The sequence below is a fragment of the Pyrus communis genome, chromosome 4 (assembly GCF_041283825.1).
Source record: "Pyrus communis isolate YQ-2024b chromosome 4, ASM4128382v1, whole genome shotgun sequence".
Taxonomy (NCBI): domain Eukaryota; kingdom Viridiplantae; phylum Streptophyta; class Magnoliopsida; order Rosales; family Rosaceae; genus Pyrus; species Pyrus communis.
The window spans coordinates 24,399,558-24,535,677 of NC_142568.1; the positions used below are offsets into that span (position 1 = coordinate 24,399,558).

Genomic DNA, 136,120 nt, shown 5'->3' on the forward strand with positions numbered 1-136,120 from the left:
TGGCCTCCTTATTTTTTAGGAAAGTTATCGCCAATTTTAAGATAATGCAATTCATTGAAAGAAGAAAAAATCTTTATACAAGTCATTTTCTAATTGTTGCCTTCACACGTCCAAAAAATGTATGTAACAAATATTCAAGTGTTGAGGTAAAAAAAGTAAAAAATCATCGTAGTGTGATAAATTTTAGATATTATCACTTATTATATTAATTGCATGTAAGTTTCTTTCTTTATTCTTTTTTATTTAAACAATGAAGTGTTGCACATAACGAAATATATTTTATTTATAAATAAAAAAAATATCATCCAACTGTAAAATAAAAGAGGAGAAGATTTGATAATAATTAATCTTATTAAAAACGTGGGCAACGAGTAACTACATCCTGGAGTGGGAGCGGATGATGGTTGAGCCCTATTACACTATGCATACACTAAACTAATAAAGTCAGAACTACGGTATTGGTATGCAAAGTGTGATGGAATTGGCCAAGATTGACCAGCCAAGTTCCAACCGGGTATCTTTGACTGATGTGGCTTCTTGATTATCCGAATAAATTTTTTATTGCGATCGAAATATGAGTAGTATATTACGTGTTTTTATATAAGTGGTGGTAAGTTTTATTTTTTAAAATTATTAACTTTTTAATAAACATATCCAACTATTTATATAATGACACGTGGTCTACCATTCGTGTTCCAAACACACTAAAAATTCTCTCCATTATATGATCAAACAATCGTCTCTTGTTAACCTCTCGTTTATTCATGTTTACGATACCAATTAATCAAATCAATATTAATAATACATATACTTACAAACATTAGGGGTTCAATTTTAGTTTGTTGAAGGGCTTTAAGTATAGTGTAATGTAGTTAATTTGATTGTTTTATCTTTTATTTTATTTTATTTTATTTCTTAATATAAGCTCCCATGAATTTGCCAAGTCACCAAAAAACAGCTCATTTAATTGGATACCACCACCAACCTCGCGTGCCTTGGTCAACTTTGTCATCCCGGCTTAAGTCAAATGAGCCAAATTTGTTTGCATTTTCAGTTGGACGTTGCGATGGTGTTTTCTTGGGGTAATGTTGAGAACCAACAAACACATAGCCACATTAAGGGTTATCCTAGGCTGAAGTCCAGGTAGCTTTTGATAGAAAATAAAATTCTACATGTAATTTTTATTAATTTTCGAATGTAGTTCATCATGTATTTAGTAATTGATTCGAATTCTTTCAGTTTAATTATATAATACAGTTCATAAACAATCTCTTTTTCTCATCGCTTCTTATACATGTACAAGTTTGAATTTGTTTGAATAACGAAAGTTTTTGGCTCACCTTGTGAAATTTTTTTAAGCTAGTTGATACTATAAAAAAAATATAGTATTGAAATTTTTTTAAGCTAGTTGATACTATAAAAAAAATATAGTATTAAATTTATTTGTTTATAAAGATTTAAGTCTTTAAGTTAGTCCACCCGTGAAAAATTTCTAACTCCGACATTGCCAACAAAATCAACTTTAATCAATAATATATCAAGTTAGTCAAAATAGATATGCCTCTTCAACTACTTTTCTTTTTATTTCTAATTTTAAACATACAAAAAAAAAAAATCTCAATATTTTTCTTAAAAGAAATAAAAATCAAGTTGTCATTGCAAGGAGAAAATCTCCCAATTTCAAAATACCAAACCTAGCTTTTTTAAAAGGTGTCCCGTCATATTTATGAGCGTCTCTATAAGTGGGGTTTAGTAGTATCTGTTAGGTGCAACGACCAAATAATAATTAATGATACGTTTATTAATTCGTAATTAAATTTAGAGGGATTAGATTGAGGGGAAATTGGATTGAAGAAGAATTGAAATGAGATGAAATCAGAATTAGATTTCTGTTAAAGTTGTTTACTAAAACTGTTTGGAATCGGAGTATGAATGATGTTGAGTTCATATAAGTTGTTTACTAATTTACTTCAATTGGAATGAAAACTAGGTTGATTACTATATTGCCCTTACATAAATAAATTATTTGCATACTAATTAATTAAATTAAATTCTTAATTAAATTTATATAATAAAATTCATCTATATAAGCATATATAAATAGGTTTTATTTAATTATTAAAAGATGGCAACAATGATGTTGAGTCCATATAAGTTGTTTACTAATTTACTTCAATCGAAATGAAAACCAAGTTGATGACTAAATTACCCTTACATAAATAAATTATTTTCATACTAATTAATTATATTAAATTCTTAATTAAATTTATATAATAAAGTTATCTATATAAAAATATATAAATAGGTTTTTTTTTATCTATTAAAAATGACATAATGAGTGTCAAATGAAGGGCAATGTTGGGATAATAAGAAACCAGTGAGGGCATTATAGGAATAAAAACCCATTCCGGATTCCCTTACCCTTAGGGAATTCAAATACTTAACAAAACTAGGGAATCCCGTTCCTCCAATTTCAGGAATTGGATTCCTTGTTTCATGTGGGCTCTATCACTTTTTTTATTCCTTAATATTTAGTAAACTATGAAATACTTCGTAATAGGAATTCCATTTCCTTTCCTTATTCCGATTACCCTTACGTAAACGTGCCATAAATGTTATAAATCTCTACTAATTAATAAAACACTCATCGTCAATCAAAACCCTATGAAATTACTACTTTAACCCTCTAATTAAAACAAAACATGAATAAGAAATATGAGACATAAATGTAATTTCATACAACCAAATTTTGTTGTTTTTTTTTCAAAGTCACACCTATATGTAATCCTAACATATCTCTAATTAAAAAAAAAAAAAAAAATTTCCTCACACACTTTATTTGTGCCCATATGCTAGTATTTATTATGTAGTTGTTTACTTCTAAGTTAATATGCCTATAAATAGGCCGAATATTCTAATCTCTTCTCCCACTTTCTCTCTTATCTTTTTCTTATCTCTCTCTAATTTATTTTACTTTTAACACATTATTAGCACAAATTTTCTCGTCAATGTCACTTTCCTTGATAGCAATGCTAGAGTAAGAAGAACTTTACTGTAAAATTAAAAAAAAAAAAAAAAGCACTCAGCAACATGAAGATAGGAGACGAAGAGGGCCAATTGGCGCCAAGTTTAACGGTCTTTAGGCCTTCCCTAAACCCAAACTTGATAATTGGGCTTACAATTTGGTCCTAGAAAAACCCGACTCAAAAGTAAAACCCGACCCTGCAGACCGAACTCACGGCTCCAACATTCGGCACTCGAAGAGATGACAACCCACTCACCAAAATCGACTCTCGAGCAAAACCAAATGCTGAAAGCAGAAATAGAATAGAAAATGCCAAGAGAGTTGAGTCCGGGCTTGAAGATCCTCTGGGTCTGGACACTTGGCACCGCCGCCGGTACTCTCTCTCTCTCTCTTGATTTCTTTCTCTCTCTACAATTTCACATTTTTACATAATCGGGTGTGTTTCTGTTGTTGTTGTTGCAGTACTGGTCACCAGTGTGGTGAGGACGAGGATGAGAGACATGGAGAATCTTACCGAGCAGCAGCAGCCGCAGCCGCAGCTGCAGCAACACGAGACTGCCGCCGACACGGAGACACTCATGGCAGACACTTCGACTCAGTCCAATGAGCTCATTCGAGAAGATAAACCGTAGGTTTGTTCGACACCAATACAAGACCCCAGTTTTTTATTTTGTGTTTCTGTTAATTTCTTCAACTTGGATTGGATGTTCGTTCATGTTTTGAGTTTGGAGAAATGGGTATGTAATGTGTTTGATGAATGTCCTCACTGGAAACTTTTCGATCCAATTTTTGAAGATTGCACACTAGCAGTAAATTACTACTAGTATTTCATATTGGTACGAATGATTTGAATTTGTTGATAAAGAAGAAATGGGTGTTGGTTTTACTTTTGTTCGGAGTTGCTTTAACTAGAATCGTAGATTGTTGGTGCGAATAAGAACTTACGATATGGATTCTTGTGTATGTTCTTCATTTCTCCTTTCATTGTGCTCTAAACTAAAGCAATGGTACCACAAATCACTTAGAGGAAAAGGGCTGGCTTCTTCCGGCGACCAATTTTTTTATCAAATTGATTGTTAACTTTCTGAAATCTAATTGTACAATTAGGATAATTTATCTGTTCATGCAAACTGTTTGGTAAGTTGTGGCATAATTCTTGATCTTTTTCGTGTCAATTAGAAAGAATGCACATGACATAGACATTCTTCGAGATGTCATTAACATCAAGCATCAGGATGGTTTCATATACTCTTTAGTTTTGATTTATTACCTCAAATTGTTCCTTTCCCTTCTCCTGCCATGATAGCAATAGTTATACACTTCATTTATCACTTGGATGCCTGGTCATAAATTTCCACGAACGATCGCGAGGTAAAACTCAAATGGGTTTGGTTATGTGTGTTCATTTTGCTATCACTTTCTTAGGCCAGAACAGAGGACAAGGATGGGATTAGCCAAACCCTAATAGCATGGGGGATAGATTGATGACTAATTAAGTGGGTGTTTAAGCTTAACCCTGGTCGTGATTTTAGGAGGAAGCAATGGCCTGATAGCCATAGGTGATCCGATCGCATAGCTCGGGAACCTCATTCCTTTAGAAATGCATTACCATTCATATCGCCCCGGATTAAGGGCCTTTGTTTTTGCCCCTTGCCGTCCCATTCTTCCATGTCATGTTTCACATGACGAATTTTTTAACTATTGGATTCTTAATCAAAATTACAATAATCAAAGTTGAGGATGTTGATTTGTGATAGGGTTAAAAAGGTAAAAAGAAGGATTTTCATTAAAAGAGTACATCGTATACGTGGTTATGTTTGTAGAATTTTTAAAAAATAGAGATAAAACGAGAGTTTACCGACTCCAACAAGAGAATTGCATAAATTCTCTCTTTCAAAACATGACTATACCCGAAAACGAACTACATTATTTATACACTTGTAGTTCGACCGAAAAGATGTCCTTTTACCTTGTAGGGAGGGTTAAACCACATAAACAATAGCATAGGGCCGAAGAAAAAAAACCAAACAAAATAAATTTGCCATAAAAATGATTTTTACACATTTTTGTTTTTGTTTTTGTAGTGTAATTTAACTGCGTTGTAACCTTGGCTAAAAAAAAACTAAGAAATTTTAACAAAAAGTTTTTGGTACTATTTAAATTAACAAAAAATCATATTTATACACGAAAAAATCAATTATAATACTATTTATTTTATGCTAATCATTAAAATTTAGAATCTTCAAATCATTTCTATTAGTTTTCTAAACGTAGGCAACTCCAAGTGACGGTCTTGTGGTTTATTTACTTTTGTTTTTGTTTCTGTTTCGAGTCCTCTCCCTCCTTCGCTCTCTCTCTCTCTCTCTCTCTCTCTCTCTTAATAAATATCAGCGTCCAAACCCACCCACATCACCCCTCTTCCCACATCTCTTTCCCCCTTCTCTCTCTAATCTCTCTCTCTTCGAAAAAAAACTCTCGACGCTCCGAGTCTGCCTCCGATCCCTTTTCGTCTTGGTTTATGAGGTACCTTCTCCCTCTCTCTCTCTCTCTATCGATCTTTCCGTTCCACTTCTACAGTGTGATCTCTGCGTTTTAGGTTAAAATCTTATCGAAAAGTTTATATGTTATGGGTCACAGATCTGGTTCTTTACCTAAAAATCGGGCTTTTTCAAGTGTTTTTTTTCATGGAAATTTTGCTTCTTTGATTGGATTCTTGACTAGGTTGGAATTTCTTGGTGGGTTTTGCGCAATCTTTTCTATGGCTCTCTTTTTTCCATTTATTTCATTAGATTTACTTAATTATTAGTTGGGCCTTTTCTGGAATTAATCCAAGTTAGTGACGTTTAGTTCTTTGAAATTTAATTGTAGCTAAATACAGGATATTTGTGAAGGTATTTCTTGTTATTCTGATTCTTTTTCGTTTCGATCCAGTTTCTTGTGGTGGGAATTTGAATTAGGATGTTAATTGTAGTGCAATTGTAAATCTTTTCCTTTTCTTGGGTGGGGGTCAGGTAAAACTAAAACTTTTAGAGTTGGGTTTTGCACTTTCGCCTTTATCCAGAACTTAAATTATAATTTTTGAAGGGTCTTCACCATTGGTCTTCTTATTTAACTTATTTGTGTTGTGAACGTTAAAAGTTATAGCTAAATATAACCATTAGATGTATACTAATTGAGATTTTCTGTACCTGCAGCTCGAAGGAGAGACCCACTCTCGGGTAAGTCTTCGTCATATTCTGTCTCATGTGTATTTTGCATATGCTTTCATGTTTTTCTTACGTTTCAGAGTCAAGGTTTCTCTAACCGATAACTACATGGTTTGTTGAGGAAGGAACTTTTATCAATTTTAATTAGTTATAACCTATGACCTTTTGTCCTTTTGTAAAGACGGTAAAATGAGTTGTTGCATCAGGCTTTACTCAATTATATGGAATTGATAATGCTGACATTGTAATTATTTGAAGTTATAATGAATTTTTGAAATCTAACAAAGAAAGTATGTTTTGGACAATGTTTATCTGCTCATCTTTGCATACTGTAGGTTTTCCACACCCATTAGTATGAATTGTTTAGCCCTGTATACTGAATTTTTTTTTCCTTTGTTTCTCCTTTATGTACAGTGGCACGCGGATTAAGACCCGCAAACGGAATATTGCAGCACCGCTGGACACTGCAGCTTTTGCGGATGCAGTGGTCCAGATTTATCTGGATAATGCTGGTGATCTGGTAATATTTAGCTATGCATAAATAATCGGCTAATTTGTATCTGTATGCATGTGTCTACTTATCACTTAATCATCTGTTAAAACTAAACAAGTATCTGCTTTGTGCAGGAACTTATTGCCAAGAGCATTGAATCTGCAGACCTTAACTTTTCAAGATACGGTGACACCTTTTTTGAGGCAAGCTTCGTAATAATGTAGAGACTTTTGGTCTCTTTATTTTTTTCCTTTGGATGCAACCTTAGATATTGTTTTGTTTTTAATGTGGTATGGTATTGACTGGAGGATTTAATATAGGTTGTTTTTACTGGAGGCCGTACACAACCTGGAACAACAAAACCCGATGAGGGGGAGCGCCACCCTTATTCTGTACTAGAGTCTGAGCCTACACGCGAACTCATCTTGCCATCTGTTATCTACATTCAAAAAATTTTGAGGCGGAGGCCATTTCTGATTAAGAATCTCGAAAATGTTATGCGACGATTCCTTCAATCATTGGAGCTTTTTGAGGAAAATGAAAGGAAGAAGCTGGCTATTTTCACAGCACTTGCATTCTCTCAGAAGCTGTCAGGACTTCCACCAGAAACGGTGTTCCAGCCAATGCTCAAGGATAATCTTGTTGGCAAAGGGCTAGTCCTATTGTTCATTACTGACTTCTTCAAGGAGTATTTGATTGATAATAGCCTTGATGATTTGATCTCCATTCTGAAGCGGGGTAAAGTGGAAGACAATCTTTTGGAATTCTTCCCATCCACAAAAAGAACTGATGAGAGTTTCTCTGAGCATTTCACGTAAGTTTGATCTGTTATTGAATTTTATTATGGATCATCTTGAGAGATAAGACTTATCTTTGATTTTTAAGATATGCTGATGCTTTTGTTTTATTGTTGATTCATCTTTCTGTATGATCTCTGAAAAAAATTTCAGAGCTTTTGGTTCTCTCGTAGAAGGCTATGAATCATATAAATTTAGTTGATTTTCATGTAGTCTTTATCATCAGTCAATTGTAATATGAATTTTGATTATGCTGTGAAGTATTTTTACCTAGTAGTCCCTTTGGTTTGTCACCCCATGATAATACATCGTACCGTAAATGGTAATGTGATTTTTTTATTGTCAATTGCTCATTGATGGCTTTCATGTGAAGCGCCATGTGAAGTATGTGTTAACTTGAACATTCATTTTGTTTTATTCACACCTTGTACCAAAATAAAGGTTGTTTTATTGACACACTTTGGTGCTTATTTGTATCAATTTTCAGTAAGGAAGGGCTAGTCGCCTTAGTTGAATACAACGAGAAGAAAATTTTCGATGTGAAGCTCAAGGAAATGAAATCTGCTTTAACAACCCAGATAACAGAGGAAACAGATATGTCTGAAGTCATTGAGACTGTGAAGCAGTGTGTCAAAGATGCCAAATTGCCTGATGTTGAAGTTGTGCGGATTTTGTGGGATGTTATTATGGATGCTGTGCAGTGGTCTGGCAAGAACCAGCAGCAGAACGCCAATGCAGCTCTTCGCCAGGTATACATTAGTCTTGTAATCACCATGATACCTATATAATTTGTGTGCCATAGTATGTACAAGTCAGGTTTGGAACTTGTAAAAGGAGCAAGGTAGGAGTTTTAAGTGGGTAACCAAGATGAGTTCAGTCGGTAAAACTTTAAAAAGAAATAAAAAAACAGAGCTATCTGTTGTTCATGTAGGATAGTGAATGACTGTTCTGCCAAGAGGAGTATATTTATAAGCATTCCAATCTGGTGTATATGAGATCTAAGGCTGTGCCTTTTTTACACACCATCGTCAAAATTGATTACTTTGAGATATTAGATCACTGTAAACTTGAAAAACACGAAGAATGGCTGTATTAGTTGCTAACACCGTAGTACTAGGTGCTAACACCGTAGTACTAGGTGCTAACACCGTAGTACTAGGTGCATATATATTAATACAGACGAACAAATAAATGGCTGTGTTTAACTTGTATCGAATACATATGCAGGTTCAAACATGGGCGAAACTGTTGAACACCTTCTGCACGAATGGGAAGCTTGAGCTGGAACTGATATACAAGGTTCAGATGCAGTGCTATGAGGATGCTAAGCTGATGAAGCTGTTCCCTGAAATTGTGAGATCCCTCTACGAACAGGATGTGCTTGCAGAAGACACCATTCTCCGATGGTTCCGCAAAGGAACAAACCCCAAGGGCAGGTGTGTTTAGGTTTGAACATTAAAATATCGGATGACGATATTGAATGCGTTTGCTTGTGGTTTACAATGGGTTTGTTGTGTTGTTTGAAACTGTAAGTTTACGGAAAATGAATGTTTGCAGGCAAACTTTTGTGAAGGCCCTGGAGCCATTCGTGAACTGGCTGGAGGAGGCAGAAGAGGAGGAATAGCTGTTGCATCCACTGCCACTGTCAAATCTATCTGTACTCGGAGACGATCAAACTCATAAATATTCTATAAACCTACTTAAGCTTGGTGTGCCTGTTGAATGTTTGATGATGATGACTACGTCGTTACGAGGATATTAATTACATTATAAAATAATTGGATGCATTTTCTTTTATGCTATAATATTTACTAGTTTACTTTTTTGTCTCTTCTATAAAATTGAGAGTCAATATTTGCTTAAAATGAGGGCCGCTAATGTATGCAACATCATTACTTAACGTCTAATTAGACATCAATATTATTAGCAAAAAACACGTGATTAGATATAAAATGTAAAATCTGTACCCTCGTGACTTATTTATAAATGATGCCAAACCTTATGATATAAAATGTGATTAACCCGTAAATATGAAATATGAAATATGAAATTTGAATAGACCCAACTGAATTAGTTTATTTTTATCGCGGTAAAATTAAGCTTCATATCGTGCGTTACTAGTTAGTTACTGCCGCTTTAGGTATATGAGAGGAGGAAGACTCAGCGGTGAATATCGCCTATGGTCCTCTATCTATGCATCCAATGGCGGCGTTATCCTTCCCACCTATGAGACTCTACTGTGGTGGCGGCGCCGCCACACACAATACCAGCAGTAACAACAACAATTTACTCGGCAACCACGCGCTCGATGCCGCCCACATCCGGCGCGCTGCCGAGCTGGCCGACAGATCCGCCGGATTCACCTCTCCCCACCCAAACTTCGGGTGCGTCATCGCCTCCAAAACCGGAAAAGTCGCCGGCGAGGGCTTCCTCTACGCCCAGGGCACCAAGCCCGCCGAGGTCCTTGCCGTCGATGCAGCTGGCGACTTCTCACGCCGCGCCACCGCTTATCTCAATATGGAGCCCGGTGATTGCCACGGTGACCACTCCGCCGTCTCCGCCCTCGTTCAGGTTTTGCCTTTTTTCTCTTCCTTTTCAATTCCCAACTTCCTCTGAGCCGTCGTATAAGGGAAAGAAAACTATGATTTAGTTATGATTTGTTTGGATTAGGAAAAGAAACAATTATTGAATATCTGATTTGTTTGGATTAGGCAGGGATTGAAAGGGTGGTGATTGGGTTGAGGCATCCATTGCAGCATTTAAGAGGGAATGCCATTCGGGCTCTGAGAAGTCAAGGCTTGCAAGTTGATGTTCTTGGTGAGGACCTCAACAGTAAACTCATTGAGGTATTTGATCAATTCAATATGCTCATTTCATACCTTAGCGAAACGCTTCTTTTCAATTCCTTGGCGAGTAACATAGGCATTAGGTAGGGATCTTGTGCTCCCAGTTGAAATAACTACGTGTGGTTTACCAAAACAAGACGAAAGCTTTTCTGCGAAATGAGTATCATTTTAGTTTAACCAAAACAAGACAAAAGCTTTTCTGTGAAATGAGTAGCATTTTAGTTTAACATGTCATATAATTGATCCAACACCAACAGGAAGCGCGTAAATCATGCCTGCTTGTCAATGCTCCGTTAATCTGTAGAGCTGCTTCTCGAATCCCCTTCTCTGTTCTCAAGTATGCCATGACTCTTGATGGTAAGCTTTCTTTTATGAATAGTGTAACTTATCCCAATATGAAATTCTGTAAAGAGGCCTATAAAGTTTACAAATAAAGTCTTCCGATAGCCTAGTCATTAGTATTTGTTGGGCGCTGACAGGAAAAATCGCTGCTAGCAGTGGACATGCAGCATGGATCAGCAGCAGAACATCTAGAAATCGAGTTTTTGAACTGCGGGGTAGAAGTGATGCAGTCGTTGTAGGAGGAAATACAGTGCGCAGGGACAGTAAGTATTATCATTTTCTCAACTTTTTGATTGTTCGTGTTAATACTCGTTGGAGATCCTGAAGTTCTGACTTCTTATGTTCTATCTTTTTACTTTTGAACCAGATCCTAGACTAACTGCAAGACATGGTGGTGGGCATATGCCTATGCGGATTGTAATGTCACAGACTCTTGATCTCCCTGAGGAAGCACACCTTTGGGATACCTCTGATGTATCTACTATAGTTGCAACACAAAGGGGTGCAAGAAGGCATTTCCAGAAAGTTCTTGCATCGAAAGGAATTGAAGTGGTGGAGTTTGATATCTTAAACCCCAGAGAAGTAATGGAATACTTCCATAATCGTGGATATCTTTCACTTTTGTGGGAGTGTGGAGGGACATTAGCTGCAGCAGCTATTTCATCTGGAGTAATACATAAGGTTTGTTTCTCCAGCGCCTATTTCTTTCTATGAACTGTTGATCTTCTTCTTTTGTCTGCTTAAAACTGATGACTTAGCGATGTTGTCATAGTTGGAGCTTCCTCTAGGCTGGAGTGGTACATAAGCTTATCCACAGTTTATTTTTGGAGATCCCGGATCTTTCTTTTGTTGAAACTGGATTTGTTAACAGGGACTTTGCTTCTGCCACATTCAATGTGTTGCAGGTGTTCGCATTTGTTGCTCCTAAAATTATTGGTGGAAAGAATGCGCCATCCCCTGTGGGTGAACTCGGGATGGTTGAAATGACACAAGCCTTCGATCTAATTGATGTCTGCTATGAGCAGGTTGGTGGGGATTTTGGGTACTTCTTCTAGAGATAAATTCTTTCTAATTAATCTTGTATGCTAACAATGTATTCTTTTGTGCTTATATATATATATATATTCTGCCTCTTGATTGGATATTTTGTACTTCTGAATTTGAACAACAGGTTGGACCTGATATGCTTGTTAGTGGATTTCTTCAACCCATACCAGATGTGACCCCTGTTATTCCATCAGTTGATGAAACATTTGAAATTGATCCAACTGTGACTCCTTATGAATCAAGGATCATATCCTTCTATAAAACATGGGACCCCTACGGCGCTTTCTCAAATTTTTCACCTCACCGAATTAAGATGCCTGATGACAATGGTGATTATGCAACTTGGTTGAGTGTCGAGCATTACTATCAGGTATTTCCTTTTCTGTATGAATCTGGTTTCCATCTTACAAAAGTAGTCATTCTTACAGAACAATGCTAACATGTAGGCTCAGAAGTTTGTTGGGGTGGATGATCCTGTGGCACAAGATTGTGTTGAAAATATTAAGTCTGCCAAAAGTCCGGAAGAGGCAGCACGGATAGGAAGGTCAATGCAGAGGAAGCACCCTGATTTGGTATTGTACTTTGTCATTTGATTGGATTTTCAGTTGATCAACTGTGTTGACACGTGATGTAGTCAAGATATGCCATGCTATGGTCCTTTATGGAAGATGTTGAAATGATAGTTTGTCCCAGTGGTAGTAAGTGACATCATAACATAGTAACACTTTTGGAAGACAACACAGAAAATTTCTGTGTCCAGAACAGGAGGATCCTTTGTAGAGACTAAGGTTTCTTGAAGAGAATGAACGCATGTATTTTTGACTCGCCTAGTATAATGCATCAATAAGAATAATTAGTAGAAGGAAATAGAAATTGTTTGGAACTGGGATTATTAAATGCTACTGACATGTTCACAATTACTTTTGGTTTATGTTGAAGTTGGTTCAAAATTGTCCTGTGTGTTATGCAGGTAAGGTTGGACTGGGAAAGTGTCAAGATTGAAGTGATGTATAGAGCACTGAAATGCAAGTTCTCAATTTATCCACATTTGAATGCTATGTTGCTGTCAACTGCTGGATCTGTTCTTGTTGAAGCTTCACCGCATGATCTTTTCTGGGGAGGAGGTCGGGATGGAGAAGGCCTAAATTATCTGGGCAGGCTTTTGATGCAGTTGAGATCAGAGTTTCTTGGCGAGTCCCCTACGTCCAGTTAGAGCTCGCGAGTGGGTGTATAATTTATAACTAATGTGATACCAACGAATGATTTATTTGTATTGATTCTCTCCTGTAGCATTAGTGTTCCTTTACAATAAAATTACAATTTACAGATGAAATGGATATTGTGTGCGCATGTTCTTAATCCACGAATTTTCTTTCATCTTCTCTTCAATTGCGGCAACTCCTACTTTACCTCTTATATTCTCAATTTTATTATAAAATAATAAAGGCTTTGCGTGTTGCATTGATTTGATTCTCTCAGGATTCCTTAGAAGAAATTTTGAATTAAATATCGGCACAACATATTTAATCGTCAAGTTGCATTATCTTGGAGTTGAATAGCTACTAATTAAATCCCACAAGCAACGATCAGTGCATTGACCTGACCTCATGGTTGATTGGAATCTCTATACTCTACAATTAGCTACCTCACTAGATATATTATTGCTCTGAAATGAATTGTTTTTCGTCTATTTTCTAGTATTTAAGTCATTTTTCTTGATCAAGCTAGGCACTGCTGTTATACCTCTTTTTCTCAATCAAAATGGTAAGAGCTTCTCCAATGTCGCTAATGCTCAACATCCAAATTTCTTTCCTTGCTGTAATAATATTTACTTGTCTGGTCGCCCTAGTTATCCTTGTTATATGTTGGAAGATGCACACTACTAGTATTCCAACTGTTAGGCTGCCCCCGGGGCCATGGAAGCTGCCTCTCATCGGAAACTTGCATCAAATGGCTGCCAGTTCTTTACCCCATCGCTGCATAACAGACTTGGCCAACAAGTATGGCCCTATCATGCACCTCAAACTGGGACAACTCTCAGCCATAGTCATTTCATCGCCGGAATTTGTTCAAGAGGTGTTGAAGACGCATGATGTTGTATTCTCACAACGGCCAAAGTTTCTTGCTGTTGAGATTTTGTCCTATAATCTTTCAGGTTTCATCGTCTCTCCTTATAACGACTTTTGGAGACAAATGCGAAAGATTTGTGTGCTGGAGCTCCTAAGTGCAAAACGCGTAGAGTCATTTGCATCAATAAGAGAAGAGGAGGCATCAAATCTTGTTCAATCTATTTCCTTATCAGAGGGTCATCCGTTCAATCTCAGTGAAATGATCTTCTCCATGCAAAGCGTCATTATTGCCCGCGCGGCCTTTGGAAAGAAGTGCAAGTATCAACAAGAGTTTTTATCACTGCTCCAGGATACAGTTAGGCTTACAGCAGAATTTGATGTTCCGGATTTGTTCCCTTCGCTCAAATTCCTCCGTTATGCCATAAATTTGAAGCCTGCCGTTGAGAAAGTACACCAGAAAATGGACAAGATCTTTGATGAAATCATCAGCGATCATAGAGTGAAAAGAAATGAGGTATCAGCTGCCGGCGATGACCATCAGGAAGATATAGTTGATGTGCTACTGCGGCTCCAGGAGTCTGGTGAGCTCCAAATTGATCTCACAACCACCCAAATCAAAGCTGTCACCCTGGTAATTAATGAGCACCATTTCGTATATACATCTCTTATTTTAATTACTTTTATTCTTTCTTTCTTTCTTTCTTGATTAAATTAATCTATTGATTAAGTTAGTTTCAAAGCGCATTAAGTGAACAAATAAGTACTTTTCTTATATAGGACATGTTTTCTGCTGGAAGTGAGACTTCAGCAACTACTACAGAATGGGCAATGGCTGAACTTCTGAGAAGTCCAAGAGCAATGAAAAAAGCACAGGCCGAGGTACGCCAACTTGTTGGAGGAAGGGGAAAGATTGAAGAATCAGACATTAAGAAACTTGACTACTTGAAGTTGGTCATAAGAGAAACTCTACGATTACATACTCCTCCTTTAATCCCAAGACAAGCACGTGAAAAATGCACTATTGGCGGGTATGATATACCAACCGAAGCAATAGTCTTGATCAATGCTTGGGGAATTGGGAGAGACCCCAAGTATTGGGAGGATGCTGATTGTTTTCTGCCGGAGAGATTCCAAGGCTCTCCCATTGATTTTCGAGGGACCAACTTCGAATTGGTTCCATTTGGGGGTGGCAGGAGAATGTGTCCAGGCATATCATTTGCAACCGCAAGTATTGAACTCGCACTTTCTCATCTGCTCTACCACTTTGACTGGAAACTCCCCAATGCAAATGGCAGTGGCGATGAGACGAAGTTACTAGAAGAGCTTGACATGACTGAATGTAAGGGATTGAATGTTAGGAAGAAGAATAACTTGCATCTTGTCGCCATTCCATTCATTTCTTCATCAGAAATGAATTGAAACGCATGCGTTGTTGGAAATAGCTAGCAAACACAAACCATAATAAAGTCTTAACTAGTGTTTGCGTCTTCATGTGTTGTTGTGTTGTCCAAAACAACAGTTAAGGAAATTGGCTTGTATGATCATTTTACAAATCTCAGTTGACAAACTCCTCAATCATGTAGCGATTATATATTGACAAACATGTCGATCAAGTATCCACCGCGCGATGAGGATTCTTTAGGATCGTTGGTGGCGGGCAAGGTGGCAAAGGGTGGAGAATAGGAATTGTCAACGAATTTCCAAGCAGCCTACTGCCTACCCTCCATGGCGGCCTAGTAACCGACGAATTCTAGATTACTATTCCATTTTTCTTTTCTTTTCCAAGGGGGTGTTATGGTTTAACTAAATTGCACAAAATGGAGATTCGAACTTGGCTACATATGAATGAGCACATCCGCTCTAACCAATGTACGTCCACATGCGATAACCGATCAATTTAACAATTCATAATTTGTTCAAAAACAATTAAAGAAAGGAAAACACAGATAACTCACCTCTTTTGTTTTCCTTTTCTTCTGTATGGACTGACTAATCACCTACTTTTGATTCCACCGAAAGAGTATAGAAGTAGTTTTCTCACGCGACCATATTCTGTCACGCAATACTTTCAATTTTGGTGGCTGCTTCTTCTCCGGTCATTACCGGGAACTAAAATATTTATTTTAACAGATGACTAAATCAGGTGCAATTTGTTAGATTAGATTATTCTAACTTAACCTTATTGATTAGATTACAATTAATTAGGTACGATTTGTCTGATTAGTAACTAAAAGATTCCAACATTTCTCCAATTGTTTACTTGTGGTTTTTTAGGTTGGAATCTGTTATTATGGTTATAAAATTTGCGCTCATTGATCGTATTACAATAAAAATCCATGAAATTATTAATGAGCATGAAGGTCAAATAAACAAATAAATTTCACTTATAATAATCTACTTAGTTAAATAATTTCTCTCCTTCGGCTCCTCCTGTTTTTTCTTGCCCTTAGATTGGATGAATGATAAGAATAACATTTTTGTTATTGCTCTGAAATGACTTATTTTTCATCTATTCCGATAATTAGTAATATTAAAGTCACATTTCTCGATCAAGCTACGCACTGCCGTTGTACCTCTTTCTCTCAATCAAACTGGTAAGAGCTTCTCTAATGTCGCTAATGCTCGACATCCAAATTTCTTTCCTTGCTGTAATAATATTTACTTGTCTGGTCGCCCTAGTTATCCTTGTTATATATTGGAAGATGCATACTACTAGTATTACAACCGTTAGGCTTCCTCCGGGGCCATGGAAGCTGCCTCTCGTCGGAAATTTGCATCAAATGGCCGCCAGCTCTTTACCCCATCGCTGCATGGCAGATTTGGCCAACAAGTATGGCCCTATCATGCACCTCAAACTGGGACAACTCTCAGCCATAGTCATTTCATCGCCGGAATTTGTTCAAGAGGTGTTGAAGAAGCATGATGTTGCTTTCTCACAACGGCCAAAGTTTCTTGCTGGTGAAATTGTGAGCTATAATTGTTCAAATCTCATACTTTGTCCGTATAATGATTTTTGGAGACAAATGCGAAAGATTTGCATGCTGGAGCTCCTTAGTGCAAAACGCGTAGAATCATTTGCATCAATAAGACAAGAAGAGGCATCGAATCTTGTTAAATCTATTTCCTTATCAAAGGGTCATCCGTTCAATCTCAGTGAAATGATCTTCTCCATGTTGAACATCATTATTGCCCGTGCGGCCTTGGGAACGAAGTGCAAGTATCAACAAGAATTTTTATCACTGCTCGAGGATACAGTTAGGCTTGGAGCAGAATTTGATGTGCCGGATTTGTTCCCTTCGCTCAAATTCCTCCGTTATGTCATAAATTTGAAGCCTGCCATTGAGAAAGTACACCAGAAAATGGACAAGATCCTTGATGAAATCATCAGCGATCATAGAGCGAAAAGAAATAAGGAATCAGCTGCTGCCGGAGACGACCATCAGGAAGATATAGTTGATGTGCTACTGCGGCTCCAGGAATCTCGTGAGCTCCAATTTGATCTCACAACCACCCAAATCAAAGCTGTCACCCTGGTAATTAATGAGCACCATTTCATATATACATCTCTTACTTTTATTAATTGTTTTGTTTCGTTCTTTCTTGATTAAAATTGATCTGTTGATTATGTTATTTTAAAAGCGCATTAAGTGAACAAATAAGTACTTTTCTTATATAGGACATGTTTTCTGCTGGAAGTGAGACTTCAGCAACTACCACAGAATGGGCAATGGCTGAACTTCTGAGAAGTCCAAGAGCAATGAAAAAAGCACAGGCCGAGGTACGCCAACTTGTCGGAAGAAAGGGGAAGATTGAAGAGTCAGATATTAAGAAACTCGACTACTTAAAGTTGGTCATACGAGAAACTCTACGATTACACCCTCCTCCTTTCATCCCCAGACAAGCAAGCGAAAAATGCACTATTGGTGGGTATGATATACCAACTGAAGCAACAGTCTTCATCAATGCTTGGGGAATTGGGAGAGACCCCAAGTATTGGGAGAATGCTGATTGTTTTCTGCCGGAGAGATTCCAAGGCTCTTCCATTGATTTTCGAGGGACCAACTTCGAATTGGTTCCATTTGGGGGTGGCAGGAGAATGTGTCCAGGCATATCATTTGCAACCGCAAGTATTGAACTTGCACTTTCTCATTTGCTTTACCACTTTGACTGGAAACTCCCCAATGCAAATGGCAATCGCAATGAGACGAAGTTATTAGAAGAGCTTGATATGACTGAATGTAAGGGATTGAATGTTAGGAAGAAGAATAACTTGTATCTTATCGCCATTCCATTCATTTCGTCCTCAGAAATGAAATGAAATGCATGCGTTGTTGGAAATAGCTAGCAAACACAAACCATAATAAAGTCTTAACAAGTGTTTGCGTTTTCATGTCATATGGTGTTGTCCAGAACAACAGTTAAGGAAATTGGCTTAAATGGTATTCATGTTACAAATTTCAATTGATGAAGTTCTCAAAATTAAATATCAATGATGTAATAGTGATTATATATTGACAAACATGTCGGTCAAATATCCACCGCGCGAGAAGGATTATTTAGGATCGTTGGTGGTGGGCAAGGTGGCAAAGGGTGGATGATAGGAATTGTCCACGAATTTCCAAAGGTCATTGGCCTTAGAGGAAGGGCTTGGTTTAAAGAAGCCTCCAGAAGAAAGTTTGATTCAGAAAGCGTGATGAAGGGAGCTGTACTGGGGCTAGGGAAAGTGGCTCCAGTGCATCAACAGTGGAAGCTGAGCGCCCATGAGGAAGAGAGAAGGGATCGAAAATTGCTACGATTCCGGTGAGACCTAGACCCAGTCTGATACCATGTAAAGAACGTATATTAATCTTCATTTATATTCACATATGCATATCAGTTACTTATTGTACAAGAAACTAAACTTTATCAGTACTTCCCGCTACACTTAGTAGGAAGGGGAGAATAAACTAGGACACTACTACTAGCAGCAAACAGGTCAGGCCGAGCAATCCCCACCCCATATCTTCCTCAGCTGAGCAGCCTACCCCCTGGCGGCCTAGTAACCGACAAATTTTAGATAACTATTCAAATTTTCTTTTCTTTTGCACGAGGGGGTGCTTTGATTTAAACTAACTATTCTAAACTGTACAAAATGGATATTCGAACTTGACTACGTAAGAATGAGCACATCCGTTATCCGTTATGCCCATATTGCGATAACCGATCAATTTAACGACTAATTATTTGTTTAAAAACAATTAAAGGAAAAGGAACACAGATAACTCCCCACTTTTATTTTCCTTTTCGTCTTTTTAGGCTGACCATATTCACCTACTTTCGGTTGCACCAAAAGAGTATAGAACTAGTTCTCTCACGCCACCATATTCTGCTACGTAATACTTTCAATTTTGGCGGCCGCTCCTTTTCCGGCCATTAGTGGGAAGTAAAGCATTTTTTTACAAATATAACAGATGACTAAGGGTTTGATTTGGGAACGTGGTGTTTTTAGAAAAGCAGCTTATTAAAATTAGAGATTAAGTACCAAAACCCCCCATATTTAGTGTTATTTCAAATTGATCTCAACCTTTTTCAACATTCTAAACAAGAACCCAACCTATTAAGCCCTAGTTAAGAATATGTTAAATTAACTAGGGCTTACTTTGTTTCCAAAATCAATAGAATGCCATGAAAGCGTAGCATCCACCAATTAACAGTCACCACCACCCCCATCAGGCCATTACCTTCAAACCCAAAGAAAAACCACCAACTTCATCCTACAACTCGAGCCACTAACATCAAGAAGAGGTCATGGAAGTTGCTGAAATTGTATGAACTACCATGATGCGGCCACCACCACCTTCATCGCCCACAAAGAATAATTGGAAGCTTTACAAGCCGAGAATTGGGGAATGAGGAAATCACATGAGCAGAAACTAGCTCCTTGAAACCCTATCTGAATTCTTAACCCTCTTCTTTGTAAGGAAATTGCTATCCTGATGTAATTTCAATTTGTGTCCATTTTTTATTCAATCTAGTACCTGTTTGATCATTGGATTCCATATTATAGTCTATGTCTGAAGTTTAGATTTTGAGGCAACTAATAGTAATGTAGACCATAATATACCTACTTGGTAAGTTTTGAATATGATCTATGTTTGAAAAATTAATTGGGGCTTAACGGATGTGTTATTTTCAATAAGTTGGGTATTTGTTTGTAATGTTTAAGAAGGTTAAGACCAATTTGAAATGATACTAAAAGATTGTGGGGTTTTAGGTAGTTAATCCTAAAATTAGCTACAATTTGTTAGATTAAATTATTATAAGATTAGATTACAATTAAATTAGCTATGATTTGTCTGGTTAGTAGATAAATATCAGTTATAATAATCTACGTATACATGATTAACAAATGTTGCACATTCTTCGTCTGCTCCAGTTTTTTAAACTACATTTTCTGTTTATACTACTTAATCATAAATGATTGCTTCTCTTTTGTAACGAAATTAACATATAAATTATAATCACTTACGTAGCTAGCCGATGAATGTTGTAGAATTATTTATATTGATGCACGGAAACGGTGATTATTAATTTAATCATATGAATTTGTTGTAACGTTTTTTTTATGCCACTTGACCAGGTAATGCACAATTAAGCCTTTACAAATGACACGATATTCCGCAACACCAAAGTCGAAGCGTGCTAGCCATCATCCGGATGGGTGATGAAACCACGATTCACATGAAGTTATAACTAAACTTATCAACTATTAAATTTTACCGAAAATTTGACAGAACTTCCTCTTCTAAGAACATTTTAATCATTTTACATAAACAAAGCACAAAGGTAATTCACATAAAATATTTGGGACATGTCGTAACAAAAAATAATGCTAAAAGGTTTCGTTAAAATATTTGTTTTGTATGGAGAGGTTTCGTTGAAATATTTGCTTTGAGTCCATTCATATTGCGTGGAATATAATATTTTGTATTCACACCTTGAATAAGAAGATTCTAAATTAATAAACCTGTAATCCATTAAAACTCCAACTCAGCAATAGCTCACTTATGCTTTACACTGTCCTCCTGTGTTTTTTTTTTTTTTTTGAAACAACACTGTCCTCCTGTTTTAATTTGGGTTGAACAACTCCATATTGGCGGATTCAGATCCGGATTCAAATTGTGGAAATCTTAGAGATTCTCACATTTTAACTGTTTATCATGCATTGTACAATTAGAAATTATTTTAATTTTTTTATATAAAATTAAACATAAATAAGATCTAACGAAAATTAATCACACAATATATGATAAATACGTAAAATATAAAAATTATTTGAATTCTTACAAAAAAGATCCGGAGAGAAACCACATCCCATATTTGGCATTCATTTCTACGCGGTCCGTTGTTTTCTCTGGATTGTTTTATCTTGCTAGCTACAAATTGTGGACGTGGCAGCTAGCAAGCCTAGCATCTAATATTTATATAATATAACAAATATTCGATTTTCTATTGAGGGAGGAAGGGAGATATCTAAAAGCATATACATACGTAGATAATCGAACCCATGTTCATGTTGGAAACTTGGAAGGAATACATCATACTTATATATATATATATATATATATATATATATATATGTTAGGTCAAGAAATAAGAGATTAATTAGGAATTTAATTTGAAAACAAAGAGACCGCTCGATCGACAGAATCTACGAATTTGGTTGGGCACTTGTAAAAGTTTGTATGCATATGTATATTTGATAAGTAAAATGACTACATGGTACTGTGCCATGCATGCATGATACAACAATAGAATTATCGGCAGCTAGCTAGCCGATTGCTGAAAAGTGACAGTCACACGTAGAAATGACGAGGATCCTCGCATTTCTAAGGGACAAAATGATGTGTTTCACAGCTGTTCCTTTTATACAGAATATGCATGCACTGCATGCTCTTTTATATTTCTGTTTTCTGTGTTCTATTATATATGTCTGATATATGCCTCCACACAGTGAAACTCTCAAATCTAATCCATTTTTGTATTCTCTCTCAAAATTCTTTTGTATCTACTTAATACTACTGTGTTATATATGTGTGCGCGCGCGCGTGTATATAGTTGGGATCAATACTGTTTGTATATATCATGATTTCGACATCACTTATCTTGCATGAATATACATATGTGTGTGTGTGTGTGTAAGATGGGAGGGCAAACCATATTATTGTCCTACGATCAGAGTTTCTTGATTGATCCTTATTTATGATCTGTACACACAAAGCCCTCAAGATTGTAGGTAAAACGTAATAACCCACATTATATTAAGAGAGATTTTGAACCAAAAACTCGTGGATTACGCCCGAAAACTCCTTCCAATGAGTTGAGTTGGATCAATCAACTACACAAATCCAGTTTTCTAATATAAATAAGATGTCTGAATCTTGATGCTAAATGTATGTTTGTCTGTATATTTTATTTACGAGACATCTCAAAACCTACAACGTTGTATATGAAATGTAAGTAAAAATAAATTGTTTTAGGCCGTAGTTGGAGAGCAACTTACATGTTATTGAATAAGAGATAATTATGTGGGAAAAAAAAAACTTATACTTAACAATATATTATTAGATAAGAGACGCCATATAGCGGTAAATTAGTTAATTAAGTCCTTCTGCATTATTTGATCCATTTTATAAAAATAACAATTTTACCAAACAAATCATCTTCAAACATTCAACTGTCTGATTTCAGTTGATTAATTACTTTATTAGCTGCATGGGTGGGACCCTAATGTCCATAAGTTTATTTTATATTTATACAATAAACTCTCTCATTTTACCAAAACTATCATTTCTTATCTTAATCTTTGTTCTTATCTCTAATAATATTGAGTAAATGGGTATCATAAATATAAATGATTCAACGAATACGAGTAAAACGAGCATTATGTTATTTAAGGGGAGCAAAGCAACTAAGTATTATACGTGCAATGAACCCCGACAATCATGTGACCCGAACGACTCTCACACTAAATGCTTCTCTCTCTAGAGGGTCTGAGTCTTTCCTTCCCTCGGTTTCTCTCTCTAGAAAGTCAGGTCATACTGTAAGAGCGGGTATTTTTGCAATCTCATATATTTCAGTTGCTGTTGGTCGTTGCGATTATTTCTCACATTGATAGCCTCTCTCTCTCCTCACTCCTTCTCTCTTTCCTTCATGTCCTTCTATCTCTCCTTCATGTCCTTCTCTCTCTAAAATTGGCTCTGTACCCATTTCCTCCCTTCTGATAACATTCATAAAGATGCTTGCTTTATGCAGGGCCATGAGCTGAGCTGCCTGCTCTCCCCTTCTCTCTCTGTTGCTCTGCTGTAATTTTGGGCATTTTCTTCTTTTGGTTTCGTAGAATTCAAGTTTGATCAGAGAAAGGAAGGGGAACCCAGTGGGGTTGTGCAATTGGTGAGCTTTCTCGTCGGATTTGGGGACAATGATTCATGGTGAAAAAGTGGGTATTCCGAACATCTTCTTACGTAGATCTGCTTTCCTGATCTTCTTACGTAGTGTGTCCATTTCCTGAATAAGTAAAAAAAAAAATTCAAGTGATTGCTGGCAAAATTTGGCAATCTGATCAAAAGTGAGTGAATTTAGTGATTTGATTTGGATGGTGAATCAAAGGCCGGGAAATTGAAGGGCGTTTGCGACGACGGATCCGTCAATAAAAAAGAGTGGGGGGTTGTATTGCTCATCAGCTGTTCTGGAGTGCCTACTAAACATTATCAGGGCCCTGAGAATGGGTTCCTGCTTGTCTGCAGAAAGCAGGAGCCCTCTGCCCGATTCGCCGTCGTCTCCCTCCTGGGGAGTCCGGCGGCGGAAGAGCTCGAAGAAGAGAATGGGCTCGAGAAATTCTTCCTTTGATTACCGCCGGGAAGAACGGCTGCACAGAATTCCCGAGAGAATGTTCCTCAATGGGTCCAGTGAAGTTGCATCTTTGTTTACACAGCAGGGCAAGAAAGGAACCAATCAAGATGCCATGATTGTGTGGGAGGTAATTAGCTCTTTTACTTCACTCGGTTGTTTTCATTTTCTATATATTTTTGTGCAGCTTAATTAATATATTAACTGATTGATCATTTTATATCTGGATGTAAAATTTACCTGTGCAACATTTTATTTCTGATGTCAATCTTCAGCTTTTGTGCTTCCTGTGATTGTTCTTAAAGAAAAATTGCATTCCTTTTATCCGTTTGTATTAGTTGGCTGCAGTTTGTCCAACCTATTTTTCCGAAAGATATTATTATCCAAACTAGCAAGCCTTAGTTCTGTGGTGGCAGTTGAATTCCTTGTTTGATCGTTTTCCTTAGCTATCGCAAGTCCCTGTTTGCAGAGCAATTGGGTCACCATCATTGTCAATGTGTTCATTTGGCATATATTAACCTTCACTTCAGAAGTTTGATCCTTTTTTTTTTTATCCGTGTTTTTAAACTGTTATATTTTCTATTCATGTTTGATCCTTGTTCTCTGCATGTTACGATTTGAGATTTTGCTGTGATATATGTATCTTAAGAGGTAACATATCCAGCGGTGAACAGTGTTATTATTGTCTAAATTTTTAAAATATGGATTTCAGAATTTCGGTTCGAGAACGGACACAGTTTTCTGTGGTGTTTTCGATGGGCACGGTCCATTTGGTCATATGGTTGCTAAAAGAGTGAGGGACTCTCTTCCTCTGAAATTGAGTGTAAACTGGGAAGTGAACGTAGTCAATGATGAAGTTCTCAAGGAGATCAGCCCCAACACTGCAGGAAGCTTGAATTCAGATGATACTGCTTTTTTATCTGTTGATGAAGATTTCAGGTCCTCCGTGGATGTTGACGAAACAGAAAAAAACCCTGAGTTCTTTCAGACACTGAGAGAGTCCTTTCTGAAGGCTTTTAAAGTTATGGACAGGGAGCTGCGAACAACACCAAGTATCGATTGCTTTTGTAGTGGGACAACAGCAGTAACTTTGATTAAACAGGTGCTTTCATATGCCAACTTGTTCTGAGTTATTGTTTTCTTTTTGGTGATGTGTTCATCTTGATCATGCATGTATTGGTGTGTTTCTTAGGGTCGGGATTTAATCATTGGAAATGTTGGGGACTCCCGAGCCGTTCTGTGCACGAGAAGAATAGATGACACTCTAAGTGCAATTCAGTTGACTGTGGATCTCAAACCAAATCTTCCAGGTATCACTCTTTCTTCCACCTGGCTCCTCCTCTCTCTTAACAGTTTTCAGTTTACTAGTTTTTGAAATTTGGTTTATGATTTTGGCAAGACCTGATCTGGTCACATTTCCAATGATGCTTGATACATGAAAAAACTTCAAGTTGGGGGTGTGTTTGAAGTTCCCAAAACACTTTGTTCTGTTGTTAAGATGTTCAGATATGAAATATATTTTTCATAGACTTGACCCTGTTTATTTTGGCGTAGGATTTATATTAGAATTATGACTATATTCACGTTGTTTTTGTCATGCCTCGGTAGTTTCTGAATCTGTATTGTGAAACTTGGGGCCAGAAATAATAGAAATAACTTCTCATTAATTATAGAGAGTGAATTTTCCTGATACATTGGATAATGGCTTTCATCTACATGCAATAGTATGCGGGGAAGGCATACTATGGTCAACTGTGATCTGCTTACTAGCTTCTTGTGATTAAGTTGTTTCTTCTTACCTGCTTTTTCCCTAATCTTCCTCACTAACAGCGGAAGCAGAGAGAATTCGTAAGTGTAGAGGGCGTGTTTTTGCTCTTCAGGATGAACCTGAGGTTGCTCGGGTCTGGCTGCCAAACACTGACTCTCCTGGACTTGCCATGGCACGCGCTTTTGGAGATTTCTGCCTCAAGGATTTCGGCCTGATCTCTGTACCAGATGTATCCTATCGGCGTCTCACAGAGAGGGATGAATTTATAGTCCTGGCTACAGATGGGGTACGTAGCCAGCTAATTTAAGCTATTTACAAAAGATATATATAACATTTCCTTTCCTTTCCTTTTCCCCCTTGTATTACTCGTGCTCTTGGAATTTAAGATTAAAACTTTCTTGGCAGATTTGGGATGTCCTCTCTAACAAAGAAGTGGTAGACATTGTAGCAACAGCCCCAGCACGTTCTTCTGCAGCTCGAGCACTGGTAGAGACAGCAGTTCGAGCGTGGAGACAGAAGTACCCAACTTCCAAAGTAGATGACTGTGCTGTAGTTTGTCTCTTCCTTGACCTAGACTCAAACACAGTATCAACTGCTGCTAATAACGGGTCGAAGGAGAAGGAGCAGCCTACTGCAGCGGGTGAGGTAAATGCTGAAGAAGATCTCTCGGAGACAGCTTCTTTGGTGCACTCGGGGACTGTCCGAACTGCTGAAGAGATCCTTGCAGACGAGGAAGAAGACGAAGAAGACGAAGAAGAAAAAGGAGGAAGTAAGGAGAATGCTGCAGAGGATATGAATTCGGAACCAGGTGTAGAGTGGTCAGCTCTGGAAGGAGTTTCTCGAGTGAACACATTATTGAATCTGCCTAGGTTTACGCCCACAAAAGAAGACAAGAAGGTGTGGAAGAAGGTTTGAATTCCCTTGCTTGCTTCTCGAATCCTATCATAATTTTGTTTTGTAGTATTTATTATATTTTCTCTTCTTCATCTTCTTTTGCCTTCTTGTCTATGTTATTCGACAACACATAAGTGATTGGTAGGGTCAATGAAAGTTAAAATTTTGACCGGAGAGATCGTGTGGGGGGTGCTCCCGACTATATTAGCAATGTCTGGGAAAATTGGATTTTTTTTGTAAAAATCCAACTCGCCGACTATTTTTGGGATTTTGTTTTTCTGCTTACAAAAAATTCATGTATTTCGACGTGTGGATAATAATTTTGTGATGATGAATGAATGAAGGCTCGTCTTAGTTTTCAGCTCGAATTGTCTTTTGTTTCTATTTTCAGCAGTGCCTGTCATGTTCAGATGTACACACTTTGCAGTTGTAATGTTGCTCCAATTGCAAGCAAGATCTTTTATAAGCCAATTAATTAGCTTTTCTGCAAATTATAAGTTGTGTGTTGTTGTTGTTAGTTAGTTAGTTAGTTGGCTGAGTTTTGAATTTGCATTTAATTTGGCAATTGATTGGTGGAGATATCTTAAACCGTGGGGTTGTCAAACATCTGATGGCCAAAAATCTCAGCTACTCCCTTGTGGTAGTTGCCATCATCCAATCCAAGCCAGGTTGGTTAACTTGGAGTCTTGGTGGCCTGCCCTGTCAGTCATTCCTTCCCTTTACTTTTGACTTTAGGAACCGAAGCTTCCTTCCACCATATCTTTATTTGTCCCAATCAGAACCTGACTAGTTTCATTCATTCCAGAAATTCAATACAACTCTTCTGCAATTTCCAGAAATTTACTATTTATTTTGTGAGGGTTGATTTGAGTTTGTTTATGAAACGATGACGACGTCGGTGCATATATTATTGTTGGGGAGGGTTGTTTTCATTGGTTTAATGCTAAGGAACTTAATTTGATCTGATAACAAGGTTAGATGTGGTCATGGTTTTAATTATGCCTGTCTCACTCATAATTTTTTAAAAAGAAGAGAAAAATATTGAAATTCTTGGTTGGTAATCACTTGATAATCAATGATTTCTTATTTTGTTAAAAAGGAGACCCGAAGCCAATAAGGCACCCCGCTTTGCGAGAGTCGGATAGGGGAATGTCTATTGTAAGCAATCTTACTCTTATGTTGCAAATTAAGAGGTTGTTTCCAACACTCGAAAAAGGTTGCTCTTTTTGTTGCGCCAAGACTCGCCTTTAGTAATTTCTTTGATATTGTAAGACTAAAGTTGAAACTCAATGGACTAATGGACTGGTCTTTCAATGAATGGATGCATAGAGAAATCAAAGGTGAAAAGTGAAAATAAAAAAGGAACGGCAGTTGCTTGAGCTTGGTCGATTTCGTCGCATTATTGTCAATCAAATGGGTTTTCCGTCCAAAAAGCGTTGAAAGAAGTCGAGTGCCTCCCGTGGCTTGTATTCCGGGACAGTGTGTCCAGCTCCCTGCATATATTTATAGATTTTTCTTTAATTTATGAGAAAAGAAACATGTATATACTGCAATACTAATTCATAGTATACTAGAGAGAGTGCATGCAGACCTTGACGGTGAGAAAGGTGAGGTTGTTTGCATATCCTTGTAAGTAGCCAGCAACTTGGTCGTCAGAGGAGAGCCAAGGTCTCCATTCATCCACAATCTTATATCCAAGTGATGCAGTCCATGCCTCGCTCCCAGTGTACGGAACACACATATCATGGTCTCCACTGCATATTTAATTGTGTTTTTTAATTCACTTTTACAGTTAGAATTTGATTAATTTGTTAATAAATTATTAATTACCTGAAAATAAGTGCTCTATAACCTTGGGTTGTAAGGTTTTTGTGGTAAGGGATCATACTTCCAGCATCGCGTGAATAAGTTATTCTATCTGTGCATAACTCCCATGGACCAGCCACACTTTCCTGCTACACATCATTCATTCATTCGTTCTTTTTTTCTTTTACTTAGATCATTAACTTATGCAGAAAAAAAGAAAAAGAAAAATCAAGCAAAGCTTACTGGTTTTGCATGAATTGCTTCCCTAACTTCTGCAGTGTTCAGCCATAGCGTTGCGACTTCATCATTCTGCAGAAAAATTTATTAATTAATATCCAAATTAATTATTAAAAAAGATTAACCTAAACTAATTAAATTAAGTTTAAGAGTAACTTACAACACAAGGAACACGGGAATTCAGCGTCTTTGCGAGCTGAGGCCACGATGGGACAATGCCGTCTTCTACGTTTGCTAGAAAAGGCCAGGCTCGGCCAAACATCCTTTTCCTCACTCCCAGAGGCTTCTCTGTCGTCGTCCCCAATTGTTGAAAGCTTAACGGTAAGCTGCTTGTATTATTTGCTTTGGAATTCTTGTTATTATCTGTTCCAGGGCCATGGTAGCAAGGCTCAAGGGTGTCGTAGATGTTTAGTCCGTCAAGAGCCTAATTAATCAAATAGTTGTGTTTAGATTATAATTAATAATGTGACAAGTTTGAATCTAGTTAAGTTGAATAAAAGAGCTACAAATTGCACCTTGTTAAATGGTTGAAACTTTTCGTTGCATAGACTACGATTGGAAGGAGGAATATTAAGGAGGTCAGTACCACAAGTAGCCATAATTTCCTGCAACATACAGGCATCTCAGATATTTGCCTCACACGTACTTTTGGCAGTGGAAATTCAGCAAGGAAAGCCGAAAACGAAACATAATGTGTGTGAGTAAATTACGTGATCAGTACTCTAGCCAGCTAGCTACCTGAAAGATTTGTTCTGAAATGAGACCCATCCCATGAGCAAATGGGACTAAAGCATTGGCATCGAATTTTCGGTCTGCGACTCCATTCCCCACCAGGTAACCCTGATTACACACATTACACTTAAGTTTTACTACAATTAATAATGTGGTGAAATAAATCAGTTTATATAACTTAATTTCGCAGGTCAGCTTGATAGAATACGCACCTTCAGATTTAAAGTTGGTTTTGTTCCATTTTTAATACCTATACATATATATAGAAAATGCAGCACATTGTTACAGACTAGAAGTTAAATCCAAAAGATACATATATACATATGCAATTAGTGTAATGTTGTAATTATGTAGACACCAATTAACTAATTAGATACCTTTTGCAATTTGAGAAGCAAGAGTTGGCACATAGACTCCAGCATAAGACTCTCCCGAAATGTACAATGGGTTTGGTTGAAACTCTGGGAATTGCTGAAACCACTATGGTTACATAAACAACATAGAGTTCTTAGCAAAAAATAGAAGAAGAAAATGAAACGAAAAAGAAAAGATACAGCAGCAAAAATACACAACATTGTTTTTTATAAATCAATTACTTAGACATTAATCTCCTTTATAATCAATAAGCATATGATATGTAAAATGATCAGTCATTAGAAGTAGATTAATTAATTAGGAAAATAAATTAGTTACCTTGAGGAGAAAATAATGGGTATCATATAGGAAAATAAATTAGTTACCTTGAGGAGAAAGGCATGGGTATCATAAGCAGTTTGGATGTCCCCAGTTATATATTTGGTTTGATTTTGAGAGTAAGAGAACCCAACACCAGCAGGAGAATCCAAATAAATTATATTGGAGACCTGATAATTATTCAATTAATTGGTTACTAATTTATGGCCAAGAAAAAGAAATTGATGATAAAATAGTAAGGGGAAACAAATGGTAAGCTTTCCACATGAATAATGTTTAATTTGACTTGCCTTGGACCAGCTATATGGATTAAGATGCAAAACAGGCAATGCTCCCTTTGGTTTTCCTTCTGCAAAATTGAATGGTCCTACATATACACATAATATTAAGCAGAAATTAGGTTTGCATTCTTCATTTTTCTATTTCATTGATTAAAACCTAACTCATTTTTAATATTTTTTTATCAATGCTCTTTAACTTTTATCTAGGTCATTATTTCAATAATAAAAAATATTTATACTTAGTACTACGGTCTAGTGGTATTCTTCTTCACTTGTAAGTAAGAGGTCTTAGGTTCGATTCTCCCTGAAGGCGAATTTGAACCACACTATTGCTAGCTCATTGTGAGGCTAAGTTCACCCCTCTCCCCTTAGTGTAAATAATATTGTTTGTTTGTTCAAAACAAAACAAAAAAAAAAATTTACACATAAGCATATTCAAATTTTAAATTAAAAATGATTTAACTATTTCCAAATAGATCCATTTCGTGATAGAAACGTTACATTTGATATATCATATTTATGACTAAAGTTTGTATTATATATTTCTATTTTTAATTTACCTATTATTTAATTTGCAACCATTTTTTTAATACGTACCAATTTTCTTTTTAGTTTTAGTTTATACCCAAATATATATTTTTTGGTCCCATGTTTTTAAACTTTCATTTGTACCCATATTTTTAAAATTTTTTTTGTACCCATGATTTGTTTATAGTGCACTCCTTTTTCATAAAAATGTACCACTTTGTTATATATATATATATATATATATATATATATATATATAAAAGTAAAATGTACCAATTTCTTATGTAAAGTGTGCCTATTTTCTCAATGTAAATTCTATTCACATTTTTTTATTTATAATGTACACATAATTTAAATTAAAATGTACCATTTTTAATTTAAAAACATCAATATTTAAAATAAAAATAAAGCATTTTAATTTGAAAAAAAAAATCTGATCAGATTTCACACAATATTCAAATTTGAGTAAAAAAATTAAAAATTCCTATTTGGTATTAGTATCTACATGATTTTAAGAATGATTTAATAATTTTTATTATTAAATTTCTTCATTAATACAAAAAATTATTATTTTGTTTGTCAATCAAAGTATTCAAGTTATTAATATAGGTTTCACTCTAAGATTTTAATATTAATTAAGTAAATTAACCTGAAAATCTGATCTTATATTCAAAGTTAATGATGTCACATCAATTTTTTGCCAAGAAATAATAAGATTTTGTCACATTTCACAGATTCCAGGTGACAGAACTTGAACATGTAGGGTAGGTATTAGTTTTACCATGTTCATAGACAAATCCGTCGAAGCTAGAGCAGCCAGGTCCACCATTGAGCCACAGAACAACCGGATCACTTTCTGGGCTCTTTTCTGAAACTACGAAGTAGTAGAAAAGATTCTTTCCATCTGTGGTTATATATCTACAAAGTAATTCAACAAATTCCCATCAAATTATAAAAGCAGTAGTTCTTCTAACATATTCAGATATATACGTATTTTATATATATATATATATATATTTGTGGAATTAAATAACTGAATTACCCAGAGTAGTGCTTGGATGGAAAGGTAGCATTAAAACCAGGAAGATGAGTGACAAGAGAGCTTCGAGGGGCAGCCTCAATTATGTTGACGACCAAACTCACAAAAAACATGCAGCAGAGTGAGAGTACTGAGAATTTGGCCATGGCTGCAATGCCTCCTTGTAACTAATCAAGAATTTCACAAGGACCTGCAGTTTCGTAGTAATAAACTTATAGTTGAAAATAAAGGGTGAAGGGAAAATTCAGGATTCTCTAAATCCAACTTTAATTACTTTATTCTTATCCATTCACGTATTTATAAAATTACAAAGGAGTAATACTAGGAAATAAATCAAAACAATCTTTGTCCAAGAAAATCTCATCAGATTATCGGACTACAAAGGAGCAATACTATTAATAAAGAATATGGACTTTAAATTTTTTTTTTTTTACTTTAATTTTCATTGTGTGAAATCTCATCAGATTTCCTCCTTTTTCTAAATATTTAAATATGGGTACCTTTAACATTTAAAAATGCTAATAATTAATTGCATTACTAGAGATGAACATAGTCGGACTTTTGTGAGGTATTCGTATTCAGATCCGTCTTACTTCGATCCTGAAAAATCATGGTTCCACAACACCCAAGTTTTATTTTCCTTCCTTTTAGTTTAAATTCAACGTTTGCCCACTTTTCAATTCAAGAATTAGGAAAGTCATCCTATTGCAACGAGTTGCAACAATGAACAGCTAGGCAATAGGTCCTTGGTGCTTCAAGCTTTAGGATCCCCAACCATTTTAGATGTTGTATGGCCCATACACTATGGCTGAACCAGAACAAGCAACTGCTAAGTAAAGGCACCCACATTGTGCTTACTTCCACCCATTGTAGGAGCTGAAATGACAAAAAGGTGCGGTTGAGATTTAACTAAATCTCATTTAGTCAAATCTCAACCGTTCACTTTTGAAAAAAAAATGCGCTAAAGAGAATTTCTGCCCTTTTAGATGCTACATGTGGCTGAACAACAGCTAGCAATTGCTAAAGATCAGCAAACAGAGGATCGACCAAAATTTTATTATCGCAATCGAAACACGGTTCACTACATTTAATACGGTGCATGGTATCACTCAAACTTCCATGTCTTCCGAGGTAATATAATTTCTCTTAGAGGGAGCTGGGATTCCTATTAACTAAGAGCTTCGGTCGACAAAGTGCTGGAGTAAAGCTTGTAAGCCATGACATGATTCAAACATTTGGTCTCCAAATTATTCAAGTAGGCTTCTCATACGAATTCTGGTCTCTAAATTCTGCAATGGCGCTTCTTATCATCTCGGCAGCATGGGGCTGCACAAAAAGGTGAGTGCTATCCAAGACATGTATTATGAACCTCTGCGAAGCTGGCAGTGAATTGTCGTAATTGATGATGAATTGCGCCATAGGTATGTCACTGCACAGGAGAAGCACAAATGCTTTCAGAAACAGGGAAGAGAGCAGGACATGGTCAAGACGCAACTAAAACTATTCTTTAAGGATGAACCAAACAGCAGGATTAACAGGTAATAAAAGCCTAAAGATACAAACTCCACAGAAATCACTTCACAGGATAAATCAAAAACTATTTGAGGATTGCGCTTTGTATCATCATAGAATGTACACAAGTCAGGAGCTTTAGATCCAAGTGCTCACTTTCAAATCAAAAACACTATTGTGAATCAGTGATGACCGGACACTCCGTTGTAGCTACCAATAGAAAACAAGTCAAACCTAAGACCCAAAAGAGAAAGAGAACTGCCAACCCAATGACAAGACAATTTTTAAGCAAGACAGATTTTAAACTTGTCATTCTATGCATTGAAGTAGATTTCTAAATATATAAAGGGGAGGAGGAACCACAACCTGTTAACCATGCTAAATTCTGCAAAGTTAATAAAAGCGCAATACAAAATTGGTACAAGTATCTTACCAAGAGATGAACAGTCCTTTAACAGCGTTCACCATCATACATCAGAAACCTCAAGATTCTTAACTGCAACACAAACAAAAGCCAAGATATGAGAAAATACTTGGATTATACTAACTCTTAACATGGTATAATTACCATAAGTACATAATTAAAAGATTAAATCCACAATACATTGCCTGAATTATTATTTTACGATAGAATACCAAATCTGAAATATAAATTTGTTTGTAAACACATCATACCGAAAAGGCATAAATATGCAATTAAACCACATCAGTTTATGAGCCAAAGTAGCAAACCCAATTCCACAAAAAGGAAAAACAGATTCAAAGATCTTTTGCAGAACCCCAAAGTCCCCAAACACATCGAAGCTAAAAAATGGATTGATAAACAAGATCGGCAAGCATTCAGGAGGAAACAAGCTCGAATTTTGAAGGTGAAGATTGGCATACCTTTTGTTGCAGAGGTGGTCGGAGATTTTGTCCGTCTCCGTCTGTACTAACAATGCACAATAATATATCACAACACAATTCATATCCAAATCAATTCAACATTCCAATTGAATTCACTAACCAAATTCACCAAATTCAATTCAATTCACAATCCAAGTCAAAATTCACCAAATTCAATTCCAAAGCAACACAATTCAATTTATTAGAAAACTAACCTGCGTCAAACGGAGGCCTCTGATTATTTCAATTCAATTCCTAATTGCCTTCTTGTAAGTGGAGGCCCCTGATTAATTCAATCCAAACCTGCATCAAAATCCCAAATCAAAGAATGAGATAATATCCCAGATTGTGTAAAAATTAAACAGGAAATGGAATGCAAATGGAAATTTTCCTACAGTTTCACAGTCTGAGATGGGGGTGTTTAGATTCGATGTGCGCACGATAGCAGCTCCACAGTCTCAGACGTGCTAACAGAGGCGCACGGTGCGAAGTTCGCGCGGCTGGGTCTGTGGCTGGGCTTGGGATGAAAGGACCAAAGAGCCTTTGAAACGCTTGCAAAATTAATACCCCTTTCAACCTAGTTGACAAACTCCATTTGTAAGGAACATGAATCACCGTTAAGTCAATAATAGAGTCAAAGCTAGCTGACGTGGCAAGATCTGAGTGACTATGCAGTGCTACAACCAAACACGAATACGAGGATCTTCTCCGGATCTTAATCAAATAGGTAAATTGTGAGGATTCAGAAGATCTTTTAATCGTATTATTTTATTGTAACAATTAGTTTTTGTCAGGTATTATTTGTGTTCAATTTTAAATAAATAATTTAAAATAATTTTTTACCACGCAATGTACAATGAATGAATCCGGAGAGGATCCTTATTCAACCAAACACAAAGAAGAAGACCCCAAAAATTCTATCCAAAACAATTAAAAAGAGAGGCTCTAATTCTATCCTCATCCCTCTCTCAATGCTTGCATGTGCTTACACACACTCTCTACCTCTCTAGCAGCAGCAACCAATATGGATATGGGGGGAAGGACTAGTACTAGTACTGGCAAGGAGCAGAGAACCCAGAGATGAGTGCCTCCGTTTCCATCACTGCCCTCATTGCCTCTAACTCCGCCGCCGCTGCCGCCACCACCAGCAACCTCCACCGCAAAACTACTAATGCAGCTAAATCAACAATTTTCACCTCCACCTCCAATACCAAGCCTCATTTTACTGCCTCCTCTTCCTCCTCCTCCCATTACCACCATCCTTTCATACTGCGAGGTACCTACTTAATTACCCTTTCATTTGCAATTCCCTCTCTATTCTACATCTCATGTTCTATATAATATATGCCACCACTTAGTACATTTGGTTTCAAGATATACAGAATACATAAAAACAGTCTAGTGATTTACGGCTCAAAATTAGAGTGATGAAATAGAATTCTGGAAGTAGGGATCTATCGGCAGAAGCAAAGAAGAAGCAGCGTTTGAAGAATCATGGCTTCAGGGCGGTCGATCTGAGATGGCAGACGATCAATTGGAGAAGGGCAGAGAAATCGTCACGCATTTCCTTATTCATGTTTGTGTTATGTATGGGCTGGGTTTCGCACTTCTTGGTTGGATTCTTTGCTTGGTGGAGAAATTTTGATAATTTACCTATTTGATTAAGATATGAATTTGATTTCCTTGACTATTAAGTCTTGGATTGACTTCCTGTTAGTATTTGCACTGTTTAAGTGCTATACTCTAGATAGGGCCTTAGAGTTGGTTTACTTTTGTTGTGAGGCGTATTTGTAAGAGTCAGTTTGTGAGTTGTTTTAGGGTTTGAAATTTGTGGGATTTGGGATGTGAGAGTTAAACACTCTTTTGTAATCTCCGTTTATTTAGTGAGAGGTAAACATCCTAGGCTTTACGTCGAACCGCATTAATCTCTTGTGCTTTTCTTTTTAGATTGTTTCTTTGCTTTCTTCTACGACGTTAATATTTGGTACTTTGTTGGAATTTGCTTCCATTTGCATATAAAAGTGAAACAAACATCTAGCTAGAAACAAGATTAACATCTAATTAATCAGCAGGAATGGGAACTTTTCTTTTACTCCAAATTTCTGATTAGAGGTAGAGGTAGACTGTCATAGTTCACATTACATGTAAAGTTCAATTGATTGAATTCATCAACTCATTCAACGAATTATACTTTTTCCTTAGTAACATATCCTGTGAAACATAGTTTAACTAGCGTAATAAAAGTTTGAGTAAATTAGCTTGTACCTGATCATGTGGCGGGGTGCATGCAGTGACAAATGATCCGACTAGCAGTAGTAGTACTAGTGAATCAGAATTGTCAGCGACGGATGAAAGAACAGTGGCTGATAGAATTGTTGATGGATTGAACTTTGGGGAGCTATGCAATGAGTTTGAGTGCATTAGTAGCCCCTTGGTGGAGTCTACAGCTCGACAACTTGTACGCGATATCCTTGAGCTACGAGAAGGCAATCGCGCCCTTGGAACCTTCGCTGTTTCTGTTAAATACAAGGTATATAACTAATACTTAACATGTAATGTGTTGTGGTATATGTGCTTATATATACTCGGTTAGTAGATCTAATGCTTTATATGCTCTCAAGCTGACCAGTTAAGATTGGTTAATTATGATATTGTAGGATCCAGTTCGAAGTTTTAGCGGCCGTGATAAGTACAAGAGACCGCTATGGATAACCAGTGCACTAGAAAAGCCCTCTGTCGTGAGTCTTCTGAATTCATCTTTATTTTTTATTTATTTTTGTAATTCCTTGTATAGCAAGCAACAGAAATGCAAGATCAAAACTTCTTTCGTTGTTATTGTTACATACGAACAGAGTGTGCAAGAAATGAGCATGTTATCAACGAGTGTCCTAAGTATCAAGTGGACGATCAAAGGGAAGGCGAAGAACATTATAGGAGGAGACTTGATCGTAAGAATGAATTCCCAGTTCACTCTAAACCAGATAAGTGGACAAGTCATTGAACATGAAGAGTTTTGGGATTTATCAGCTTCCTCGGCCATTGCGAAAGCATATTTCTGGACATCACGCCGTCTTTATGCAACAATCGAGGGTGGAAAGGACTTGGCTGATCTTGCTAAAACCATTTCCAGTAAGTTCCCCAGAGAAAAACAGAATACAGAAATTTATCCAGACCCTTCAGGCGATCCAACTAAGGTAAGTGATTAAACAAACGAAACACAAATACTTTATTCGTTCATACGCTAAAGATCCTTCCTTTTTTTCTATCTTCAATCGATTGACGCATCGTTTGCATGTTAATTTGATTCAGTTCTTTCAAAGGGATGACGGTTTCCAGAGAGATGTATACCAAATTGGACTGTTTCTGGCACTGGTTTATTTTGTTGTACAGCTTTTGAGGACAACCTTGTAATGTAAAGGCTCCCTCAGGAGAGATTCTCTCATGCAAACAAGTTTTAGTCGCAGTAGCGTCACCGTCCATACCCTTTCCTCTTTACACTTGCAATACAGGCAGAATATATACAATACATTTGAAATATGTGAGACTCGTTAACTATAATAAAAATATGAGTTTTGATACAACAACGTTGCAACCAACAATCCGCAGCAAGAGTGAGAAGCATTGTAGCATACAATAATACCAGTCTTCTTTTTTATTTTTTATTTTTACAGTACCTCATCCCAATCATCTAACTCTCCGATTCTGCAAAAGGTGTGCGGATTTCATTTCCTTTCCTGATCTGTTAGTATCAACACTATATGCTATAGAATCCTATTCCCGGATAGTATGCCGATTGCTGCTCATCCCAATCGTATGTTCTAATCAAAGGCATGCACTGCATCCTTCAGAGATATCAACCCAACATTATGAGTTAATCAATTTCCGAGGACAATGAGGCTCAAATGTAAATCGCAAACAAGCTTATCCCAGAAAAATGGATAAAAATAAAGAGGTCGAACCAGAAAGGGTGGACAAAAATTATCACCACCTGGAAAGACAGATCAAGGGCAAGGAATGAGTGGGCTGCTGTGACACTTCTGGTTGAATTAAACCAATATTTGCAGCATGGAAATCACTAACAAGAAGAATGCCAATAACCTTCCAGTCATCAGACCCGAAGCTGAAGAAAGATTGTGGGCACCGACCGAGTACACCTGCCCCGACTTCTCATCTTTCAATTTGATGCTTGAAGTACCTAAATCAAAACAAACCGAAAAAGACATAAGATAATGAAACACAAGATTAAACACTGTAACGATAAAAAAAATGAATGGGATGCTACTCACAGTTGTAGTCAGTCCACCCAATAGCTTGGTTTTCGATATCATACAGGACTAGCTTATTCGAAAGTACTAAATCTGCAAAATTGGAACAATGAAAATATTCGATGAATAGGATCCAATTCACGTGAAAAATAAACCAACTAAAAAATATGTCTTTGACTTGTGATTCAAGGCTCTACCTCCCAGAATAGTCATGGACTTTCCGTCTTTAGATTTCATGGAGTTGGTTTGCCAACCAGAACACCAGACATCATCCTGTGTATATGTCATGACAAATGTAAATTAGTTAAGATCTCACGGAACAAGGTCAAGGTAATTAATTTTGTTTGAGAATCCAAAACACTTGCCTTTAACTGGAACAGATAATCATGAGGATATGCAGTCAACACAGCAGAATTCTTGAAATTAAACTTCACAACTGGAAATCCATCATCAACACTGCAAGAACAACGCACAAGGAAAAGTGAGGTTGGTTTCAACAACCCTCGCTGCTCTTCGTATATTCACATGCTTTGCTTAAGTTAATCTGCAAATGTAATAGCTAAGATGACAATGCTTACTTTCTGGAATACTCAAAACATGTAAACTGCTCGTCAACAGTATGCTTTTTCAATCCAGACTGTCGAGCATATATCTGATTTACCAAAAAATTACAATGTCGGGTTTTACAACCAAAAAGGAAAGCAATGTAATTACTTAGACAACAAAATCAAAATGGAGAGTAAAAAAATCTTCAGTGACCACCTTTTTCATAAAAGGTTCATAAAACTCCGGTGAAAGATAAGCCAAGGTTGTTCCACTGTCAATTACTACCCCGTTCCGGTCTTCGAAAAGGCCAAATAAATCCGTGGGAAGATCTACAACATCGCCACCCACTTCAACGGACTTCACCGTAACAGTATAATGTGGCCTGAGATCATTTCAACAAAAATAAATTATCACAAATTTCATATGCGAATTACAGCATATTTTTTAATGAAGTTAAGTATTACGAAGCATTCTGAGATTGTGTGACATACAGATTTGGTATCAGCGGAGTTGTGTTTTTCACTTTTGGTTCCACCACTTCCCCAATGGCCCAAATTCCACCACCTTTCACGTTATCCAAGCAGTGCGCGAATTGTTTTTTCACCTTTCCAGATGAAGACAGCTGCGAAATTACGGATGCATTTGCCTGTCCAAAACCAAGTATCCCATCAACTCCTCCAGGAGATTTACCAAGATTCCCAGATTGTTTAGCTCCGCACCTATTCCACAACACACACAGCTTAATACACACAGCAAGAGCATAGCAACAATGAATTATGCAAATTCAAAGTCAGCCAATTCAAACAGACAACGGGAAGCAACAAAAAAGACGCTGAATGTAATCTCGTTTTGTATCTCTTATTAAGCTAGTATTAGTATGACAAAGGCGCAAAACTCACCCGAATACTATGGTTCCTTTTGTTGAGGTTGTTTGATGATTTCCAGTGACTTTATCAAGTTGGATATTGTCCTTGACATAGTAACCAGAAGTTGTGCTTCCATCTCCGTACGAGATACTATAATTGCAAAGCATATCTGCCTTGCAATCAGGAAGTTTACCGTTGAATGAGGAAGTGCAGAACTCTTGATCACATGTAACCTTGCTTGAAGTTGAAGAGCTCTTTGCATCATACATTGTGAGCTTAAACTGTATCACAATAACAATAACGATAAGTGCTGTGGAGATCATCAAGTAGGGCAAAAAAAGAAGGCAAGGGTGGAGGCAAACGTACGCCAAGATTATTTTTAGTAGGACAGTTGCTGCACTCTGCACAATTCACCCATAAAACGTCACTTCCTGTATCAACTTGCACATGAAAGTCCTTTGAAGGAGAGCCAAGTCCGATTTTCGCGATGTAGAGCCTAAATCCAGTCAGGCAAATGCAATCTATAAGTATCATAAAAATTAAATTTGCACCCAACTGAAAATTATGACAACATAAGTACACATGATGCAACCTATGAAACAAGCCACTAGACTCCAATTCAATAGAACGGATGAAAGAAGACCAAACGGGTTCGAAATATAACAGTGAAAAGACGTCCAGTTCAAAATTTTACCTTGAACCAATAAAAACAAGACTAACAAACCGCAAGAACAGGTTTTTATTTTTTAATTTTTCAAAAGGAGAAAGAAGAGACAATTTTCTTCAATTGATATTAATTTACTAAAGCTCCCAATACATAGAAGGGGCGCAGTTGCTTATAAATATTAAGCTTTTAATACAAAGATATTTTACTAATAAACGGGGAATTAGGTATCGAACTGTAGTGCTAGCGGCAGATATGAATACATATTAAGTTAAGCAAGTAGATTATATAACAGTAGAAGTAGAGAGATTGCCTTAATTTACCAACATTAGCAATTTAACATTACTAATGAAATTTGATGTTAAGACAACAAAGGAAAAAATTGGAAAAAGAGACAATTAATTGTGGATGAAGGAAAGCAATAACGCACCCGGCTTCAGAAGGATGGCCATTGCCACCTAATTGCAAATCTATAGCGGAGTCTGCGCCGGCGAGAAGCCTCCGGTGACGGTGAGCATCATGTTCTTTCCATGCACCCAAAGACACCTGCTTCCCAGGACCCTTAAACTTATGGTTCACCGGAAACACCATGTTACCCGAGACATTTACCGCCAAAGCGAAAAAAACCAGAAAACCACCCAACACCGCTACTCTTATCCTTGCTGTTGCCGCCATTTCGAAAAATTTAAGGTCACTTAACCAAACCAAGATTGAATAAAAGAAAATGTTTCGATTGGACCCGACAAACAACAGCCACCTTTTTTTGCAGACAAAACCCGGATTTTGGAATGATTGGTGATAAGTTGGATTAGAAATGTGGGTTTTATGGGAAAATCATGGCCGAGTTGGGTGGAGAAACGAGCAGGCAACAAGGTGGGTGGCCCGGTGGGGAGAGAGAGGGTGAGAAAGCATATGATGTGTAAACAGGGAGTTTATGCAAGAAAGAAAAACGGAGAATCGAAAGAGAGAGAGAGAGAGAGAGAGAGAGAGATTGTTGGGGGATTTCAATGGCAAAAGACACGTCTTTCCAAAATAGTAAATTACGTCAACTTTGTAATTGTTTTACTTTTTTTGACTAATTTTCACATTTGGTCTTTTGGTTTCGTTGTCGATTTTCTGATTTGTTATCTGTTTTTTTTTTTTTTTTGGTCAAAGCTCCAGAAAGCAATATTTATTACAAACCAAAAACACAAACTTTACAAACAAAAAAAACAAATTTTACCAAAGGCTAAAAACTAGCATATGAACAAGCAAAAAAATGGGTTAAAGAAAAACAAACAAAAGCACAGCTCAAGCAACAGTTTGAGCTCAGAACAGAATAAAAACAGTTCGAGAAATTGACTGCAGCCATTGCTGCAACATTCCAGCACGATCAGTCCAATTCCACTCCTCCAACCTCATGCTAGCTCGCCGATTGTAACATCCAACTCCAAGCACCACCAGGTACGCAACCTTAATTGAAGAAATCCAACAAATCCAGCTACCAGAAGAAAGAAGCCCGTGAGAACCCACAGGCAATGCCGATGAAGGTAGACATAGAGGAGAAGGTGGTGGTGTTAGGAAGAGGGACGTAGGTGGGACAAGTAGAAAAGGGCAAATCGAAATAGAGAGTAAGGGGAAAACGTAGTCGAAGAAAGGAAAAGGAGACAACGAGAGAAAGGGGAGAACGGCTAACCAAACCCAGCCGAAACTAGGGTCGGTGCCACCAGATATGTGCATATTTGAAGCTATCACACAGACAGTGAGAAGAACTCTCAAACTAAGAGAAAGTCTCTCACAAGGAGAGAAAAGTGGTGCCGCTACATGATGGATATTCTTCAGTTTTGGTTTCGGAATTTGGAGGGAAACCTTAAATCTTTTGCTTCAAGCCTTTCACCTCTCTCCCTCTCTCTCTCTCTCTCTCTCTCTCTCTCTCTCTCTCTCTCTATTGTTTTATACATGTCATATACCGAAACATGATGGAACTTTTAGCAAGGCGTAACCTCAAAATATATTATCCAAACTGAATTAGATATAAAAGAAGTGATTTTGGCATACATCTTCTCTGATCCTCCAAATCCTAAAGAGTTGTGAAGATGGTCCACTGTACGCGGTGCCCTACTCCTACCCGAACCACTCTGCTTATCAGCTTATGCTAATTGCTATGCTTGGATCACACACGGGGGACATGCCGGGTATATAATTTCTTACTAGTACTTGGAATCACAAACTAACTATATATGTTCATCAAATTGGACTGCCAAATGACAAGGTGTTTGTACTTGGTTATAGACGTTTCTTTTTGCACTCGAGGTTACCAATCAAATCCTCACTTATTAATATCATTTGTACAAACCTAATAGGGTTTAAAGTTTTGGAACGTGAGATTCAATTTTGAGAACTAGTTTTATTCATAAGAAGTGATTTATGCACATCATTTTATTCTCATACACACCTATATTTATTTCTGGTTTTTAGACTAAATAAATGAAAGAAGAATAAAAAAGACATAAGTGAGAATAAGTTTATAGATTGTAAAAAATGGTGCGTGTAAATTATTTTTCTTTCTCATTTATGTCGATGAGGTAAAATATACTTCTTGAAAAATGATGGGTCAAATGACTTATACACTCGTTACAAAATAAATATCCCATGACTATTTTAGTCTGCTCAAAATCTATAGACGAAAAGTAAAAACCATATAAGGCATCATCATTTCCATTTCCTCCATCACTTTCACCTTCCCAAAAGCTCTCGCTTAGTACCTCCCCATCCACACCACTCATTCGTATCACTACAATCCGATAAACAAACCACAAAATTTGAACTCTCGCATTGACTAAAATACCCCGATATTTCCCACGTCAAACCGAAAACCAAAAGTGGCATTCCGTCATTTTGCTTGAACAAACTATTCTAAGCGACGAAAACGACCCCAACCTTCCCACAAACAGCCCAAAGCGTCCAAGGGCAATGCTGGCATTCCACTACCGCGATCGCCAGGCCTCCATCCACAAAACACGTTGGGTGAGGTGACGAAAATGAAAGCGAATATGTCATAAGATCCCACGAACCAGAGGACAAATCAGTCATTCCAAAATCACCTCTCTCCTCTGTAATATAGTCGTTTGATAATCTCTGGCTGCAACTGATTCACTGGGCTCTCCTCTCTTCTCCATCACAGAAAATGGCTCTGCAGTCAGCCGCACTCTCTCCTCGCTCCATCGGCGCATCCACGTCGCTACCCTGCTCCGCCAAGTACCCGATCATTTGCTCCTCCTCTGCTCCCAGTTCGAGCTGCTTCCTTTCGCAGAGGAAGAATGCGGCTGCGGTTGGAATTGGATTGAGTAAGAGGAAGATGGGCTCCCGGGGGTGTACGGTAAGGTCGAACTTGGACACTGTCGGTCCCACTGTGAATGTGGGCCAAGTCACGGAGGTCGACAAGGACACCTTCTGGCCCATCGTCAAGGCCGCCGGCGACAAGACCGTCGTCCTCGACATGTATACCCAATGGTATGTCTGTTTATGCTTATACTTCCACTTTCTGATTGGTTCCCGACAAAATCCAGGAATAAATTCGAAAGAAAAGGAAACGGAAATTAAGAAAGCAAGAAAATTTAAGCAAGTTTTCGGCTAATTTCGGAAAAAAAATTGGTGAACTGATCAGTTTTAAACGAATAGTGAAGTGTAATTTGAAAGTTTATGATTTTGTTTTAGTGGAATTTCAGAATGTTGATTTCAGCTCTAAGTTGCTTATATAAGATATGTTGTTACAAACTTTTTGAGTTTTGAGATGCTAGTTCCCCACACCGTTCGGGTGATTCGAATTGGTTCTGCATGCTGTAGTATTAGGTAAGCCTTTGGAAATTGAATTACTGTAACCCGGGACAATACTTGCACCGAGTCTGGCCTAGCTTGTTCGTTGATTAGGGTGACCCCTTTGTTGATTTTCTGCTCATTTACCGGCATCATGTCGAGAGTCCTGGTTAATTCCCACCTCCAACATGATCCTTTCCTTGTTTTGATTCCATATACATGCACATCGTCAAGGCCGCCGGCGACAAGACCGTCGTCCTCGACATGTATACCCAATGGTATGTCTGTTTATGCTTATACTTCCACTTTCTGATTGGTTCCCGACAAAATCCAGGAATAAATTCGAAAGAAAAGGAAACGGAAATTAAGAAAGCAAGAAAATTTAAGCAAGTTTTCGGCTAATTTCGGAAAAAAAATTGGTGAACTGATCAGTTTTAAACGAATAGTGAAGTGTAATTTGAAAGTTTATGATTTTGTTTTAGTGGAATTTCAGAATGTTGATTTCAGCTCTAAGTTGCTTATATAAGATATGTTGTTACAAACTTTTTGAGTTTTGAGATGCTAGTTCCCCACACCGTTCGGGTGATTCGAATTGGTTCTGCATGCTGTAGTATTAGGTAAGCCTTTGGAAATTGAATTACTGTAACCCGGGACAATACTTGCACCGAGTCTGGCCTAGCTTGTTCGTTGATTAGGGTGACCCCTTTGTTGATTTTCTGCTCATTTACCGGCATCATGTCGAGAGTCCTGGTTAATTCCCACCTCCAACATGATCCTTTCCTTGTTTTGATTCTATATACATGCACCTACGCTTGAATGGATCTCAGTTATTCTACATTTACGGGATCCAAAATCGTCATTTACAAATACAGTACAGACATGGAAGATAGAAAGGTGGGAGTAACTAAAGCTTTGGTCTTTGAGTAGTAGTTCAGAACCTTCGGATCGATCATGGTCTGTATTTTAGATCATCAGCTTCTCATTCTATCTGTGTTACTTATGTCAAGATGAAGATGGTGATATACTGTGTTTCAACTTTGTTCTGTATTCCATAGAGGAGCGGGGACATGTAACAAGTGAATAACAATAAAGAAGAAACGTTCGCATATATGCCTGATACGCGTAATTGTATTTACTTATAACGATCGTTATTAAGGTCAAGGCATATGTAAACCTTCAGTAGATTCATCGCCTCTTCAGTTTTATTTTCTCGTCCTGCTTTTGCTTCTTCGCCATTTTTAAAGCTTGAGATTAGTTACTCCATCTCTGTGCAGGTGTGGACCTTGCAAAGTGATGGCTCCAAAATTTCAAGGATTGTCCAAGAAGTATCTTGATGTCGTATTTTTGAAGCTTGATTGTAACCAAGAAAATAAGGTTGGTTGGTTCCATCTGTCATGCTTGAATACTTTTTACTCAAGTGCGTTGCTGTGCTCTGTCTTATGTTAAAACGGTGATTGTTTCTTGTTAGCAGCCATTGGCGAAGGAGCTTGGGATAAGGGTGGTGCCAACTTTCAAGATTTTGAAGGACAACAAGGTTGTAAAAGAGGTGAAGGGGGCCAAATTCGACGATTTAGTTGTTGCTATAGACGCTGTTAGATCGAGCTAAACCCTTTAAATTTTCTCCGTGAGATGTTAATAACGTAAAGAAAAACGTCCGCCGGAGCTGACTACTGTACTTGTATGTATGTATCCATGTGACGCTTTCTTTGCAATTGCAGTTGAAATTTGAGTGAAGGAATGTAAGCAGGTCAGTATGCCTTCTTAGAAAGAGCTTATGATGTTTTTGAAATTACAGTCCTACCCCTAAGTGCTTGGTGGCCTATGTATGTTGCAAGCCAATGAAATGAGGCCACCGTAACACAGTGATGCGAAGGTAAAAGACAATATAACCCTTGGGATGTTTCCAATATAACAACCATACATTCACCCACCCAAGCTGCAATCTGCATTCTGCGGTGTCTCAATCTTCTAGAGAGAAGATTGTCAGTCCATTTTTACAGATCCCACGAACACGATAAAGTTAAAAATTCAAATGCCAAGAGAAAGTCAAAGGTCAAATTTAACGGTTGATCTTTCCTTCGTTTTCTCTTTCTCTCCCTAAAACCCAGAACAAGTCGCAGAAGAAGAAGAAGAGAAGAGGAAAGAGAGAGAAATCAGAAATGTGTGGGATATTTGCGTATCTGAATTACAACGTCAACAGAGAGAGGCGTTACATTCTGCAGGTGCTATTCAATGGCCTGAGGCGTCTGGAATACCGGGGCTACGATTCCGCCGGGATTTCAATCGACCGTTCTTATTCCTTCGATCCAAACACCCCCCAATCTTCCCCGCCTCCCCCCCTCGTTTTCCGCCAGGAGGGAAATATCGAGACCCTCGTCAAATCCGTCTACCAAGGTAACTCCTTTCTTTTTTGGTAATCCCAAGGTAACTCCTTTCATTCTCAAATTTTCTATTGTTTTTCCATGTTTGTTTGTTTCTGCATTCTGTTTGGTTGCCGAGAAAATGGTTTAGAAAATTAACATTTAAATTCTGTTCGGAAATAAAATTGACGCAGAAAAATTGGTCTGGGTTAATTTGGCGGGTTAAACCAGTAAGAATGATCGTGGTTCGGATTGCTCTGCATCATTCTTTTTTCAATTAAGTTTCATTCTTCTTCAATGAAGTTTCGTTGTTAACTTGGTAGTCGGGATAATTTGTTTGTACGTCTGTTTGGTTGCTGGGAAAATGGTGTAGAATATTAACGGTAAACTCTTTTTGGAACGAAATTTGACCCAGTTAAAGTGGTCACGGTTAATTTGGCGGGTTAACCCAGTAGTAATGGTCGTAGTTTGAATAGCTCTGTTTCATTCCTTTTCGATGAAGTATGATTGGTGAAGTTGTTAGTGGGGTGGGGTTTGTAGCGCAGACATTGCCAGCTTATAATTACCTACCGAATGATAATTGGAATGCAAAAAAGAAAGAGCACATCAAAGGTTTAGAATTTGGAACTTTTTCAGTTTTTGCGTAAAGGTTTCTATATCTAGCAGTAGTTTCTTTAACGTCGGTCTCTTTGGTATTTCCCTTCTTATGCATTTATTACATTGTGCAACCTCACTTTGTCCTCGGACAACCTTATGGGGACTACTAATTACATTTCCCTTGAAACCATAAATAAATATGGGTAATAGGAGTTTGAATTCAAGTTTCGGGGGTGTTGAAGAGTTTTCACTACTAAGAATGTGCCCCTATATATAATGCTTATGGAACGCTGATTACATACTTGTACTGTATATCAAACTTGTATCCATTTAATAATTTTCTAGCCCCCCCTCAAGCTCATAGTAGTGTATGTCACACTTTTTTTTACCCGATTTCCTAGAATTAACTTTGATTTTTGTAAATCCAGAGGTTGCTGAAACAGATTTAAGTTTGGAAGAATCTTTCTCTCACCATGCTGGAATAGCACACACCCGGTGGGCCACTCATGGAGAGCCAGCTCCAAGGAACAGCCATCCACAGAGCTCTGGTTCTGGAAATGAATTTTTGGTTGTTCACAATGGAGTCATCACTAATTATGAGGTTTGTTTAAGATTTCTGTGGTGAAACTTGTTATGTTTCTCTTGATTGTTGTTTTGGCTTCTGGATTAAACACCCTTGTTTACTTTTTCAGGCCTTAAAGGAATCACTAGTTCGGCACGGATTCACCTTTGAATCTGAAACAGACACAGAAGTAATTCCAAAGCTTGCCAAATATGTTTATGATAAAGCTAAAGAAGGAGGAGGTAATTTTATATATGATTATGATTAGAAGTAATTAAACATTTGAGTCATAAGTATAACTTACAATTTGGAGTTCAAAATTTATATTTGTAAATGTAGAATTGCAATTTATAAAGTACATATAATTATGTTACTTTCAGTTATCGTTTCAGAATTTGTGAACTGATATTTTGACTGTCTTCTATGCTTGTCAATTAGAACAGAACTTATTACTGGAATACTAAAAAAGTTTGTCTATTGAATTGTTCTTAGAGGCAAGAAGCTTCTTTGTCACCCTGAAGCTCATATGTTCCTACCATATTTGCCCAAAAAACATAGTAGCCAAGGCAGGAAAAGTGCTTTTGTAGGATAGGAGTGGACAGATCAACTCAATTATTTATTTATTTCCTCCTTTTTTAGGATGAGTTCATTTTACTGTTGTTGGGGGCAGTATAAGGCCAATCATTGTGTTCTGCATGTACTGATAAACTGCATTTTCCTTTGATTGAATTGTTTGAATACTTTTTACTGTTTCACATAAATCTTAAATCACAATCTAGGGTGATGTTAGAGTGTGATGTTTATTTTTCAGGTGACCAGACTATCACATTTAGTCAAGTTGTGCTTGAGGTTATGAGGCATCTTGAAGGTGCATATGCCCTGATTTTTAAAAGCCAGCATTATCCAAATGAGTTGATTGCTTGCAAGCGTGGCAGTCCGTTGCTCCTTGGTGTCAAAGTATGCTTCATTTGGAATTAATGTTTCACAATTCTGGCTAATTTTAAGTGCCCACTATAGTTTTGCATTGACGCTATTGTTTCTCTGTTAGGAATTTAACGAAAATGCTAGCGGTGGATCAGCATTTCACGATGATAATTTCCTTTCAAAAAGTGGACATGCTAAAGAACTCTTTTTGTCCAGTGATGCCAATGCTGTAGTTGAACACACTAAAAAGGTGTTGGTGATTGAGGATGGTGAAGTGGTACATCTGAAGGTACTTATTTGAGTATTGTCTTTTATTATGTTTTAATGGGGCAGTTCCATATTGGCATGATGCTTGGGGAAACTTGAGCTTTGTATTCATATAAGTTTTTTTTGTTTTTTCCTCTTTGTGGTGATTGTTTCAGGATGGAGGTGTTTCTATCCTGAAGTTTGATAAAGGACAGCATGGTGGACTTTCAAGAGTTGCATCAGTACAACGAGCGTTGTCCATTCTTGAGATGGAGGTTGAACAAATAAACAAAGGGAGTTACAAACATTATATGCAGAAAGAAATTCATGAACAGCCTGAATCTTTGACTACCACAATGAGGGGGAGGCTTTTACGTGGAGGTTCCTGCAAAGCCAAGACTGTTCTCCTTGGTGGACTGAAGGATCACCTTAAAACAATTAGGCGAAGCAGGAGAATTGTTTTCATCGGTTGTGGTACAAGCTACAATGCTGCTTTAGCTGCAAGACCCATCTTGGAAGAACTTTCTGGTCAGTGTTTTTTGTCTGTCAGAAATCATTTTCCGATTGTTAATAACTTAATAGTTCTGATTCTTTTCTGGTTTGCTGCACATATAAACATTATAGGTATTCCTGTCACAATGGAAATTGCTAGTGATTTGTTGGATCGGCAAGGACCTATATACAGAGAAGATACAGCTGTCTTTGTCAGTCAATCTGGTGAAACAGCAGATACTCTGATTGCTTTGGAATATGCGTTAGAAAATGGTGCATTATGCGTTGGCATAACAAATACTGTTGATAGTGCTATTGCCAGGAATACACACTGCGGTGTTCATATAAATGCTGGCGCTGAGATTGGTGTGGCAAGCACCAAGGTAAGTTTGTTACTTTATTCTATTCTTGCTTTTTTGATTTTGTGTTTTAAATTGATTGTCTTATCATCATCATGACAGGCATACACGAGTCAAATAGTGGTGATGGCTATGCTAGCACTAGCTATAGGAGGTGACACAATTTCCAATCAAGCACGAAGAGAGGCTATAATTGACGGTTTATTTGAGTTGCCAAGTAAGTTCCAGTTTTTCTCTTCTTACCATGTCAACTGCAGTGCATTTCTTTGTCAGTCTGTTTTCCAAGAAGTAACTTGTAAGAAATTATTACAAAATGACTCTGTCGGTTTGTCCTTTACGTTCTTTGCAGACAAAGTCAGAGAGGTCCTGAAGCTTGATCAGATGATGAAGGATCTTGCACAGGAACTGATAGCTCATCAGTCACTTCTTGTGTTTGGGAGAGGATACAACTACGCAACATCTCTAGAGGGCGCTTTGAAGGTAAAGGAAGTGGCCCTTATGCACAGTGAAGGAATACTAGCGGGTGAAATGAAACATGGTCCTTTGGCTTTAGTTGATGAAACTCTCCCTACATTTGTGATTGCCACCCGTGATGCTTGCTTCAGGTTTGTCCTTTCACAGTTGGGAGCAGTTACATGCTTTTGAAAACATACCTGATTTTCTTATTAACGACCTGTGGTGATTTACAGTAAGCAGCAATCAGTTATTCAGCAGCTTCGTGCCCGTAAAGGTCGACTCATAGTAATGTGTTCGAAGGGAGATGCTGCATCAGTGTGCCCCGGGGGGTCTTGTCGAGTGATTGAAGTTCCTCAGCTTGAGGATTGTCTTCAACCCGTGGTTAATATTATTCCATTGCAGGTATTTATCTATTTTTCTTTGGGCTTTATTTTGCAAGTATTATCAGTATTTGGGTTGGAGGTCCTGCGTTTTCTTCTTATGCCGGACTTTAATGCTAAGCTGTTTGTACTTTTTTTAAGTATATAGTAAGACTCAATGTATAGACAGATGGATGGATAGATAGTTATTCCTTTGAACTTGTCTGATCTCCCACGTACATCTGATATCTTTGTTTTCCTTCCTGGTGCAGCTGTTGGCATACCATCTCACTGTTTTAAGAGGTTTTAACGTGGATCAGCCGCGGAATCTTGCGAAGAGCGTGACTACGCAGTAAAGAAGTTTCAGGATGGACATACTTGAGTATACTTGTGTGCGTTTCTAAATTATGCCAAGAAGGATTTTAGGACCTTAGCGGAATGTAATGCTGCTAAAAACACCTTATTTTTTAGAGATTATTTTGCCGAGGCCGTAATATGTATGCTGTTGGTAATGTGTGATGCTGCTGAGGTTGTACGTCTTCGGCTTTGTAAATCTTTTCGTACTAGGAAGTCGGAACAATACTAACCGCCCTGACCCTCCTCCCTCTTCCTACCGAGTTTGTTTACCTTCTTTTATTAACATGATTTCAGATTTCTCCATCTTATTTTTCAGATTTCTCTATCCTATTTATTTTGAATTGCAGGAATATAACCCAATATACCAACTGTCATAATATGCATTATTAGAATTATTTTTTTTCCAAAGCTAGGAACATAAGGACGATTGTATAGGTTTTTGAGATTTCGAGTAAAATTTTTTAAAATTTCAATTTTTTTTTTGAAAAAGCGATATTATCTAGAAAAAAGGATGGGCATAACAATGAATTAACAATAATGTGGTTCAGATTTGTCTTTGGTGAGAATCGAGCTCACAATGGTTTAGAAATAATGTGATTCAAATTCGCATTTGGAAGAATCGAACTTAAAATCTCTCATTTTAAGTAAACAGAAATACCACTACATTGTAGTACTAAGTGTTTTAAAATTTCCACTTAAGATGCCTTGAGAAGAAATAAAAGTGATTTTCATTTTGCCTCCAGCAAAAGTTTAAAACAAAAATAAGAAACGAGTGGAATTTATAATTTTCGGTCCTAAATAAAAAAAAATATATAAAAGGGGAGTCCTTTTCAAGTTCCAAGCAGAAGCAAAGCTTGTGGAGTCGAATGCTCTGAAACCCTAAATACTAAAAACCCCCGCCACCGCCTCAGCCCCCAAATTAATTGAAGAAAAAGAAGCAGCAGCGACTCAGATAGAAATTAATTGAGGAAGAAGAAGCAGCAGCCACTCAGATAGTCGGCGGAAACAATATGGGCGGGCTTCAACTACTCGACAGCGGAAGCGACTCCGAGAACGAAAACGGAAACGACGACGTTCCGCAGCTCAAAATCAATGAAGATTTCGCTCGCAGGTACGAACACAACAAGAAGCGGGAGGAGCTCCAACGCTACGAGGAACTGAAGAAGCGAGGCCTCGTGGCTGACCCCTCCGAAGATTCAGACTCTGAACCAGATTTTGAATCGGACGACGACTATGTCCATGTGGCGAATTCCAAGAAGAGGGAATTGGAATTTTTGGATGGTCTGCTCAAGGTAAAAAAGCAAGACCCTATCTTGAAAAACAAAGATGTTGTTTTGTTTAATTCTGATGGAACCGAAATTATTGGAAACAATGGAGGAGAGGGAAAGGCAAAGAATAAGAAGAAGATGTACTTGAAAGATGTTAATGCTAAGCATTTGATGGAGGATGGCCCGGAACTGGCGGAGGAGGATGACAAGAACATTGATAAAAACAGTAAGGTTTACAACGAAGAGCAAGAGCGGATAAGGAGAGAATTCTTACAGGCCGCTGCAGCCGAGGAGGATGATGATGATGATGATGGTGAGTTTTTGATAGAGAAGAATAAGAATGCTGCGGGGGATGATGATGATGATGATGATGATACTGTTGATAATGATCAGTATGAGAAGGCATTGGATGAGTGTTTCCCTGAATCGGATGAAAATGCTATGTTTCTCAAGAAGTTCTTTAAGGATCAGCTGTGGAAGGAGGATAAGGATCCCGAGCTAAAGGAGGAGGATTTGGAGATGGTGTCCGAGGACGAGATGGAGATCGAAAGGCAGGAGGAGTATGAGTACAGGTTCCAGGAGAATGCAGGTGATCGGATTATGGGGCATTCCAGGCAAGTTGAGGGGTCGGTGAGGAAGAAGGTCAAGGCGAGGAAGGAGCAGAGGAAGAGCAAGGAGGAGAGGATGGAGATTGCAAGGTTGGAGAGGGAGGAGGAGTTGAGGCATTTGAAGAATTTGAAGAAGAAGGAGAACGACGAGAAGGTTAAGAAGATAATGGAGATTGCGGGGCTTAAGGAGGGCGAGGAGTCTACATTTGATCCAAAGGAGTTGGAGAAGGAATATGATCCCCAAGAATATGATCGGATGATGAAGAAGGCTTTTGGTGAGGAGTATTATCAGGCAGAGGATGCTGACTTAGAGCGTTATAGTGATATGGAGGAGGATGATGAGATTGAGAAACCGGACTTTGATAAGGAGGATGAGTTGCTTGGGCTTCCTAAAGGTTGGGATACCGTTGGGTCTAGTGATGGGTTCTTAGCTGCCAGGGAGAAGGTTTTGAAGCGGAAAAAGGAAAATGTTTTTGACCATGAGGAAGAGGAAGAGGAAGAGGAAGAAGAAGAAGAAGAAATGAGTGAGGAAGATAAACAAGGGAAAAAGCGTAAATTAGCTTTATTGGAGAGAGCTAAGAAGGAGATGATGGATGAGTACTATAAGTTGGATTATGAGGATACAATTGGAGACTTGAAGACAAGATTCAAGTATGCTAAAATAAAACCTAATAGATATGGCTTGACTACTGCCGAGATATTAGCGATGGATGAAAAGGAGTTGAATCAATATGTGTCTTTAAAGAAGCTTGCTCCTTACACAGAGAAAGAGTGGAAGGTACCCAACAACAAGAGAATGGAGATAAAGCAGAAAGCTAAAGAGATTTTCAGACAAGGAAATGTGGGTAATAAAAAGAATCGCAAGAAGCTGAGAATAAGTGATGCAGCTAAGGATTCAAGCTTATCAAAGGTTGCCACAGGGCAATCATCAATGAGTGCCCTGGAACATGGGAAAGAACAAGTAGGGGACTCAAATGGTGGTAAAAAAGAATCGAGGAGTGCTAGAAGAAGGCGTCACCAAGCTGCAAGAAAATTACCAGCTTCTAGGCTCATGGCATATGGGGTGGTACCTGTAAAATCGAAGAAAAAAGGAAAGTAGTGATCTGAACCACTAGTTAAATTGGAGCATTAGACAGGTGATTCTTTCACAAACTTATAACCTTAAGCTTATATCATACAGTGTTTGTTACTTTGTTGTTTGATATTGTCTTTCCCCTCTCCCTTTTTTGCATGGTATGTTTTTGTATTGGTTTAAAGCTCTGATGTGGTTACTGAGAAAAATTGTTATTGCCTTGTAGAGTAGCAATAACTATGTGTATGGAGTGTTGTAGCAAAATTGCACGTTGTTGGTCGAAGTCAGACTTTTTTTGGGGAAAGTGGTTGTTGATACACAATCTGATAGTATAATACATTGGGTGGCATGTACTATTGTATGGAACATTGAGTGGGTTAGGACATTGGAAGGAGAAACTGTGTGACGGTGGCACTCTGAACTCTGGTGAATATTATCACTGTTACACCGTAGACTATTATGCTTGAGGAAAGGAAAAGCAAGACTGGAAGAAAACCATGATTGAGTATAGTGATGGGAACCATAGTCATACACATATATAAACTTATGTATAGAAGCCTATCCATTTCTAATAAATAATATTTCTTTGCCCAAGTTGTGTTCATTGAAACTATGCCGGTCGTTTAATCATTTTATACGACTTCCTGTTTGTTAGCTAGGTGAATTCTTAGCCTTAGTCTTATACACATGATATTTTAAGCCAAAAGAATGGCGTATTTTATTTTGCTTTCATATATATATATATTTGGGTGGTAAATATTTCATTGCATGTGTGTGATTTCCTTCAATGTTATGGAATCATTTTGGACTTCAGTTGAAATCATACGCGTTAGATGATTGGTTTTCATGTCCACAGGTGGAGGACTAGAATTTTGAGAAGATGAAGTATCTCGAGGGTTTTGTTGAGTCGATAACATAGCAGAGGCTAACCGCTTCAGAACAAGTTAAAGGGAAGACTTGGTGATTGAGACTGTCACCTTTTGATTTTGCATTTTATGTAAACTTAGGTTTTAGAAATCTGAATAAACTACATCATTGTTGTTTTCCAGTTGTTGAATACAGCTATTCGACGATGTGCGGCTGCCAAAGGTTTCTTCTTATGTATCATCTTGTTCATGTGTTGTGTTTGTTGGAAGTTTTCAGTACAATCAAATTGAAAGTTTCTTATTTTACGTTTTCACAAGTGATCTCCACACCATTTTTCTTCCCGATACACCTGCTTGTGTTTGGTATGTTGGAAATAGAGCATGGAAATGGGAAATCACTTTCTTTCCCGTCTTTTATTGCAGATTTTTAACATTAATCACAAGTCTTTACGACAAATATTATTTTCATTAAATACCACAAAAATAAAAATATTAACTCGTCTCGAGATTTTTTTTATGTACACTTTTCTATTTTTACAAAACATGGTAATAGTAAAATTATTTTATATTCTTCAGGAAAAGTCATGAGAAATTATGTTTCATAAATTCCTTTTCACACGCCAAAATAATTTGTTATTTGTTAGTGAAATCATTTTTCTTTGTTGTGTTTGTTAATGATAAAAACTAATTAGGAGGTTGGCTTCTTCTTGTATTACGGTGGTGAAAGTCCATTTAACCAATAAACCCAAATAACAATCCATTCCAGCCTGCATTCTTTTAACTTCCCCCTCTCACAAAAATACAAAGGTTGTTTTAACGAAAAATCAACGGTAGTGTTCATTTTAATAAAAAATTTATATTTTTATATTAAAAAGTCAAACCTAGTATTATTTATTTTATCATTTATTTTGTCCTTATCGTTAAAATTCAAAATTTTCAAAATTTTTTTTATTAGTTTTTTTAAAAAAATATAAAAAAATAAAAAAACCCCTCAAAACCTTAAACAATCAGAACCAATCAACAAACACAAACAGAAGCTCTCTCTCTCCTCTATCTCACCCGGAATCACAGAACAAGGGGTAACAAGGAAAGATGGGTTCTTTTCCAAAATCCCTAAATTCTGAAATATGGGTCTCGATCCTCTGCCTTGTCGTAGTTGCGTTCCTCCTCCCCCTCCCCGCCAGCGGAACTCCGTCGTCCAGCATCTACGACCACCTGCGGAAACAGGGCCTGCCGATTGGTCTCCTCCCCAAGGGCATCACCGACTATTCTCTCAACGCCACCACCGGAGAATTCCGAGTGTTGCTGGAGCAGCCCTGTCACGCCAAGTTCGAGAACCAGGTGCTCTACGATTTTAACGTTTCCGGCTTTCTGTCTTTCGGCCGAATCGCCAACTTATCGGGCGTGTCGGCTCAGGAGCTCTTCCTCTGGTTTCCGGTCAAGGGGATCAGAGTCGATGTGCCCAGCTCCGGCCTCATTTATTTCGATGTCGGCGTCGTTGACAAGCAGTTTTCTCTCTCCCTCTTCGAATCGCCGCCTGATTGCACCGCCGTTGACCCTTCTGATCCCAACTTCAATCCTGCCGCGTTCGAGGTAAATTTCTTATAATCTGCTTCATTTTGTGTCCTGGGGTTTTGTTGATCTGATTAAGGTTTCCAATTTTAGGATTTACTATGGTTTAATTATGTTTTGCTTAGGAACTATGTTATGCTTTCTCAATTCATTCATTAGTTAAGATAGAACACGCATAATTCATAGGTTGAAACAATTTGTGAGGAGGGGACAACTCGGCACTGACCAACCCCTAGGTTTAGCGGGTGTATTCAGTTGAGATTTTAAAAGGATTTTGACGGAGTTCAATTGACTTTCATGGACTCCACATGGACTTTGAGTGAATTCTATATGGATTTTATTGTGACAAACTTTTATCATAGATTGTAGTGGATTGTAATAGACTTGTATGGATTCTCATGAGCATTTTAGGGCTCATTTTGGTTGAAAGGATTAGATTGAAAGGGATAACCCTCGAATTTCAAGGCATATTGAAGGTAGATGAGAATGATTTTTCATTGTGAGGCCTGGGGATTAGAAGAGGAGACATAAAGAAAACTTTTCCCATCTAATCCTCCCATTTTGGGAAGGATTGGAATGGAATACTTTTCTTCTTGAGTAATCCTTCTCCTACCTCTAAATTGCTCACAATTGTTTCATTTCGTTTTTCAGCATACCTTTAAAAATAGTGTCTTATCCATTCCAATCCAATCCAATCATGTTTACCAAACGATACCTTAGTGATCTGATTTATGGGCGTTTTTATTAGTTTCAAACTTCCAATATCCGAAATGGTGGCGAGCAATCATGTGTGGTGTTGGTGGTAGTAGTATAAGCGGTGGTGGTGGTGGACTCATCAAACGGTAAAGTGTACACGAGTCTACAGGGATTCAATTTAATGGAACATGGTGGGTTGTAGAATTTCACGTAACTCACAAACTCTGCGTAGCACGGCGTATGAAGTTTTTGTTGACTCTTTTAGTAACTGGAGCTTTTGGGACACGCTTGATTCCTGCGTTAAATATGCGGCACATTCTTCCCTATTAATTTTTTGGGTTTTGCTTTGCCTCCTTTCTCTGTGTTTTATGTCCAGTTGAGGTAAATACATCCTCGGTAGCTTCAATTGTGTTTTAAATCCATGCTGAAGATTTCATTCTTGTGAAATCATTTAATACATTCTCAGTAGCTTCTAACGGTTCGTAAAGTTTTGTTGTTGCTCTGATTGTTGACTGCCTGTGCCTAGGGTTTATGTATTATTCAATATTCATTGAGTATAGGACAATATTTGAGGTTTAATTATTTTCAATTGTATACTTATCTTTGTGCGACAGAAAACTAACATTACAGGAATTTTTATCGAGACAAATTTCTTGGGAGCCGATACGTTACATGAATATACTCTTCTTTTAAAATTTCAAGTGTTTTATTTTTTTATTTTTTATATAATTCTTTTTTTCTGTCTGGTGATGTTATCTTGGTTTCCTTTTAAGATTTTCAACTAGTCTTCAATTGCAAGGATTCATTATTGCGAACCCAAGCAGTATCAATTGGTTGAGGCACTTCGATCTTTGTCCGGATTAGTACTTACCCATACTATTCTATTTATTCTTCAATTGAACTTCTCTATGCTGATATTTTGTGTTGTTTAAGAAATATCATTCTTCTCTTACCGTGTCAACTGTTGGTAGACGAGATTATCATATAGAGCATGTGATAGTTCTGAGTGGATGCGTCTAAATTTATGGCTTGATTCTTGCTTTTATGGATTATGTAATGTCACTAATTATCACGCAGGTCGATGTTTTCTTAGTACTGCTTTCAAGTAAATTTTTTTGTGTCTAATTGAGCTGGTGCTAAAGTTGTTGAATAAAAACTGTGCAGAATGAATCACTGAATCTTGGGTATCGAGTTGGTCGGAAAAGTGAGCTGAGGGCCGATTCATAGGTTGTGCAGGCAGAGATATGATTGAAGTTAACTCAATCAACTTGGGGGACTTTATAAGCTCTTGTTGGGTCTTCTTTTCTCTGAAGTGGATGTCAAAGGTTCTAGTTTGGCAGGTCCTAAGCTTTATGTATGTGTGCTTGGTTGCTTGCTATGCTGTATGTATGTACATGTTGGCCTGAAACTTGTGTCTTTGTGGGGAAAATTAGAACAATTTTGGTAAAGACGAGAGAGAGTATGGAAGAGAAAATGAAGTTTAAAGGATCTATACATTTAGTAGGGTGAGACAGGGAGGGATGGGATCGGGTGGTTGGTTTTGGGTGACTAGTTTTCTTGAAATTTATGTCAATTGTTATATCATTTTAAGTTTACATATTATAGATACAATGGCATGAGTTGTGTATTGAGTTTCTTTTGTGATAATATATGTTGAGGTTTTTAGTTCTTTTAGTTCTTACAGCAGGCATGATATGTTTGCATTTTCCCTTCCTTTGTTTTACATATTATTTCTTTATGTCCGTACATTTTGTAGCTTCAAGTCTGAAAATTTTGTAACATAGCAGTTTATGGCATGAATTTTGTGTTTGCAAAGTAAGGGTAAGGCTGGCTACAGTAGACGCCCCCCACCCACCTTGCAAAGTGGGGATCATTGTTGGCTTGGGGTCGCCTATTTGGCAGTTTATGGCATTAAAATTTAGTATTATAGGAGTCAACATTATTGTACCACATTGTGTTCGTTGGGCTCATCTCTACTAGAAGAGAATGACTTACATAAAGCAGGTCACCACTATGTGGCGTTTCGGTCTAATAATACATTGCTATGTATAAGTTTTTTTTTGTTTTTTTTTTTATGATTAGACCGGGATTCCATGATGGCAGTAAATTCTTTCTATATAAGTTGGGCCTTAATTAATCTGGTCTCTGTTGAATTAGTGAATCTTGGGCTCAACTTGGGCCTCAATTACTGGCCAAATAAAGTGACTATTAAAATATCCAAGCCCATTGCTCAATCTTTCTTTCACTCTCTCACTCTGTAACACACGACACAAAGCAACTCGCAACTCAAACCTTGCAACTAGTGGTTATGGCCTATCTCCTCCACCTCTCCACCACCCCTAAAACCTTAATCCCCAAATCTTACATTCCTTCTGCTGGCGCGCCTTCCCCTTAACCCTGTACGCCTGGTCACTCTCCTTTCCTCAATTTGTCAACCAAAAATCCAAACCCAACCCCCGCCACAGATCGGTTGATCTCTGCCGTCGCTTACACCTTTCCTTTCTTCAACTCCCTCTAGTACGATCGCTACTTGTTTGTGCAATTTACCAAATTGGGTCTCCTCTTGGAACCCTTGATCTTGTTGTTGACCCTTAGTCGAACTTCATGGCCTTCTTCGCCCTTTACTTAGGCATCGTTAAAAACCCAAACTTCAACCATTATGTGCAGTTCAATGCGATATAGGCGGTGATACTGGACGTGGTGTTGGTGCTGCCGTTGCTCGTCCAGAGGATTTTCAGTCCGGGTTAGGGTACAAGCTCATGGTATGGGGACATAATGGTATTTTCGTCAGCGTCTTTTTACTCCGTTTATGGTTTGGTTAGCTGTATTTTGGGTCGGACTTCGTACCTGCCCTTCGTTGCTGATGCCGCTGGTCGGCAGCTTTGAAAAAAGAGAACTTTAACAAAAAACTCTCGGTACTGTTTACTTTAATGAAAAATCACATTTTTACATTAAAAAGTCAATCTTGGTACTATTCATTTTACCTTTTTTTTTATCCTTATCGTTAAAAATCAAAATTTTCAAACCATTTTCATTAGTTTTCATTTGAAAAAATCAACTTGTACCAATTTAGGTATGGCATTTGTGTTGTATAATTTCATTTCATAATTTTATTTGCTCCATTGTGAAACCAATTTCAAATCCAATTTTGGTCTGTTGATTTGTTTGGTGGTGCATTTCTTATCTTGGCAACTTAATTAATTAAGAGGTCAAGGGATTGATATTTGAAGTTCCAGTCCCTTCAACGTAATTTGGTTGAGTTTTTTACCAAGTAGTTCTAAGAACGCCCATTGGCGAACCGTCAGACACACTCGCAGAGAAACACGACAAGTAGAATGATGAAGGAAAAAACCCTATCCAATGGCCTATAAGGGGCTAGTAAGCGAGGAAGGAGAGTAGAAAAGGCCATGCTAGCTAGTTTGTGGGAGAAGATGGAGAACATATTAGCTGGCATGGGGGAAATGAATGAGGTGGGAAACCTCCTTCATGCCCAGAACAGTCTCTCTTAGGAGAAGCATGCCGAACTCTTGGAGCAGATCACCCAGACCAACGAGAGGATAGAAAACAACTCTCGATAGTGGACCACCCGTGCGACCCAACTCATGTGGGTCATCACCTCTCTTTAGACGTTGGAAGTAGGGGTGAGGATGCTCGCGAAGTCATAAACCAAGGAAGACGCTTGGGAAAATGAGGCGTAAACTGCCGAGCCAGCCATCCATAACTCAAACGAGAACCCTAGAGCCGCCCCGTCTTACGGTTCACACTTTGAGATGTGATGGGCGACGAAATGAAGAACGTTTAGGACCGGTTGGGGGGGTATAGAAAAGGCCTCCAGACCCAAGAATCCAGACTACTCAGAAGGGGAAGTTGCATTCCCGTGCTTTGAAGCCTTACTCGATGAACCAATAAGCGGTGACACTCGGGCTTTCAAGATGCAAAGTTATGAAGGACTTACCAATCCGTACGACCACCTAAACGGCTTCATCTATGTCGTGGAAGGTCGGGAAAATAGCGACGCCACTAAGTGTCATCTTTTCCTGACCACCTTTAGTGGAGGCGTGAGACTAGTTCAAGCAGATTGCCCCAGGATCAATAACATTCTTCTTTTAACTCAAGCAAGTTTTTCTTGATAAAAGAACCCATGTTTTCTTACTTATCAGTGTCATGTTAAAATTAATCCATATTTCGTCAAGCAACCACACCACGTTAAGAAATAAAAGACATACTTCATATGATAAACATAACGACTTATAAGGCATTGTCCAAATAAGAAATTATTACCACCCCAAGTGAAAAAATTGGTCTGCAACTTGAAAAATTAAAAGGAAAACAACACTGGTGGCTTAAATAAGAGGGACTAGTCTGGTAAGTTATAGGCGGCTAGGGCATCGTGCTTTTAAGGGTTGACCTCGGGGTCGGCTGGATGGGCGTTGGCGGGCTCAAGGCCAAGCTCGGCAGTAAGCTCGGAGAGTTGCAAACTTGCAAAGCGGCAAGGTTTATGGTGGCGGGCTCCTCTACCACAAGAACCTTATCCTCAGCTCCGTCTGCTTGGAGCCCTCATTCTCCTTTTTGTCACACCCGATATCCAGATCATAGACGAGGTGAGCCACCTTCAACTTCTTATAAAACTTCATGTAGTTGGAGGCGAAGGCAGGTGGAGAAGTTGACGACCTCAGGAGTGCCAAAAAATCATCCATGTCCAAATTGCTGGTAGACATGGTGTCATTTTCATCGCCCCCCTTTCCCCTCGGCAGCGAAGGGCCTAAATGGCATTTTTGGCCTCTCCTAACTCAAAAACAACTTGGAGTTTGCTGGAGGCAGCCTCACTCAGCTTCTTCCCAAGTTATTCAATCCACTTTAGCTGAGCGTTGTCCTAATTGGTAGCCTCATCCGCTTGGCTTGACGACCCAAGCTCACGCTCCTTAGCCTTCAAGGCCTTCTTCATCTACGCCAAAGGCTTGCTCGTGACTGGTGCTCTGCTTCATCTCCTTAAAGAACCACATGAGTGCTTAGTAGTGCACGAACAAGGCATGTCAAAAAGATGAAAGGATAACAAGCATGTTAGCAAGAAGAAGATTCAGTCATGAAAGGAAAAAGTTTAATAAGGAAATAGTACTTACCCTTGTGTTGAGGTCGAAAACGAAGGCTACCTACTCATTAACCTTTTCTTCTTCGCCGAAGGCGAAGCCAGCGACGCCGTCCCCTTGAAGGACACTCCCGCAAAGAGACAGGAAAATGGCATATGCGCCACCAGGTTGCACGACCGTGAGTTTTAACCCATGTTTTTTGTCAAAAATGCAAATTTTTTGTTTTTGTTAAATATTTTCCGTGAGCATTAAGGAAATTTTATAAGGCATTTGGAAGTGGTTTTACGGTTTATTAAGCAACAAATGTATATTAGTAGACTATTTAAGCCAAAAACTTAAAAAGTAAGTGAAAAATATAGTAGTGAGGCATAAAATATTATGAAAAACGGGTTCCACCCTCATGAATACCAACAGAAAGTCTCCCATTAGTTTGCAAAATAAACTGAAAACCGTGAATGTTAACCCACGTTTTTTTGTGAAAAATGCAAAGTTTTTATTTTCTTGAAATATTTTCTGTGAGCATTAAGGAAAACTTTAAAAGGCATTTGGAAGCGATTTTACGATTTATTGAGCAACAAATGTATATTTAGTAGAACATTTAGTCGAAAACTAAAAAAATAAGTGAAAAATATAGTAGTGAGGCCCAAAGCAACGTCAAATCGGGTTCCACCCTCAAGAATACCAACGTAAAGTCTTAAGATTAATTTTCAAAGCTTCACGAGGAGGCAGAACTAAAAATAATAGATTGAACGATGATTTAACTACGAACTTTTTAAAACCAACTAAAAATCGTGAGTGTTAACCCACATCTTTTTGTGAAAAAAGAAAATTTTTTATTTTCGCAAAAAACTTTCTACAAGCATTAAGATAAACTTTATATAGCATTTGGAAGCGGTTTTACGATTTATTGATCAATAGAATATGTATTTAGTAGAATATTTACGTCCAAAACTTAAAAGTAAGTGAAAAATATAATAATGTGGCCTAAAATATTGTGAACAACAAGTTCCACCCTCAAGAATACCAAAGAAAAGTCTTACATCAATTTTCAAAACTTCACGGTGAGGCGAAGGTGAAAATAAATAAGTTAAACGATGATTTATGTACGAATTTGCAAAAGAGACTGAAAAACCATGAGTGTAAACCCACGTTTTTTGTGAAAAAATGTAAATTTTGTTATTTTCGTGAAATATTTTCTGTGAGCATCGAGGAAAACAATATAACGCATTTGGAAGTGGTTTTACGATTTATTGAGTAACAAATGTATATTTAGTAGAATATTTAAGCCGAAAGCTAAAAAAGGAAATGAAAAATATTGTAGTAGGGTCTAAAATATTGTGAAAAACGGGTCCCCCCCCTCAAGAATACCAACGGAAAGTCTTACATTAGTTTGCAAAACAAATTGAAAATCGTGAGTGTTAACCCGCGTTTTTTGTGAAAAATACAAATTTTTTATTTTCTTGATATATTTTCTGTGAGCATTAAGGAAAAGTTTATAAGGCATTTGGAAGCGATTTTATGATTTATTAAGCAACAAATGTATATTTAGTAGAATATTTAGCCGAAAACTAAAAATATAAGTGAAAAATATAGTAGTGAGGCCCAAAGCAACGTCAAATCGGGTTCCACCCTCAAGAATACCAACGTAAAGTCTTAGATTAATTTTCAAAGCTTCATGAGGAGGTGAAGTTGAAAATAATAGATTGAACGATGATTTAACTACAAACTTTTTAAAACCAACTAAAAACCGTGAGTGCCACGTGTTTTTGTGAAAAAAAACAAATTTTTTTATTTTCACAAAATACTTTCTACGAGCATTAAGGAAAACTTTATAAGGCATTTGGAAGCGGTTTTATGATTTATTGAGCAATAGAATGTGTATTTAGTAGAATATTTAAGTTCAAAACTTAAAAAGTAAGTGAAAGATATAATAATGTGGCCTAAAATATTGTGAAAAACAAGTTCCACCCTCAAGAATGTAACGATCCGTCCCCAATTATTATGATTTTTATAATTTTAAAAAGGCAAATTTACGAAAATACCCTTTGAGACAAAGTGTTGACTTTTGTTATTTAAGTCGAAAGCCCAAAATATTGTCAAAATTGGGTTGCACCCTCAAGAATATAACGGAAAGTATTACTATAATTTTCAAACATCACGGTGAGGCGAAGTTGAAAAGAAATAATTTGAACAACGATTTATGTACAAATTTGTAAAAACTAACTAAAAACTGTGAGTGTAACCCACGTTTTTTTGGTCAAAAATGATTTTTTTTTTTTTTGTGTGAAATATTTTCCACGAGTTTTAAGAAAAACTTTATAAGGTGTTTGGAAGCGGGTTTATGATTTATTGAGCAACAAATGTATACTTAGTAGAATATTTAAACCAAAAACTGAAAGAAGTGAAAAATACTATAGTGAGTACCAAAACATTGTCAAATGGTGTCCTACCCTCAAGAATCTCAATGGAAAGTCTCAACTTAATTTTCAAAACTTCACATTTAGGCAAAGATGAAAATAAATTGATTGAACGGTGACTTATGTGCGAATTTGCAAAAATGACTAAAAGCCGTAAGTGTTAACCCTCGTTTTTTTGGTCAAAAATGAAAATTTTTATTTTTGCGAAATATTTTCCGCGAGCATTAAGGAAAACTATATAAGGTGTTTGGAAGCCGTTTTATGATTTATTGGGCAACAAATGTATACTTAGTAGAATATTTAAGCCGAAAACTAAAAAAATAAGTGAAAATAGAATTGTGAGGACCAAAACATTGTCAAACGGGGTTCCACCCTCAAGAATCTCAACGGAAAGTCTTACCTGAATTTTCAAAATTTCACGGTGAGGTGAAGGTGAAAACAAATAGATTGAACGAATGATTTATGTACGAATTTGTAAAACCGACTAAAAATCGTGAGTATGTGTTAACCCACGTTTTTTTGGTCAAAAATGCAAATTTTTATTTTTGCAAAATATTTTCCGTGAGCATTAAGGAAAACTTTATAAGGTGTTTGGAAACAGTTTTATGATTTATTAAGCAACAAATGTATGCTTAGTAGAATATTGAAGCCGAAAACTGAAAAAATAAGTGAAAAATACAATAAGTAGTGAGCCCAAAATATTGTTAAAATGGGGTTCCGCTCTCAACAATATTAACGGAAAGTATTACTTTAATTTTCAAACTTCACAAGGAGGCGAAGGTGAAAATAAAGAGTGTGAACGATGATATATGTACGAATATGTAAAAACTGAAGAAAAAAAACGCGTGAGTGTTAACCCACTTTTTTGTCAAAAATGTAAATTTTTTATTTTTGCGAAATATTTTCCATGAGCATTAAGAAAAATTATCAGAAGGCATTTAGAAGTGGATTTACAATTTATTGTGCATATTTAGTAGACTATTTAAATCGAAAACTAAAAAAATGAGTGAAAAGTGTAGTAGGGAGGTCCAAAACATTGTTAAAATGGGGTTCCACCCTCAAGAATATAACAAAAAGTATTACTATAATTTTCTAATTTCACGGTGAGGCGAAGGTGAATAGTTTGAATGACGATTTATGTACAAATTTGTAAAAACCGACAAAAAATTGTGAGTGTTAACCCTTTATTTATGCAAATATTATATTTTCGTGAAACATTTTCCATGAGCATTAAGGAAAATTTATAAGGTAGCTGGAAGCGAACTTAAGATTTTTTGAGCAACAAATGTATATTTAGTAAACTATTTAAGTCGAAAGCCCAAAATATTGTTAAAATTGGGTTGCACCCTCAAGAATATAACGGAAAGTACAACTATAATTTTCAAACATCACGGTGAGGCGAAGTTGAAATGAAATAGTTTGAATGACGATTTATGCACGAATTTGTAAAAACTGACTAAAAATTGTGAGTGTTAACCCACGTTTTTTTGGTCAAAATGATTTTTTTTTTATTTTTGTGAAATATTTTCCACGAGTTGTAAAGAAAACTATATAAGGTGTTTGGAAGCAGGTTTATGATTTATTGAGCAACAAATGTATACTTAGTGGAATATTTAAGCCACAAACTGAAAGAAGTAATTGAAAAATACTATAGTGAGGACCAAAACATTGTCAAATGGGGTTCCACCCTCAAGAATCTCAATGGAAGGCCTCACCTTAATTTTCAAAACTTCACATTCAGTCAAAGGTCAAAATAAATTGATTGAACGGTGATTTATGTACGAATTTGCAAAACCGACTAAAAGCCGTGAGTGTTAACCCCCATTTTTTTGGTCAAAAATGAAAATTTTTATTTTTACGAAATATTTTCCACGAGCATTAAGGAAAACTTTATAAGGTATTTGGAAGCAGTTTTATGATTTATTGAGCAACAAATGTATACTTAGTAGAATATTTAAGCCGAAACTAAAAAAATAAGTGAAAAATAGAATTGTGAGGACCAAAACATTGTCAAACGGGGTTCCACCCTCAAGAATCTCAACGGAAAATCTTACCTTAATTTTCAAAATTTCACAGTGAGGCGAAGGTGAAAACAAATAGATTGAACGAATGATTTATGTACAAATTTGTAAAACTGACTAAAAATCGTGAGTGTTAACCCACGTTTTTTTTTGTCAAAAAATGCAAATTTTTATTTTTGCAAAATATTTTCTGCGAGGATTAAGGAAAACTTTATAAGGTGTTTGGAATCGGTTCTATGATTTATTGAGCAACAAATGTATACTTAGTAGAATATTTAAGCCGAAAACTGAAAAAAAGAAAAAATATGTGAAAAATACAATAATGTGGACCAAAACATTGTCAAACACCCTCAAGAATCTCAATGAAAAGTCTCACCTTAATTTTCAAAATTCCACATTGAGTGAAGCTAAAAATAAATAGACCGAACGGTGATTTATGTACGAATTTGCAAAATCGACTAAAATGAGTGAATGTTAACCCATGTTCTGGTCAAAAATGAAAATTTTATTTTTGCAAAGTTTTTTCTGCGAGTATTATGGAAAACTTTATAAGGTGTTTGGAAGCAGTTTTCTGATTTATTGAGCAACAAATGTATACTTAATAGAATATTTAAGCCGAAAACTGAAAAAATAAGTGAAAAATAGAATAGTGAGGACCAAAACATTGTCAAATGGGGTTCCACCCTTAAGAATCTCAACAGAAAGTCTTATCTTAATTTTTAAAAGTTCACAATGAGACGAAGGTGAAAACAAATAGATTGAACGATAATTTATGTACGAAATTGTAAAATCGACTAAAAATCGTGACGTTTTTTTGTTCAAAAATGCAAAATTTTATTTTTGGGCAATATTTTCCGCGAGCATTAAGGAAAACTTTATAAGGTGTTTGGAAGCGGTTTTATGATTTATTGAGCAACAAATGTATACTTAGTAGAATATTGAAGCCAAAAACTGAAAAAAAATAAGTGAAAAATACAATAGTGAGGACCAAAACATTGTCAAATGGAGTTCCACCCTCAAGAATCTCAACGGAAAGTCTTACCTTAATTTTCAAAATTTCACGGTGAGGCGAATATGAAAACAAATAGATTGAACGATGATTTATGTACGAATTGGTAAAACGACTAAAAATCGTGAGTGTTAACCCACGTTTTTTTGGTCAAAAATGCAAATTTTTATTTTTGCGAAATATTTTCTAAGACCATTAAAGAAAACTTTATAACTTGTTTGGAAGCCGTTTTTTGATTTATTGGGCAACAAATGTATACTTAGTAGAATATTTAAGCTAAAAACTGAAAATAAAAAATTTGCATTTTTGACAAAAAACGTGGGTTAACATTGATGGTTTTTAGTCGGTTTTTACAAATTCGTATATAAATCGTCGTTCGAACTATTTATTTTCACCTTCATCTCACCGTGAAATTTGAAATTTAAATTAATACTTTCCGTTAATATTCTTAAGGGTGGAACCATATTTTAACAATGTTTTCGGCCTCACTACTATAATTTTCACTTATTTTTTTAATTTTCAACATAAATACTTTACTAAATATACATTTGTTGCTAAATAAATCGTAAATGTCACATCCCGACCCAGGCATGACCACTTCCCAGGCCCGACTCCACCGTAGCACGATATTGTTCGCTTTGGGCCCCAACCACGCCTTCACAGTTTTGTTTTTGGGAACTCACATGAGAACTTCCCGATGGGTCACCTATCTTGGGAGTGCTCTCGCGCGCTACTCGCTTAACTTCAGAGTTCCCATGGTACCCGAAGCCAGTGAGCTCCCAAAAGGCCTTGTGCTAGGTAGGGATAAGAATATACATTTAAGGATCACTCCCCTGGACGATGTGGGATATTACAATCCACCCTTCTTAGGGGCCCGATGTCCTCGTCGGCACACACGTGGACAGGGTTAGGCTCTAATACCAAATTGTCACATCCCGGCCCGGGACGGATCACTTCCCGGGCCCGCTCCACCACCGTAGCACGATATTATCCGCTTTGGGCTTACCATTCCCTCACGGTTTTGTTTTTGGGAACTCACGAGCAACTTCCCAGTGGGTCACCCATCATAGGATTGCTCTAGCCCCCTTCTCGCTTAACTTTGGAGTTTCTACGAAACCCGAAGCCAGTGAGCTCCCAAAAGGCATCGTGCTAGGTAGAGATGGGAATATACATTTAAGGATCACTCCCTTGGGCGATGTGGGATGTCACAGTAAATCCGTTTCCAAATGCCTTATAAAATTTTCCGTAATGGTCATCGAAAATATTTCGCGAAAATAAAAATATTACAATTTTGACAAAAAAAGACGATTTTTAGTTAGTTTCTACAACTTCATACATAAATCATTGTTAATTTTTCACCTTCACCTCATCATGAAGTTTGAAGATTATAGTAATACTTTTTGTTATTTTCTTGAGGGTGGAACACCATTTTAACATTATTTTGGGCCTCGCTACTATATTCTTCACTTATTTTTTTAGTTTTTGACTTAAATAGTCTACTAAATATACATTTGTTGCTCAATAAATCATAAACTTGCTTCCAAATAAATAAATGAAATAGAAAAGGATACGATCAGTACTTTGATATCGATTGTCCACAAGAACTGTCGCTACCGTGTTAGCAACAGTTTCACGAATGAATCGCTAGATTCATACCGAACCCCTCTTTTCAATTTTTTCTTTTTAGTTTTTTAGTTTTTGTTTTTTGCTTATGTTTGTTTTAGTTCTCTTACCATATCAAAAATTTGCATTTTTGACAAAAATCGTGGTTTTTAGTCGGTTTTTACAAATTAATACATAACTCATCGTTCAAACTATTTATTTTCACCTTCGCCTCAGCGTGAAATTTAAAAATTAAAGTAATACTTTCCGTTAATATTCTTGAGGGTGGAACCCTATTTTAATAATATTTCTTGCCTCACTACTATATTTTTCAGTATTCTTTTAGTTTTCGACTTAAATAGTCTACTAAATACACATTTGTTGATGAATAAATCAGAAATCTGCTTCAAAATGCCTTATAAAATATTCCTTAAGACCATCTCCAATGGTGGGTTAAATGCTAAAATTTCCCCCAAATTCCCCCCCCCCCCCAAACACTCTTCAACCCATGCTAAAACTTTGGGCTAAATGCCAAATGCCAAAGCTGGGCCAAATACCACCCCAAATTCCCCCCATGTGAGTGGACTCGCAGGTTGTTGGGCCAGTCTCGGCTCGCCCACACTCCAACGCGCCCCACGCAGTGCGCTTGCAAAGGTTTCCCGACAGGGGTGGGCCTCGCCGTCAAGCGTGTGTCGGCCACCCACAAAAGCCCAACGGCTATAATTTTGATCCTATCGCTGGGCTTTAAAGACCGTTGGTTAATCGAATGGTCCAGATTCAAATTTAATTTTTTTAGAATATGGTATTTTAAAATACATTGAATCCAACGACTGAAATCGAATATAATCAAATCTAACGGTAAAAAAAAGATCTAACAGCCCAAATTTAAATCCAACGGCTAAAGTGACACACCCCGTCCCGAAGGAGGGCTTGCTGGCCGTCACGTGAGAGTGACGTAACCATTTGCACAGTTCGGAAGCTTTAAAATATACAACTTCTAAAATGAAACACCCGAAGGTGAGTCCTCATTTGGTCCATTCTGTCAGAACACCGTTGAATTTCCTCGTAGTCACCACACCTTTGCAATTCTTGAACCTGGAGGTGTGACATCCCGTCCCGGGATTATTAAAACGTACGTGTGAATTGACCATTTTACCCCTAGTTCGTTTTTAACACATTAGTGTTGTGTAGTGTGGTGTTGTAGGACCACACACACTCACACATCACTCTCACTCTCCCGGGATTCCCTCCCTCTTTCCCTCACTTTTGTCACTCTCTGTCTCTGTCTTTCTCTCTCTCTCTCTCTCCCCGAGTTCTTCTTCTTCTTTCTTCTACATACGGACACACACACAAACATACTCAAACCTTCACCAATCAAGAATCCAAGACCACCATCGTGTTCGTGGGGCTGAGAGGAGTTCAGAGGTACCATTTTCAGGTAAGGAAACTACCATTTTCACGTCGATATCGCCATGTCCGTTTTAGTTACTGTTCATGCAAGATTAATCTAGATTGTTTTTGGAATTTCTGAGCTTGTAGATGTGTTGGTGAGGTTCCCAGGAGCTTGGGAGTAGCTCGTTGAGTGAATTTGGACGTCAGGATCGTTGGTTGTGGAGTTGGCCGAGTTTTGGAGTTTTGGACAGGTATAATCTCGTCATTTTAGGCCTTAAAACTTGTTGGGACATGTTCTACTAGCTTTAAGGTTGATTTTGGTGCAAGAAACGTGGAAAAAGGTGGAAAAACGAGGGAGAAATAGTGAGTTGCAGGTTTTCCGGCGACGGCGACGGCGCCGGCGCCGGCGTCGGGGACTGATTGGAGAAGGAGACGGAATATTCCGTAAAAGTTGACGGAATATTCCTGACGCCGTTAACGGTATCAGTTAGGTTTAACGGAATATTCCGTCAGTTTAACGGAATATTCCTGACGGCGTCTGTTGACACCGTCAGTGTGCATGGCACGTGGCCGCGCGTGGGGGGCGCGTAGGTCCGTGCCTATTCAGGCGCGTGGGGGCGCGTGCGGGGTCCAAAAATTATTTTAAAAATATGGTTGTGATCCTGAGGTTGTGTAGAGCACGTTGGTATATTCAATTGTCCAAATTGAGCAATATATGAGGAGTTATTAGCTAAGATTTGGACTATGCGTTAAATAACGTCAATTTGGTTAATACTCGTATAGGCGAGGCTTGTACGGACGTCGGGCATGGCTAAGGGAGGCTCAGGGACCTACGAGACGTCGATGTGATATGTGAGTGGGCTTTTGTTTTCCGTATATACCTATATACATTTATATTCCCAGAAATTAAATAGAAAAGGTTATTTGTTTTATGCCATGCATTTTATTATTATCACTTATGCATTATCACATGCATTGGTAGTGGCATACATTTATATATGTGTATTTGGTGCTGTGGACGCACAGGTAAGTGGTATTCATGTTTGTATTTCAGTAGTAGTTTGAGATGCTTAGAGAGCTCATAATCTGCACCCCCGGTGTTAGTGCTCCCGCCCAGAGTTGGGGCATAGCCTTCACGTGTATGTTCACCCGCACTGCATGCTCGCCTTAGATCCAAGTTAGGTGCAAGCCTGTCGTACAGACCACATTAGGTGGTTTCGACTTGTAGGTGACCCGCGATTTATCGCCCAGCTTCACGTGATCGTAGTACTAGAGCATACATATATATATTACACCAGCCTGTCGTACAGACCACGTTAGGTGGTTCCGACTCGTGTGCAGATTCAGATATTGAGTTGAGATTGGAGCTCTATCTGCAGCCGTACAGGTCACGTTAGGTGACTCCCGGCTGCCAGATTATATGTTATTGATGTGAATTATGCTTGAGCATTTACATTTATTATGAGATTCTAATGTGGCATATTCTCAAGCATGAATGGCATACTTTGGAGCATGATTGGCATACCTATACATACGTATATATGTTCATTTTCTAGGAAGTATACAAGTTTTACGGCGAGGGGTTAGAATGTATTTTGCTAAAGAGTTTTCAAAGAGCTTTGTTTTTGCCCACTCACGCTTTTGGTTTTGCGCCCCTCCTGTCACATCCCAACTCCCAGCCTCCAAGGATATTGTCCGCTCATGCATTCCCTGGCCCGAAGGCAGGGCTACCTCGCGGTTTTGTTTTTGTGGACCGGTACTCGCCCGTAGGCAGCGCCTGCCAACCCCTAAGGGCCTGCCCACAAAAGGCCTCCTTGGAACTTAAGAGTTGCGAATGGATATATAAGGCCAGAACTCGACCCTCGTGTGGCCGATGTGGGATACTACAATCCACCCCCCTTAGGGAGACCGACGTCCTTGTCGGCACACCGAACCAGCACGAGTCCGGCTCTGATACCAAATTGTCACATCCCAACTCCCAGCCTCCAAGGATATTGTCCGCTCATGCATTCCCTGGCCCGAAGGCAGGGCTACCTCGCGGTTTTGTTTCTGTGGACCGGTACTCGCCCGTAGGCAGCGCCTGCCAACCCCTAAGGGCCTGCCCACAAAAGGCCTCCTTGGAACTTAAGAGTTGCGAATGGATATATAAGGCCAGGACTCGACCCTCGTGTGGCCGATGTGGGATACTACATAAAGTAATTAAAAAAAATGATTTAATTCAAAATTCACCCAAAAACTCAATAAATACCTATGTATTTGTTCAAACATCTATACAAAACTCAATTTTCTCTTACAATTCTTCCAATTTATCTTTCTACCATTTCTTTCCATTTCCAAATTGTTGAATGGTTGGTGAATTGAAAGTTAGCCCAGGGTTGAAAGATTGGTAAAAGTTGAAGGCTTGCTTTGTGGAAAATTTAGTGATTTTTCAATACTTATCAAAATTAAAAAAAAAATTTAGATTAAAATGTTCATAAAATTAATTTATGATAGTTTACATATTTATTTTTCTTTTTAAATTAATTTAAGAAAAAAATAGCTCAAGTTCATTCTTTAATAATCCCGGGCTAAAATTTTAGGCCAGAATGGTTACTGCAGAAAAGCTATTTCTGGGCTAAAAGCTAAATTTTCCGGGCTAAAATATTTGGTTTTTAGCCTAATCATTGGAGATGGTCTAATGCTCACAAAAAATATTTCGCGAAAAAAAAAAATTTGTATTTTTGACCAAAAATGTGGGTGTTACCCAGAGTTTTTTGTCAGTTTTTACAAAGTTGTATATAAATCGTCGTTCGAACAATTTATTTTCACATTCGCCTCACCGTGAAGTTTGAAAATTAAAGTACTTTCCGTTAATATTCTAGAGGGTGGAACCCAATTTTAACAATGTTTTGAGCTTCAATACTATATGTTTCACTTATTTTTTTAGTTTTCGACTTAAATAGTCTACTAAATATACATATGTTGCTCAATAAATCTTAAATCTGCTTCCAAATGCCTTGTAAATTTACCTTAATGCTCACGGAAAATATTTCATGAAAACAGAAAATTTGCATTTTTGACAAAAAACATGGGTTAAAACTCACGGTTTTTAGTCGGTTTTTATAAATTTGTACATAAATTGTCATTCAAGCTATTTATTTTCACCCTCGCCTCACCGTGACATTTGAAAATTAAAGTAATACTTTCCATTAATATTCTTGAGGGTGGAACCCCATTTTAACAATGTTTTAAGCCTCATTACTATATTTTTCATTATTTTTTTAGTTCGACTTAAATACTCTACTAAATATACATTTGGTGCTCAATAAATTGTAAATCCGCTTCCAAATGCCTTACAAAATTTTCCTTAATGCTCACGGAAAATATTTCACGAAAATAAAAAAATTTCATTTTTGAAAAAAAAAAAAACATGTGTTAACACTCACGGCTTTGAGTCGGTTTTGCAATTTAGTACATAAATCACCGTTCAATCTATTTATTTCCAAGTTCGCTTCAATGTGAAGTTTTGAAAATTAAGGCGAGACTTTCCATTGAGATTCTTGAGGGTGGAACCCCATTTGACAATGTTTTGGTCCTCACTATCGTATTTTTCACTTTTTTTTTTTTAAGTTTTTGGCTTAAATATTCCACCAAGTAAACATTTGTTGCTCAATGAATCATAAAATTACTTCCAAACACCTTATAAAGGTTTCCTTAATGCTCACTGAAAATATTTTGCAAAAATAAAAAATTTCATTTTGGACCAAAAAAACGTGGGCTAACACTCATGACATTTAGTCGGTTTTATAAATTCGTACATAAATCACAATTCAATCTATTTATTTTCACATTCGCCTCAATGTGACGTTGTAAAAATTAACGTGAGACCTTGCATTGAGATTCTTGAGGGTAGAACCCCATTTGACAACGTTTTGGTCCTCACTATTGTATTCTTCACTTATTTTTTCAGTTTATGGCTTAAATATTCTACTAAGTATAATTTGTTGCTCAATAAATCGAAAAGATACGTCCAAATACCTTATAAAGTTTTGCTTAATGCTCATGGAAAATATTTCGCAAAAATAAAAATTTTCATTTTAGACCAAAAAACGTGGGTGCTCACGGTTTTTAGTCAGATTTGCACATTCGTACATAAATCACCATTCAATCTATTTATTTTCATCTTCGCCTCAATGTGAAGTTTTGAAAATGAAGGCATGACTTTCCATTGAGATTCCTGAGGGTGGAACCCCATTTGACAATGTTTTGGTCCTCGCTATTGTATTTTTAAATTATTTTTTTCAGTTTTCGGCTTAAATATTCTACTAAGTATACATTCGTTGCTCAATAAAAATCATAAAACCGCTTCCAAACACCTTATAAAGTTTTCCTTAATGCTCGCGGAAATGTTTCTCAAAAATATTTTTTTTCATTTTTGACCAAAAAAACGTTGGTTAACACTCACGATTTTTTGTCGGTTTTACAAATTCGTACATAAATCATCGTTCAATTTATCTGTTTTCACAATCACCTCACCATGTAATTTTGAAAATTAAGGTAAGACTTCATGTTGAGATTCTTGAGGGTGGAACCCCATTTGACATGGTCCTCACTATTGTATTTTTCACTTATTTTTTCAGTTTTTGGTTTAAATATTCTACTAAGTATACATTTGCAACTCAATAAATCATCAAACCAATTCCAAACACCTTACAAAGTTTTCCATAATGCTTGAGGAAAATATTTCGCAAAAATAAAAATTTGCATTTTGACCAAAAAAACATGGGTTAACACTCAAAATTTTTAGTCGTTTTACAAATTCGTACATAAATCATCGTTCAATCTATATGTTTTCACCTTTGCCACACCGTGAAATTTTGAAAATTAAGATAAGATTTTTCGTTGAGATTCTTGAGGGTGGAACCGCATTTGACAATGTTTTGGTCCTCACTATTGTATTTTTCACTTATTTTTTCAGTTTTCGGCTTAAATATTCTACTAAGTATAAATTTGTTGCTCAATAAATCATAAAACTACTTCCAAATTACCTTATAAATTTTTCCTTAATGCTCGCAGAAAATATTTGGCAAAAATAAAAATTTTCATTTTTGACCAAAAAACATTGGTTAACACTCACGGGTTTTAGTCGGATTTGCAAATTCGTATATAAATCACCGTTCAATCTATTTATTTTTACCTTCACCTCAACGTGAAGTTTTTAAAATTAAGGGGAGACTTTCCATAATGATTCTTGAGGGTGGAACCCCACTTGACAATGTTTTGGTCTTCACTATTTTATATTTCACTTATTTTTTTCAGTTTTTGGTTTAAATATTCTACTAAGAATACATTTGTTGCTCAATAAATCATAAAACCACTTCCAAACACCTTAAAAAAAATTCTTGAATGCTCGCGGAAAATATTTACAAAAATAAAAATTTTCATTTTTGAACAAAAAAACGTGGGTTAACACTCACGATTTTTAGTTGGTTTTACAAATTCGTACATAAATCATCGTTCAACCTATTTGTTTTCACCTTCGCCTCATCGTGAAATTTTGAAAATTAAGATAAGACTTTCCGTTGAGATTCTTGAGGGTGGAACCCCCATTTGACAATGTTTTGGTCCTCACTATTGTATTTTTCACTTATTTTTTCAGTTTTCGGCTTAAATATTCTACTAAGTATACATGTTGCTCAATAAATCATAAAACTGCTTCCAAACACCTTATAAAGTTTTCCTTAATGCCCGAGGAAAATATTTCTCAAAAATAAAAAATTTCATTTTTGACTAAAAAAACATAGGTTAACACTTACGGCTTTTCGTCGGTTTTGCAAATTTGTACATAAATCATTGTTCAATCTATTTATTTTCAACTTCACCTCAATGTGAAGTTTTGAAAATTAAGGTGAGACTTTCCACTGAGATTCCTGAGGGTGGAACCCCATTTGACAATGTTTTGGTCCTCACTATTGTATTTTTCACTTATTTTTTTAGTTTTCAGTTGAAATATTCTACTAAGCATACATTTGTAGCTCAATAAATCATCAAACTGTTGGAAATGTGCCCTAAAACCAATCATATGATGATACTTTATGGACATTTCACATGTTAAACTAATCTAGTTAATATTAAGGGCAAACATTATTGTTTGAGCCGTCTCATATAAATGTTATATGCTTAAACGATAAGTCCAAGGAATATGTGATTGGAAGAATGCGATCTAAAGAAGTTAGATTCATGAGACCATTCTTTCGTTGACACATCCTAAACGTTCCTGATCATAGGATTGTCAATTGGGCATTGACAGTCCGTTAAGATCAGTACGTGCTATGTCTTCTCTCAGGGAGAGTGACTAGTCTCGAGTCATTGGTGTGTGTGACATCAAGACAAGTACGTAGGTGCTTAATAGAGAATGAGTTCACTGAACACAATCAACGAAGAGTTCTCATATTCATGTCACATGAGAACTCATGGTTGGGATAATGCAAATTAGTCTTTTGACCTGAGGCATCACAGTTGTCTTGTGGTTAGGTCCTTAATCTTTGATTATGTCAAAGTCACTCCATCAGGAGGGTGTCCACGGCATCGTTGGGGTTAAGCCACTTAGCCATGGAGGCAAGTGAATGCGCAACAAGGGATCTTTAACCTTCAAACTGTTTGAGGGAGAATACTCTATGATATGATTAAGAATCTTTGGCCAAAGTATGAATGAGATTTAGGAATGTGTTCCAAATCACATTCAAGGTAATCATATAAGCACAAGACTCACATTGGATAGTAGACATGAATAAACTATCAAACCAAACAATGTGGTCAAGAGTATTGTATTAGAGAAAGACCGTATTGCATTTGTAATCCTAAAACTGAATAGGTTCTCCACCTCTTCTGATTAGCTTGGGTAACCATGACATGCTGCTAGGCGTCAACCATGGTTTGTGGAAGCCCTAAAAGTGTATTATCACTAACGGGAGAATTGAAAGTAAGTTCCAATTCACAATCGATTTGAAAGAGTTTGAATCGCCCACTACCTCGCTAAAAGGAACCTAATGGATCGTACACCGTGTAAGGTAAAGATTGAAGATTCAACGGAGATGAGTAAGAATAATTAAATGGTTTAATTATTTATGGCAAGGATTAATTAATATGTTAATTAATCAAACGAATAAGTTCGTTAAAGACCTCGGGATAGTTTTGGACCTTAAGGCCCAATGGGCTTCGAACGTCAAGTCCATTGACTTAAGTTGTATGACAACTTAATGAATAATGATTCACAAAGGCCCAAATAGCCCAATAAATCCCCTTAGGCCGGCCATTTAGAGGAGGGTAGTGAACTTGGCTTAATTGCAAGTTTGCCACTCCATTGTGAGGTGGTATAAAGACATCTTTATAGCCATTTCATCCTAAGGGTTTTCTTAGGAGTAAAGATGAGAACACAAACCTCCCTTTGCTCTCAAAGAGGCCGGCCACCTTGGAGGGATCATCTAGCAATCAAACTCCTTCAAGGTCACTCATTTCTTCTACAATATGCCTTGGTGTGGAGACTTAGAGGTTCTCAATTTTGGGAACTTGGAGAAACCTTTTCATCCATCCAAATTCATGGATCTAAGATGCAAGGAATGAAGACCCTTTCTTTGGGTGATTAGCCTTTGCTTATGCAAAGAGGAATCTACAAAGGTATTGATTTCTCAACTCACTTTGTTTTGAGTTGAGTCTTGGTTCACCTATCTACTAGGCTTTGAAGTTCATGGGTTAAGTTTTGTTTTTGAGTGCATATAAACATGATTCCGCCTTTTAATTGTTAATTGCATGTTGTTGATGTTGCTCAAATGAACTTGTTTTTCACAAATCTTCCTTCAAGTGGTATCAGAGCCTAAGTCTAGTAGTTGGTGAATCCTTTTAGGTTTTGTAGTTCATAGTTTGTGATTTGAATGTTGTAATTGTTACAAGCTTTATTCTTGCTTCTTTGAATGTAAATTTTGTTAGAAAATTTGCCATCTCAAATGTTGTAGATGTAGTTCTTATGAGCATGAATTTTGGAGCTAAATTTTGGTGCCATGTTTTTGGGGAAATTCGGCCAAATACAAAGGGTGGATTTTTGGGTTCTTGTTTGACTTGTTAAAAGTGTTTTAAAGTGACTTTTGGAACCCCTATATACCCTAGTATGGTTGTATGTTATTTCCCTTAAGTTTGAGTGGTTTTGGGATGTTTTTGGGTGAAGAATGTTCATGGAGCTCTTATGGGTTTTTCATGAATGTTCTTCATTGTTCTTGATATGTTCTTGCCAAGAACAAAAGGTTTGGTGTTTTGATTCAAAGTTTTGATTTATTTCATAAAATTTTTGTTTTGAAATATTTCTTATGTTTAAATATATTAGATATTTATTTTGAAAAATTAAAGAAATCTTAGTGGGTAGGTGTGTAATGATTTATTCCATTTCACACACCCCACTTACAAAAACTTTGAAATTTTTTTTTATTACTTTGCTTCAAAACCGGCCACCCTACTCAATTAGGGTCCTTGTGGGGCTTTTATGCAATTACATAAAGTTTTGATACTTATGTGTATTTGTACTTTGACCCAAAAGTTTACGTTTTTACGTAAAGGTCCAAAATCACTAAAAGGACAAATTGTTTTGCTCCTTTAATGATGTTTTAACAAAGTGACCCAAATTGTTGTGGTCATTGTTTTTGGCCCAAAACAAAATGAGAACAAAATGGTTTTGTCTCTTTAATGAGAATTTGATTTTCATTAGATTTAGTTCCATTTAAATCAATTCTATGGATACAAAAACCAAATGAAAATGTTGCATTCAAGTTTAATTAGTTAAAGCGTTAATTAATTAAAGAAAGGGTGATTATGAACCTAAGCCTACTATAATTGAGCTATGTGAAAGGCCGTTTCAAATTTGTTTGAACCATGGGAATGTGTAGATTAAATTTTGATTGTAATTTGATATGATCAATTGTTGTAAAAGAGCATAAGCTCTTCTTTACTTTAAAGTAATTTGATTTGATCAATTGTTGTAAAAGAGCATAAGCTCTTATTTACTTTGAAGTACTCCTTTCTTGTTTTATTCGATATGCATGAAATTGGAGTAGTTGGGTCCAACGCCCAATAAGACAACACGCCTTAATGTGATTAAACGCGTAACTAAAATCAATCACCATCCCTAGACCGAGATTCAACACTAGGCTCGTGTTGAATCGAATCAAAGGTTCATAGTCATCCTAAGGCCCTAAGGCAACTATATAGTCCATCAATGAATGCAAATCTTATGTTAGTAGTACCATATAGTCTTGCTTTAAAAACCGTTTTAAAAGCATAAGTGGGAGTATTATATACTACTAAATCAATCATATGGACCAATAGTTGTAATAGGACCAAAATGTTTTAATTGGATTAAAATGTATATTTATGTGATGAGACCTAAAACCCTCAACCAAACCATTATTAAGTTGATAAGCGAGAGATGCTTTGAACATTTCTTCGTAGGCCTTCCACTGTGGTGGGCTCCAATCGTTTGTGACTTGTACACCGGCTTCACCCTATAATGGGGAAGTTCAAAGTATGTGCTTACATCCAGAAGGAGTCCATAAACATATGATGAGGTGAGTGTAGACAACGAGTATAACCAACATGATATAATTCTGAGGTTATGCTTGAACCTCTACATAAACTAAGCATGGTGAGAATAACTTAACTAAGTGCAATGGTGCCAACATGATATAATTCTGAGGCATTCATTCTCTAGAGGCAAAACTAGATGGGTAATTACAAGAGTTGTAAATGACTAAAGTGTTATTATCTCATCATTATTTTTGCTAACCAACATGATATAATTCTGAGGTGGGCTTGGTAATGGTGAGTCTCCCATACCCCGCTAAGAGTTCAACAAAACTCTCGAATTCCGATGAGGGATATGGAATTTGCCAAAAATAGTGGGTGGTGCTATTTGATTTAAAGACCCGAATCAAATGGCTTAAAATCAATCAATTTATATTCGTTATGTATTTGTTTACCAATATATTTGCAAACGCTATCCAAAACTTGACAAAGAAAAGCCGAATGCTTTAATTTCCGGACTTAGTTCTACAATCCCATAGATTGTCTTTAATGGCTTGTAGATGTAACTAAGTAGTCTCATCCTCACAATCTTCCTATTGATAATGTATCATTGGAAGAATATGTTAGATAAGTCTAACATGAGAAGGACAACACTTTTAATGTCATAATTCTTCAAATACAAAATGTTGTATGAAGAAATGAGAGTTGCCTTGAACAACTCTTGAAAGTTTGTTATTATGTTTAGAACATAATGGTTGGTTGACAAAAATAGTCCATTTATATGGACTTATGATGATTTTGAATCATTGAGTGTTGAAGTGTTAAACCACTTAACGAGACGGAAACTAGGCAAGGACTTCACCTTTGTGTCCCTATCCTAATGGTTCACTAAGTTTATTGTAAACTATATAGTGAACAATAACCACACACTCTCCAAATTGTTTGATGTGTATAACACAATTGAAATAAGTTTCAAGAGAGATAGTGGGAGTTTAGGGACCATGACTATTGTAGTCAAAGGAGAAGTCAAATGAAGAAGGCAAAATAACTCCAAGGGAACAAACTTTCTTTATGAAAGGATGGACATTGGAAGGGGTATTTGCAAGAAATATCTTGCAAGTGTCAAGAACACACCTTTCGAAGGTGTTGTAATATGTTCTTGAAATAGTTCAAAACAGTTGGTTCTTCTACTTGAATGCTTGATTCCGTATTAGTAACTATGTTTTACAATTGTTGTAAAAGTGTGCTAATAAAAAGTAGAAGATTAATGAGAGAAGAGAAAGTACTTCACATTCGGAAAGTGAATAAAATATAGATCTCTGCGAAAGCGGATTGTACTTACTTCCTCATATGAACTACCAATGAAATTGGAAAATACTAAAGATTGTCTTTACATTCCAATTTTAAGGAACTTAAATCCGTCACTATAGTAGAGATGGATAAATGTTTTGTTTGACAAAACATTGTTCTTTATTAATCAATAATTAGATTATTGTAATTTAATTGGTTGTCTCTATAGTAGAGATGATGTGGTAGTTTAGCTGTTTAGAATACGATGATGCTTAAAACCCAAAAGGTTGCAACGTAGTGACTAATCCCAACTGAGTTGTGATACCTCTAAAAACATAAGTTACGAGTTGGTCATAGATGGATGCTTTGGATCGTTAGATCCGGATCCAATACCTTCTTGTTAAAATTGTATAGAGGCGAAATGTTCGAATCTTTATTCTTTTGGAAAGAAGAAAGAATCACAAAGTTGTTGAGGTTAATTCACTTAGATGTTAGTGGCACTTGTCCACAACATAATACTACTCATGTTGTATGACATTCACCGAAGATCACTCTCGGTTGGACTATAGTTTATTTTGAATAAACACAAGTCCGAATACTTTGCAAAAGGTTTCAAAGAATTCAAGAAATGTAAGTAGATGAGTAAGACGTCTAAAGTATTTACCTCCTTAGATTTGATCCAAGGAAAAAGTAACACTTTAGATTAATTTCCTTGAAAAATATCAAGGAAAGTAGCATCGTAAGATAATGAATTTCTCCATTAGGAGAAGAATGAACATGAATAAGATTTAGTTCGTTGGACATTATCAATTACCCATATATATATGATATATACTTCTAAGACAACCTAGTTCCTATACTACAAGCTCCAAGGTAGTCCAGAAGGATTTAAAAACCGTCTCAGTTGAATGGTTTGAACTTTATGACTATGTCATAGAGTTGCACCTCTTAATTCGAAAGAAATAAGAATGAAAATCCTTATGACTACATTGAGTGTATATACGATATATACTCAAGGAAATGGTAAAGTACCATTTGAACCGAAATAATGAAACCTTCACAGCTAATTGGTAGCTTAAGGTGACTACACTCAAAGAGAATGATTGACTTTGAAGAAACCATCTTTGACGTAGTCTTGGTTTCAATTAATTCGAAGATTGCTAGCTACAACTAAATGGTGGTTTAATGTTTGGACATAATATGGGTTTCCGAAACCATTATTAAGATAGTCTTGACAATATATGTCTAAAACTATAAATCACAAGACAGGTTAGTTGTAGAGATCCATCCATCATGGATCTTAGCAAGCTAGTGGGAGCTATAAGCGTCTTATGAGAAAAGATCAATTGTTTGATTTCTCATAAAGATGTAAATGAATCTTTTGTTTACTAGGTTTACAAAAGATTAGTGGGAGTTAATCGTATTCCTAAATTTAAATATATATATATATATGATATATTAATTTTTGGAAATGAAAAGAGTACTTCTTCGTTAAAGTTATTCTATAACGATAGAATGAATATGGGAGATATAGTCTATATAATGGAATGGAAATCTATAATGATATATTTCAAGATATAATTGGATTATATCAATCCCTAAAATAGACAAGAAATGCTAGGAAGTTTCTCATTTGATGATAAACTTCAATTAGAATGACAATTCTAGTGAGACTAGGAAGTTGTTCTTCTCAAAGGGAATGTACCCTTTGACTCCCAAAGAAATAATGCGTAAATAGAATCCTTTATGCATAAGCAGAAATGTGATTTATGTATTTCATATTGTATGAAAAACATTGATATAAGATGTACCTAGAAAGGTACAAGACAATATCAGTGCAAGCCCAGGATCAGAACCATGGCAACTGTCAAGTGAGTCCTTGAGTATTTGAGAAATACTAAAGGATATATTACTCAATAATTGAGAAAGAATTAGAGTAACGCAGTGGAAGCGTAAATGTATTAGATTATGAATCTAATCCATCATTGGATATTTCTTCAATATGAATGAAGAGATAAACAGATATCTCTTTATTATGACTAAAAAGATATTTGGATGGAAACATTAAAGTAATGACTTTAGAGTGTTCCATTATGAATGCAAAATATATTGCCATATAGAAGTTTACAACAATGTTGTTTGGATGGGAAAGTTCATTTATGAACTCTCTATTCGGTTCCAACCAGAAAGTGTATGACACTAATGGGGCGATAGCTCAAGCCAGGGAATCAAGGTCTCATCAAGGTCCGAACTCAAATGAGAGACTGAACCACATGATTGAGAATCATGTATAATGGTGACGTCGTTATTCTCAAGGTTGCTTCTATGGATAACATATAGATATCCATTGTCTAGGCCTACTACTCAGCCATTTATGAAATGACTACAGAAGAGGTATCATCACTGATAACTAAGCTGATTGGCTCTAGTGCAAGTGGGAGATTGTTGGAAATGTGCCCTAAAACCAATCATATGATGATACTTTATGGACATTTCACATGTTAAACTATTCTAGTTTAATATTAAGGGCAAACATTATTGTTTGAGCCGTCTCATATAAATGTTATATGCTTAAACGATAAGTTCAAGGAATATGTGATTGGAAGAATGCGATCTAAAGAAGTTAGATTCATGAGACCATTCTTTCGTTGACACATCCTAAACGTTCTTGATCATAGGATTGTCAATTGGGCATTGACAGTCCGTTAAGATCAGTACGTGCTATGTCTTCTCTCAGGGAGAGTGACTAGTCTCGAGTCATTGGTGTGTGTGACATCAAGACAAGTACGTAGGTGCTCAATAGAGAATGAGTTCACTGAACATGATCAACGAAGAGTTCTCATATTCATGTCACATGAGAACTCATGGTTGGGATAATGCAAATTAGTCTTTTGACCTGAGGCATCACAGTTGTCTTGTGGTTAGGTCCTTAATCTTTGATTATGTCAAAGTCACTCCATCAGGAGGGTGTCCACGGCATCGTTGGGGTTAAGCCACTTAGCCATGGAGGCAAGTGAATGCGCAACAAGGGATCTCTAACCTTCAAACTGTTTGAGGGAGAATAATCTATGATATGATTAAGAATCTTTGGCCAAAGTATGAATGAGATTTAGGAATGTGTTCCAAATCACATTCAAGGTAATCATATAAGCACAAGACTCACATTGGATAGTAGACATGAATAAACTATCAAACCAAACAATGTGGTCAAGAGTATTGTATTAGAGAAAGACCGTATTGCATTTGTAATCCTAAAACTGAATAGGTTCTCCACCTCTTCTGATTAGCTTGGGTAACCATGACATGCTGCTAGGCGTCAACCATGGTTTGTGGAAGCCCTAAAAGTGTATTATCACTAACGGGAGAATTGAAAGTAAGTTCCAATTCACAATCGATTTGAAAGAGTTTGAATCGCCCACTGCCTCGCTAAAAGGAACCTAATGGATCGTACACCGTGTAAGGTAAAGATTGAAGATTCAACGGAGATGAGTAAGAATAATTAAATGGTTTAATTATTTATGGCAAGGATTAATTAATATGTTAATTAATCAAACGAATAAGTTCGTTAAAGACCTCGGGATAGTTTTGGACCTTAAGGCCCAATGGGCTTCGAACGTCAAGTCCATTGACTTAAGTTGTATGACAACTTAATGAATAATGATTCACAAAGGCCCAAATAGCCCAATAAATCCCCTTAGGCCGGCCATTTAGAGGAGGGTAGTGAACTTGGCTTAATTGCAAGTTTGCCACTCCATTGTGAGGTGGTATAAAGACATCTTTATAGCCATTTCATCCTAAGGGTTTTCTTAGGAGTAAAGATGAGAACACAAACCTCCCTTTGCTCTCAAAGAGGCCGGTCACCTTGGAGGGATCATCTAGCAATCAAACTCCTCCAAGGTCACTCATTTCTTCTACAATATGCCTTGGTGTGGAGACTTAGAGGTTCTCAATTTTGGGAACTTGGAGAAACCTTTTCATCCATCCAAATCCATGGATCTAAGATGCAGGGAATGAAGGCCCTCTCTTTGGGTGATTAGCCTTTGCTTATGCAAAGAGGAATCTACAAAGGTATTGATTTCTCAACTCACTTTGTTTTGAGTTGAGTCTTGGTTCACCTATCTACTAGGCTTTGAAGTTCATGGGTTAAGTTTTGTTTTTGAGTGCATATAAACATGATTCCGCCTTTTAATTGTTAATTGCATGTTGTTGATGTTGCTCAAATGAACTTGTTTTTCACAAATCTTCCTTCACAAACCAATTCCAAACACCTTACAAAGTTCTAGATAATGCTCGCAGAAAATGTTTCGCAAAAATAAAAATTTGCATTTTTGACCAAATAAACATGGGTTAACACTAACGATTTTTAGTCGTTTTACAAATTTGTACATAAATCTTCGTTCAATCTATATGTTTTCACCTTCGCCACACTGTGAAATTTTGAAAATTAAGATAAGACTTTTCATTGAGATTCTTGACTGTGGAACCCCATTTGACAATGTTTTGGTCTTCACTATTGTATTTTCACTTTTTTTTTTCAATTTTTGGTTTTCATATTTTACTAAGTATACATTTGTTGCTCAATAAATCATCAAACCGCTTCCAAACACCTTACAAAGTTTTCCTTAATGCTTGCGAAAAATATTACGCAAAAATAAAAATTTGCATTTTTGACCAAAAAAACGTGGGTTAGCATTCACCATTTTTAGTTGGTTTGATAAATTCGCACATAAATCATTGTTCAATCTATATGTTTTCACCTTCACCTCAACATGAAATTTTGAAAATTAAGGTAAGACTTTCCGTTGAGATTCTTGACAGTGGAACCCATTTGACAATGTTTTGGTCTTCACTATTGTGTTTTTCACTTATTTTTTCAGTTTTCAGCTTAAATATTCTACTAAGTGTACATTAGTTGCACAATAAATCATAAAACCGCTTCCAAACAAGTTATAAAGTTTTCCTTAATGCTCGCAGAAAATATTTCGCAAAAATAAAAATTTGCATTTTTGACAAAAAAACGTGGGTTAACACTCACGATTTTTAGTCGTTTTACAAATTCGTACATAAATCATCGTTCAATCTATTTGTTTTCATATTCACCTCACCGTGAAATTTTGAAAATTAAGGTAAGACTTTTCGTTGAGATTCTTGAGGGTGGAACTCCATTTGACAATGTTTTGGCCCTCACTATTGTATTTTTCACTTATTTTTTAAGTTTTTGGCTTCAATATTCTACTAAGTATACATTTGTTGCTCAATAAAACATAAAACCGCTTCCAAACACCTTATAAATTTTTCTTTAATGCTCGCGGAAAATATTGCCCAAAAATAAAAATTTGCATTTTTGACCAAAAAACGTGGGTTAACACTCACGATTTTTAGTTGGTTTTACAAATTCGTACATAAATCATCGTTCAATCTATTTGTTTTCACCTTCGCCTCATCGTGAAATTTTGAAATTAAGATAAGACTTTCCGTTGAGATTCTTGAGGATGGAACCCCATTTGACAATGTTTTGGTCCTCACTATTGTATTTTTCACTTATTTTTTCAGTTTTTGGCTTCAATATTCTACTAAGTATATATTTGTTCCTCAATAAATCATAAAACCACTTCCAAACACCTTATAAAATTTTCCATAATGCTCGCAGAAAATATTTTGCAAAAATAAAAAATTTTATTTTTGACCAAAAAAACATGGGTTAACGTTCACTGCTTTTAGTCAGTTTTGCAAATTCGTACATAAATCACCGTTCAATCTATTTATTTTTAGCTTCACCTCAATGTGGAGTTTTGAAAATTAAGGTGAGACTTTCCATTGAGATTCTTGAGGGTGGAACTCCATTTTACAATGTTTTGGTCCACATTATTGTACTTTTCACATATTTTTGGTCGGTTTTACAAATTCGTACATAAATCATTCGTTCAATCTATTTGTTTTCACCTTCGCCTCACCGTGAAATTTTGAAAATTAAGGAAAGACTTTCCGTTGAGATTCTGAAGGGTGGAACCCCGTTTGACAACGTTTTGGTCCTCACAATTCTATTTTTCACTTGTTTTTTTAGTTTTCGGCTTAAATATTATACTAAGTATACATTTGTTGCTCCATAAATCATAAAACCGCTTCCAAACACCTTATAAAGTTTTTCTTAATGCTTGTGAAAAATATTTCTCAAAAATAAAAAATTTCATTTTTGACCAAAAAAACGAGGGTTAACACTCACGACTTTTAGTCGGTTTTGGAAATTCATACATAAATCACTGTTCAATCAATTTATTTTCACCTTCGCCTGCATGGGAAGTTTTGAAAATTAAGGTGAGACTTTCCATTGAGATTCTTGAGGGTGAAACCGCATTTGACAATGTTTTGCTCATCACTATAGTATTTTTCACTTACTTCTTTCAGTTTGTGGCTTAAATATTCCACTAAGTATACATTTGTTACTCAATAAATCATAAACCCGCTTCCAAACACCTTATATATTTTTCCTTAAAACTCATGCAAAATATTTCACAAAAATAAAAAATTTCATTTTTGACCAAAAAACGTGGGTTTTAACTCACGATTTTTAATCGGTTTTACAAATTCGTAAATAAATCATCGTTCAATCTGTTTGTTTTCACCTTTGCCTCATCATGAAATTTTGAAAATTACAGTAAGACTTTCCATTAAGATTCTTGAGGGTGGAACCCCATTTGACAATGTTTTGGTTATCACTATTGTATTCACTTATTTTTTAAGTTTTCATCTTAAATATTCTACTAAGTATACATTTGTTACTCAATAAATCATAAAGCCGCTTCCAAACACCTTATAAAGTTTTCCTCAATGCCCACAAAAAATATTTCGCAAAAATAAAAATTTGCATTTTTGACAAAAAAAACGTGGGTTCACTCATAACTTTTAGTCGGTTTTGCAAATTCGTAAATAAATTACCGTTCAATCTATTTATTTTCAACTTCGTCTCAATGTGAAGTTTTGAAAATTAAGGTAAGACTTTCCATTGAGATTCTTGAGGGTGGAACCCCATTTGACAATGCTTTGGTCCTCACTATTGTATTTTTCACATATTTTTTTAGTTTTCAGCTTAAATATTCTTCTAAGTATACATTAGTTGCTCAATAAATCATAAACCCACTTCCAAACACGTTATAAAGTTTTCCTTAATGCTCGTGGAAAATATTTCGCAAGAATAAAAGTTTGCATTTTTGACCAAAAATACGTGGGTTAACACTCAGGACCTTATTTTTCACAAATTTTTTTAGTTTTCGATTTAAATATTATACTAAGTATACATTTATTGCTCAAAAATCTGTAAAACTACTTCCAAATGCCTTATAAAGCTTTCTTGAAAGCTCACGGAAATTATTTCGTGAAAATAAAAAAATCGCATTTTTCACCAAAAAAAGGGGTTAGCACTCACGGTTTTTAGTTGGTTTTGCAAATTTGTACATAAATCATAGTTCAATGTAATTATTTCACCTTCGCCTCACTGTGAAATATTGAAAATTAAAGTTAGATTTTTTTGTTGATATTCTAGAGGATGCAACCCCATTTTAGCAATGTTTTGAGCCTCACAACTATGTTTTTTGACTTATTTTCTTAGTTTTCATGTTAAATATTATATTAAATATATATTTATTGCTCAAAAAGCCGTAAAAACGCTTCCAAATGCCTTATAAAGTTTTCCTTAGAGATCACGGAAAATATTTTGCAAAAATAAAAAAATATATTTTTCACCAAAAAGTGTGGGTCACGATTTTTAGTCGGTTTTACAAATTCGTACATAAATCGTCGTTCAAACTATTTGCTTGCACCTTCGCCTCATCGTGAAATTTTGAAAATTAAGGTAAGACTTTCCGTTGATATTCTTGACGGTGGAACCCCATTTGACAATGTTTTGGTCTTCACTATTGCATTTTTCACTTATTTTTTTCAGTTTTTGGTTTACGTTTTTTACTAAGTATACATTTGTTACTCAATAAATCATCAAACCGCTTCCAAACACCTTACAAAGCTTTCCTTAATGCTTGTGAAAAATATTACACAAAAATAAAAATTTGCCTTTTTGACCAAAAAAACGTGGGTTAACACTCACGAGTTTTAGTTGGTTTTATAAATTCGCATATAAATCATCATAAAATCTATATGTTTTCACCTTCGCGTCACCATGAAATTTTGAAAATTAAAGTAGGACTTTCCGTTGAGATTCTTGACGGTGGAATCCAGTTGACAATGTTTTGGTCCTCACTATTGTATTTGAGCGACAAATGTATATTTAGTAGACCATTTAAATTGAAAACAAAAAAAAAATAAAGGAAAAATATAGTAGTGAGGCCCAAAACATTGTTAAAATTGCGTTCCACCCACAAGAATATAACGTAAAGTATTACTATAATTTTCAAACTTCACGGTGAGGTGAAGGTAAAAATAAATAGTTTGTACGACGATTTATGTACGAATTTGAAAAAACTGACTAAAACTGATGAGTGTTTACCCATGTTTTTTGTTAAAAATGCAAATTTTTTATTTTCGCTAAATATTTTCTGTGAGCATTAAGGAAAATTTTATAAGGCATTTGGAAGTAGATTTACGATTTCTTGAGCAACAAATGTATCTTTGGTAGAGTATTTAAGTCAAAAACTTAAAAAAATAAGTGAAAATTATAGTTGTGAGGCCCAAAACATTGTTAAAATAAGGTTCCACCCTCAAGAATGTTAACAGAAAGTATTACTTTAATTTTTAAACTTAACAGTGAGGTGAAGGTGAAAATAAATAGTTTGAACAACGATTTATGTACGAATTTGTAAAAACTGACAAAAAACCGTGAGTGTAACACCCATGTTTTTTGTCAAAAGGGCAAATCTTTTATTTTTGCGAAACATTTTCCATGAGTATTATGGAAAATTTATAAGGCATTTGGAAGCGGATTTACTATTTATTGAGCAACAAATGTATATTTAGTAGATTATTTGTGTCAAAAACTAAAAAAGTAAGTGAAAAATATAGTTGTGAGGCCCACAATTTGTTAAAATTGGGTTCCACCTATTAACTACATTGCAAAATATAAAGTTGGTACAGAGGAAAAGGAAGATGATAGAGAGAAAACCAGAGAGATTGTATTGATTGAATGGATAAAATGTATACAAATGAACTTAAGGAAATGATAGCTATACAATCCCTTATATAGCCATATAACCTACTTACAATAATACCCCTCTAACTATATTTCTGTTATATCAGTTATTACTCCCCCCTCAAACTAAACTTGGAGGATCCAAGTGAAGTTTGAGCTAGCTAGGTATTTGAGACTGATCTGGAACTACGAAACGAAGATGTCTGCACTGCTTCAACCCCTGTCTCTTGCAGTTTGGAGCAGTGTATGATAGTCTAGAGTTGTTGACATTAAGGCACTGTGACTGGACCCTTTTTGGAACCTTTGATTTGCTGCAAACTGGTGACGTGCTTCTTGAATTCCCTTGAATGCAACCAAGAACTCACTAAGTACTTGGAGAATGACACTCCAAGAAACTAAATCAACAAAGGAGAATGACACTCCAAGAAACTAAATCTACCAAGGAGAATGACACTCCAAGAACCCAAATCAACCAAGGAGAATGACACTCTAAGAACCCAAATCAACCAAGGAGAATGACACTCCTTTTCACTTCGCTGACATGAAACCTAACAAAAAAAAATTATACTGATTTCTACCAAGAAAGACTGACACTTTCTTGTCATAGGAGATTGATACTCATTTTCACTTTCACCAGAGATTGACACTCCGTTGCTTTTCTCAAATTACACAAATCTCAAATATAATACTCCTCAGTATACTAATCAAACAACCTTCTTCATTCTTCACACAAAACGAAATCATAGAAAGTCCAATTCATAGAAATTGTAGATATTGCGCAAATTTTTCATATCAGAGAGCTCCAAATTCTCAAATCACAGTAAACTTCTCAGACAACATTATAGATTTGCATATGGATACCAAGAGCAAAATCACCTGATTTACACCAGAGATCGAACATGTGCATAAACTCCAAGCGTAAAATCTTCAAGAAACCCAGCACTCGAATTGACCGGTAAACAGGCATTGCTGCTTGCTTCTCTGCTTTACCCCGACACACTGTTCTGCCTAAGATTCACTAGCATGGGACTGCCACTTTCAGGAGAGTTTCCTTGTCCATTTCTTACAAGTTCAGAGGCACAAAATGCAAACCCCTCATACTCCATTTTATACTGCTAAGATTGGGTGAAACTATAGATAAATCACCATTAGTCGAATTGCTGACAGACAGACCAGGTAACAGAAGTTCAGATCCATTTGTTTGGTAATATATAACTAGTACTTTCATCCTCTGCACGGGCAACAACATCCTCCACTCACAAAAACCGGAAACAATGCTAACAAACTCATCTTCAAAACCCAAAATACTTGATACACAAAATAAGCTGCAATCAGAACTCATCTTTAAAACCCATCGCACCAAGGCACAAATCACTACAATTCACCTTATTGAATACCCAAAGAAAACTCCAACTGGTAGCGCCATTTTACATAATCCAACAATATTCTTGAGAATGGGAGCACAACAAAAACACAAATAGAATACCCAAATCTTGAACAAATATACTTCCAAAAGCAACACAAGCCACAACCAAGTAGCAGAACAGTAATTCTGAACCAGCACCAAAAAAACTTGAAAAAAAACCCAGAAAAGATCCATTCTAATTGTTCAAGAATTCAGAGAAAAAGGGACTCAAAACATAACCTTCACATGAAACTTTTGAGTTGGGCTCTGATACCATATTAACTACATTGCAAAATATAAAGTTGGTACAGAGGAAAAGGAAGATGATAGAGAGAAAACCAGAGAGATTGTATTGATTGAATGGATAAAATGTAAACAAATGAACTTAAGGAAATGATAGCTATACAATCCCTTATATAGCCATATAACCTACTTACAATAATACCCCTCTAACTATATTTCTGTTATATCAGTTATTACCACCCTCAAGAATACAACAAAAAGAATTACTGTAATTTTTAAACATCATGGTGAGGTGAATGTAAAAATAAATAGTTTGAATAACGATTTACATATGAATTTGTAAAAACTGACCAAAAACAATGAATGTTAACACACGTTTTTTGTCAAAAATGCAAATTTTTTATTTTCTCGAAAAATTTTCCGGGAGCATTAAGGAAAATTTTACAAGGCATTTGAAAGCGTAGTTACAATTTATTGAGCAACAAATGGATATTTAGTAGACTATTAAAGTCGAAAACTAAAAAAATAAGTAAAAAATATAGTAGTGAGTCCTAAAACATTGTTAAAATGGGGTTCCACCCTCAAGAATATAACAAGAAGTACTACTATAATTTTCAAACTTCACAATTAGGCGAAGGTGAAAATAAATAGTTTGAACGACAATTTATGTACAAATGTGTAAAAATCGACTAAAAACTGTGAACACCCACGTTTTTTGTAAAAAAAAATGCAAATATTTTATTTTTGTGAAATATTTTCCGCGAGCATTAAGGAAAATTTTATAAGGTAGTTGGCAGCGAATTTACAATTTATTGAGCAACAAATGGATATTTAGTAGACTATTTAAGGCGAAAACTAAAAAAATAAGTGAAAATTATAGTAGCAAGTCCTAAAACATTGTTAAAATGGGGTTCCACCCTCAAGAATATAACAAGAAGTACTACTGTAATTTTCAAACTTCACGATTAGGCGAAGGTGAAAATAAATAGTTTGAACAACGATTTATGTATGAATTTGTAAAAATCGACTAAAAAATGTAAGTGTTAACCCACGTTTTTTGTAAAAAAATGCAAATATTTTATTTTTGTGAAATATTTTCCGTGAGCATTAAGGAAAATTTGATAAGGTAGTTGGCAATGGATTTACGATTTATTGAGCAATAAATGGATATTTAGTAGACTATTTAAGGCAAAAACTAAAAAAATAAGTGAAAAACATAGTAGTGAGGCCTAAAACATTGTTAAAATTAGGTTCCTCCCTTCAAAATATTAACAGAAAGTATTACTTTATTTTTCAAACTTCATAGCAGGGCGAAGGTGAAAATAAATAGTTTGAACGACGATTTATGTATGAATTTGTAAAAAAGCGACTAAAAACTATGAGTGTTAACCCACGTTTTTTTGTCAAAAATGTAAATTTTTTATTTTCGCAAAATATTTTCTATGAGCATTAATCAAAATTTATAAGGCATTTGGAAGTGGTTTTACGACTTATTGAGCAACAACTGTATATTTAGTAGACTATTTAAATCGAAAACAAAAAAAATGAGTGAAAAATATAGTAGTAAGGCCCAAAACATTGTTAAAATGGGGTTCCACCATTAAAAATGTAACAAAAAGTACTAATATAATTTTCAAATTTCACAGTAAAGCAAATGTAAAAATAAATAGTTTTAAGGAAAATTTATGTACGAATTTGTAGAAAATAACTAAAAACCATGAGTATTAGCCCACATTTTTTTTGTCAAAAGTGCAAATTTTTTATTTTTGCGAAATATTTTCCGTGAACATTAAGGAAAATTTTATAAGGCATTTGGAAGCTGATTTACGATTTATTGAGCAACAAATGTATATTTACTAGACTATTTAAGTCGAAAACTAAAAAAAATAAGTGAAAAATATAGTAGTGAGCCCAAAATATTGTTAAAATGGGGTTCCGCCCTTAACAATATTAACGGAAAGTATTACTTTTATTTTCAAACTTCACAGTGAGGTGAAGGTGAAAATAAAGAGTTTGAACGATGATTTATGTACGAATTTGTAAAAACTGACAAAAAAGCGTGAGTGTTAACCCACATTTTTGTCAAAAAAACAAATTTTGGAAGCGGTGAGGCGAAGGTGAATTTAGTAGAATGTGTATTTAGTAGAATATTTAGGTTCAAAACTTCACAATAAGGCATTTGGAAGCGGTTTTACGATTTATTGAGTAATAGAATGTGTATTTAGTAGAATATTTAGGTTCAAAACTTAAAAAGTAAGTGAAAAATATAATAATGTGTCCTAAAATATTGTGAAAAACAAGTTCCACCCTCAAGAATACCAAGGAAAAGTCTTACGCATCAATTTTCAAAACTTCACAGTGAGGCGAAGGTGAAAATAAATAAGTTAAACGATGATTTATGTACGAATTTGCAAAACGGACTGAAAATCATGAGTGTAAACCCACGTTTTTTGTGAAAAAATGTAAATTTTGTTATTTTCGTGAAATATTTTCTGTGAGCATTGAGGAAAACAATATAATGCATTTGGAAGCGGTTTTACGATTTATTGAGCAACAAATGTATATTTAGTAGAATATTTAAGCCCAAAGGTAAAAAAGTAAGTGAAAAATATAGTAGTGAGACCCAAAGCAACGTCAAATCGGGTTCCACCCTCAAGAATACCATCGTAAAGTCTTAGATTAATTTTCAAAGCTTCACGAGGAGGCGAAGTTGAAAATAATAGATTGAATGATGATTTAGCTACGAACTTTTTAAAACCAACTAAAAATCGTAAGTGTTAACCAACCTTTTTTTTTTTTGAAAAAAGAAAATTTTTTATTTTCGCAAAAAACTTTCTACGAGCATTAAGAAAAACTTTATAAGGTATTTGGAAGCAGCTTTACGACTTATTGAGCAATAGAATGTGTATTTAGTAGAATATTTACGTCCAAAATTTAAAAGTAAGTGAAAAATATAATATTGTGGCCTAAAATATTGTGAAAAACAAGTTCCACCCTCAAGAATACCAACAAAAAGTCTTACATCAATTTTCAAAACTTCACAGTGAGGTGAAAATAAATAAGTTGAATTTATGTACGAATTTGCAAGGGACCGAAAAACCATGAGTGTAAATCCACGTTTTTGTGAAAAAATGTAAATTTTGTTATTTTCGTGAAATATTTTCTATGAGCATCGAGGAAAACAATATAACACATTTCAAAGCGGTTTTACAATTTATTGAGCAACAAATGTATATTTAGTAGAATATTTGGGCCGAAAGTGAAAAATATAGTAGTAGAACCAAAAATATTGTGAAAAACAAGTTCCCCCTCAAGAATACCAACGAAAAGTCTTACATTAGTTTGCAAAACAAACTGAAAACCGTGAGTGTTAACCCGCATTTTTTGTGAAAAATAAAAATTTTTTATTTTCTTGAAATATTTTCTATAAGCATTAAGGAAAAGTTTATATGGCATTTGGAAGCAATTTTACGATTTTTTAAGCAACAAATGTATAAATAAGTGAAAAATATAGTCGTGAGACCCAAAGCAACATCAAATCGGGTTCCACCCTCAAGAATACCAACGTAAAATCTTAGATTAATTTTCAAAGCTTAAAAAGGAGGCGAAGCTAAAAATAATAGATTGAACGATGGTTTAACTACGACACTGGGGCAAAGGTCAAAGCAAATAGATTGTCTAAAATTTGTACAAAATTGTAAAACCGGGTAAAATTCAAGAGTAAACCACGTTTTCTCATAAAAAATGCATATTTTTTATTTTCCCGAAAAATTTTCCTGAGCATTAAGAAAAACCTCATAATACATTTGGAATTGGTAGCCACAAATGTAGTTTTAATCAGCCGAAAGCTACAAAATAAATGAAAAATTCGTAGTGGGGCTCAAGACATCGCCAAAACGAGATTCTATCCTCAACAATATAACAGTCTTACATGAATTTTTCACTTATAATTCTTTATGCATTCATAACCCACGTTTTTCCTTAAAATATTATTTTATTTTTCACTAGATATTAAGGCTTTTGAAATGAGTTGTGCCAGGAGTTTTGCCCCTTATTGAACAATAAAACAAAATACAAGGGCTCCCAGAACATTGCCCAAATGGGGTTTCATCCTCAAGAATAGGTCTAGAACGTTATACACGAAATTTCAAAAGCACCTCAAGCAAGATATGGGTTATACATCACCAGGTGCCCACACCATGTAACTACCATTCCCAGACGCATTTAATGTTCACAAGAAGCTTCGGCACAAGATCACTGATATAACAAAACCGTATCACAAACCGCACAAGACAATTTTTGTGCCAACGAGAACTTCACTGCTAAACCTCTTCCTTCCAAGGATTTATGATTATCATGTAAAGTTAAGTTCCTACACCACCCTTCCCCATCACTCCATACGGATTACACTAAATGATGATTAATGGATGCTCGAACCCAGCCCATCCTTTCTTACTGAAGTCAAACTGAAGATAGCTCAAGTGACTACTTAAATCACTCTCCTCTATGGCCAAATATCTAAGTAACATGCAAGTAGCAATATCTTAAAAACAAAGTAAAACATACCTCCCAAACATACCTCTTAAACACGAAGTTGAGAAAAACTAAGCACCAGTCCTTAAACCCATCGCAGGAGAAACAGCTCAATTCCAGCAAAAAACAAATGGAAAAACCGTAACTTTATCTTGGTACATGAGTTTTAAAACTGACCTAGACAAGAACACAAACGCCCTTTTCTCCACATGCTCCACGGCAAGGATCACCTAGTACCGATCATAACGCCTGGAAGAACAAAATATTATATCAGACAATGATCACTAAAAGGTATCCAAGTTTTTATACACATTGACTTGTTCACCATTCATATACAGGATAAGGCAATGTCATCAATTACCAATTTGGCTTGTGGTCCATAAAAGGTAGCAACTCTCCAATAGACCAATGATTTTAACAGGTAAGACTAAGAAAAATGACAAATGGGAGGAGAATATATACAGGTTGACAAGCCAGAAATTCTTTCATACAAATGCTGGTCAAGGCATGTTATAGGCTACCACTTAAAACACTAGGCCTATTTTCAAAATAATAATAAAAACAAAAAGCTCATAGCACTTTTCCGTAAAATTGCAAGCACAAATACAAAATACATAGGACAAATATGTTCTGAAAGTATTGCATGTGTTCTGGTGCTTTGTTATTACAGTTCTGAGAACAAAAAAACTAATAGCATGTTAAATAAACAGAACTGTTCAAACATCAGCCACCATGGACGAGTACGCACCTGTGGCGATCATAATCCCTGGAATGTTCCCTTGACCGCGACCGTGACCTGCGGCAACTTCTTGAATCATAATTGCGGGAGCGCTCTGAATCTCTGTCACGCTCGCGATCATATCTGCGATCTCGATCATAGTACCTATCATGATCTCTGCTCCTACGATCATGATCCCTACCCCGGTCGCGGCTAGCTCCGCGTTCTCTATCCCTACTTGATTCCTTGTCACGTTCCTTACTTCGCTCCTTTGATCTACGTGGTAAATAATTGAAGAAGAAAAAAAGAATTGTAATTATAAGAACCTAACGTAAAAAATTACATGATGTATAAAAATTTATGAGTAACAGAACGAGAGAACGTACCTCCTATCATCAGTCCTATCGACCTTACGACTCTTGTTTCTCTCTTCCTGAAAAATAAATAGCCAAGAAAGTACAATTGGCAACCCTTTTGTTAATAGGATGGCACGAAATACGAAATCTCTTGATGGAGAGATATAACAGGGTCATATTTGGGAAGCAGCATTTAAGATCAGCATTAACAAAAAAATGGGGATGCTTACTAATAAAGTCAACATGTAAAATTCTTCACAGTGGATTAAAAATCACTTAGATAAAGACACCATCCCTTTTTCCACAGTTTTCATTTGATTACTATAGGGAATGCCAAATATAGATAGTGACTACAACCAAACGGGTGTACTGTGTACCCACTCTCAAAGGTACACAAGCTATGTTCTAACATACTCCTAAAATTCTTCAAAAAGGAAAATACTTCGTCAGTAGTAAACTTACTAATATCAAAGCAGAACTTAAACAGTGTGGCCTCAGTACATGATACAGTAAGGAAGGTCATTCCTAATTCATAACCACGATATGTTATGCATGCACCTTTCTCAAAGATGACACTGACAGAAAACATCCTACAACAAAAAGATATGAATACATCCTTGTGGAATATTACAATTTTTTCCCCAAAATGCTTCGTAATCTTTAAGGATATCTTGACAAGTGCAAGACTTGGATTCAGATTCAATAATTATATAACAGTGAAAAAGATGGTTGAAAAATTTATACTCACAGATACCATATTTATGAGAATCTCTATAGATTTGAAACATAATACCATAGCACCTGAACCAACAGTTTCAGAATACAACCTTAAATAAAACCAAAGATTCTGCAGATAAAAATGTAATACTATGACAATATATTTCCTGATCTACTTTTCCCAAAATGCAGAAACATATTTCTCAGAAACAGTTTCCACCATCCAGTACAAATTCAGTTCATCCACCCATTTTTTACCCAACATAAAAAGGAATAAACCAACCTAATACAAATTCATATATTTACATCATCTTTACCTGCAGCTCTGCTAACTTCTCACGGATTTGCATATAGCCTAAATGAAGCTTCCCGCCAAAGTGATCAGCTAGCCGACGGTCACTGAAAAACACAACAAAAAAAATCAGAATATTCATTCAATTTAGAAATGCAATAGCTCCAGCAGGTCATGTTCATGTACAGTACAGATTCCCTTTAAATTTCTAGCCAAGAATAGCATGATCTATAAACGTAAAACAGAAATAGACGCACATTCTTTAGCTGCAAAAGTTATCCTCGTAAAACTGGGCACAAGAGCCTGCTGGTGACAAGGAGGCATAATCGTAGGGTCAAAAGCTGAAGCACTTGAAACCCCAAATACCAATTTTTGTGTACCTAGGAAAGCTAGTAACTAGAGTAGCAAGCACGACTAACAAATCAACCTTTACCTGTCATAAACGCTCAAAAAAGCTCCACAGATATCACACACGCGTAGCTTTTGATCAGTCTGTAAAAACACCAAGATGAACAAGTTAAGAGTTGCTTGAAAGAAAATAAAACAAGAAGCTTACAAGTACAACCATGATATTAAATGAAAATCTACTTCTCACAATTGCCCAAAGTGACATCTATGACAATATATAAAGTAACATGAACTCACAATTCGCACATCAGCAGCAGTGTACTTGGAGGAATCCAGGATAGGCTCTTGTCTCGCAGGCAGCTAAACAGAGAAGAATGAAGTCACTCGGCAGCCATTGACAGGAAGTAAAAAAGAACACAAAAAATGCAAAACTCAGAACAAAAGAATGATGTTAAAAGGTTGGTAGAGTAGGTGAACCACTTAACTACCATCTCAAAAAGATTATTATCTTATCTAACATACCTTCTTCAGCGCTTCAGCCTCTTCCAGTGCTTTTTGTGCCTCATCAACCATACCTTGCTCACCTGAAGATGTTAAAGAACTTTAGGGACAATATATAACCTGATTCTTAGAGCAGAAACTAGCCCAAGATGTATCAGAGCATTAACTAGTTAAATTACCAAAGTCCTTACCCTGAACTTAATGAAAAGATATGTATTCTCAATTGATAAACCACATGACGGCCATAATCCTGAAAACTTGAGTATTATTTTCACTTACCAAGGTCCTCTGCCTTCTTCAACTTTTCATTTATCATTTCCTGTGTTCGAGCATCAGGAACAACTACAGGCAATGGTGCCAAAGGAGGTGGATTTGGTAGGGGTTGGGGTAAAGCTGCCCGATCCTTATTGAAAGCGTCCAAAAGTAATGTGGACTATTAACAGAAAAAATATATATATAAGTTAAGGTGGACTATTAACAGAAAAATAAATAAATATGTATATATAATTATATATATATATATATATAAGTTAAGGTGCTGACAATCTTGTCAAGATGCCCACCACATCAGGGAATACTATACTGGAACAGCGCAAAAGACATTTGAGTACACAAATAAATTTGCCAAGAACCTACTATGTACCTGTTTATCTGCTCTATTGCCTCTGAGTTCTTCTACAATCTCCAGAGCCCGAATCTTAAGATCTGTCTTGCCTTCAAGATCTGCAGATTTGAATCACCAAACAAAATTTCTAGTACATATTCAAGAACTGAAAATATACAAGAAACTGAACTTTCAGTAAATAAAGACAAACTGAAAACAAAGGGCTTGAAAACATAAGATCGGCAGTCAAAACAACCGTGGAATGTAGTATAAATGTCAAACTTTACTTATACATATTAGTGACTCGTTGACATTAACGCATTAACCAATCTCAAAAAGCAATGAGAAGCATCTATGTATTGTTAATAAACACACACACACACACACACACAACATCCGAGCAAACCAAGAAAGGGCATGCTTGTTTTGAAATAGCAATCTGGAAAGAAGAATAATAATAAAAGCAAAAGAGACATCGGAAGCTACGGAGCAAGGAGATAAAGGTTACCATATTGATCAACTTCTTTCAACTTCTCCTTGATCTGCTTTGATAACTCAAGTATCTCTGGTGTCTGGAATTGCAAAAACAATCAATAAATAGGCAATCATAAGATTCATTCACCTTATATACAAAGAAAAGATAAAGAAAAAAGATTGAATGATGGATCACCTGAGTAACCTCAGAGACAGAAATGGCAATAGCAGCCTTGGCATCGTCATCCTCGAGGCGCTTAAGAGCTCTAGTAATTTTCCTATCACACTCAACAATGAGCCTATCTATGACATCCTCCAGGTCTCTGTCATAGTTATCAGTCCCGTTCGCTTTCACTTCTTCGTATCTGGGTTAGAGTTAAGCTTCCCTACTGGTACCATCGAAATGTGTAAACAACAACAGTTCATTCAAAATTTCAAATGCACATCAATTATTAAATGAAATTGAAGCAAGAAATTGCATAAAAGGATACTCTTTCCTGAGCTGCAAAGAGTGGACCTTAGGGCACGGACCCATATCCATTTTCTGAAAAACAACAAACGCCGTCAAGGTTGACGATTACGGCAAAAGGCCTTGTGCTACTAATCAAAAGAAGCCAAGGGGCTTAATTTACCGTTAACTGGAAAAGCTCGTGGGGGCAGAGGCCGACCAAGTAGAGGCGACACACATCACGATCGTAATACTTGCGGTTGACCTCCCGGACGTCGCCGTTTCGGTTGGCGCCCATGAGCTGGTCGAGCTGCTTCCTCAGCGCGTCCATGGCCGCTCACACTCCCTCTCCAGTCGTCGTCCTCGACAGCTTTGGAATGGTGGATTCTTCAGTTGGCGTGTTGGCTTTAATCAGAGAGAGAAAATAGGGCTCGTTTGTTTCGGATTTGGAGAGTTTGGGGGAAAAGAATACCAAAGAGGACTTGGATTGTGTTTTTAAAATTTATTTTACTGATATGCCCTCGCGAACTAATATATTTACAGTCCGGCCCAGCCCCATTACGATTTTCACTCTTTGGGCCTATTATTGTTCTTCCCACTCTCTCACCCCTCACAAAAGTCACAGACTTCAACTGAAACTCGATGGCGCTGTCTCTCCCCTCCTCTCAGTCGTCCCAGTGGCAGTCGATCTTCGTAATCTCCGCCGTGCTGTCTATTACAGTAGCAGCAGCTTTCCAATCCGATGAGCTCTTGGTGGACGACGAGGAGTTCGGTCTAGAAGGAGGGCTGCACACTAAGTCTCCTGATCTCACATACACCAAATCCACGCCTCCGCCAGCATCACCAACTACGTCGCCGATCCGGAAGAGGTTTTCGGATCCGGATTCGGACTCAAAGATCCAGTTCCAGCTTCATCACGCCTTTGGGGACTCTGATTTCTCGCCGGCTGGCACCTTCAGTGCTCGCTTAAAGACGTGGAATCACGGTGGTCAGGTTGGTTGCTTCCTTCTTTTTAGTTTTTTTCTTGTATGTTTTGGTTGCTCAGAAAAGGAGGAAACTTTTGTGTGAATGAGAGAGTTTTCAACTGCAGGTTTTGCGGTTGGATTTGGTTGTCATTAAATTGGGGTTCTGGTGGTTGAGGATTTGAGATCGGAATTCGATGCTTTGAACTGGATTTGTTTCTCATGTAAACTGGTTGCATAGAAATTTAGGCGAAAACCGAAAAGAAATGAATGTATTGTTGATAAATTCTTTAGGTGCAAGGCAATTGATGCAAGTACATGATGATGAACTTGAGATTTTTAATTTACACTAGTAACTTTAGCACCTATACGAACACGGTGTCAGGCTTAGTATATCCTACTTAAACACACTCTCAGGCCTTGTATATCACTTTATCTTTGTAGAAACCTACGATGTAGCTTTGTAGAAACCTACGATGTAGCTTAACTATAACATGGTTTTATTGGTCACAGACTCTCACAAAGCTGCGATTTTCGAGGAATGCCTTTACAGAAGAGGAGAAGGAGAAGTTTGCAGTAAGCTTTCTCCCCTAAACCTGGGTCCTTTTTGCTTTTACCATTTCAAATTGGTTTCTGTCTTAACTTGAAATGACGATGTTTTTCTTGCAGCTGCTACTGAAGGGAGATGACTTCTATAGGATAAGATTGCCGTCCAGCGTCTTGAATCCTCCTGGGAGGGATTATGTCATTTCGTCAGTAAAAGCGGCAAGTCTTAAGCAAGGATTTTCTTCTATTATTTCCAGCTGATCGTATATTTTTCTAATTGTTTTCTTTGCACCATGTTGATATTTGCAATCAGAAACTATGCTTGAAAAAGAAGTTCCCGTAACTTTTTTTTTTTTTTTTTCTGTAAGAGGAACTTCTTTCTATCATAAATTACTACTGTAACAGCATCTGGGTCTACATGCTATCTCTCTGATGGTTTTATGGTTGCATATAAATGTGATAAGTAAAGCTGCAGGTTTACTAACAATGTTTCAAAATATCCAGAGATGTCTTCCACGAGAGGGTTTGGATGAGCATTTTGTTATACACACGGTAACTTTCAACTTTGTTCAAGTTCTAAACTTTGGCTGTTGTTTTTTCATGTTACCCTTTGGTTTTACTTCTAAACTCTTTATTGTATCAGTCATTGTAATCATAATAGGAACAGTTCTAAAAATGTTCTCCAGTCAGCATGCTTTTCAAATTAGAACCAGAGGCAAATGGAACAAAATCTTGGTTAAAACTTTTTATCATCTGGAATTAATATCTTTGATTAAATTTATTTTGCAGGATGGAATTAACATCTTGGCAGTTAATTATGGTTCTCCTGGGGCATGTCCATATCCTCGGCAAATGAAACTTGTAAGTTAGGATCAAACCTTTTCATCCTGGTTTTTTTGTCAATGAACCCTATTTTTGAGGATGGAAATAGTTTTGTTGAATTAGCTTACCTTAATCCAGTGGCTTTTGTTATTTGTATTTTCAGCCTGGAAAATGGTCGTTTAACTCTCACACAGTTTTGAAGAATAGTGAGCAGGCACCAAGGTGATTCTTTTGCATTTGTTCTTTTTTCAATATATGTTCAGATTCTGACTTGATCTAGTTTCTTAAACTCTTACAGAATGTTTTTAATTATTTCAACATCTGTTAGTGGAAAATGGCGAATCTTATTATAGAGTTCCCAGTGCATTTGATATCAATTCTGTTCATTTCGGATGTTTCCTAAGGATGGATAGAAATGCGGCAATTGGCATTTGATCTGATAATATTTATAGCTTTATCATTATGTTTTTATTTGGTGAAAAATCATTATGTTGATCATCAGGTCTTTGTGAATGCCCTATAAGTTAATATTTTATTGCTGAATGTTTCCTCAGAGCTCCAGTGTTTGCTGAGGAGATTCTTGGGGTTGGGGGTGAGGTAGGAGAAGGTGAAATTGTACCACCACCAGAAAGGTCGTTTTGGGCTAAATATGTGAGTATCAACAGAATTAATTGTCATCATCGCTTTCTTCTGTTAATTGTGTTCATAGTATCGAAAAAATAAATTTTTGACCTTACATAAATGTTAACAGTGGATGTACCTGATCCCTCTTGGGCTCATTGTCATGAATGCGATTACTCAAGCAATGAACATGGCAGAGGAGGGTGCTGGTCAGCCAGCAGGCCAAGCTCAGCAGCCGGCTGCAGTGCAGCGTGGGTCAAGTTCCGCTGTGCGAAGAAGATAGTCGGTTTGCTCATTTCTGTTTAACAATGTGGCGGCAACTCAAGTAAATGACATTTTAGGTTCGACCTTTTGATTGTATTAATCCCATGGGGACCAACACGAGGTCGTAAATTTTTAGTAGTTTTGTTATAATTTGCAATAGATATTGGAAGGTTGAATTGGTGGAGATTTCGGGATTAGAATGGTAGAGAATTGTGCAGGTATTTTCCTAACTTACTGTGCTGATTGACGCTTGATAGAAAGTAAAGAAATAACTGTCACAATGATACTGCAAGCTATTAACTGTAACCATTGTTGGTAACTTCATGAATTTGGCAGAAACAATTGGCATTGCTCGGAACCTGAAAGTAGTTACTAATTATCAGTGGCGCCGGAAGTTTAGGAAGTGTTGTCGGCCACCATGGAGGCTCATAGAGGAAGGCCTCTTGCCAACACCCTGTCTATCAAACACCATTCCAGTCCATTCACTTGATCATCTTCTTTCTTCAACTCCAAAACACTCAAGACGAATAGATGTCTCTAAGGTACCGTTTGGTACGTGGGAAGGGGCGGAACAGAGTGGGACAAGGTGTTCCGTCCCACGTTTGGTGCGCCTAAAACGGGTGGAACGAGCTGTTCCACGGGACGAGTTTTGGATGAATTTTCGTTCCACCTCACCCCCCTGGAACGACTCGTTCCACATCCGTGGAACACAAAATTATAACCTCTCCGTCTCCTTCTTCTTCCTCCTTGTTTCCATCCGAGGGCATCTTTGCTCCCGCTCCGCTCCGTTCCGTCCTGTCCCGTCCCGTTCCGTCTCATCCGTTCCGTCCCGTCCCGTCTGCATACCAAACGATACCTAATGGACCATCTCCACCTAGATGGTTTAACAACTGGCACAACCCCATAACCTTGCCCCGGCTCTCACCCAGGCACTTACTAGTTCCAGCTGCTTCTCCAACCATATCTTTAGGCTCGGGAATGAAATGACAAAAGTATTTCTGATGATCGATGTTGGTAATGTGGTTGCCGCAACCCGACCACTACAACATTCCATTGTAGATCATACTTGCAGCTGAATGGAAACCAGTACTCGGCATTAAAGATTTAACTCTTTCCACTCACCCGTCTGAGAAGAGAACATCTCCACGTTGAATTCAAAGGGTGTAAAACTGCTCAGAAGGGAATTCGCACCACCCTGCACCTGTACTCGGCATTAATCATCATGTCACTACTACCAGTAGTATTCGTACCTTTAAAACAGTAGGGATCAAAGATGAATCCCACTTTTACTGTCTTGTGGGATCGAGGGGCGGGAGGAAGAACAACCCATTGCTTGGTGTATGGATTGCAAATGTTGTAATCGCGATGTTTATACTCCATTGTGCAGCACAAAACGAAGTCAATGTACATGGCTACAATAGCTGGACCATCATTGTCGTCATCACCTAACACAAGTGCAGGCTCGCCGTCTTCACATTTAGGCGCATCTTGAGAACAAGGGAGGAAACTCAAGGACAACCCGCGTGATTTAAGGCCTGGAAGTTTGGACATGGCAAGGAATTCAGAATTATATACTGGCTGAGGATGAGGATAATTTGTAAACATATCATGGAACAGAAGAGTACAGATAGTTGGTGTTTGCCAATCACTTTGGAGACATAGGAAGCGGGGAAGGAAAGATCAGAGATAAGAGTGAACCAACGGTTGGACACGGACTTGCACTGGAGAACGGATTTACAAGGAAGTCGACAACAGATTTCAACCAATAAACGGTCTTGGAGATCATCAATTCTTCTCATGGCTCCGCACAGACTTGGAGACAACTCATTCTCATTGTTATGTATTTATATAGAGCTGGGTAGGGTTTATTCGTAGATGGCAGAGAAGAGGAAGGAAAGAGACTTGCATCACAAGAAAGGAAATGATCAACTGTATAGGAAATAATCAAATCCTAAACAAGAGTCTAGGTAACGAAAGCGACTCTCCATTAATTCCTTGGTAAGCACGGCGAACACGATGCCATGTGTTAATCTTATTCTACATAATATTGTGTTATTTGACCGAGATACCATTGTGACGATGTTCTAATCGATCTAAGTCTTTCTCCTAGGTAACAGTATGAAATCAATTGGAAAGTCGGATAATCCTAATTTCCTAAACCTATATGGCATATTTACTTAGGATTAATGTTCCACTCAAATTATAAAACGAAGATTGGCTTTTTATTTGTAAATCCTAGAAGTGAGACATGTAAACCCTATTGTCAACTCTTAAAACTCAAGGAATCATACACCACATAGCTTGTGTTCAGGGACCATAAGAATCTCTCGTTTACTTAATATAATGGGACTCCTAAGGGCTGGTTTGGTATTGTTGTGCTTTGAAAAAAAGCTGCTTCTGCTGTGCTGTGAGAATAAGCAGCTGTGAAACAAAGTAGCAGAGTGTTTGGTAAACTTTTTTGTAAAAGTGCTTTTGAAAAAAAAAAAAAGCAGTATTAGAGTGTTTGGTAAACTTGTATGTAAAACAGATGTGAAAAAAAAGCCGGTTTTTCAAAGCTAGGTTTTGCAGCTTCTTGTTTTTGGCTTTTTTTTCATCCAAAACTGTGAAAAAAAACTGAAGCTGAGTGTTTACCAAACACAAAAACAGCTCCCAGCTTTTTTTGATAGCAGCTTTTTTCAGAATCACCTCAGTACCAAACCAGGTCTAAGTTACCCGATTCTTGCCTTTGTGTTTTACTCTAGTTACGATTTTAGCATATTCGGTAGCTGCAGAATGAAAAGGAAAGAAAAAATGCAGAGAAACAAAGCCAGGCTTGTGAGGCGGGCAGCTGCTACTTGAGTATTTATGCAAAATACATTATCCATGCGTACATTCAGAAATAAAGTTTACACGAACAAGGACATTGTAAAACAATGCCATAAAAAACTTGAGAAAAAAAAAGTGACTCTGCATTTCTTGAAAACGAAGACAGAAAAAAATGACCGGAAATCTAAGAGGAAGATGGAGGCCGGAGGAGACCCAATCATAGCTCGTCCTGCAACCGCAGACCAATCCGTAAATAAATTTGTACAGGTGCAATAAAATCTTGAGTTTATTTATAGAGAGATACATAGAGGGCATGAATATTGGTGCTTACATGATCATAGTGATCCCAATTACGGTGCTGCAAAATAAAACGCCCAAAGTTAGAAGTAGGCAAGAAAAACATTCAAGTTGCAACTTAATCACTGAGACTAGGTCAACTGATTGCAACGACATGTTCAATTATTGGATCACAGGGAGGGGGGATTCAAACTTGAGGCCTCTTTCAACATTAGGAAGAGAATATCATGACACAGAGAACTAACTGGTTAGGCATGACAGGATTTGGATGCCTCTAATTGCAAATGTGATCATAGAAAAATTTATACTGGATGGAAGTTGTAAACAAATTATTTAAAAGAATCATACACACCCTTCGGTATCTGTCTCTATGTCTGTCTCGGTGACCTCGATCATAACCCCTCTCTCTTCTCCTCCTTTCTCCCTCTTCTCTTGCTCTTTGAGCCTCCTGCACGATCAGAGCTCAAAATACTTATGAATGGAATTCAACTAACCCTGACAAGAAATTCTAAAAACCATTTCTTTCGGCCACAAACCTCTTCCTCCTGTGCTTTCCTCCTTTTTTCTGCTTCTTCAAAGGCATCCTTTTCAGCCTGAAACGCCATAAGAGAAATGCATATGATAAATTATTTGCCAAAGAACTGGAAAATACTAGTAACGGTCAAAAGAGGCTTACCTCTCTATTGGCGAAGACTTCCTTGACCACTTGTTTTGCATAATCAGGATCATCACAAATTAAAATGTTGTCGAAAACTGAACCAGCCTTTACCTGCATCGCATTGTTTCACCTCCATTAACATAATGAACGAATGACCATACGATCCTCTAGCAAATGGAAAATGTCCTACCTGCCAAACTTCGACACCAACATAATTAATTGGCTTAAGCACATAGAGATTAGGATCATCTTCAAACTCTGCATAGGAGAACAAAAAGGAAGCTCAGCATCATTCCACACCCCCCCCCCCCTCTTTCTTTTTCTTCTTCTAGAACTGGCTCTTGTAATTATGCATATCAATACAGACAGATAAATTATTTAGTCATCTATTTAAACTTACCTGGATTATCAATCCAAGGAATCTTCCACTTCCCTTTGTAATTTGGGTTCTTGATTTTCTGAAATATCAGAAGAAATCAAGTTATTTGATATTGCGAAAAAGAATTGACCTCCGGTTTTATCTGGTACCTCACAAAAGCTTAATCAACCTACAGTACCGACCTTGGGTCTCCATGGTCCTTTATAAGCTGGATTTGGTATCTTTGGAGCTTTCCACAGACCGTTCTCTTCATCATCCCATTCTTCGGGCTAATTAGAAGACGGGAAAATACAAAACTGCTTGATTAAATTTCATATCTTGCCATATGAATGCATCAAACCACAAGAGGGAAACACTAAATCAAACTAAAAAGGGGAAGCTAATATTTTAGATTACAAAGAAGGGTATAATAGTAGTCCAAATCAAAAAACCAAACAGATGTCGTATATAGTACAGCTCCGTAAGTAATCAACTAACCTTCTTTGCTTTTGGATCCGGAATTTCTCTCGGAATTGAATCATAACCCTGCAATACAAAGATATGCGTCAATAGTAGCACATAATACATCCAATGAACAGATATGTCTCAGAGACAAGCATTAGGCAGAGGGGGCAAAGTTCCCATACCTCAGGTTTGATGTGATTGGGATCATCAATGTATTCTCTAAGATCCCAGTCAGCCGGCTATGATGGACAAAAAATGATACTTTTAAGTTAATTATGAAAAATTACAAAGACTAAAATTTTATAACTTAATTCTTCTACGAAATGGTTGCTCACAGGATTTCCTGGGTTTTGAAAACATTATCTTATAGTAAGAATTCCTTTCGGAATAAACATGTTTATCTACCTTCTTTGCAGTAACATCTTTTATCTTTCTTGGAGGCAGAATATCCCAATCTGTGTACATACTTCCAGAATCCTTTTCACGGTTGTCTATTAGGACACTATAAGTTGCATCAGGTCGCAGAATGAACGTGTAGAAATGAGTCAACTTGTCAGTTTCACACTGTAAATCCTTCTTGATGGGGTAATTCTGGCCTTGGTAGGAGACTATGACATGGAGCTTCTTTGTGTCCGTGCCGCAAATATCGGGACCAAACATTAAACTACAAAAATAAAGTCCGGCAAACATTCAGAATTTGGAAAAGAGAGGAAGGAAGAACATCATATAAACAGGCAATCCGGGCTCTTATATGTCGGCAATTTCCATGGTATCAGATACCAATGAAAATTCCCTGTATGAAGTATGAACTATACAACGAAATTTGGGGAACCTCATCGTGGCATTTCAGTCCCCTAAATTTTAAAAAGGTGCCCTTTGATTAAGACACGAGTTTCAAATTGCTACAGTAACATGATCCTGTTTCATGCAACTGACTACCAAGTGTTGTGGAATGGGATGTGGTTGATTAACTAAAAAGAATTTCTCCCCACACAACCTGGCCACCATTCATGTATGGTATATATACACTGGCAAGTCGATATGGCTGCATTTGACTAATACAAAACTCTCATCATATGAAAAAACTACAGCTAAACAAAATGTGCATGTACGAAGTCCTTTTCTACAACATTGTGTTCTTAAGAAGGGACTAGGTCATACGAACGTGCCTAGAAACATTTCATCCCGTGACGTGGAGAATGGAGAATTCTAACCTGTATGGAGTGTCCCCGCTGAATTTCTTCTGATTAACAAATCCAGAGATAAGCTTTATGTAACCGCCACCACATTCAATTTCCTGCTCAAACTTGATCGAGTACTGGAGGACCAACGTCCTGTTCCTGTTGCTGAACTCCGGTATCTTTGCAGATATGGCAAAATGCTTGGCATCATTAGATGTCTGAATTCCTGCAAGATTTCGTATGCCATCATAAATCAACACCACAGGTTTAACCACCTTGACTGTTAAGTAAGTTATTACCAGCTTACGGCGCCCCAGTATCACAGTTTAATAGATAAAAATATAAGATAATAATTAATAAGAAACTAGCAGTGATTAATCAATAAAGGGTAATCAGAAGATACCTCTATCATCGTGGTCACCGGACCACTTTCCGGCTGTGTGTTTAAAGGAACCTGCTTTACCTTCACTGCTTTTCCAGGCAGACGTCACCCAACGGCTTCGCCATTCGTCGTCTGATCCACAACAAATCAAGATTAACTGATTGATTTTCCGGTGGAATGAAAGATCAATTCTTGGTGTGTCTTGTTACTTTTTTACACATGTTCAAGCACACACAGAGTCAAGTCAACTAACTGTACAAAAGTTAGTTATTACAAGCTTAACGCGGCCCAAAAAATTTAGTTATTTTTTCGACGAAAAAGAAAATCATGGATATTTTCTCATAGTCAGAAAGAGAGCTAGTGAAACTGGGAAATGGGAGATGTAAGTGTTGTACAGCAGACAGAGAGAGAGAGAGAGAGACAGATGGTTGAGAGTTTAGCATTCAGTTCAGCAGCAACCAGAATAAAGTTAGCAAAGTGAAGAAGAAAAACAACTAAAATCTCAAGTAGAAACTTATGATTATGTAAAAGTAGATAGATTGAAGCGATAGTTGGAAGTGGAAGAAGAGGAAGGGTGGGTATATACCGTCGAAGCGCTCTTCGAAAATGATCTCTGAAAGTGAGGAATGAAAGCAAAAGGAGAGCAAGGAGAGCGATAATATTAGCAAAACCAGCTGCTTTTGCTGCTTCGCCATGCTTGCACGAGTGCAAAAATTGCAATGCCAAAAGCCAAAAGCAACTTGGGAGAGAGAGCGTTTGTGTTTTTGGTTTACTTATGGCAGCGGACGCAAAAGCTTTGGCCCAAAGTCTCCCGTGTAATTTCGGCGATGCCCTCCCCTTCTCCTTTCCCTTGGAAAATGGAAGACCGATTGACTTTGTTTATTGTTATTGGTGGAGTCATCGTGTGGGGTACAAGGTTAAAGCACCAACTTGGCCTCCTTCTGCGTCTGCCCCTGCCGTTGTGTTTGGGTCGCAGTCCTCCTCTTCTCTCTCTCAGAAGGAAGACCTTCTTGGACTTTTAATGTTTTGAACCAATCAGAGAAGAACGAGACGTTGCAGCACCCAATCAAAATTCTTAGAATTTAAATCTTGCTACATCATTTGTTCAAAAAAATTCTTACTACATCATAATTATTATTATTGTTGTTGGTAGTTATTATTATTGTTATTATTTTGTTGTCGTGGTTGTTGTATGCATGAGAAATCCTCCTTGGTGCGGTCATTCGCCTGCACAATTACAAATTATATTTTATAGGTATTACTCATTTATTATGGGTCCTGCTGCATCAATATGATAATACAAAACTATAATTTACATTAAATTAAGGCTTTTAGCTACACCTCGTGAAACTCTATTTTAATTTCACTTTATCCATGTAACTTAAAAGTCATAAAGTTAAATTTGAATGCAAAAAAGACGAGGACACTCCTCGAGCCTTTTTTTTCTTTCTTTTCTTTTTTTTTTTTTTTTTGTTAAACTCCTCTAGCCAACTTAACTAAACACAAATTTGAATATAAAATTAGTCTTTCATTCGTTGCATCTCAATTACGGTTAAGAAATGAGCAACTAGTCTACAACTACAACGAGGAAGATAAAGCTCTGCAATTACTCATGAGACACGACCATACAAGTTAGAGGAGCAAAAATCTTATATGGCACAAACCAAACCCAAGTATAGTTGCAAAAGTTGTGGAAAAAGAAGGGCATTTAAGCTCCAGATGTAGTACATCCAAATTAATCAGCACAAACACTGAAAGGCAATCCAGCAATATAGTATAAACTAGGTACTCGAGGGTAAAGATCATTTAAGCTCTTTTTCTTTACCAAGCAAGCTGAAACCAAAAGCCACGGCTAATCGTCAACGGCAATGTTTAATAAGCAATAAACTCGATTGTTTGTATTTCAACAAAACATCAATGAAACAATCAAAGAGTTGTTTTCAACACACTTCCCATAAAACTGGAACCGCAACACTCAAGTTTTGAACATACCAAAAATACTACTCTCTTTAAACAGCATTCGTAGGAGGAGCAGGAATCCCAAAATGGCACCTTTATAAAAATCCAAAAGTTCTAACAGCTAAACCCTTGCAGGGAACAGGAGAAAATTAAAAATGGAGCGTCGTGCCTTTCCCCTACTTTGCCTGAGGGTGAGAAGAAATAAAGTCCACAGCCAGACCGATCGACTTGATCTTGTCAGCTTCATTATCAGGGATCTCAAACCCAAACTCCTCTTCCAGAGCCATCACAATCTCCACAGAATCTAAACTATCTAACCCCAGGTCACTTTCGAAATTAGCATTTGGGGTAACCTACCAAAATAAGAAAAACAATGCGCAGGAGATCAGATTATTGAAATATAATGAAAATGCATTAATATAATGGCCTTATAAATGAAATCAGTATGAAATGTGAAAGGACATGAGCACGTTAGAATCTCTGAGGCAAATTGCTCATACGTAAATATTTGAAAAGAGAGAACCTCACTTTTCATTATGATTTAGGTACGAGATGAAACAAACATGTGACAAATGAACATTTGCATATTAAATATTGGAAAAGAAAAGGAACAGCAGAGCTTTGACAGTCACAACCACATAAAGATAACACCCATTTCATATTTGAGAATCTCATATCCCAGAACCGGATGTTACTCTCCATTGGAATTTGGGACGTTCACAATATATTGGTTACAACATATAAGCACCAACCCGAGCAAAACAATAAGAAATACAAACAAGAAGGGGCCGCATTGTTATACTTGAGACATTCATCCTATATAGAAACTGATGCAAAAGCAAAATACAGAAATACATTCAAGTCTTTGTGTAAGGTCAAAGAATAAAGACAAAAAAGAATGCTTATGAAATAGCATACATCTAGAACTATTAGTAACAGATGCAAGTATGAGAGCTCACCCCCCATCTTTATCAACAACGTTAATCAATACTGTAACATTAGTGACAGAGTATATGATCTACGCCCTTCACATATCTATCCTCGTTGCACATATCTACTTGTGCATTTTTGTTTCTTATAAAAACAAGACAGTGGAAAAACTGAATAATGTAATCGATCAGCCATTGCTGTTGCATTGGAAGAAATGACTTCATCATCAGCCCAAAATTTGTAGAAACCCAAATAGCAATATTTCAATTTACCATCAACATCTACGCATGCAGATGTTCTGTTTGTGGATATGGGTACATTCAATAAGATGCTATGACTGGACAGTGCAAGCAGCAAAAATTTGACATTACCAAAAACCCTAATTATTCAATACAACGGATCTTACAAGTATAAAATCAACTCCTCAAACACAGAATGATCACCTTTCACAACAACAACCAAATAACTACTAGTTCAAAATTGCAATTCATTAGAAAAATGGTTCCCACAAACATTCAATTCCATTTTCTGAGAAAATCGGCTGCTTTTGTCTCGGTTATAGATAGATAGATATACCTTGGAAGGATCGACCTTCTGGAAGTTCTTGACGACGGAGACGACCCGATCGGTGACCTCAGATTTGTCGAGGAAGGTGCCCCTGACCTCCTCGGAGAAGAGACGGCGTCGGATTGCGGCAAAGGGGGAGAGGAAGAGAGGGGCGGTGGAGCTAGGGTTAGAAGGCACGGCTTGAACCTGCAGTCTCAGGTGCTTGAGCAGTACGTTCCTCGCAGACGCCGCCATTGAGAGCTCTTTCTTCGCTCGTCCCTGCTGCTACTGCTTAGCTACAGTATCAGTCGGCTACAGTATGAGGGCGAGAGAGAAATGGCCTTCTCTGTTCTGTTGGGTGAGACCGCGAGAGAAGGAGAGAGCCTGCTTTGAAGAGCCACGTTCAGGGGTCACACGTCGTCGTTCGGGTACAAAGTTGGTTGGAAAATGTGGGCTTCTCAGAGCAACTCCACCCCTATCCACTTTGCATCAGCACCCAGCCTATTTATCCACTTAATTAAACAGTAATAGACCCAATGAACAGTAATAGGTCAAAGTATCTCCATCCCAAAAAAAATGTGCTGGCACCTAGTCTAAAAATGCGCTGGCACAAACGATCTCTACCCCTACAAAATGCGCTGGCACCCAGTCCATTTAAAATATTAAATAATTTTTTTATAAAATAAAAAAAAAAGTTTTAATTTCGGATAGGATTTTTAACCAATCTCGTCACGCCACGTGTTATTATCCGAATGTACTATTTTTTTAATAGATTTCCGCTAAGATTTCGTAATTTTACTCCACATTTCTCACTTATCCATCTCATTACCCGTAATTGGGTCATGAGTAGTGCGAACCCAACATTCACACAACGTAACATCTTCACTGAGCTTCCACGAACTCATTTTTTTCTCTCAAAGTGTACAAAATATTCAAATGTAGAAAGTGTAGAAAATATTGAAATGTGGTGTAAGGTGGAAGATGAGGGTTAGGTATTTATAGAAAAAAAAAATTAATTTTTTTAAAATTTTCTGTATTTTTTTTAAAAAAATTTGACATTTTTTTATTAATTTTTAATAAATTTTAATGTTGTAATTAATCTGGACCGTTGGATTTGAAAAATAATCAAATCCAACAGCCAACGGTCAAATTTCTGATTGTTGGGCCTTTTTTTTTTTTTTAATTTTTGGTGAAAAAAACGTGGACCGTTGATCTGTGATCAGACGGTCCAATTTAAAAGTGAAATTTAAATTTTTTTTACCGTTGGAAATCCAACAGCTCTGAGGAGGGCCACGTAGCCCTTTCATAGACTCAGTCCACTTGCCCTGCACCGCGGGCCCCACTACCTGCAGACGTTGTCGGCTACTCGCCATCTCCACCGCGTGTTGTGCACGCGTCAAGAAACAGACCGGCCTCTGGGTCTGTCCATTTTAGGCTGGGCTGTTGACTGGCACAGGCTGGGTGCCAATCAATTTTGCGGGCTGGAGCTCATTCCCTGCATGCCGGGCTGTTTTCTTCACTTGGTGCCAGTCAATCGGTGCTGGGCTGGAGCTCATCCACGAATAAAAACACTACCCTCCAAAATCTATCCAGATCCAAATTAAAGTTGGGTTGGGCCGGAAAGGCAACCGAACAATTAAGCAGTAGTATAACTGAACCGAACCCGATTTACCGCCAGCAGCAACCAATCTACTAGTCTCGGATGCTGGAGCCTGGAGTGGTGGTGAAAGAAAAGTGATGGCGATGGTGGTGGCGGTGATGGTCTTCGTTTTTCTGTTTCTGTTTGTTTTTTTAGCAATCAAATTTGCCACAGCTGATGGTATGGCATTACTATTCTTCCTTCTTCTTCCCAATTTCCAGTCTTCCCAACTTATTAATATTATGAAGGAACATATATCTGTGAATTTCTGAGCTCTTACAAGCGTGTGCTGCAGGGGATTTTACTTTGACGTCCAAAGGCGGTGCGAAGCGCGACCAGATTGAAGATAAAGTAACCCATTTTTTCGTATCAATATCAAAAGCTTGTTTCTTTTCTTTTGATTTCTCTCTTCAAATCAGTAATTCTCATATTTCTTCAGGTTGTTTGGATAACTGGCGCTAGCCGCGGAATTGGTATCTCAATCTTCTTCTTCGATTTTCTATCTTCAATTTTCTGCAGATTATTAGCTTTCGTAAAGCCTCAGTTACTTGTCTTTGTTATTGTCACCATTTTCATACTTTTCATTGTTATTATCACCACCGTTTGTATCATTACTATTATTCTGGCAACAATGACGTTGAGGGATGGTAAATGATGACAGTTATCAAGTACATGGACAATGTTTCCGTACATAAGTTTAGTTGTTGTAGCAACAAAACTGTATATTTGCCTACTTCCCAATGGATAGTGCATATCATGTTGCTGCAATTGTTACGTATACATTCATGAGGAGGATTCTTTTATCTTTGTTGTGGTTTGTATCTGGTGAAAGTTGCCCAAATACTTTGAACCAATGTTCCCCTCAATTTCGTCTCAATTGTCATTTTCCATGCGTAAACTTTCTCACTTTTCTCTCTGTAACGTTTGTGTGAAGGGGAGATTCTTGCTAAGCAACTTGCGAAATTGGGGGCTAAGCTCATTATTTCTGCACGTAATGAAGCTGAATTGGAGCGTGTCAAGAGAGAACTGACTGGTCTGTTCTTTTATGGGTAGCTATCATTCCTTTTTTAAGTATATCTCCCCTCTCTCTTAATTTGGTTAGCATGCTCAGGTAAACATGTACCTGATGGTGTAAAGGTTTTGCCATTGGATTTGGCATCTGGTGAAGATCGTCTCAAGGATGCTGTAGAGAAAGCAGAGTCCTTCTTTCTTAATGCTGGTGTTGATTATATGATCCACAATGCAGCTGTTGAGCGTCCTGTAAGTGGGCAATTCCTAATTTCTGAGTGTGGGACATTGTTGGTTATTGAGACAATCAATTGAAACACATAAATGCAAACTTAAAATTTGAAATTTAACTACTTATAATTCTCGTATGTTGGAGCACTTGTGTTTATGACAGGAGAAGTAGAAACTAATTAACTCTTTTCTTTTTGTCCTATGGCAGAAAACTAAAGCTTTGGATGTTACTGAGGAGAGTCTGAAGGTATCATATGTGGAGTCCTTGGCTTATTTGATGCTATATATATATATATATATATATATATCTCTAAGAAAATTACTGGCTCCTATGGATCAATGAGCCAAGTTTTGTTACTTGCCTTCCTTTTTATACTTTTAAAATGCTTATGTATGAAAGTGATCCTGTTTACTCTTTCTTGCAAGTAGGAGACATTCAATGTCAATGTTCTTGGGACACTAACGCTTACTCGGTTGCTAGCACCTTACATGCTGAGGCGGGGGAAGGGACATTTTGTTGTGGTAAGTTGAAAATATTGTTAAAATTCTCTGCCATACCCACTCATTTCAGTGAAAAGATATATTGGATAAATTTTAATTAGTTTCAGCAGGACTTACACAATAGCTTTATGCAGTGTGACATGATATTAGTAAAGAACCTAATGGATCAATACTTTTTATCCTGCACATGACTATCTCAAATGTCCAAGACTGTAGTTATGCTGACTACCTAGGCATAAGTTAATAGGATTTGTCATGCATTCAAGCACATTAGGTACTTAGTTATTTGTTGGTGTTAATTGTCAGGCATATTCTCTTATTATCTTCATTTTGTGCTTGTTTTCCATTTTTGTTCTTCACCCTTATTAGATCTTTTTTTTGTTTGCTATGTGCAGATGAGCAGTGCTGCGGGAAAGACACCGGCACCAGGTCAGGCCATGTACTCTGCCTCTAAACACGCATTAAACGGGTACTTTCACACGTTGCGTTCTGAGGTAAAATTGAATTTCTATGACTTGTATGTATTTCATATCTCATGAGCTAAATGGCATTAATACTTTGTCCCGTACAATGGACTAATTGTGACAGTACACACTGCACTGGTAGTTTAGGATTTTGAACAAAGAAATGGAATGGTAAAGATAGGAAACTTTAGAATGATGCAAATATCTAATAAGAGTGGAAAATCTTTACAATTCTCACTAATCAAAGTTCTCCATTGTATCTAGACTTACTAACGACACGAAGAGGAGTGGTGTGTTTATGCGTTATTCAAATTATTCTTATCAAAATTAAACTGTTAATATAGCTCCAATATCTGTTTGCTATATTTACCAAATGGTGCTAGTTCATCTTTCTTGAGTACAGCTGTGTCAGAAAGGAATCCAGGTGACCATTGTTTGCCCTGGGCCAATAGAAACATCAAATGCTTCTGGAGCAGCAAGCTCTGAAAATAAAGCTTCTCGTGAGGTTAGCTCTTATTATCCTTACCATGATCTTGTTATGTCTATATGAAATTGTCCTCCTGCCCCCTGTATGGGTAACAACATGCCGGAGAACCCCCAACTCACCCTACCCCCACCCACACTCACACCTTCTATTTAGTGCAATCAGAGGCATCCTGAGTGGATGACTCTCCACAGGATCATTTCCCAGGATGATTATATATATGTATATGTATATGTATATATTCTTTTTTTCCCCTTCTCCCTATGTGTTATTCATTCTGGCTGTGTATGTTTATCTCCAAACATCTAATTTATTTTCATTCGTTACTTATGTGCTGCCTACTTAACCCGTTTTGACTCGAGAGGGCGTTAATGGGCTGGGGACATGTTATAATTTGAACCTCTTGCATTGAAATGTTTCTTAATCCTTTTGTGTTATTTTTCTGTTTTAACAGAAGCGTGTGTCATCAGAAAGATGTGCAGAGTTGACGATAGTTGCTGCCACCCATGGTCTGAAAGAAGCTTGGATATCTTACCAGGTATTGACATTAGTATCGCCATCCATTGTATAGGTCTGACTACCAAGATAATATGTATGTTATCGTAGTTATGCTTATCCATATATTGTAATTGATTGTATTGTAGCCTGTGCTGGCTGTAATGTACTTGGTGCAATACATGCCAACTATTGGTTATTGGCTCATGGACAAGGTAATTTCTGTACCTCTGGTTTATCTGTGGTTAGCATGAGTTTGCCCTTTCCTTTTCGGCCGTTGCCTGCATTTCTGACACTGACATGGAGTTGCTGGTTTAATACAATTCCTAGATTGGTGGAAATCGAGTTGAAGCAGCTGCACGGAAGGGGAACACTTACTCGTTGAGCTTACTGTTTGGGAAAAAGAAGGCATCATGAATCTTTTGATCTGAAGCTCCATCTTGTTGCATTTGATTTAGCACCCACGAGACAGTGCCTTCTATGGGAAGGGCTACATCGAAACCATGTTGACGGAAAACCTACACTCATTTTTACTTGTACATCTTTTTTCTTTCCAAAGTATCAAAAATGCATTATGGTTTTGACTAGGTTTAGGGTTCTGAGGAATTCCCTGATGGACAGATCGAGTATGTCAATATTTTAACACAAAGCAGTAGAACAATTGCATTAATTCACCAACGACCGATCCATAACATATAATCCATCCGCCAATTCTTGCCCAGTTACAGCGCCGCTACTGCACCTTTAAGAAGTTATAGTACCTCTAAGAAGATACATACCATAACTTTAGACATGCCTACACTGTTGGTTCTCCAACGCATTATTATAGCAGTACAACTGTTCATGAATTTCTTGCAAGCTGTGTAGTTTCTTTCAAGGACCTCAAAACCTCCTTGCAGGCTAATTTCAATGCCGTCTTCTTATTAGAAGCTGTTGATGTATGCTTGTACGTGAACCCATTAGCTTCGACCTCTATTGTAATGGCAGCCACACCGTTGTGGGAAGTCTTCACGGGTTTCTTCATGTCATAATGCATTTTCTGGCAATGTTCGTTCAACTCTCTTACAGGATGGAGCTTCAACGTCTCTGGAGTAATCAAGGGCTGTAAGAGAGGACTTATACTTTGAAAGACAATCTTCTTATCATATCCAGAATCAACATAAATTGCCCCTGCTAGAGACTCGACAACATCTCCAAGTACCTGTCATCAAGAAGGGGAAAAATATAAGACCATCATGTCAGACAGAGAGTTGCAAAAAGTTCTCCTGTAGAATACATTAATGCATAGATATAAATATATAGGCGGATGACTAACCTTGGGGAATGATGTCTCAGATTCCCATCCAAAAGTCGATTCCGTAGATAACCTCTCAAAGTTTTCAATTGTGTAAACTATATCTTTGTGCAGTTTGTGTGAAGCATGCAGAATGTGCTTGTACAACTCAGCCTTAATAGCAGAGCGAGCATAACAGTCGTTGTTCACAGAGGCGGACCTCATATCAGTTAAGATTCCCGGTGACATCCCAGGATACTCATTGTACAAATATATAGTGATCAGATAATCTAACACAGCATCCCCGAGAAATTCCAGCCGCTGCACAAGAAATAATATACTGTTGAGCAGAACAGATGATAGAGGATGAAAGATTGCAGGTCATGTAAAGGAACATGTGACCTATGAAATAAGATGCATTATGGAGACTCGGAAAAACTGTTTAAGCAGTGCTGAGCACAGAAAACCACCGTCAAATGCAGCAGAGTACTATCATGTAATGTAATGTAGCATTGAAGTATTGAAAAGACGATTCAAAGAAGTTGAAACGAAGTAAAAGTATGCACTGTTATCGTGTGAGCATATCACACGTGAGGAGGTTGGCATTCAGTTACAAAATAGTAATACCATGTATAAATTTCACTGTACCTGATAACATCCTGGAATTTCAGGAAGCATGTACGAACCATGGGTTAGTGCCTCAACAAGAAGAGAAGGATCACGGAATGAGTAGTTCAGAAAGGACTCTAAATGTCCGACATTGACAAGCTTCTCCGGTTGCAGTTGGAAGTGCCTCTCGCATGGTATATGGACAAAATCCACCTTTATACCAACCCAATTCATGAAATATATGGCAGCTACTTCCCCACCTGTGCTAAGAAATGCACCAATTAGTGCTTCAACCACATCAGCAACACTCTTACTTTTGACCTTCCGTCTTTCCCTAGTGTAGATCTTTCTTCCGTCATAAAGCAACTCCTCATATAGTAAATAACTTCCAGAATAATCTCCAGGTATAAACCACTCTTTTCGGTCAAAACTCTCGTTACGAATAAAGCCCTACAACATCAAACGAATGGCAAACAAGTCATAAATACAGCAAGTGATTTATCAAAAAACAGGAAAAAAATGAATTTGATGTCACGAAGGAAACTTGAAACAGCACAATGAGGGTTTTAGTATCTGGAGCTGTAGAATGAAGAAAGTTGGGGTTCCACCATAAAACCAATTGGCAATATGGAGAGTAGCCCGATCTCTTATAAGCCCATGCAAGGTCCCTCCTCTCATCAATGTGGGACTCATTCTCAACATAGAATTGATTTATTTATATATCCTGGTAATACTTTATGCATCCTTTCAGCACAACTAACGGAAATAAAATGATGGAAAATACTAACAGCAGCAGAATAGAGAAATATTACCGGAAGTTTGTGGTCACATCCAAGCCTGCAAAGGGCAGCATTGGAAATTATCTTCTCCTTCTTTAAACTAAGAAGGCCTTCATGATTGTTCTGATATGTTTTGAAAAGTTGCTGACTAGCAGCATATTTAAGAAATGAATCTCCAAGAGCCTCCAAGGATTCCAAATGGTAATTCTCTTGACATTTTTTTGTTGTAATAGCTTCCAAGACCTACGTATAGATATCAGATAGCACCAACATGTAATGTTCAGAACCACAATGAAACCAAATATATCAATAGTACAACGATAAACTCCCAGGTGAGAACTGACTAACAAAGCTATAAATAAAACAAAAATTATAGTTACGGACCACATTACCACAACTTTATTGAAAAATTGTGCAGTAAAATTAAAATTAAAATTAAATTACAAAAGAAGCTCCGAGTCCAACTGTGTGCCATATTCAAGTGAAAAAGTACCAATACTACATGTATTTGCAAAGACTACACAAGTTTCCTGATAGACATTCTACCATCCAGATGTTTTACTCAAACTTTGCTCCATTATACTCGTTCCATGTCAATACTATGAAAACATATGAGTCATACAGCCACCAAGAACATATCAGTTTATAAATTTACTCACGCCTTTACCAAATTAATTGCAGAGCCACAAGCAATGATCAAGTTCACTTATTTCAAAAAAACACTAAGTCGCTTATGTCAAGAAAACACTAAGCCAGAAGTGAAAGGGAAAACAATCTAGCAGACCAACAAATTCATCAAATTAGAGAAAAGTCACAAACAATATAGTATTTTCCCCCTCAAAACAAATTAGTATAATACCTTAACGGTTGGAATGATAACATTTTGTGTGCAATGATCCAAAACAATCCTTTTCAAGCTGGCAGCAATAAGTAAAGCCTCAAGTTGATGCATGATTGAAGGAACAAATGAGTATGAATATACACTGCTGATTGATATAGGTGACATAATTATAGAACAAAATTCAGGCGGCAATTCAACAGATGTATGACTCGATTCTGCAAAGAAAAAACACGTTAAGTTTATTACTCAACAAGAAATAAGCATGAAAACAAGAATGGGATCCAATGGACAAAATCTCAACACTGATACTATCAAAAAAATTTCCAACTTTAACTCATTCTTATGAAAAACCGATATGAATTGCCCCATATATTCCTTTTGGTTTCATACATGAAATGTTATGCAACATTGCAACAACATTGTGCTCTTTATACGATCAAAAAATATTGCTCGTTATTATAGAACTTAATCAAAATAGGCATTGTAAGTTTTTTATGCAAAATCCACTGATTTTCAAAGCAATAAAGAAAAGCATGCATGTCATTTTCCTGCAAATCTCATCATACACTTAGCATGGCTATCGACATGAGAGTAAAAAAATTAGAATATCTGACCTTTTTCTTTCTGTTGTCTGCACCTTTGTAGATAATTTTGCACCTGGAAAATTCGTCTCCCTTTCAGTAGCAATTGTCGATCAAAATACATGTTGATCTTGTGTCTACAATAAGAGAAACATTTTGAGTTACTCATAAATGGCTGGGATACAATGTTAGCACACGTAGTTCATCATGTTCTTTTCTTGTTGCATGCATCATTTAAGTTCTTGGATACACAAGCTCATCAATGGCAACAAATTCACAAGGATACAACAAAAGCACATACTTTTCTTCGTAGTATTTCTTATACGTAAGAGCTCTGCCATCCCTGAGCTTAAGAAGTGAGTTTCCATTCAAGTTACTCAACAAACCAGTGATGCAATATATGGTACCATTATGAGGGGTACAAACCAAAGAATTCTGGATCATGCATGTACAAACCAAACCCTGTTTGGTATGTACCAAACGGGAACAACCGTTATGCGTTGAACAATTTACATGATCCTTGGAATATTCTTCAGATGCAAATAACACAGATGTAACACATCTCCAATCAATGATCACAGCTTCCTGATGTATTCTGGTCCCCGGGAGTAAAAGATAATCAATCCCAACATTTCCTCCCGAACAAAGTCCATCTAAAACTTTTCCCAGCTTATTCAAATTGTGATCTATTAGAATTCGAAAAATTGTGATTTGGAACCTTCTACACAGAAGTACCTACAAATAAAGTCATATGAACATGATAACACGTCAGTTAATCTCATGCATCATATAATACTAAAAGAGCAGTAGAGAAATCAAAACAATACCTGTTCTGAATGTAGATGAATTTCTCCAACATATTTAAAGTTTACTGTTAAACTACCTCTGCCGACTTCCAAGTCAAAATGCATATTTGCAATATCGCAATCAAGCTCACACCTCATACCAAGTACAATATTATGAACTGGAATATCATATTCAAAATTCTGATTCAGCTCAATTAAGTAGCAATGATACAATATACTAGGATCATTTGAGCAAAAGGGCTTGACTAATTCAATTGGAACATAGCTGCACTGTACATCATCATACGGTTCCGACCCTGCACACAGCCCAATTAGAATTTGTTAAAAAACATACTAAAGTTCAAAACGATATTAGAAGCTAAGGATGGGCAAGTAAAGGTTAGAGAAGTTACCAAGCTCTTGTGTGCCTTCTTCCTCAACAATATCTGGAACAAGATTATCCGTTAAAGCACCAATTTTGTGAAGTTCCTTGCAAGCTTCAAAGCATGCAAGTTGCTTCAAAATTTTAACATCTCCTTTTACATGAACATCAGGTATTGGACAGCTCTTGGGAAGATGCAAAGTGCAAGTCTCCTTATCCCATCTTGGAGCAGGTTTAAAATATCTGAAAAATAAATTAAAAAATAAAAATAAATCATCAGAAAAATCAATTAATAGAGTACATAGCAGCACTAATTACAGAGTGTTTCACTAAACTAACCCATCAGAAGGGAGCCTTGAGCAATAGAAGTACACCAATCCAATAGAGGAAGCAAGGCTCAAGCTTGCTCCAGTACTTTCAACACGATAAAAGTCATCATCCTGCAAATCAATTTCCAAAGGTGTGCAGGGAAGAGAAGAATGGCGTAAGGACTCCTTTCTCATTATAGCTCCACTAGCAAGATAATTTTGTACTCGAGAATGTGTACTGGAATCACCACTGCAGACAAAAATAATTAGCCATAGTACTAGGAACTGATCCTAGAAGAATTGGCCTAAACAGTCAAACTAAATATGAATTCACTAAAGGAGAGAGTAGAATATGAATTTTCTTGCACAAACAAAATTATGGTCAAGTTTCATTAGGGCAACAAATACATCTATAGAAAAATTAGGGAAGAGATTAATTTCAGACAGACTGAACAATTACCTTTTCAACATTAACACATAATCAGAGTTTTGCATCCTTGCACGACCTTTAGACTGTATGAAGCTAGAAACAGTGGAGGAAGGATCAAATCTAATGACCAAATTACAGCTTTGAACATCTAACCCCTCTTCAAGAATCGATGTTGCAACAATGATATTCACCTGAAACATATACATTTTCCAAATCAAACATGGAAATTGGTAAGTGACAAGGTATTGTGATTCAGAAAGGACAAAAGTAAGCATACCATGCCCTTACGGAATTCTTCAACAATTTCGTTCTGCCTTTTTCTGGTTTGGAATTGCACCGCACTGTTATTTCCCGCAATGTACTTTGTCTTCCAGTCATTGAGTTTAGGCAAAAATGTACTAAATAATGATTCGATGACAACAGCTGCTATGACCCTTTCAACAAAAACTATACATCTCAAATCCTTTAAGCCCCTGGGTTTTAATTGTAATAAAAAAAAGTCAGTACATCTAATGTTTAACTGAGTAGCAGAAAACGTACCATATTCAACTGTATACTATATAATATATAATGTATAATATATATATATATATGTTTACGTGAATTTGAGAGTATGTGGCAATTGATTTACCAAAAAAAGGAACAGTGCATTCCAAAGGACATCTTGATCTTAAAAGAACGAATCTTAAGAGATTCAAAACCATTCTACATATATTCAAAAACATAAAAGGTCATTCACGTCAAGTCAACCTGTATTCGTGAAGCAATTGGATGAGACAGACAACTTTTGAAGTCAGAAGCCCCTTATCCAAATCGTATGTAACGTCATTCGCAATAGTCCACTTTCGATCTGAATGAAAGGTGTAAAAGAAAAGGAAAGACGGAAATAATGTAAGCATCAATTACAGATCAAATTCTACACAAGTAGCCAGATGAACAATAGACATACCAGATGGTACAAAAGATGCAAACGCCTGGTAAGCTTCAGAACTGAAGTTTCTCACAATATTCTCGCCCAACACATCCAGTTTCCCCCATGAAAACAATTCATTTTCTTTCTGGGAAAAGAACGAAGCAGCCTGTTCCTCAAATGCAAATCCATTAGTCTGTCACTCATTTCAGTGACAACTAGAACAGAGCCAGGGAAATTGCTTAATACCTTTAAAGCCAGCCAAACACCAAGCTCTTCCAAACAAAATGTTAAAGCTGAATATAATTTCTTCATCTTATTGATTATGGATTGTGATGTAGATTGACTGAGATCCAAACTTTCTAGTGACAGTTCATGCTGAGAAGAAATAGACCAATAATTAGTACCGTAGTCTGTCAGACAAACATTATACTGCCTTTCAAATTTGAAAAAAAAAAATACACCCTTTAACAAAATCGCAAAGAGACAAACATTAGGCACATAACACTCCACCTCCTAGGAAACAGAAGAGAGGAAATGCAGCATAAATGTCCATTCAAGTTTTAAATTACAGAGGACGGTGCAAAATTACTTCCCCATAAAAACAAATTTTTCAATGCCAACATCTTATCATAAAAAAATTTGATGCATACCTTTTCTTTCAAAGCATTCAACTGGGTTATTATATTTGCAACCAAGCCACATGGAATCTCGTCATGCCTGTAATATTTGAACTTTGTAGTTGAATGTGGTATAAACTCAGCAAGCACGGATTCACTAGCACATGTATACACCTTGAACCACCAAGACGAAGCAGGGGAAGCAAAGGGTTAGTAAATTTAAAGAATGTTAAAGCAAATGATATATTAAACTCACAGTTAAAAGATAAAATATTGGAAAATAATTCACAATGAAAAGTAGATATTCTTGTATGAGAAAAACTGAAGAAAGAACAAGAAAATGTCTACAGAGAACCATGATAATACAACTAATTATAACAGAATTCTCTAACAATGACATGGTTAAAACATGCATGTGTTCTCTACACATCTAGACAAACACTCCTCACGCTTGTAAAATTTAAACTTCTGTCAGTCTACCATTGTTCCCAAAAGCTTTAAAGAACAATTATCACACAGAAATACGACACCAAGAAAGGGATGGAGAAGTGGGGGAGCTAAAAAAGAGAGGTTTTCCTGAAATAAACAGAATCGACCTTTGAATTCATCAGGGTCTCAAGTTCATCAATTATTTTCCAATACGATGACTCTGAATTTCCACCTATATCAAAAGAAAAGTTATACATGGATAAAATTAAACAGAATAAAAGGACAAGCATTGGATATTGCAATAAATGATATGATAAATTATTTTGTAAGGCATTACCTTTTGATTTTATGGGGGAAGCAGTCATTCCAAATATTCTTGGAAGTTCAGATTCACCGGAATGTAGCTCACGATGAAAGAAGTCCTGCACATCAGACAATCCTTCAAGTATTACAGCAAGCCTTTTTATTACAACAATCTCATGATGAAGAAGCCACACAAATAATGTACAGAAATAGTCTGCCAAGTTTAGTGACCACAGAACTAATATTAAACAATTAATCAACTCTCAAGCAGGTTTCCTTTGAAGACGCTGTAATTATTTTGGCAATGAACAAATACCTAATGATAAACGGCTCACCTTCATTATGCAAGCATAGTCGTGGTTACCCCTGGCATGATGGCACTCATCAAAAATTAAAACCTTTATCATGCTTAGTTTGAAGAAGCTATGCCTCAAATTACTAAGCAATATTGCAGGAGTCATCACAAGCACCTGTAATTATAAAGCTGAAAGTTAAAGAACACTTGTTTTTCATCCGTTAACGAATATCACACAATTGTTTACTCCTGAGTGATGAGACTAAAAAACACACGTTTGACAGGTGCAAAATAGAAAACTATTAGTGCTGATGCATTTACATGTATCTTGAAGATTTGGGAGGCTTGCTTACCAATTGCTCCACATAAACGGTCATTGTGTTTTTTTTTAATCAGACACTTTGAGAATTTACAAAACATGTTCTTGCCACTTGTGCAATAGAAGTTTTTTATTTTTATTTTTTATTTTTTTTATTTTACCGCCATAGTGCATTTAGAATAATCAGATGCCTTTGGTCATGAAACAGTTTTCAATGACATAAAATTTGGGAACAACACAAAAACATGAAACAAATCAAGAGGTCACAGGTATGAAGTTTGAAATTAAAATCCAAAATGAATAAAATAAATGAAGCAGATTAAAGCATTGTGTATTAAAAAGACAAACAAAAAACTCCTACCTCATATTGTTCTAATTGTTGCTTCCACATATCCGCATCCCAGAAGTCGACTCCCATGTCTCCCCAATACATACCCACTTTCAAGTCGGTGTGCATTTTCACAGCTTCAGCTTGCTAGTATTAAAAGACACAGCAAGAATCTCATAGAGTTGAGATATGCAAGTGGTAAAACTAGTTATATAGAGTGAGTTAGTAGGTGCATACTTGTTTGACCAAGACAACTTTAGGAACCAAGAAGACGGCAATGAAAGGAGAAGGCTTGCGGAGCAAATAAGCGTAGCTGCGGAGAAGCATAATGGCAATCAGAGTCTTTCCAGAGCCAGTCTCCAAGAACACTATGGTGTTCTTCTTAATTGCTGCCTCTAATGCTTCTAGCTGGTAACTGCAAACAATCACGAAACATAACAGACAGGTTCACCAAGCCTTCATATTTGAACAAATTTCCTTCTTTTACAACAACGCCAACCGAAAAATCAATCGCAATCACCGTTTGATGTGAATGAAATTTTAACATTTAAAAAGAGCAAAAGAAAAATAAAAATAAGACAAGACCTTCTGGCGAATGGGAGAGGATCAGGGTCAGTGGGTGATTGGGCTCCGTCGATCTCCATGGCAGCTGGTTTTGCAGCTTTTCCCCGCGATATAGCTTCACTGTTTCATAAATAAAAAAATTTGAAAAAAAGAGACAAGAACAAGAACAAAAACAAAAGCATTGATTCGTTAAGAAATCGAAAAGTGAAAAGCAAACAAAGCGAGAATTAAAATTGCAGAGAAAGAAAGAGTGAGCAATGTGATTGAGTTAGCAACTTACAAGAGTAAGTGATGGATCGAATTCTAACAACTTCCCGTGGGCAGAGCCCAAGGGAGGAGGGAGGAAAGGAATGGATTCCAGGATTCCAGGATTCCAAGAGTGTGTTTGTGAATGTGGATTACTTACTTGAGAACTGAATTGAATTTATACGTAGAGTGAGTGAGTCGGTCTCGGTCACCTTTTTAAAGAACTTGCCCAGGAAGTTTTCGGTTCTCATCAAATTATTAGTAGAGAGAGAGTCGAAAACTAAACTTGGAAGGCTATTCTCTAACTTTCTTTGTGGGTCGTTGGGTTTTCTTCTTTCATTCCTTCTTTCTTTCATCGGTAAACAAAATTTGAGCCAACGGGATCCTCTCTCCTGATCCTTTTTGACGAGGATGTTATTAATTCTGTTCGTTAATTGTACATTTTGTAATTAATTTTTGTTAATTACTGTTGTAAGATAGATACACACAATTTACGAATCACTGAAACCTTTGATCCGGATTCAACTTTGAGGACCGAGACCCGTGAGTACCGTACATGGGGAATTTTGGTGAAAAGGGTGATGTGCGTGGGGTGAGTCATTATTTACTGGGCTGTAGGCGTAGCCTGTACTATACACGTCAGATGAACGCACTTTTTTTTTTTTTTTAACAAAAAATATTATTTACACTTATAGTGGACGAGCGATGAACGCACTTTTTCTTTTTCTTTTTTTAACAAAATATATTATTTACACTTATAGTGGACGAGCGATAAACGCATTTTTTTTTTTAACAAAAGATATTATTTACACTCATAGTGAACGAGTTATAATAATATGGTTCAAATTCATTTTAGACGACAATCGAACTTAAAATCGAATACCACTAAACCATGGTATTAGATGGCAAGTGCTTTCACCTTTATCTAAGTCATTTTTCTATTTTCCAATTCAACATTTTTCTATTTTCCAATTCAACGTTTTATATAAATTTTAAAGAAAAATATAATTCTTCTATTATTAAATTTGAAATCTAGAGTCCCTAATTCATTATAATTGCATAAACGTAAACTAATAGATCTTATTTTCCTTTTTCTTATAAAATACTAGAAGATGAGCACACACTTTGTGTGTGAACAATTTCATTTTCTTTTTTGTTTTTAATTAAGGAGTGTGATTAGTTTTTTAAATTTTAAAAAAAGAGTATGAGACATTGATGATAGGATCTCTTAATAAGGGCATATTTTTCTTAATATATATATTTTTTAATATTACATAATTACCATTTTACCCTCTTTATGTAAATATTGTGCATCAAAAGTGAGGATAAAATAAGAAAAATTGGAATATGATTGTCATTTTCTCAAAAGATACACAATTATTATTTTACCCTCCCTATGTAAGTATTGTGCATCAAAAGTGAGGGTAAAATTGAAAAAAAAAAAAGTGGTAAAAATTTGACAATGAGGGTTCTCTTAATTATTCCAATATCATGAAGAAGAAGAAAAAATATTAGCATTCGATACATACCACTAATGTTCTTGATAATGAATAATAATTGTTAGATCTTTGATTAAAATCCAAAACTCAAGATCTAACGATTAAAATACCGGGAGCACCCAAGATTTTTTGTATGATATGATTCGCTATACTACTTGTTGTTGTCTACCTAACTCGGCTTCTAATTATACAATTCAAGCATTAAGTAGTGTAGATAACTTAGAATTAATTACATGCTGAATTTTAATTAGCTCACTTTCATACTGTATTTGTATTTGAGGTAAGCTTTTATGTAGGGCTCCAAATCACCGTCCATTACCGAAATGATATCCGACGTCTCATGTCCCGTCCTCACGTCCTTGACGAGTTTGTAGGGATGGAACACGTAGTTTCTGATTTGTTGGCCCCATTCTGCCTTCACCACATCTCCTCGTATTTGCTTAATTTCCGACGCCCTTTGCTCCTCGGCAATCACTAACAGCTTGGCTTTCAACCTGGCTAGAGCCTTGATCTTGTTTGCAAGCTGGGACCTCTCCTCTGCATCGCAGTAGCCAAGAAATAGAGGTCATCACAAAGCTCACGTACTTTTTTTATTAAACTTCACAAATACAAAATCAAAACGGGGCCAGAAACTATCATTCTTATACACCGACCAACAAAACTTGATGTAATGACAAGGGAAAATATTTTCACTGGTGAAAACCAACAAAGAAATTATGGGGCTAAGGAAACCTGTGCAGCGAACGGTAACACCAGTGGGGATGTGAGTAATCCGGACAGCACTTTCAATTTTGTTCACATTCTGGCCTCCTTTTCCGCCTGCCCTTGAAAAACTTATGTCCAGGTCCTCTTCAGGTAATTCAACTTTCAAAGACTCTTCAGGTAGAAGAGGCATGACATCAACGCCAGAGAAACTTGTCTGCACACAGCTTCAAGTTAGAACACACAATATAGGATATGTGCGCCCATTCTCTTTCCCTCCCCCCTCCTTCCAAATGTGTGCAACGCCCACTTTCAGTAGTAATTTTTAGCAAACTAGTTATGTACCTAAGGCTGTTCAACTCAACAAGACGTATGTCAACTCTCCGCATATGGAAAACCCTGTTCCCTCATAATCAGTTTCTGTAATTAAATGTTTAATAATTCATAGTTACCAGAAGGTTTATAGATACCTGGCGAAGACCTTTGGCATTAAAAGGGGACTGCCTTACAATGCGGTGTGTTCCTTTCTCCCCCGACAAATACCCATAAGCATAACGACCTTCAACTTCAATTGTCGCGGACTTAATTCCAGCTTCCTCTCCCTGTGATTTCTCAACTACTCGTGTCTTGTATCTCTGCTTTTCTGCCCACCTCACATACATCCTGAGTAACATTTCAGCCCAGTCCTGCACTGAGAATTATCAAAGGTTTAATGCAAGAAAAACATAAACATGTAATTTGTGAACTAACCTGAACACTCTTAAATAACACATAACCATGGAATCAAGCAGAAGTCCACACAAACGATGAATAGGGGATGCTGATGACAAATTCAGTAATTGCTGAAACAAAAGCTTTACCATCCCCGTACAGTATTCTCAAAAGTAGTAAGATAAATTACTTTTGGCCGGGTATGAATGAGATAGATGTGTCTTAATTCCTAAAAGAAATTCATTCATGAGAAATGCAATATGTTTTACTGTAAAATGGCGTTACAGCACCTACATATGCATCTCACAGAATCTAAAATTTCCATCGAACTTATAAGAACCATAAAGGACTAGTTGCTCTTCCTTTGCGCATATGTTCTAATTACCTGTGCATCAGTACCTCCAGCACCGGCTGTAATAAAGATGACAGCACCTTCTTTGTCGTAAGGCCCAGAAAGAAGTTGAGTTAACTCAAACCTATCCATTCCCTTGTTCAATTCTTTGATGATACTGGCAGCCTCTTCAAGAAGTCCATGGTCTATGGAGTCCATCTCTTCAGTTAGCTTGACTATTGTTTCTACATCTTCAACCTACATTGAATGAAATTGATCCACAATGCAATTTAAGAGGAGCTCACTTTCTGATATTCAATATTTGTAAATGAGTATACGTATGCAGAGTAAATTAGTAAAAGATCTCCTACTAGACAGTATGATTTTGTACTCATATTAAAACTGCCCACTTCATATCATCATATCACACTTCAAGCACAACCAATTATCCAGAAAAACAACGACGATGCCATGTCACCCCATAGAAACGATGCGAAAACAATATTCTAAACAGAATTAAAGAAATTTGGGCATAGACCTGTGATTTGAACTCATTCAGCAATTTTATCCTGTCTTTGACATCAGTCAGGGCCGAAAGGTTTTCTTGAGCCTGAGCTCGATCATCCCAAAAGGCAGTATCAGCTGCTTTCAACTCCAAATCAGCAACTTCTTGCTCTAACTTGTGCAGACAAGCAGAGTTTCTTATCTCTTTAATGCGTATTGTGGCAGTTTCTACATCCTTTCTTAAGAAATAAAAATCTGTGAGACATAAGATGAATTAGAACATTGTCAGTGATTGATGTGCAAATGAAAGTAGCACCATCCGTACACCAAGCATGCTCTCATTCAAATCAAACTTGAAAAGCAGTCAAAAGACTCAAAACAGACCTTGCATTGCCCATTCTCTTGCGTCGGTGTTGACCCCGCTGCTTGCTTGGCTCTCCGGCTTCGCCAGTAAAACTGAGTGACATCAAAAATCAACAGTAAGCAATTCGGAATTCATTCTCTACACAGCATATAAACAATATAAATATCAAAAAACAGAAAACTCGAGCATCTAAAGTGTTTTGCTTTCGGTAACGTCCTGTGAAATGCACCACAGTACAACCGTCAAATCGAATTTTTCAAAGATTAAGCATAAGAAATCAAAGCAAGTAGGAACTAGAAACCCAAAACAGAAAATTTCACATGCAAAAACAACTGGAAAGTGGAAGCCCATCAAAAAGTTAATGAGATATATAAAACCAATTGCAAATTTGCAACCACACACTCACAAAAGCGGAAAAATAGTACAAACCCAATATATTATCCCATAAACAAAATTGCAACATAAAGCTCAACAATTGGAAACGCAGAGGCAGAGGGAAATCAAGAAAAGCAGTGCGTGAACTGAAACCTGCAGGACGAAGCGGATAAGAGGTAGAAAGCTGTTTAGAGGAAGGGCAAGTGTAGGAGGAGAAACGGCAAGGAGAGGAAGTGGGCTTTTGCAGTAACAGTGGCAGTTTAGTAATTAGAGACTTCGAGGGACATAAGATGGCCGTTGAGCTGCGCACAGGTCGAAGATGACGCTCCATAGCTGCTGTGCTGCTGTGCTGCTGATACAACAAGTTCAAGCTCTGCACAGAACCAACATAGTTTTACGACTCCAGTACTGTCCAATTGTATGGATAACAGAGAAAACCCGCCTAGCTTGTACGCTGTGGGTGACGTGTGGTGCTGTTCGCACTGTTCGGGACCAAATTGCAATAACGAGTCTTTACTTCGTTTGTTTACATTTTCATCCTCGGAGTTTCGTTTTGATTACGCTTTAGTCCAAATCCGTCTAATAAGTTGGTTTTCCATCCATTTTTGTGCACCTCTTCCACTTTTTCTTTGAAAATTTATGTTGGAAAAACTGGACCAACGATGTTTACGGAATGAAACTACAAAGACGAAAGTGCTATATAATAAATTGCAAGGAAGAAAGTGAGAATTCTTGTAAACTACATAAATTCTTATAGAATTTAGCCTTTTGGACATTCCATCACTTTATCCGAATTTAATACTCATATACATACATGAATTATGAGTTTGATTCCTATAACACTATTGTTGTATCGTTGCGAGCTTAATAATTGCATCCCACTATTTGAAACTCCTATATTAAGCCTTTTAATTTTGAGTTTGATTTTAATCAAATTCACAAGAGGGCTAAAAACATTTGAGCTCAATAGAGCTAGTTCAATTGTTGGTGTAGTACAAAGTTTTTTTTTTTTTTGTGAAACTGGTAAATTCATTGCCAGGGCTAAAGCCAATTGAGTACCAAAAAAGCCGAAAAGCACTTGGCTAACAGAGAACATAACATAATACAAACAACAGCTAGATCATTAAGGGGATTAAGAAAACTAGACGTTGCATTGAATGCAAGGCGTCACCCCTCGACAATTTAGGGAGGACAAACTAGAAGAAGGGCAAGGTGGACCGTCATAGTTGAGAACATGCACCAAAGAAGATGAAGGTCTCACGACCTAAGTATCAGCATCCATCTCTTAAAACGATCTCAACGCACCATGTCCGCCACCAAATTGGTTGTTTTTGGAGTCCAAAACCAGTAGCAATCTTGAAAGAACTCTCTCGGTTGAACGACCCTCGCAAGGGTCAGGAAATCCTCCCAGCCGCCAAGGTGAATCGACCTCAACAGCGAAGAGATAACCTCATTTGAATCTGATTCAACCACTATATTGGGAAATCCCAATTCTTGAGCCACACAAACACCCCCTAACTACAGACAATGCCTCTGCAACCAACAATAAAGGCTCCATAACTGAACTTCGTCAAGCTACAACAAATGCCCCAACTTGATCCATGATAACAATCCCCAAGTATCTCATCCTCGTTGCCACGCAACAGTTGGCGTCCATATTAACTTTCCGAAAATGAAGGGGATTGAGGGTCTAAGTAGTACCAGATCGGGGGATATCACTGGGACCGGAGGGAACACGGACCCTGAGACTAATGACCACAAAGGTGATCATCGCACTGGAGATAAAGTGAATGACTTGGCTTGGAGATATAAGGTTTTTGAGCAAAAATCATTGCACAGCGCGCCTTCTAAATCTACCAACAGGTAAAGTCAATCATCGTCAACACTCAACCTTTCTCTTCCTTGTTCTCTGCTCACATCGAGGGCATCATCTGAAGCCAACCATTAAGGGAAGTGATTTGACTTCTGAGAACCCGATAGTTAAGAGAGCCTACAAACCAAATAGGCCCAACCCATAGGCAAATAAGAAGCATATGGTCCACAGACTCCACTTCCCCATTACAAATATGACAGATTGGAATGAGGGATGAGCGATGCTTGAATATGGCCAATTTGGTGGCTAGTGCACCCTTGAGAGCCCTCCATAAAAATGACTTAACCTTTGGCGGAACATGCATATTCCAAATCTCATTCCATCTCTTTCCCACTTGTCGAGGAGTGGAGGAAGGCCTCGCAGAATTTGGCACCCCATGAGAATGTCGCCAATGGTACCTTGACCTCACCAAGAATCTGCCATTCTTGACCCAAGGCCAAACCAGGCGATCACAACCCTAAGAGGCACCAATGCAGGTATCAAGGATCGCTACATGATCCTCTGAGGGAATGCGGTCTGATTTTCTCCAAGTCTCACGAAGAAGATTGTTGACTAATTAGAGAATCCACTGTTTGATTTCAATCAATTTGAACACCCGCCAAAGGGCTTAGGTGTCCTGCAGGAAGCTTGGGCAGCCATTGGTCCACCCAAAATTTAATATTCTTCCCATTCATGACTTGCCAATGAGCTCCACCCATAATGATATTTCGACCCTCAAGAAGGCTAGCCCAACCCCAGGAAGCACAGTGACCTTGCTTTGCTTCAAGGAAAGAAGTATGGGGGAAATATCGAGCTTTCAAAAATCGCACCCCCATAAGGCATTAGGCTCACAAATTATCCTCCAACATTGTTTAGCTAGGAGCGTCAAGTTAACATCTTTGAAAGAATGAAACCCCAAACCCCCCTCATTCTTCGGGTAGCCTAACTTTTCCAACGCAACCCAATGTATCTTGCGTTTCGCATCCTATGGACCCACCTGAAATG

General features: G+C 36.9%; 21 protein-coding genes and 1 pseudogene across 28 annotated transcripts; 14 read left to right on the forward strand and 8 right to left on the reverse strand.

Annotated features, from left to right (window-relative positions):
* The first annotated feature begins 3,239 nt into the window (after positions 1-3,239).
* LOC148697683 (basic leucine zipper/W2 domain protein) lies at positions 3,240-3,911 on the forward strand. Its single transcript, XM_088693168.1, has 2 exons — positions 3,240-3,398; positions 3,488-3,911. Exons 1-2 carry the CDS (start codon positions 3,335-3,337, stop codon positions 3,655-3,657), a joined length of 234 nt encoding a protein of 77 aa, XP_088549294.1. The 5' UTR covers positions 3,240-3,334; the 3' UTR covers positions 3,658-3,911.
* A 1,467-nt stretch (positions 3,912-5,378) lies between these two features.
* Positions 5,379-9,318, forward strand: LOC137722836 (uncharacterized). Its single transcript, XM_068461938.2, has 8 exons — positions 5,379-5,548; positions 6,220-6,243; positions 6,646-6,751; positions 6,859-6,927; positions 7,045-7,538; positions 8,009-8,270; positions 8,749-8,957; positions 9,079-9,318. Exons 1-8 carry the CDS (start codon positions 5,544-5,546, stop codon positions 9,143-9,145), a joined length of 1,236 nt encoding a protein of 411 aa, XP_068318039.2. The 5' UTR covers positions 5,379-5,543; the 3' UTR covers positions 9,146-9,318.
* Positions 9,319-9,534: 216 nt separating this feature from the next.
* On the forward strand, positions 9,535-13,089 carry LOC137722837 (riboflavin biosynthesis protein PYRR, chloroplastic). Its single transcript, XM_068461939.2, has 9 exons — positions 9,535-10,092; positions 10,233-10,367; positions 10,625-10,724; positions 10,847-10,972; positions 11,077-11,390; positions 11,615-11,734; positions 11,881-12,126; positions 12,203-12,328; positions 12,727-13,089. Exons 1-9 carry the CDS (start codon positions 9,715-9,717, stop codon positions 12,967-12,969), a joined length of 1,788 nt encoding a protein of 595 aa, XP_068318040.1. The 5' UTR covers positions 9,535-9,714; the 3' UTR covers positions 12,970-13,089.
* Positions 13,090-13,398: 309 nt separating this feature from the next.
* Positions 13,399-15,369, forward strand: LOC137722838 (melianol synthase CYP71BQ5-like). Its single transcript, XM_068461941.2, has 2 exons — positions 13,399-14,456; positions 14,603-15,369. The coding sequence occupies exons 1-2, from the start codon at positions 13,518-13,520 to the stop codon at positions 15,242-15,244; spliced, it is 1,581 nt and encodes a 526-aa protein (XP_068318042.2). The 5' UTR covers positions 13,399-13,517; the 3' UTR covers positions 15,245-15,369.
* A 1,053-nt stretch (positions 15,370-16,422) lies between these two features.
* LOC137722231 (melianol synthase CYP71BQ5-like) lies at positions 16,423-18,294 on the forward strand. The gene is made up of 2 exons (XM_068461188.2): positions 16,423-17,358; positions 17,502-18,294. Exons 1-2 carry the CDS (start codon positions 16,435-16,437, stop codon positions 18,141-18,143), a joined length of 1,566 nt encoding a protein of 521 aa, XP_068317289.1. The 5' UTR covers positions 16,423-16,434; the 3' UTR covers positions 18,144-18,294.
* A 4,490-nt stretch (positions 18,295-22,784) lies between these two features.
* Positions 22,785-26,736, forward strand: LOC137722511 (putative protein phosphatase 2C 33). The gene is made up of 5 exons (XM_068461526.2): positions 22,785-23,843; positions 24,426-24,815; positions 24,906-25,023; positions 25,544-25,767; positions 25,887-26,736. The coding sequence occupies exons 1-5, from the start codon at positions 23,589-23,591 to the stop codon at positions 26,394-26,396; spliced, it is 1,497 nt and encodes a 498-aa protein (XP_068317627.1). The 5' UTR covers positions 22,785-23,588; the 3' UTR covers positions 26,397-26,736.
* Positions 26,737-27,621: 885 nt separating this feature from the next.
* Positions 27,622-31,854, reverse strand: LOC137722232 (serine carboxypeptidase-like 20). Its single transcript, XM_068461190.2, has 13 exons — positions 31,695-31,854; positions 31,434-31,570; positions 30,134-30,210; positions 29,891-30,013; positions 29,528-29,630; positions 29,363-29,400; positions 29,157-29,258; positions 28,934-29,023; positions 28,579-28,842; positions 28,425-28,490; positions 28,206-28,327; positions 27,967-28,129; positions 27,622-27,868 (listed from the first exon to the last, which is right to left on the reverse strand). Exons 1-13 carry the CDS (start codon positions 31,835-31,837, stop codon positions 27,785-27,787), a joined length of 1,512 nt encoding a protein of 503 aa, XP_068317291.2. The 5' UTR covers positions 31,838-31,854; the 3' UTR covers positions 27,622-27,784.
* An 854-nt stretch (positions 31,855-32,708) lies between these two features.
* Positions 32,709-34,670, reverse strand: LOC137722925 (general transcription and DNA repair factor IIH subunit TFB5). 3 transcript variants are annotated; one of them, XM_068462049.2, is made up of 5 exons: positions 34,484-34,669; positions 34,304-34,391; positions 34,089-34,129; positions 33,637-33,699; positions 32,709-33,120 (listed from the first exon to the last, which is right to left on the reverse strand). In XM_068462049.2, exons 4-5 carry the CDS (start codon positions 33,672-33,674, stop codon positions 32,943-32,945), a joined length of 216 nt encoding a protein of 71 aa, XP_068318150.1. In that variant the 5' UTR covers positions 33,675-33,699; positions 34,089-34,129; positions 34,304-34,391; positions 34,484-34,669; the 3' UTR covers positions 32,709-32,942. The 3 variants fall into 3 exon arrangements, with proteins under 3 accessions (XP_068318150.1, XP_068318151.1, XP_068318152.1); XM_068462050.2 differs by having other exon boundaries at positions 34,089-34,134; XM_068462051.2 differs by lacking the exon at positions 34,089-34,129 and having other exon boundaries at positions 34,484-34,670.
* Positions 34,671-35,037: 367 nt separating this feature from the next.
* Positions 35,038-37,672, forward strand: LOC137722946 (uncharacterized). 3 transcript variants are annotated; one of them, XM_068462078.2, is made up of 6 exons: positions 35,113-35,364; positions 35,539-35,701; positions 36,380-36,618; positions 36,746-36,826; positions 36,941-37,282; positions 37,398-37,672. In XM_068462078.2, the coding sequence occupies exons 1-6, from the start codon at positions 35,260-35,262 to the stop codon at positions 37,497-37,499; spliced, it is 1,032 nt and encodes a 343-aa protein (XP_068318179.2). In that variant the 5' UTR covers positions 35,113-35,259; the 3' UTR covers positions 37,500-37,672. The 3 variants fall into 3 exon arrangements, with proteins under 3 accessions (XP_068318180.2, XP_068318179.2, XP_088549298.1); XM_088693172.1 differs by having other exon boundaries at positions 35,226-35,364; positions 35,512-35,701; XM_068462079.2 differs by lacking the exon at positions 35,539-35,701 and having other exon boundaries at positions 35,038-35,364.
* LOC137722947 (aspartic proteinase 36-like) lies at positions 37,624-41,438 on the reverse strand. Of its 3 annotated transcripts, none has more exons than XM_088693170.1 (11): positions 40,860-41,438; positions 40,132-40,261; positions 39,799-40,046; positions 39,391-39,618; positions 39,116-39,281; positions 38,932-39,005; positions 38,719-38,809; positions 38,551-38,626; positions 38,375-38,446; positions 38,187-38,283; positions 37,624-38,076 (listed from the first exon to the last, which is right to left on the reverse strand). In XM_088693170.1, exons 1-11 carry the CDS (start codon positions 41,102-41,104, stop codon positions 38,070-38,072), a joined length of 1,434 nt encoding a protein of 477 aa, XP_088549296.1. In that variant the 5' UTR covers positions 41,105-41,438; the 3' UTR covers positions 37,624-38,069. The 3 variants fall into 3 exon arrangements, with proteins under 3 accessions (XP_088549296.1, XP_068318181.2, XP_088549295.1); XM_068462080.2 differs by having other exon boundaries at positions 37,624-37,930; positions 38,077-38,283; positions 40,860-41,365; XM_088693169.1 differs by having other exon boundaries at positions 37,624-37,923; positions 38,077-38,283; positions 40,860-41,230.
* Positions 41,439-43,466: 2,028 nt separating this feature from the next.
* Positions 43,467-45,992, forward strand: LOC137722400 (thioredoxin F-type, chloroplastic). The gene is made up of 3 exons (XM_068461391.2): positions 43,467-43,921; positions 45,499-45,598; positions 45,696-45,992. Exons 1-3 carry the CDS (start codon positions 43,596-43,598, stop codon positions 45,828-45,830), a joined length of 561 nt encoding a protein of 186 aa, XP_068317492.2. The 5' UTR covers positions 43,467-43,595; the 3' UTR covers positions 45,831-45,992.
* A 141-nt stretch (positions 45,993-46,133) lies between these two features.
* Positions 46,134-51,239, forward strand: LOC137722399 (glutamine--fructose-6-phosphate aminotransferase [isomerizing] 1-like). The gene is made up of 11 exons (XM_068461390.2): positions 46,134-46,618; positions 47,610-47,782; positions 47,874-47,985; positions 48,555-48,700; positions 48,792-48,956; positions 49,090-49,441; positions 49,538-49,788; positions 49,867-49,981; positions 50,114-50,369; positions 50,454-50,622; positions 50,852-51,239. The coding sequence occupies exons 1-11, from the start codon at positions 46,384-46,386 to the stop codon at positions 50,933-50,935; spliced, it is 2,058 nt and encodes a 685-aa protein (XP_068317491.1). The 5' UTR covers positions 46,134-46,383; the 3' UTR covers positions 50,936-51,239.
* Positions 51,240-51,746: 507 nt separating this feature from the next.
* Positions 51,747-55,067, forward strand: LOC137722574 (uncharacterized). The gene is made up of 2 exons (XM_068461608.2): positions 51,747-53,948; positions 54,741-55,067. Exon 1 carries the CDS (start codon positions 51,947-51,949, stop codon positions 53,909-53,911), a length of 1,965 nt encoding a protein of 654 aa, XP_068317709.2. The 5' UTR covers positions 51,747-51,946; the 3' UTR covers positions 53,912-53,948; positions 54,741-55,067.
* Positions 55,068-55,751: 684 nt separating this feature from the next.
* LOC137723756 (uncharacterized protein At5g01610) lies at positions 55,752-58,687 on the forward strand. Its single transcript, XM_068462947.2, has 2 exons — positions 55,752-56,343; positions 58,183-58,687. The coding sequence occupies exons 1-2, from the start codon at positions 55,843-55,845 to the stop codon at positions 58,243-58,245; spliced, it is 564 nt and encodes a 187-aa protein (XP_068319048.1). The 5' UTR covers positions 55,752-55,842; the 3' UTR covers positions 58,246-58,687.
* Positions 58,688-59,187: 500 nt separating this feature from the next.
* LOC137723755 (protein TIC 20-II, chloroplastic pseudogene) lies at positions 59,188-60,028 on the forward strand (annotated as a pseudogene).
* A 36,210-nt stretch (positions 60,029-96,238) lies between these two features.
* On the reverse strand, positions 96,239-101,625 carry LOC137723100 (U1 snRNP-associated protein usp106). Its single transcript, XM_068462260.2, has 13 exons — positions 101,342-101,625; positions 101,201-101,253; positions 100,906-101,074; positions 100,744-100,807; positions 100,275-100,354; positions 99,911-100,064; positions 99,653-99,714; positions 99,428-99,490; positions 99,216-99,274; positions 98,808-98,889; positions 97,804-97,850; positions 97,448-97,693; positions 96,239-96,948 (listed from the first exon to the last, which is right to left on the reverse strand). Exons 1-13 carry the CDS (start codon positions 101,486-101,488, stop codon positions 96,930-96,932), a joined length of 1,245 nt encoding a protein of 414 aa, XP_068318361.1. The 5' UTR covers positions 101,489-101,625; the 3' UTR covers positions 96,239-96,929.
* A 120-nt stretch (positions 101,626-101,745) lies between these two features.
* LOC137723101 (uncharacterized) lies at positions 101,746-104,656 on the forward strand. Its single transcript, XM_068462261.2, has 8 exons — positions 101,746-102,150; positions 102,633-102,695; positions 102,789-102,884; positions 103,170-103,217; positions 103,455-103,526; positions 103,651-103,709; positions 104,042-104,138; positions 104,239-104,656. The coding sequence occupies exons 1-8, from the start codon at positions 101,800-101,802 to the stop codon at positions 104,389-104,391; spliced, it is 939 nt and encodes a 312-aa protein (XP_068318362.2). The 5' UTR covers positions 101,746-101,799; the 3' UTR covers positions 104,392-104,656.
* A 2,507-nt stretch (positions 104,657-107,163) lies between these two features.
* Positions 107,164-111,376, reverse strand: LOC137723099 (calreticulin-3). Its single transcript, XM_068462259.2, has 14 exons — positions 111,105-111,376; positions 110,540-110,650; positions 110,170-110,362; positions 109,361-109,619; positions 109,138-109,194; positions 108,989-109,036; positions 108,694-108,780; positions 108,533-108,590; positions 108,323-108,390; positions 108,151-108,243; positions 108,011-108,067; positions 107,827-107,922; positions 107,509-107,535; positions 107,164-107,406 (listed from the first exon to the last, which is right to left on the reverse strand). Exons 1-14 carry the CDS (start codon positions 111,211-111,213, stop codon positions 107,395-107,397), a joined length of 1,275 nt encoding a protein of 424 aa, XP_068318360.1. The 5' UTR covers positions 111,214-111,376; the 3' UTR covers positions 107,164-107,394.
* A 995-nt stretch (positions 111,377-112,371) lies between these two features.
* Positions 112,372-114,343, reverse strand: LOC137722862 (acyl carrier protein 2, mitochondrial). Its single transcript, XM_068461965.2, has 2 exons — positions 113,984-114,343; positions 112,372-112,830 (listed from the first exon to the last, which is right to left on the reverse strand). The coding sequence occupies exons 1-2, from the start codon at positions 114,206-114,208 to the stop codon at positions 112,654-112,656; spliced, it is 402 nt and encodes a 133-aa protein (XP_068318066.1). The 5' UTR covers positions 114,209-114,343; the 3' UTR covers positions 112,372-112,653.
* Positions 114,344-115,536: 1,193 nt separating this feature from the next.
* On the forward strand, positions 115,537-119,453 carry LOC137722921 (NAD(P)-binding Rossmann-fold superfamily protein). Its single transcript, XM_068462045.2, has 12 exons — positions 115,537-115,772; positions 115,888-115,943; positions 116,032-116,065; positions 116,527-116,625; positions 116,704-116,852; positions 117,040-117,078; positions 117,261-117,353; positions 117,728-117,826; positions 118,200-118,301; positions 118,735-118,818; positions 118,925-118,990; positions 119,106-119,453. The coding sequence occupies exons 1-12, from the start codon at positions 115,691-115,693 to the stop codon at positions 119,190-119,192; spliced, it is 990 nt and encodes a 329-aa protein (XP_068318146.2). The 5' UTR covers positions 115,537-115,690; the 3' UTR covers positions 119,193-119,453.
* On the reverse strand, positions 119,413-129,270 carry DCL2 (dicer-like 2). 2 transcript variants are annotated; one of them, XM_068462044.2, is made up of 23 exons: positions 128,990-129,270; positions 128,553-128,651; positions 128,205-128,382; positions 128,001-128,114; positions 127,361-127,495; positions 127,060-127,144; positions 126,890-126,954; positions 126,327-126,467; positions 125,923-126,051; positions 125,713-125,842; positions 125,514-125,613; positions 125,041-125,236; positions 124,794-124,954; positions 124,365-124,583; positions 124,057-124,268; positions 123,686-123,960; positions 123,160-123,593; positions 122,892-122,995; positions 122,296-122,492; positions 121,470-121,679; positions 120,697-121,107; positions 120,091-120,369; positions 119,413-119,976 (listed from the first exon to the last, which is right to left on the reverse strand). In XM_068462044.2, exons 2-23 carry the CDS (start codon positions 128,609-128,611, stop codon positions 119,617-119,619), a joined length of 4,194 nt encoding a protein of 1,397 aa, XP_068318145.2. In that variant the 5' UTR covers positions 128,612-128,651; positions 128,990-129,270; the 3' UTR covers positions 119,413-119,616. The 2 variants fall into 2 exon arrangements, with proteins under 2 accessions (XP_068318145.2, XP_068318144.2); XM_068462043.2 differs by having other exon boundaries at positions 128,812-129,171.
* A 981-nt stretch (positions 129,271-130,251) lies between these two features.
* Positions 130,252-133,685, reverse strand: LOC137723384 (peptide chain release factor PrfB1, chloroplastic). The gene is made up of 7 exons (XM_068462575.2): positions 133,417-133,685; positions 132,909-132,980; positions 132,559-132,779; positions 132,075-132,278; positions 131,449-131,664; positions 131,009-131,195; positions 130,252-130,813 (listed from the first exon to the last, which is right to left on the reverse strand). Exons 1-7 carry the CDS (start codon positions 133,592-133,594, stop codon positions 130,524-130,526), a joined length of 1,368 nt encoding a protein of 455 aa, XP_068318676.1. The 5' UTR covers positions 133,595-133,685; the 3' UTR covers positions 130,252-130,523.
* Positions 133,686-136,120: the final 2,435 nt, after the last annotated feature.

Excerpts from the sequence above, each read along its gene's own strand:
- LOC148697683 (XM_088693168.1), top strand. The coding sequence starts at position 3,335 with ATGCCAAGAGAGTTGAGTCCGGGCTTGAAGATCCTCTGGGTCTGGACA. Across the intron at positions 3,399-3,487 it reads GACACTTGGCACCGCCGCCG|TACTGGTCACCAGTGTGGTG; the intron begins GTACTCTCTCTC and ends TTGTTGTTGCAG.
- LOC137722836 (XM_068461938.2), top strand. Across the intron at positions 8,271-8,748 it reads CCAATGCAGCTCTTCGCCAG|GTTCAAACATGGGCGAAACT; the intron begins GTATACATTAGT and ends ATACATATGCAG. Across the intron at positions 8,958-9,078 it reads GGAACAAACCCCAAGGGCAG|GCAAACTTTTGTGAAGGCCC; the intron begins GTGTGTTTAGGT and ends GAATGTTTGCAG.
- LOC137722837 (XM_068461939.2), top strand. The coding sequence starts at position 9,715 with ATGCATCCAATGGCGGCGTTATCCTTCCCACCTATGAGACTCTACTGT. Across the intron at positions 10,093-10,232 it reads CCGTCTCCGCCCTCGTTCAG|GCAGGGATTGAAAGGGTGGT; the intron begins GTTTTGCCTTTT and ends TGTTTGGATTAG. Across the intron at positions 10,973-11,076 it reads AAATACAGTGCGCAGGGACA|ATCCTAGACTAACTGCAAGA; the intron begins GTAAGTATTATC and ends CTTTTGAACCAG.
- LOC137722838 (XM_068461941.2), top strand. The coding sequence starts at position 13,518 with ATGGTAAGAGCTTCTCCAATGTCGCTAATGCTCAACATCCAAATTTCT. Across the intron at positions 14,457-14,602 it reads AAATCAAAGCTGTCACCCTG|GACATGTTTTCTGCTGGAAG; the intron begins GTAATTAATGAG and ends TTTCTTATATAG.
- LOC137722231 (XM_068461188.2), top strand. The coding sequence starts at position 16,435 with ATGTCGCTAATGCTCGACATCCAAATTTCTTTCCTTGCTGTAATAATA. Across the intron at positions 17,359-17,501 it reads AAATCAAAGCTGTCACCCTG|GACATGTTTTCTGCTGGAAG; the intron begins GTAATTAATGAG and ends TTTCTTATATAG.
- LOC137722511 (XM_068461526.2), top strand. The coding sequence starts at position 23,589 with ATGGGTTCCTGCTTGTCTGCAGAAAGCAGGAGCCCTCTGCCCGATTCG. Across the intron at positions 23,844-24,425 it reads ATGCCATGATTGTGTGGGAG|AATTTCGGTTCGAGAACGGA; the intron begins GTAATTAGCTCT and ends TATGGATTTCAG. Across the intron at positions 25,768-25,886 it reads TAGTCCTGGCTACAGATGGG|ATTTGGGATGTCCTCTCTAA; the intron begins GTACGTAGCCAG and ends CTTTCTTGGCAG.
- LOC137722232 (XM_068461190.2), bottom strand. The coding sequence starts at position 31,837 with ATGGCCAAATTCTCAGTACTCTCACTCTGCTGCATGTTTTTTGTGAGT. Across the intron at positions 31,571-31,694 it reads CCATCCAAGCACTACTCTGG|ATATATAACCACAGATGGAA; the intron begins GTAATTCAGTTA and ends ATTACTTTGTAG. Across the intron at positions 28,491-28,578 it reads ATTCCCGTGTTCCTTGTGTT|AATGATGAAGTCGCAACGCT; the intron begins GTAAGTTACTCT and ends ATTTTTCTGCAG.
- LOC137722925 (XM_068462051.2), bottom strand. The coding sequence starts at position 33,674 with ATGATGGTGAACGCTGTTAAAGGACTGTTCATCTCTTG. Across the intron at positions 33,121-33,636 it reads AAAGGACTGTTCATCTCTTG|TGACATACCTATGGCGCAAT; the intron begins GTAAGATACTTG and ends TCTCCTGTGCAG.
- LOC137722946 (XM_068462078.2), top strand. The coding sequence starts at position 35,260 with ATGCAGCTAAATCAACAATTTTCACCTCCACCTCCAATACCAAGCCTC. Across the intron at positions 36,619-36,745 it reads CTGTTTCTGTTAAATACAAG|GATCCAGTTCGAAGTTTTAG; the intron begins GTATATAACTAA and ends ATGATATTGTAG. Across the intron at positions 37,283-37,397 it reads CTTCAGGCGATCCAACTAAG|TTCTTTCAAAGGGATGACGG; the intron begins GTAAGTGATTAA and ends AATTTGATTCAG.
- LOC137722947 (XM_068462080.2), bottom strand. The coding sequence starts at position 41,104 with ATGGCGGCAACAGCAAGGATAAGAGTAGCGGTGTTGGGTGGTTTTCTG. Across the intron at positions 38,627-38,718 it reads ATTATCTGTTCCAGTTAAAG|GATGATGTCTGGTGTTCTGG; the intron begins GCAAGTGTTTTG and ends ACATATACACAG. Across the intron at positions 38,284-38,374 it reads TGGGTGGACTGACTACAACT|GTACTTCAAGCATCAAATTG; the intron begins GTGAGTAGCATC and ends GTTTTGATTTAG.
- LOC137722400 (XM_068461391.2), top strand. The coding sequence starts at position 43,596 with ATGGCTCTGCAGTCAGCCGCACTCTCTCCTCGCTCCATCGGCGCATCC. Across the intron at positions 43,922-45,498 it reads CTCGACATGTATACCCAATG|GTGTGGACCTTGCAAAGTGA; the intron begins GTATGTCTGTTT and ends ATCTCTGTGCAG. Across the intron at positions 45,599-45,695 it reads ATTGTAACCAAGAAAATAAG|CCATTGGCGAAGGAGCTTGG; the intron begins GTTGGTTGGTTC and ends TCTTGTTAGCAG.
- LOC137722399 (XM_068461390.2), top strand. The coding sequence starts at position 46,384 with ATGTGTGGGATATTTGCGTATCTGAATTACAACGTCAACAGAGAGAGG. Across the intron at positions 48,957-49,089 it reads GTGAAGTGGTACATCTGAAG|GATGGAGGTGTTTCTATCCT; the intron begins GTACTTATTTGA and ends TGATTGTTTCAG. Across the intron at positions 49,442-49,537 it reads CATCTTGGAAGAACTTTCTG|GTATTCCTGTCACAATGGAA; the intron begins GTCAGTGTTTTT and ends TAAACATTATAG.
- LOC137722574 (XM_068461608.2), top strand. The coding sequence starts at position 51,947 with ATGGGCGGGCTTCAACTACTCGACAGCGGAAGCGACTCCGAGAACGAA.
- LOC137723756 (XM_068462947.2), top strand. The coding sequence starts at position 55,843 with ATGGGTTCTTTTCCAAAATCCCTAAATTCTGAAATATGGGTCTCGATC. Across the intron at positions 56,344-58,182 it reads TCAATCCTGCCGCGTTCGAG|AATGAATCACTGAATCTTGG; the intron begins GTAAATTTCTTA and ends AAAACTGTGCAG.
- LOC137723100 (XM_068462260.2), bottom strand. The coding sequence starts at position 101,488 with ATGGACGCGCTGAGGAAGCAGCTCGACCAGCTCATGGGCGCCAACCGA. Across the intron at positions 100,808-100,905 it reads CTGTCTCTGAGGTTACTCAG|ACACCAGAGATACTTGAGTT; the intron begins GTGATCCATCAT and ends TTGCAATTCCAG. Across the intron at positions 98,890-99,215 it reads TTTTTGAGCGTTTATGACAG|TGACCGTCGGCTAGCTGATC; the intron begins GTAAAGGTTGAT and ends TGTGTTTTTCAG.
- LOC137723101 (XM_068462261.2), top strand. The coding sequence starts at position 101,800 with ATGGCGCTGTCTCTCCCCTCCTCTCAGTCGTCCCAGTGGCAGTCGATC. Across the intron at positions 102,885-103,169 it reads TCATTTCGTCAGTAAAAGCG|AGATGTCTTCCACGAGAGGG; the intron begins GCAAGTCTTAAG and ends CAAAATATCCAG. Across the intron at positions 103,710-104,041 it reads AATAGTGAGCAGGCACCAAG|AGCTCCAGTGTTTGCTGAGG; the intron begins GTGATTCTTTTG and ends ATGTTTCCTCAG.
- LOC137723099 (XM_068462259.2), bottom strand. The coding sequence starts at position 111,213 with ATGGCGAAGCAGCAAAAGCAGCTGGTTTTGCTAATATTATCGCTCTCC. Across the intron at positions 108,068-108,150 it reads AAGTCTTCGCCAATAGAGAG|GCTGAAAAGGATGCCTTTGA; the intron begins GTAAGCCTCTTT and ends ATGGCGTTTCAG. Across the intron at positions 107,923-108,010 it reads GGAAAGCACAGGAGGAAGAG|GAGGCTCAAAGAGCAAGAGA; the intron begins GTTTGTGGCCGA and ends CTGATCGTGCAG.
- LOC137722862 (XM_068461965.2), bottom strand. The coding sequence starts at position 114,208 with ATGGCGGCGTCTGCGAGGAACGTACTGCTCAAGCACCTGAGACTGCAG. Across the intron at positions 112,831-113,983 it reads AGAAGGTCGATCCTTCCAAG|GTTACCCCAAATGCTAATTT; the intron begins GTATATCTATCT and ends TTATTTTGGTAG.
- LOC137722921 (XM_068462045.2), top strand. The coding sequence starts at position 115,691 with ATGGCGATGGTGGTGGCGGTGATGGTCTTCGTTTTTCTGTTTCTGTTT. Across the intron at positions 116,066-116,526 it reads TGGCGCTAGCCGCGGAATTG|GGGAGATTCTTGCTAAGCAA; the intron begins GTATCTCAATCT and ends GTTTGTGTGAAG. Across the intron at positions 117,827-118,199 it reads TTCACACGTTGCGTTCTGAG|CTGTGTCAGAAAGGAATCCA; the intron begins GTAAAATTGAAT and ends TCTTGAGTACAG.
- DCL2 (XM_068462044.2), bottom strand. The coding sequence starts at position 128,611 with ATGGAGATCGACGGAGCCCAATCACCCACTGACCCTGATCCTCTCCCA. Across the intron at positions 126,052-126,326 it reads TGAATGCTTTGAAAGAAAAG|CATGAACTGTCACTAGAAAG; the intron begins GTATGCATCAAA and ends ATTTCTTCTCAG. Across the intron at positions 123,594-123,685 it reads TTCATCTACATTCAGAACAG|GTACTTCTGTGTAGAAGGTT; the intron begins GTATTGTTTTGA and ends CTTTATTTGTAG.
- LOC137723384 (XM_068462575.2), bottom strand. The coding sequence starts at position 133,594 with ATGGAGCGTCATCTTCGACCTGTGCGCAGCTCAACGGCCATCTTATGT. Across the intron at positions 132,780-132,908 it reads AAGAGAATGGGCAATGCAAG|ATTTTTATTTCTTAAGAAAG; the intron begins GTCTGTTTTGAG and ends TATGTCTCACAG. Across the intron at positions 132,279-132,558 it reads TGAATGAGTTCAAATCACAG|GTTGAAGATGTAGAAACAAT; the intron begins GTCTATGCCCAA and ends CATTCAATGTAG.